A 144,179-nucleotide genomic window follows, 5' to 3' on the forward strand; every position below is an offset into this window, starting at 1 on the left:
ATAAAAGATTGTATTTGCACAAAAAAAATGATTGATATCATATTGATTGAAAAATGTGGGTTTGTAGTACCCCTCACTGTCATTCTTGTTTAGGCATTTTGCCCTTTTTTTTCAAATCTAGGGCCTTATAAAAATTAAATGGCATGCAGTACAGGCTTTTAATGATTTTAGCGTACAGAAAACATGTTTGTCCTTCGATCCTACAAAGTGTGTGAGGGCTAAGAACAATACTTGTCAAGATATTAATGCCCAAATATGGCTTACCAGTTAAGGTGTTTTGAGGCTATAAATCAAAATAATACCAAGGGCTGAAAAATATGAAAACATAGAATTGTGAACAGAAATATTTTTACAGACTTGGTTTTGGGACCCTATTCATGATATGGACAACGGTTTGAACAAAATCTGAGATGGAGCTGCAACAACTTTATCTGATTTGAGACGGAATGACCCATTTGGATATAGAGAAAGGCAACCTGTCTACCATCCATGAAATTCTCATTTTTCCTTTTCTTTTCTTTTCTTTTCTTTTCTTTTCTTTTCTTTTTTCTTTTCTCCCAAAGACAGTCCCTTATAATACAACTGTTCAGCTAATCAACACCCAACAGAGTTGAAACTGAGACTCTGGGATAAAGAAGATTCTGTACTTGTTCTCATCGCTTGTATGAAAGTCTCTCTGATGGAGACTTTCATACAAGTGATGGAAACTGAGGGAAATCTGATGGAAACTGAGGGAAAGCATTATTTTAACAAAGTGATGTTTATGTTTATTTTAATTTTGTCATTAGTTATTTTGCCTGGAGTCTCTGCTGTGTTACTGTGTTTTATTAAAGTGTGGACAGATTACTTGTCAGTTGAAAACATTACAGGACAAATCTTTAAACATTTCCCACCATGAAAGATTATACAGATATCACTCTTAAAGAACATCTCACTCTAATTCTTTCAGTCACTGACATAGACACACTACATTACAGAAGAGAGAAACAATATCTGTTTTAGCAAGAAATGCTTCACTGTAGCCACAGGAGCACAGTGCAAAAAGACCCCCAGCTCTGTATTGTCACCCAAACTGAGCTCGGCCAGTACACGTGCTGATCTAATGAAAAAAGATTTGGATAACCAACAACAACACTAGCAGACATATGGTGTGTATGCAGTGTATCTGTCTGTGAAACAGGGTGACAGCCCCAGCACTAGTCCTGTCCACAGGTGTTAGTGAACATTTCACATGATTCACTTTACATACTCCAGAATATCAACTATCTCCACTGTGTGAATGAATATCATTTTTGCATATGTTTGCAATAAAGACACATATTACTGAATGTTGAAAAATGGTTTATGAAGTCATGAATCAACAAACTTTGACCCAGATGTCTTTGGCTGACTTCCTTTCATTCAAATCAGCCTTTGTCTGTTCCGACACTATGAGTATTCCCAGACTACGAATATTCATTCAAATCAGCCTTTGTCCATTCTGATACTGTGAGTATTCCCAGACTACAAATATTTATTCAAATCAAACTTGCCCATTCCCAGACCATGAGCATTTGCACCTGAGGCTAACCAAAGTGTTAAAAAGAACCAAGATTTGCTCTCCCGATTTACAGCCACATTACAGCATCTGAAGTGGGATCACTCCTTTGTTTGCTGTCAGTCTGTGAAAGCCACAAACCTATAATACACACTCACAGAATGGCTAATGTTTTGAATAAAGAAAAAAAGGAAACTTCTGTTTCAGATTTTGGGTCGTGACTTGATATGTCGAGTGACCAAGTTTGAGAGGAATTTCCCTGTTGAAGTACATGAAATGGTACTGGATCATGACTGAACAGTCTACAGAAGCAAAGGAAATCATACAACTCTGAAAGCCTTAAAAAGTAAGTGGCCTTGATCTAATCAGCTCCCCCTGCAACATACAGACAACACATAGCTACGGGCTCCTGAAGTACAAACCCCTCCATTACACTGAACCCAACAACATCCCACCTGTCTGTGTGTGTGTGTGTGTGTGTTGCATCAGAGCTGTGGGGTATTCAGATGACGTAAATGAGGCATGTGAACTTGCTCCTCATTCAAATGGGCTATTTGCAACAACACAACTTTAGCTTTCCAGCATGGACAATACAATAGACCACACACACGAGACACAGATATGAATGATTCACTTTAATTTATTTTAAAATGCTCTGTCAAATGCGTGTAACTCAACACCAAATAGGAATTCTCTAACCCTCATGTGAAGGGGCACTGACTATAGAGGGGAAAAAATTACACTTTGATTTATTAAAATGATGTTTAGGTTGTTTTGCTTATATTAGCAGCACAAGAAACCCAATAACATGCAATGTCTTTTAGGTGAAAGTTTACAAATCAGTATTCAATTCATTTGCTCTTGTTTGATGACATTAACACTGGAAAACAGAATTTGCCCAATGAAAAAAAAAAAACATGTTCAAAACAATCTCAAACTTTAAAATATAGAAATCCTCAAAACATAAAGCACTTTACAGGAAAAGTTTCGCTCCTTACTTACAGTGCTGATTTCAAAATATCATTCAGGCTTCCAAAAGAATTAAAAAAAAAACTAACAAAACAAAACAAAAAAAAACCAAACAAAACAAAAAAAAAAAAAACATGAGCTGCTACCAAAAGAGCCCCAGCACAAAAATAAAAAAGCCACCAAAAACGCGCTTTCAACCCTCTCCATCCATTTGTTATATTTATAGCACTCAACGATCTTATGTTTCCTCTGCAAAAAAAGAGAGAGAGAGAAAATGTTTTTGTTTGGAATGATTAAACTCTATCACAACATACATTGAGTAAAGTCAGTGAGTAAATCTGTACAATCTGGCAGAATGAAAATTGTTTTAAAACTCAGTCAAACTGTGCCTTCAGGTGACATGGATTTAAGCAAGTAAAATATTTTCATGTACGAGACTTACAAACAGCTGGGAAGGATTTAACTGGCGAAAACGTATGTACAAATTTAAATACTGATTTAAAAAACAAACAAAGAAACAAGAAAATGAATGCCTCGGTTCATTTAAAGAGAGAAACCGAGGTGAATTTGCTTTCATATGTGGCAAAGTGAGATTTCATTAGTCCTTCCTGTCGGTCGCGTGTTCCTTTCCACAAAACTCTCTCTGCAGTGCACTGTGTCAGATTTGCACAAAACTCTCTCTGCAGTGTACTATGTCAGATTTCCACAAAACTCTCTCTGCAGTGTACTATGTCAGATTTCCACAAAACTCTCCCTGCAGTGTACTGTGTCAGATTTGCACATTTCTGAGCTTAGATGTGAGAGTTTGTTTCACTGAGAGATAGTGTTAATGATGCAGAACACATACAGACTCCTGGGAGAACTCTGTATATGAAACTACAGTAGTTTCATTTTCATTAGCAATAGCGATTTTATTTCATTAGTGATTAAATGTCTAATTTCATTTAATCACCAACAGTAATCAAAAAAATATACAGCAGATATAGAAACAGTATTCCCATTTACTGCAGTTAACGACATGTACAGAGAGGTCTGGAGATAAAGTGGACAGCAGGAGTTTGTCAGAGAGGGTGGGGTAGAAGACAGCTGGGGTGAGGTTGGGGGTGGGGGATGTCTATTTCGTAAACATAATGTGCACCAGTGGCACTCCAATCATTTTGGTCATACTTACCTAACAGGGTTTACAAACAAGGCAAATATAGCCCTAACCCAACAATCTGTTAGGGTCCCCTAATACACATCACTTCTCAAAAGCAGGACGAATGTGTCTCAGTCCCCCTCCAAAAAAAACCCATACATTTAAAAAACAAAGAAAATTCAACGGACTAACACCCAACACTGTCACCATGCTTCCAAATGCATTCCTACTCTTAACTTTTGCCCCCCAAAAAAAGGATTTAAAAAAAAAAAAAAACCTGAAGAAAAGAAAAAAAAACAACAACCCTAATACGCACCATGACTCATGAATAAGTTTAATGTCAGGGTGGGGGGGGGTTTAACTAGCAAAGGTTTTCCCTGTGTCTTCCTTGCCTCTGTATGTCCTCTTGCCATGTGTGAAGGGGAGGTATCTATACTTAATCATGTGCTGCAATAAGACAGAGGAGAAAGAAAACCAGTTAGCATAGTTTTTCAAGGACACAAAGTCAATAATATACACTGAAAGAGACAACAGTTCTTCTAACCATTTTTTTAAAGAATTCTTCTAAACTTTTTTTTTTTTAAATACTGTAAATCTACAAAAGTGCCTTTTGAGAGGCATTACCTCTCGAGTTAAAATGGAACTAAGACTGGTACAAAACTCTAGCACTCATTTATTAGCCTGGACAGAAAAGAGCCATCTCACACCACTCTGCAGACCACACCACTACCAGCAAATCAACAGGCCCACAGCTCATTCCCCGCTACACACACCAAAGTGTGAGTCATGTCCAAACCTTGATCTGTCTCTTCATGGTGATGCAGAAGAGCATGATGAAGTACATGACCAGGATGGGCCAGAAGACTGGGACGTTGAAGGCTTCGAAGAATGTGCAAATCATAGCGATGACGATGCCTTTCGTCGCAGAATGCCTGGAAAAAATATACACACAAATCAAGAACAACCACATGACACTCTATGGTTGGTTAACAGAAATCATCTTTAAAAAGTGGTTTGTTTTGCTGGAGGATGGGGTTGGTGTAGTTTAAGAACTCTCACACTTCAAACCTATAAATGCAAGAGCAGCAAATCCACACAAACACACACACAGAATAAATCAATTAATGAGGGGAAGTGGCTGAGAGTGGAAAGACACCGTGATGAATTCCTTTGTGTGTCAATCACAGATTCAAATGTCTATCTGTGTGTATCGGTTCAGTGATTGGTGCCTGTGTGACAGTGTACAGCTGGGTGGGGAAGAGCTGATGTAAGGTATATGTATTCAGGTCTGATGGTCACACGTCCAGTGTGAGGGCACAGCTAATGAGTCATGGGTGGACATTCTTTCATGCTTCAGTGGACATGCCCACATTACGCCAACACACAGCACAGTCGTCATCCTTTCACTGAGTCTGCTTGCTAAATGACCTATACAATCAACACACTGAGCTTCAAATGATTCCACCAAATGGACAGGCAGAATCATCGTTATGTACACAACCACTGCTGAAAAATGAATGGCTTCGGATGTCAGTACTCTTTTGTAGAGTCCAACATTTAGACTGTAATGACTCACAACATACGTGAAATCGATAAGAGAAACTTGGCTCTTATGGAGTTAATACAGTTACAGGTAGTTAGGTGATGTGACAGCAATAGACATTCAGACATTTGAAAAGCAACAGGTCCTAATTTTTCACCTCAAAGGGGAAAGCTTTAGCTTAGCCGTCCCTGAGCTGCTGTGACGGTATGATCACTATGAGAAGTGTTCATTCTGTTTGTTGACATACTTGTACTGTATTTGCTGATAGACTGTTACTGTGTTTACTCTGTTTGTTGACATACTGTTACTGTGTTTACTGTGCTTGTTGACATACTGTTACTGTGTTTACTGTGCTTGTTGACATACTGTTACTGTGTTTACTGTGCTTGTTGACATACTGTTACTGTGTTTACTGTGTTTGTTGACATACTGTTACTGTGTTTACTGTGCTTGTTGACATACTGTTACTGTGCTTGTTGACATACTGTTACTGTGTTTACTGTGCTTGTTGACATACTGTTACTGTGTTTACTGTGCTTGTTGACATACTGTTACTGTGCTTGTTGACATACTGTTACTGTGTTTACTGTGCTTGTTGACATACTGTTACTGTGTTTACTGTGCTTGTTGACATACTGTTACTGTGTTTACTGTGCTTGTTGATAGACTGTTACTGTGTTTACTGTGCTTGTTGATAGACTGTTACTGTGTTTGTTGACATACTGTTACTGTGCTTGTTGACATACTGTTACTGTGTTTACTGTGCTTGTTGACATATTGTTACTGTGTTTACTGTGCTTGTTGATAGACTGTTACTGTGTTTGTTGACATACTGTTACTGTGCTTGTTGACATACTGTTACTGTGTTTACTGTGTTTGTTGACATACTGTTACTGTGTTTACTGTGCTTGTTGACATACTGTTACTGTGTTTACTGTGCTTGTTGACATACTGTTACTGCGTTTACTGTGCTTGTTGATAGACTGTTACTGTGTTTGTTGACATACTGTTACTGGGTTTGTTGACAATTCAAACTCTAAGATAGTTATCAAATATCAAAATGTTAAGAATGAACAGACATTAATGAATACCGGCTGACTGAATTAATGCTGCAAGCAGGCAGCTGTCAGAATAAGCCCATTTGTCAACAAATATGAACGTGCTCTAGAAATATACAAGGAAATAATATTAATGGGCTTCCATTCATGTACTGTGGTTGGTGTTCTCACAGTAAGAGAGGTGTGAATGTACAGAGTGTACAAACATGTGGTATTCAGTCAATCGCAACATGTGTAAAAGTGTCTCACCAAAATTTGAATTCTGGCAACCTCCGGATGAAAGGCCGAAACTCTTCATTCTGTTTGGTGGGTAGAGCTGGGCCTTCATCTACACACGACATGGGGGGGGGGGGGGGGGGAAGAGAACTTTAATTTCCTAGCCAAAAAGGAAGCTCTGACACCCTTTTTCACACTGTGTCTTTTGGTCCAATCATAGAATCATCTCCATATTCAGTTCACCCATTAGCCGTTTAAGACCACTATCAGAAAGTGAGAATTACCCTGCATAGTTATTTTAAAATGACAATCAGACCACGTCAAACCTTTTTTGTATAGGTTAAAAGTTAAAGGCTCTGTATGTATTTAAAAACTGAGATATCCAGCATTAATTTCCTTTCATTAGTTCATGAAACTAATCCAGACCTGCACAGTGCCTGTGAGGTGATGAGAGTGCATGCGATAACTTTAAATTTAGTCAAGACTCTTTGATCAGTGAGGGTGGTCTTGACTGAACTGACCTGGATCGTCGAGAAGTGAAGGGTCCACTTTTGGTGAGAGAAAGGCGATGAACAGGTTCAGATGGTAGATTCCCAGAGCATAGGTGACAATATACCACCCCTGACAACATATTCACACCACACAGAGAACAGACATACTGTCAAACAAAAACCTAGGACTTCACAACATATAACCTTATTTGAAGTACTAAAAAAGTCAGCATACTACAATAAACATACCCACAAATGTTAACAATAACTACCATATGTTAGAAATAAAAGAGATGTCAAATGTTGGGTATTCTGATTCAAACTGTGTGAAACCAGTTTGACTGATGAGTGACAATGACCTAGCATTACCATGAGAAAACACTGCTAATGCCAAAGCCAGGACTGTGTCAGGTACTTCAATCTACCAGACAAACAAAAATTGTCTAGCTTTGCTGTCTTATGAGTCAGTGTCTAAGTAAATATATTAAAAACAGTGCCTGCTGTAGCTGAGGTGAGTGCGGGTACTCTGGAGCATTTGGAGATGCTATTGTGTGACTCATGAACACTGCCCCCAGTGCACTACATGGGTGTGGACCCCTGCACACACTGCTGAGTCCAAAAGAAGCTTTCCTCTCAATTTGGCTTTCTGCATTTCAGTCATCAGGTTAAACAGAGGAAGTATCAGGTATCCATGCAAAAGAGGCCGGTTCTCTACAGACCTTTCTGCATAAATAAAAGTGTTTTAAAAAAAGGTGTGCGCGTGCAGATTTTTAATTACCATATTCCGTATGTGACAGTACAATCATTCAAACATCGCTACACATCAGACACAGCAGCTTATTAGCATTTTTTTATATTTACCCTTTCGGCCAGAATTCAAATATCTGACTCCCTGTTCTCACCATCATACAACCTCTTTGTGGTAATACTGGAATTCAAACTCACAACCCCTGTATACAGGGACCTCCTGGGTGGGTTTTTCTGTGGAATGGAGGAATATTCTATTCTCACGTAAGGAGTTTGAAGTATGAGAGGAAGAGAGACCAAACCGATGACACTTTCCTCACTGACTGAGTCGAGTGGGCTTACAGAACTGCAGTCTGTCAGCTGTTCTCATGCAGTCACTTCAGTACCACGTAGAGAACAACTAAATGACTGACAGAGTGTGAGGGGTACTGACAAAGCTGAGCCAAACCAGTGAAATCTGTCAGGGGAGAGAAGAGGAGGGCTGCCTGTACCTGGAGTATATACACACGAATCATATAGATGGCTGTTAGGAGAAGAGTGACTGTCCATCGCACTGCAGAAAACGGCGTAGACCTGTCTAACCACGACTGATAGATCTGAGAGACAGAAACACACAGTTACACGGCTGCAGCTGGATTGTTCACTTAATACGCATGATAAAACCTAAAAAAAAAAAAACAATCACTGATAACAAGCAACGCTGAGCCACTAAATGAAGTGTACTGCCTATTAAAACAAATGACTGATTTTAGAGAGTATTCTAAAACATTACAGATCCCTGCACTGCTCTCTGACTACCCTTTAGCACACAGAGGGCATGACCTTACCTGTCCAAGACGTGTGAAAAAACTTGAAATTGCTGATGGTTTCCCATGGATGGACTCACCAGCACTGTCTCCTTCTGACATTCTGCCTGTGGACATCAAACAAAAGTCAAAAACAAACGTTCTCTGCTCTGCTCTTTTTCATTATCAGTAGACAGAACGGACATGATTTTGAGTGTACTACTCTGTCTCATTGCGATAAAACAAATGACCAAAAACGCACGGTCCAAATACAGTCTGCGGGTAAAACATGACAAACAGCATGCAAATCTTTCCCAGTTGAAGGTGAGAAATCCAAACTTTTTTTTTGGGGCTACCTACAGTCCTCAAACCTAAAATCACTACGCTACACGTTACATGATCGTCATAATAAGACACGAGAAACGACAGTTTACACATGCCTTTTATTCATTCATGTTTATACATCAATATAAGTAACAAGAAAAACTGGGTGACGAAAAGGGTGACAAAAATAAGTAGCTGCTATGCGTGTTATCCGGTTTCTAAGACAGTCAAGCACAGTGGGCACGCAACATTCTCGTAGCACGTTAGTTTATGCTTTTTTAGGTCGTCATAGCTTACTATACGCTTACTGTGATGCTGGAGGGGCAACAAGCACCGTAAGAAAGTGACAGACTACGTCACATAAGATTTTCATCTGTCTAACAATTACCAAACGCCCTACAATTAAGTGGTTAATCGGTGAGTTCATGTCATAACTGAAGCTTATAACCGTAATGATAAGACCCCTGAGGCCTGTAGACTGAAGCGAGTGGGGATGAGAGGCTAATCTTGATCAGCATTACAGCTTCCAGCCGAGGTTCGAAGTTCAAATCGCCCTTAACTTCGTCTCACCAGGATTGTCTGTTCCTTTCCTTAGCAAACTGATTCAACCTTGTTAGCTAAACGGGAATAGGCTCAACTAATGTTAGCCTGGGACCTCAAGACAATTTCAGCCGAAACTGTAATACAGCCAGCCAGCTGGACAACCTGTAAAATTTCAAAAGTGATGATATAGCAGTCAATGAATTTGATAGATTTCACAGGATGAAAAGGTATCAACCAAGAACGGTTTTATCAAGAGCAAACTTGCGATATCTGAACTGACTGAAATTGTTGTAGGTAACGAGGCATAAGTAACTAAGAGTAATATGGCGATACAGTTGTAGCGCGGTCGGTGTTTAATATAATGTTGTTAATGATCCATATTTAGCGCAACGATAGACGACTGGAATAGCTTACATTCACGAACATTTGTTAGCTTAACTACCAAACAAAATTAACCAGGTAATTAGGTTTGAGAGCAACTACAAACCACGTTTAAATGAGATTTAAAACGATGCCGGATGCTATTACCTTAGCTATGTTTGGTTTTTCTTTCGAGCGAAGCCCCTGACCAGTTAATAGGCTGTCAATCTTGTCCAAATGGGCTAACTTGTTAGGGATAGCTAGGATAACTATACCCTAGCTTGGTTAGCTAATGACGACCACTTCAAGGAAACAGACTCAGCTTGTATTTGGAGTTTATCAGAACCGACTAATGTCCAAACAGGATACAATGAAGCCACTGTACTGTACTAACATTATTCTAAAGGAGAGTCAAAGGCGCAATATATTCAAAGGGAAACATTATAAATGTAGTTCGCATTTTTGAGATCCGTTTTAAAACCGTGGGCTATCACGTACAAGAGAACTACAACAACCAACAATCATGTGGACAGGACAACTCACTTCCGGACGTACTGAGACAACTGTCGTTCACAAGCGAACCTTGTTAGCATACCCGAAAACCCCTTCCCATTTGATACCTCAGGAAAATCAATCTGCTCTTGTATTTATTATTTTCCACATACACAAAACACATTTAACGTGTAATTATAACGAGGAAAGCAATAAAACTAAGTTTCAAACGAAGGACAGTACCTTTCTCTTACCCGGTGATGCCGCTGTGTCACTATCGGCTACCGACCCACCTCTCGTATTGCCCAGCTGTGACCACGTCAGTACTTCCGCAAGTGCTCATTGCATTTTACTAGACTCAGTCAGTGGAGTTCAGAGCGCATCGAGATCGATGTGATACCATTTTGTAGTGTTGGTTATGAAGTCTGCAGCCTTGGGATAAATGGAATCGGTTCATTCAACTGTACCAAATCACAGTGATGACTCGGATAAAATAGCAGACTGTGTATTCATATGTAATTCAGTCTCATTGACTAATGCATCTTTCAGCAGGGGGATCCATGGACCCCGTGGCTGTACTGTCTTTAACGTGCCAACTGATTGATCATAACCACGGCAGGGTTATATCTGAGTCATATATGTAGATAATGCAGAACACACACACACAGGCAACAAAGTTTCACAGATCCTGCTACATAATTATAAACATAAAATAAAAAATTAATGTAAGGCACAAGCATTCAGTTAAGTTAACTTAAGACCAACTTCATCAAAGTTACCTTTGGTAGAGATCACATCTCAGACAACGTCCATCTAGACAATTTTTCCTGATCCTCCTCTCACAGGCTCCAGGGTTTGATAAGCAGCTGATGAAGTGAATCAGAAAAGTTAGAGAAAGGAGAGATCTGTAATGCACAGTCCTATTGGTCTATAACATTATTTAATGATAAGACTCTTGCAGTTTTGTATATCAGGAGACTGAAAATTTTGTCTGTTTGACTTCAAAAAATTGCACTGGCTTCCTGAGGTTGGATTAGAATTGTAAATGAACAGATAAACAGCAATTTTAAACTCCTGTCATAGATTCTATGCTGGACCAAGAGCCAAGCTTGGACTGGGCCACTCCATGGCATTGACTTTTTTCATCTTAAGCCAGTTTGTTTTGGCTTGGCTGTATGTTTCGGGCCACTGAACTTGTGGAAGATAAAGCTTTTCCTAAATTCGAAGACTAAAGCAGACTACATTTATTATGTAAATTAGGTTGATCTGCAGAATGTTGTATTCATGTTCACATTACAGAGAGATTTGCAAACATGAGTGGCCTATGGAGTGCATTAAATCCCTTCACTACAGTTACCTGTTAACCCATTAAACTGACACTGAAAAGCTTAGTGGCTGACAGGGTATACTGGAGTATCACATTTTCCAAGGCTTAAGTAAATGTTGCATCAAACCTATACTATTTAACAAATACTACTGTGAGCTGAATGACAAATGTTATTGTGAGCTGCATAAAAAATGTTTCTGTGAGCTGAATAACAAATTTTACAGTGATCTGAATGACAAATGTTACTGTGAGCTGAATAACAGACAGTGCTGTGGGCTGAATCACAAATACTAATGTGAGCTGAATAAGAAATGTTACTGTGAGCTGAATAAATCCATGTAAGGTAAAGAATATTTCAAGAGTTCTTTCAGTCATGCACACATTTATATTCATGATATACAAGTGCAAAATGAAAACACTGCACATAAAGTAAAACATGGACATATTTTTCCGTTGATATAAATCATAAAAGGAACAATATTACAACAGTTTATGAAAACACTTGACTCTTTAAAACATAATTACAATCTGTTTAGACATAAAAAGATATAATACTGATTATAATCCTGTTGAGTATTATGCTTGTTTATATTAAAGTCACATGCTTTAATATGTGAACCAGCAAGTCTGGCCATCACTACTAATTTTGAAACTTTCCTTTGGGAAAATGAACTGATTTACCATAAACGGTGCCATTATATCTAAAAATCATAAATAGATTTTGAATGTGACATGAATTTGGGATGATGGACATTTTGTAGACAAGTATACCTTGAGTCTACATAAATATCCGCACTTCCCCATTGGTCTTGCTTTAAGGAAAATGAAAAATGATTCCCACTGATTAAGGGGACCCGAGTACAACCCAACAGCTGAACACAGGAAAACCGCTCGTCAGTATTTTTATAATCCTGATTCACAGGAATACACATTACTTTTCTGACTCCACAATGATGCACTTGGTTTAGTCAGTCATCTGGTGTAACTGAAGCTGTGGACACATTCAGTTTCTTCAATCCAGTTCTGCATATCCATGTTACAGTAGAATTCTGCTCTAAACAAGCACTAACACAACTGATTCAACTTGTTTAAGAACAATCAAGCCCTTATTAGAGATATTATTGCAGGGCTGTAGCAAAAAATATGTCAGTTCTGTTAATGAGATTAATATACGTTGAATTAATACAATCAGAGGAAACAAAGGTATACAATCCAAATGGCTCCCTGTGCTGGAACTATGAAACAGTTTCCATGACTTACACTCAGTGGCCAGTTTATTATGTATCCTCCATTGAGATTCCAGTTTGGTTCCAGTCATATGTTAGAGTGGGTAAAATGAGTGACCTAAGTGAATTTTTGCATGGTATGGTTGCTTTTGCATGGCATGCTCCATTTTTGGCATATCAGACATAGCATCTCCAGAACACGACTCACCTGTCTTTCTCACAGAAAACAAGACCTGGTGTGGCCATAGTCTCATCCTGCTGAGGCCATAGGGCCGCCCTGACTGGTGTCAGTGGAACAGGCAGGTTGTGGTCTGGGGAATGACCTCTGGGTACTCACAGGTGCCTTGAAACTGACTGAGCACTGAGTAGCATTGGTACACTACAGTATTTCTGAACATTGGTGCACACTGAGCAGGACTACAGTTTTCCCTTAATCACATGGACACTGCCAGGAGAACATTGAACCATGACACAAAGCACATAGTGTCTCAGGGACATGACAGCAAATTCAGTTTACTGTCATGTCCCTACACTGTAACCCCATAGAGCATCTCTGGAATGAGACAGAGTGACACAGTGGGTCGGTTCACTGCATCTGTGTTATGTCAGTATGGACCACCCTCCCCGTAGGACATTTCTGCATCCTCAAGAGTCTAAGCCTTGAAAAACCGAGGTGGTTCTGGAGGCAAAGGCTAGTCTGACCCGTTGCTACATGGACACACCTACTAAACTGGCCACTGACTGTAAATCTTCACTTCATTTGAATTCTGACACATGTAATGTCATATGTTTGCATTTTCAGCTTAACCACTGACATCCTATTAAAAACTTTTGAGAGGTTAATAGGCCTCTATTATCAGGTGTGAAACTACAGCTGCAGTACAAGGGGTGCCGTAATCACCACAGAAATCAGATACGTGCTGGTAGAAAGCACAAGACAAAACTGTCTGATGTTACATTTATATTTCCCTATAGTTTAAGGATCAAAGAAACCATAAAGTACATGCTGGATACATAGGACAGGTTCTGAATGAAAAAAGATGGCGATTACCATAAATAAAAAAAAAAGAGCATGTGCAATACAGGAGAAATGAGACCTCGTCCTGCGAGGCCAGAACTACTGATCAAAAGAACATCTGTAAACCTGATATTTGGATGAAATTCATTTATAAACTGAAACACATTTTGCATAATCTAATATATCCCTACATACATTTGGTGTACAAGCATAATGTGTCGGGTTGGGAAACAGTTAGAGATACAGTTTTCATGTGTTTTGAAGTAAAACACCATTTTCAAATGTCAAAGAGAAATGAAAATGATTGTGATTTTTCCCCTCCTAAATCAACGCAAAAAGCTATGATTAGACAATCATATGGCTTTTCTTACATATGACAAGGTTTTTCTTTAACCCACTCAAAAGCTAAAGATGCCATGTGGTAGATTTAGTGCTTTAAATATTACTGTCACATAAAGACATTGATTTGGAGCTGCAGGTTTACCAGATGAGGTGTGTGAAAAATGAAATGTACGGGACCGATTCAGGTAGATATGTTCAAAAACAATGCAGTGCCATGACATGTCACGTTTCCAACTGTTCTGCTCATCCTGTCCATGTGTATAATATACATTTGTTGGCCACACGCTGCCGTTATAATAGCTGCGCCTGTAAACACGATGGAATCCATTGGGGGATGAGAGAACAGTACAGCTCAACACATTAAGTTCATCATATACACCAGACCAAAGCCAAAATACAGTAATAACAACAGGTCTTCATCTCAGGAAACGGAATGAGGTCTAAGCACAGACTCAGACAGCTTTCAGAAACGACACATGAGGTTTTAACACTTAACCTGGTCCACCAAAGGACTCAGATTTCATGTAATCTAAACATGAATGCCAAAATTTGAAAAATAAAACCATATTCTGAATTGAGTGCAAAGATAGCAGAGCAGAGCAGAGTGATGAATAATTGTCAAATTTTTTTCATTTTATGAAAGTGCGAAATCTTGAAGGTCTAACTCAAACACTGATGAACCTACATATTCCTCTAGTCTGACAGAATATTCTGGGTGAATGTTTCATCCATGAATCTCATGGCTCTGGTCATAAACACAACTGAATCAAACATGGAAGTGCTTCTAAGATTTCAGAAAAATAATAATAACGTTTGCCTCAGTTTTCTCTGGTCCATTAGTGTCCTTGGTGCAGGATAAGGAAATAATACTAATAATTATTAAAGTAAAAAACAAAGAACCAAACAAACAAAAAAAACAACAACAATGCACATTAATTAAAACAAATGATAAAAAAATTAAAAACACTGATGCTACTGTCCCTGTCCTGGGCAGATCTAGCCTAGTGAACATCACTCTCCGTGAACTCTTCCTTGATGGAGTTCTGCCTGCGCGTCGTTTTGCAGTCTGGCATATCAAAGCCGAAGTCCGCCCAGTCGTCAGCTCCCGCGGGCCCGCCGCGGTTGGGGATGGTGATGGTGTGGCGGACGCGGAAGTGGACCGCCTCCATGACGCGCTGGCGCTGCAATTCTCCGCTGGGACCAATGGCCATGGTGGCCATGTTACTGCTGGAGCGGATGAGCTGCTGGCCATAGTCATGGCCCTGTTTCATGTCCTGCAGACCCCTCCAGATGGCCAGCCTGAACTGCTCAGGAATCTTCAGAGCACCAAGATCCTTCGTCAAGAAACAACACAGTTAACTGACTGCCCCCTCTATTCTCTACTCACAGTTAACTGACTGCCCCCTCCATTCTCTACTCACAGTTAACTGACTGCCCCTCCATTCTCTGCTCACAGTTAACTGACTGCTTCCTCCATTCTCTACTCACAGTTAACTGACTGCTTCCTCCATTCTCTACTCACAGTTAACTGACTGCTTCCTCCATTCTCTACTCACAGTTAACTGACTGCTTCCTCCATTCTCTACTCACAGTTAACTGACTGCTTCCTCCATTCTCTACTCACAGTTAACTGACTGCCCCTCCATTCTCTACTCACAGTTAACTGACTGCTTCCTCCATTCTCTACTCACAGTTAACTGACTGCCCCCTCCATTTTCTACTCACAGTTAACTGACTGCCCCTCCATTCTCTACTCACAGTTAACTGACTGCCCCCTCCATTCTCTACTCACAGTTAACTGACTGCTCCCTCCATTCTCTACTCACAGTTAACTGACTGCCCCCTCCATTCTCTACTCACAGTTAACTGACTGCCCCTCCATTCTCTACTCACAGTTAACTGACTGCCCCCTCCATTTCTCTACTCACAGTTAACTGACTGCCCCCTCCATTCTCTACTCACAGTTAACTGACTGCCCCTCCATTCTCTACTCACAGTTAACTGATTGCCCCCTCCATTCTCTACTCACAGTTAACTGACTGCCTCCTCTATTCTCTACTCACAGTTAACTGACTGATTCTCCATTCTCTACTCGCAGTTAAATCAAATCAACGTTCACTTTAATGTAATGTTTAATGTAAGCTTAGTTCACAAACTAACAACTGCTTCTAATCATAATGAAGCTTGTTTGTAATTGTTTGGTCAGCGTGGAAATGTCAGACCGGAGGATTTGATAACAGCATCTTTGTCATTACTCTAAGCCTGTGTGTAGGAAGTGTCCTCTAGGTGAATGAGACAGAAACTTTACCTCCATAGAGAGGGTCTGGAGGTGGTAGACACTCTGTAGGCCTTGGGAAGTAAAGTAGTCGATGCAGTTTTGGCAGCCCAGGCTGGTTAGGAAACTGTTCAGAGAAAAAAGCAATCACTAACCACTAACCACTAGGACCTACAAAGCACATATTCACGACACCAACACACAGCACATATACACTACACCAATACATAGCACTGTCACTTCAGATGCAGAATCAACTGGATTTAGAGTAACTAAAAACAATAAAAATAAACCAAAACCTGACCAACAGTGCTGCTTTACTAGTCATTTCAGACAGTGTCATTCATATTAGATATAATTACATTAGAAAAAATGCTAAAAAAAATACATATATTTGAGACAATTTGGCAGGGTATTTTAAAATGAAATGAAATGCATGCAGATTGTATTGTATTAATGATTCATAAAGCCTTTTTCATTGAATTAAACATTTTATTATAAATTCATAAGTAGAAATATTTTTGCTACATACAATGTCAGACTTGTGTTTATTTGATCATTATACAAAACATGAGGCACTGCCTAAATCAATTTAAAGCGATTCTGTCTTTTACCATGTAACACATAAGGAAATTAATGTTAGCTTTAGCAAAGAGCAGCAAACGACAACAACGTGAAAACTGCCAGCAGAACAACAGTTAAATGAACACAAAAGAAAAGAGGAAAACATATAAACTCTACGTTCATCAGTTTTTACAGCTTCTCAATTATTGCCTTTAAGAAACACCTACAAAATTTAGAACTTCGAATAAATTATGAAAACATGTATATTATGCACCAGGCAATAGCTAAGATATCTACTCTCATGTGAGAAAATAAACGTTTACGCCGTTAAACTGATAACACAGAGAAAATCTCATCATGTTAAACACATTATATCTGAAGCAGATTCTGGACACAGTGAATGATCATATTACAGTGAATTGCTTGGTAACATAATGTTTTAGACAGTTAGATGTGTGTATGAGTCTACCACTGTAGACTAGAGGATTTCCTTTAAAAGGACTGAACTGCTCTTTAAAATAAGGTCAGAGGTCACTGTATGTCCCTGTGCTTTTTTACTGACTGACTTACCCCACAATACTTCCTCTCACTCTCTTTCTCTCTCCCTCGCTGTACGTGTGTGTGATTGTGTATGTGTGTGTGATTGTCTATATGTATGTTTGTGTGTGTGTGTATGAATGCAACATGTTTTTCTTATGTGCCAAAGGTATACCATAACATTATGAAGACGATCTAAATGACATGGAGAGGGAAATTAACATGGCTATAAGATGTGGTAGATGTCATTTCCAAAAGGTTTTCCCATCCCTGCTCTTGGGAAGGGAACAGTTGAATAAATAGGAGTGGCCACAGGGCTGGCTTACCCAAAGGGAGCACTCATCAGTGTGTACAGACTCAGAAACAGAGAGCGTGGTGCTACTGCAGGGTGAAGTACCTGACCAGGCTGGGGTCGGGGTTGTATGGAGGGGGAGGCGTGCAGTGGGATGCAGACACCATAGACTGGGCTGGATGAGTCCCGTTCAGGTCCCCGTTTGTCTGCATATGGTGACCGCTCAGCATGTTTGGACCTGACATTATAAAAAACATCACTGCATGTATAATTACATAACAATGCAAATGATAACAATGATTCACATATAAAGTTAGTAGGAGAGTTAAATGATTAGTAATTTAGTGAACTGCATGCTTTGCTCTGATTGATAATGGTTAACTCTGCAGTCTGCTCTGGCAGAATTTTCTCAGGCCAAAGTTAATCTCCCACTTGACACACCAGCAGGAAGGACTTTCTGTTAACCACACAATGTGACCAAAGTGAAAACTGTTCAAAGGGAGAAAAACTAACAGTCCTAGTTAACTGTCCTGACTGAAGTTATCCAGCTAATTGAGAAATCCTACTTAACAGAATAACCCCAAAGTTTCACCTCAACCAAAGGACAATCTGACAACCAAATGACAATCTGACAAGCAATATGAATGAAAACTCTTGATTTTATCCAAAAAAAAGCCATTTGACATTTTTGTGAAATGAAATATTTATTTAAGCAGTGTGTCTTTTTTCCCTGTTATATCAGGACAAGTTCATGGGTCACATTACTAAACACTTAATGTGACTGCACTATGAGAAAGCACAGTTATGAGAAGCTTCAGCAGTAAAACATGGGAAACAACTACAGCTATTGCACAAAACCCCACACTGCTACGGTCTATGGACTGGTGTTACAGCTGTTACAAAAACCCCACACTGCTACGGTCTATGGACTGGTGTTACAGCTGTTACAAAAACCCCACACTGCTACGGTCTATGGACTGGTGTTACAGCTGTTACAAAAACCCCACACTGCTACGGTCTATGGGCTGGTGTTACAGCTGTTACAAAAACCCCACACTGCTACAGTCTATGGGCTGGCTTAATGAAGTGCTGCACTTACAACAGTAATAATGTCAGGAATAACCAGCTAGGTGATACAAATAGTGTCTCACATTTTATTCTAATAAAAGCTGTTAGTGTGTCAACTCTGACAGCCCTACCAGTCACACTAAACTATCAAAGCCCTAACATTCCAGATGGGGTCAGACTGTCCCTGACAAACTGAGCTGTCCAGGCCGTGTCATTGCCACAGAGCTAAATGACAGGCTAAAGGTTACAGTGGTGCGGTTGATATAGGAGTCTTACCAGCTGAGGGCCCGGCACTCTGCTGACTCTGGTGAGGCACCAGCTGGTTCACTGACGGCAGCTTACCCACACCACCGTGGATCTTATTCATGTTACTGAGAGGATTACTGTAGGCTGACGGAGAGGTAACCTGACTCCTGCAGACACAGACACAGATACACAGACATGAGGAGTGCTAAGGGATTTCTTCTCCCACACACACACACACTTATTATTATTATCATTATTATATTGCTGTTCCTTTAGTCCTTTAGTACTTCTTGACTTTCATTTGTCTCATTCAGTTTTAGACCTTAAGAATTTGAATAAGAATAGAAAAGCAGACAAGCTTTGTGTGAGAGTGTGTATGTGAGTGTTGGTGTGGGACTCACTGCCTCTGGAGCAGTTGCTGCTGCTGCTGTCTGTAAGACTCCACTATTTGCTGAGGTACCAGTTCCACTAGCTCCAGACTGTCTTTAATCTTCATCAAGATGTCAAAGTTCTCCCTTCCACGCACCTACACAACATAACATCATCCTTCTAAAACATCACACAAATTCCGGCAAGGCAAAAAGTCACATAAAATATGCAGTTCTACAATGCAGTTCTGCAGTTCTATCAATTCCTCATTGTCTCTAGATCATTTTCAGTTAAATGGCACAGACATCTCCTGACTGTACTAAGCATTAATTTGTTCTATGAGTTTATGTTATTTATATTGAGTATTTTTAATGCTTTGTACAAATGAATCATCAATGATCTCTGTTTTCAGCAAAGGAAGCTGGTAGAAAAGGGTCCAGAGAAAGGTAAACATATTCCAGGCTATGAGGTATGATGTAAGACTGATATGTAATATTTCTCCTTAAATAACAGGCTCTGTAGGTGTCTCTTTATGGTGTTGACTTTAGCACATGATCAGATAGCTCTTATGACATACTGGGACATAATACAGCTCGTCCTCCCCATGTCTCCGTTTCTTTATGTTTACGGAAGGGCCTGGGATGTTGGGTGGGGTCTGCTTGAAGTCTGAAAAAAAAAAAAAAATCAAATAGAGGATTAATGTTTTGCCTAAGCAAAAACACGACATGGTGACCAAACCAAAATATTAGACATCTTACCCCCAGCTCAAAGTTGTCTGTAGCCCTGAATTACTGTTAAATCAGAGGTACAAGATTCCTTCTTTTAGCATGGACTGTTTTCAAACAGTGCACTACCACTGCAGTTCTGTACGCTTTGAATGGCATTTAAGGCCAAGGTATTTTAAATGTTAATGTGAAACGTCACTTCAGTTTTAGAATCTCTTCAACCAATCTTACAGAATCTGAGATGAGATCGGCTCACCACAGCCTAAAAAGAGCTAGCATAGACAACAGGTCGAGACACTGAAGGCTAAAAAAGGACCACTCACACATACACACACACCTAAGTGAAGTGGGACTCACTGCGTTTGTTGGCGTTGCTGTTTTTGGCCACACTCTCATTGAGCGCCTGTTGTTCTCTGTGATGATCCTCATCAGCTTTACGGTCTCGACCAGGACACGCGCATATCCGACCTTCAAACGACCTCCGACCCAGAACCTGACCACTACGTCCACACAAAGAAATTCAGTCTCATTATCAAACCTATAACTTAATATCCTATAACAGTACAACCTACCCATAACTGAGTGTTTGTTCACAATTAACTGGTAAATAGCTAAAATAGCTAGTCATACACGATTAACTAATTATTTTATACTAATTAGTATATTATATTATTAGTATATTAATAGTATATTATACTAATTATTAACAGTGACCAAAATTGTTGGTTCCTTGGTGTCTTGAGTTGAGAATTAAGCAGTAGCAGTGGTGGGACTATTAGCATGGCTGTGTTTGATACGCTCTGATCAGGGCTAATCTTTCACAGCTAATGAACCACTGCACAATGTTGTTACATTCTAATCATTTTTTTAAAACCCCTTGAACACACTAAAAAAGGATTTTGACCATTTTAAGTTACCAGATCATGTGCTAAATTGTCAAACCATTAAACTCAAACAGTTAGGAGACTGGGTCACCACTCAAGGCCATAGCCAGAGGGAGGTCAGGTGGGTTTTCCAACCCCCTCCCCCCACACCATGTGAAAGTCCACATCTCTACATCAACCCTTCTGTTCACGATAGGTCGGTAACCCTGAAAGTTTGGCCCCATGCCAGAGATTAGGCTATTAATTAAAAAGAATTTCTAGGCACAGTGGTGCCGGCAGCTGTAATCCTGTACACACCATGCGTACATTTTTTTTTACGATTTTCTTCATTTTTTTAACAGTCTATCTTGAAATAAAATTGTGACAACAGCAGATCATGTCTTTGGATTCTTTTTTATCGAATAATGTGCTTGAGAATGGGAAGCATTTTTTGGCTGCGTCCACCTTGTCCACTCACAATGTTATGATGTTAATACATCTGAAGGCCTACAACAAAGTAATATCACAGGAGAGGGAGTGCTGTTATACTCAATATCGGCATTCATGGAATGCCTCTTATCCAATCAAATTACTCGGTTGCAGCTAGTGAGAACTAACTGTTGTATTAGTAAGGGATAATGTACAGTGAGCCATTATTATAGTGAAATAAACCGTGACAGGGTGATGCAGGACCCTGATGCGAAGCGAGCCGCCTCGCATGAGCTGCTATGACTGGCTCACTGTACGTTATCCTGCTTATTATACATCCACTAATTAAAGAAATCAATACTTTGACCCAAAATATTGAGTGAAAAATGATTTTATTGCTTCCGCTAAAAAGAAAACAGCTCCATAGGAGTGGTCTGCTATTCAGAAATAACATACCATAGAATGCTGTAATTGACCAATCAGATTTGAGTATTCAACAAAGCCGAGTAATAAATGGTATATAATTGGTGTTAAGGTCCCTGGCTATAGGTCATTGTGTGATCAACATTTCTGGCGCTTAATCCTTATGTTGGCAATAATGGATTTAGCGGTATTTAGTTTGTGTTAGTAGTCAAATAATTAGTTTTAAAATGAGCAAAAGAAAACAATTAAACACTTTCCAGGCATTTCAAAATAAAAAACGATGTATTCTCAGCAATGAAGATTCTGCAGTGAGCAGCACCAGCACTGAGTCTGCAAACGTTAGGGCCATGGAAGCTAGCAGCCAGCTACATGATCCTCCTGCTTTGCAAAGTGATGAGGTCAGCTGGGCGGAATCTACCATTGCAGCAGGTAGCCCCATCAGCGACTGCTGTCCAAGCACAGAAGACTCGGATGTTTTCTCACAGCAGCAAATATTCACGGTATGTGGTACCTCAGCCTCTCAAGATGACTTGAGACTCAAGATTGTTGTGTTAAGGCAGATGAACTCAAAGGGACATCTAACACACCTGCTGCAAACCCACAGGAATACTGGAAAAGAAACATTTTCCTGCCATTCGTCGACTTGATCACAGGGGTGAGGGACAGAGCATGCATTGCATTGCCACGTCTTAAAGCCCAGTACGTTCTACCTAACAAATTGCCACTTTTGATGGGCAGTTTATGGCAGGAGATAAAGTAGGAGTATGGTGCATTGATGCCCAATGTTGACACTGCAGATGTGGAGCTTGATCTATGGAGTCAGCACAATATGCACACACCTGCCATTAGTGACATCTGCCAGGTTTTGAGAAACCCAAACATAACTGCTATCGTGAAGATTCTGAGGGAGTCTGTTTGCTTTTCTGACTTTTGCATGTGTCTCTGGGCTGGATTCAATAAGCCTATAGTATATAATAATATAGTATATGATAGCTTATTATTTAGCTGGCCGCTGTTGATTTTCAGGCCTGTTAGCTGGTCTTTGAGATGCATGCGGCAGGGTAATCAGTTTTGTGGTGGTGTTGTATCGGTAACGTGCAAAAAAACCTGAATCAATCTCTCTCTCTTGCTTGGTCACTGGCTCACTGAGTAGTCGTATGTGCATGTGTTGGAACATAGACTAAAGGTAGCCTACAACGGGGTGGGGGGTTCTTGTGCGTACTATGAAACATAATCCTGCCGTCGCCCCTGCCTAGGCATGACCAGCTTGTCACCCTTTCTATCAGTTGGCTTCACCTGTTAATGTAATACATGACAACATTAGGGAACTCTGGTTATTTTAAAACCAACATGCAGTACAATAAACAATTTGAACCTTTAGTAATATTTATAGATGCTGAAGAATCAGATTTTGTGGACCAGCCAGGAAACTCTGAAGCCTCTTATGAATCACAGAGTCAACTTGGTAAGCTCAAAGATGTGAGATCGTGTTATTAGAATTTCAACGACTAAGCAGGCCTACATTTCAATGAACAGTATTCCTCTTTAGTAACCTGTTTGGTTCAGGTCCTGATGATGACGACCCGCTGACCACAGCCCAACCACAGCTGACTCAGTCAAAAGACACAGATTTCACTGAGGCAATACTCTAATGAGGCTGCCCGAGTATTGGTCTGAGAGGCTACAGTGAAGGTGGAAACCCAGGCAACTTCCTTGCTCTCATAACATTACTTGCAAACTATGATGACATTCTGAAACAACACCTGGAGAAACCAGAGTTGAGAAAAAGCCACCTACCTCTCACTGCAGACACAGAATGAGATGACTGATGTAATCAGAAAGAAAATTATACAGGCTGGCCTCATTGAAGAGATCAAAGATGCTAAAATTTACTCAATTCTAGGTGATGAAGTGACCTCAAACAACACTGAGCTCATGCCACTGTGCATACGATTTGTTGACAAAAATCAGAAAATCAGAGAGGAGTGGAATTATGCACATTGGCAAGGATAGCTGGGAAACATATAGCCAATGCCATCAAGAAAATTGTGAGCAACCTCTGCATTGACATATCCAGTTGCAGAGATCAACGCTATGATGGTGCAAGTAACATGAGCAGTGCCACTGTTGAAGTCCATGCTATTATTAAGGAAGATGCACCAAAGGCAGTCTATTTGCACTGCAGTGGACACTGCCTTATCCTTGTAATTTCTCTCTCCCGTTTCCTTCCCATAATCTGAAATAGTCTTGACAAGATGAAATCAACAGTTTTTCACCAATAGCCCTAAAAGAGAATGTTTGTTGACTGAGATTGTGGCCAAAGGAGAGACCCAAGTGGGGAAGAGGAAACGTCTGATTGACATCTGTTGAGTGAGACAGCCTGCAAGGCATGATGCATACAATAATTTTTATGATTGCTTTGTCTTTACTGTGAAAGCCCTGGAGGTCATTGGCTATCATGAGCACACTGAAGAGCACAACACAGTTATAACCGCTGGATGGGAGGGAAAGTGCACAGCAGAGGCCACAGGACTTTTGTCTGGTTTGCAAGACTTTGGATTTGTGATCACCTTCTTGTCTGTACATCACTACCTCTAACATCTGTCAGGTATCACTATCAAACTGCAAAGCTCATCAGTTGATGTCATCCAGGCTTTCAGCATGATTGATGAAGTGAAGAGTTTGTATGCCCATCTGCAGGAGACAGTAGAGACAGATTTTTCATACCATCTACCAATATGCAGTCAGGCTTTCTGGTGAAATTGGTGTTGATCCAAATAGACATCCAAGGGTCACTGGCAGACAGCAGCACAGAGCAAATGCACCTGCAGAAACTATGGAGGAGTCCTTCCAAAGAAACATGGCAATTCCCGTCCTTGATCACATTATTACAGAGCTTGATGCAAGATTTTCCTCACTATCAGTGAAAGCCTGTGCTCTTCATGGGTTAGTTCCCTTTGTGCTGTGCAAGGAAGGAGTTAAGGTAGGCATCTCCACTGCAGTGGATTTCTACAAAGAGGACCTCCCATCACCATAGCTTGTAGATCAGGAGCTCAGTAGCTAGAAGCATAAGTGGAGCTTGATTTCTTATGAAGAAAAACCAACAACATGTCAGGCAATCAAAAAGTGTTATCCTCTTATCTACCCAAACGTGCACAAGCTCCTCAAAATTGCTCGCACTTTGCCCATTCTCTCTTGTCAGTGTTAGAGGAAAGGAGGTACTCTCTGGAGATTGAAAACTTTCTTACGCTGCAGCATGGGAGAGGAGAGATTATTCGCACTTGCACTTAAACATGTGCACTATAATGTTGTAGTGGACCTTGATGAAGCAGTGGACATATTCTGCAGAGCTTAAAATGGACAGTGTTCTGTGTGGATAATTGACAGTTAATTTTATAATAGCAGTATAATAGTCTACGTGTCTGCAAAATGCAAAATATGGATGGAAAATATGGAAAATAGGATTTTGCCGTTATGTGGTTTAAAGTTCAGGTATGTCAGTAGGTGGCTGGACAGCGTGGCTTCACTAAATGTAATGTATGAGCTGTTTATTTTTCTGTCATATCATGTGCAAAGAATTGTGTAGGCTATGGACATAACAAAATACAGGATACTTTGGCAAGATTCTGCTTCTATGATTATAAAGCTCTCTGGTAATCTACTTCTGAAATACATGTTTGAGTATGGTTCCACAAGACTATCTGTGGTTGCGCACACACACTAAAAAAGGTCCACATAATGGAAAAAATACCCACCCCATCCACCAAGCTGGCTACAGCCATGTTTAGGTATCAGTTCACCTCTGTTCAAACACTATGGATAGTCGCACAAACAATCACTGAAGTTGACGTCACCGCCAACGATGATAAGCATCGCATCTTTATTAAGCAGCAATAAGTCCACCCTGGAAGTGTGCAGCACTAAGAACTAGTTAAAAGTGCGCCCTTGGTGCTAGACCAACAACATCATGAGAAGTGTGGACAAGTGTTGATGTGGATGGGGGCGGCCATGTTGGGAAGGTCGAAGGGGAAGAAGTAGTTGTAGTAGAGCTGCGACTGAAAAAGTGTCACGTTTTCACTGTTCCCGTTGGGAAAGAAAATAAAGGCAATAAAATCTGCCATACTGCACTCCTGTCCCTTCAGTCTAATCACCTACTGTGGGGAGACCCGTGTTTTATGTGGACTATTACCTCGAGAGCTGCCGGTGTGTCTGTTTTGAAATTTAGATGACGAGCCAGCCTCTAGTCTCGGTCCATGCGAAGAGGCAAAAGGTAACACAAGTCAAATTGTTTAATTTGTCTGTTTCTGTAATCCAAAAATAAGTAAACACGAGTTTTCTTACAACATGCTGCATTGTGTATGTTCCCAGTCATAAAGAGCAACCAAGCACAAGTGCTGGCCATCGTGGGCAGGGGTGTTCCATGCTCGGACAAAGAAGATCCAGAGGAAAACGTGGTTTCCCCAGGGCTAGGTCAGTTCCAAGGACTTCAAGATGGAGGTCTCCATTACAGGAGCCAAGCCAGACCTCAGAGCCATAGAAGCTGGTCCTGCTGTGGATTCACACCTTGTTGACCCCTGGAGTTCAGCTTGATACGACAGGCGCATACTCTCCACTCAACCTTTACACCTGTTCTCTTCCATGAACACTGTAAAGTAGGCATGGCCAAACTATGGCCCCTGGGCCAACTGCGGCCCATTGCCCATTTTTAAGTGGCCCAGCGTGAATTTTAAAAATAAAATGGAATATGGCCCGTTAGAACATAGAACATAGAACACTGCTTGATCTTAGGAGTCTAACGCTAGGTTTCCAAACAGTGAAACACCTTGTGAATTTTGCACTGGGACATGGTCACGAAAACAGCAAGCAAGTCACCTAGCTCAAAAGTTCGAGTGCTTAAATGAAGGTCTACAGTGGTCTATTTGCCCCAACCAGAGCTGTTAAGAGAGTTTTTTTACTGCTCTGGCACCGACTAAGTTCATGTAACATGTAGACAACAACCTGTGTTCGTGTAGACACAAATGGTTGCCTATACATCTCTTAATCATGTACGTTTTCATGCTACATGTAGCAGTCTCCACCATCTTGGTCAGACTTTTTTTGTTACCCCCGTCACGTGCCAAACACATCACACGCTGAACTGATTGGTTCTCACGTGGTTATCATTTGTATAAAGTTGAAAATACGCCATCTCAATTTCGCATGCCTCTGCAAATTCGCACCGATTTTGCGACATCAGTCTGAATTTCTTTTCTTTTTTTTTTTTTTTATGTATTTTTTTTTAGTCTGAATTTCAAGCCCAACCTCAGTGAGAGTGATGTGAAATTTGCAGCTGTGGGAACGTACAGTTAAAGGTACCACGATGGGTAAGGACAGTTTTGAAGCTGTATCCACTGCGATCGATGACATGAAACTGCCCTGGGACAAGCTGTGTGGAGTTACAATGGATGGTGCTCCAGCAACAACAGGTGAAAACTATAAAACTAATTTGAGCATGAGCACTTGATCACAGAGAATTCCAGGCCTTTCTAAAGTTGATGCTGAATACGGAGACGTAATCTACCACTCAGATGTGCAATGGCTCTGTGCTGCAGCGGTTTTCTTCCCTGAGATGTGAAAGTGACCAGCTTTTGAAAGAGAAAGACCAAACTCTGCATGAACTGAGTGACCCTCTATGGTTGGCAGACCTGGCTTTTTTAGTTGATCTGACGAGCCAACTAAAACAAACTGAACAAGAGCCTGCAAGGCAAAGATCAGCTTGTGCCTAAACTGTATGCACACCTTAAAGCGTTCTATGTGAAGCTCCATCTCCTCGAGACACAACTATGCAACTTCAGTGTGGCGCATTTCCCCACACTGTTGGAACTTAAGGCCCCTTTCTCAAATGCCAACCTTTCTGCAAAAAAGGTGAAATATGTGTCAGTGATCACATCTCTTCTGACAGAATTTAATCAGCGTTTCCAAGACTTTGCAGCCATTGGGAAAGACATCAAGCTCTTCATAACCCTCTTCTTGATTGAGGCAGCAGAAGTCGATGAGAGTATGCAATTGGAGGTTATTGATATCCAGTGCGACAAGTCTCTGAAGAGTCAACGTCATGTTCTCCCTGTACCAGAGTTCTAACAGAGTTTGGAAAAGGCCAGGTTTCCTCTGCTGAGGCGCCACGCAGCAAGAATCATGAGTCTGTTTGGCTCCATATATGTATGTGAGCAAACCTTTTCTCTGATGACTCTGAACAAAAGCCGACAGAGAACCAAGTTGACCGACAGCCGTCTCTGCAACGTTCTTCTCATCTCAACAACAAGACCTGCTCCTGATTTGCCAGCTATTCTTAAGTCCAAGGTGCAACATCACTGCTCCCATTGAGTGAACTGCTGTTCCCATCATCGGTGATTTAAAAATGCATGACAGTTAGTATTTGATGAGTTGACAACTCCAATTACCTAACAAATTTAATCAGTAAAATTTAATAAAACAATATCTAACAAACAGTAGCTTATTTGATATGCTAATAAACCCATTTTCTTTATTTACACAGGCTAGATAACAAGCTTATCCTGTAATACAGTTTACTTACCCCTCCCTTTCTTTTTTAAACATCGCTTAAAAATCGCAAGTTCATAGCCCATCACTTGGGCCATGAACTGTATTCACTGAGAATCAGTGGGTGATTTGTTATTTTTTAGCAGGGGGATGGCCCAGTGGTCACTGACACTATTGTATAGAGTATATAGGGGGATGGCAAGTTAACAAGGGGGATACATTTTGGTCATTTTGCTAACCAGAGGGATGGCATCCCCCTCATCCCGCTACAAATCACCTAGTGCTGAGAGTTGTGGAGGAATGTTAGAGACTGCCTTGTCCCTTTCTGATCTTTTCTCCTGTTCTTTTTTTGCACCCAGCTTTTTATTTTGCACTGCTTTCTGAAAGAGTTTTAAAGAGTTTTATTGTATTAATTAAGGCCAGAGCATTGGAGGTGCAAGTCCTATTGCTTTTGTAAGGATTATTATTATTAGGGCATGAGCACCAGGGGTTCTAGGCTCTATTGTTTCTAAGGCCCGAGCACTGGAAGTGCTACGCCTACGGTGTCCACTGGGGGCCACATGCACTGGAGGTGCAAGGCCCTATTGCTTTCCTAAGGATCTTTTTTTCAAGACATGGCTATTTTTGAGGTGGTTCCCATGGGCGAAAACTCATGAAATTCGGTACACACATCTTTGCTTCTGACAGTTACTCAGGGACAGAGACCTGGCCCCGGGTGTGGCTCAGGGACTCCATAGTGCCCCCATATCACATTGAGTCTTGTGCCCAGCATATAGTTTCACCCACACACATCAAATTTGGTAGGCATGTGGGTCGCCCCAAGATGAACAAATTTGCAGTTACAATGTATTAGCCATGCTCAACAGGAAGAGACTTATTTTGACTTTCTCCTCCTCGACGGTTGACTGGACTCATGTCAGATTTGCTACATATAATGTCAAGATGTTGCAGATTTTAAAGAGATTTTTGATATCTTGCAAGGTGTTGAAATGGCAAAACTTATGAATTTGTGTCTTGCCACGCAAACATGGGGTGTTTCATGAATTCTCCATGCATTGCTTGATACGGCTCTAACTTCAAGGTTATTGGTTATGATGGTTATGATGATATCCACATGCCCAGAGTGACACCCTGGTATAGTGCCACCATCTAGCAACAGTAAGAGTGGCTTTTTCACCCATCCTAGCTATAGTGCTACTACACAGTTCATGGGATTCATTTCAGATTTGGTGCAGATGAAGTCATGGGTGTCCTGATATTGTGAAGAGATTTTTGATATGTTGAACAGTGTAGTAATGGGAAAAGGGTGAATTTGGGTACCTCTGAACAGATTTTTTGGTTGTTTCACTAGTCTGATGAGTGACAGGATGTTTAACCAACCAAATGAATGAGTTGTAGTGTGGGGACTGGTCAAGAGGCGCCTAAGTCATGACGTACCCCTTGAGACACATTCAGACATGTTTGTTTATGTGTTTAGAGCATGTTAGTGGTGTTGCTAATTCACCGATGTCGGGAGGCATTTCACATTCTTAGTAAAAAGCAAACTCTTTCATTTGTGGTGTTGTGTGTGTGTGTAGATCCACACTTGTGGATCTAATCTCAATACAAAACACTGCTGCCTCAAATGAACAGAATATGTATGGATGTTTAATTACCATCAAATTCAGATTGGATGATCATTAAAGCTGATTTATTACAAGGAACGATTAGCACGTTATGCTAGCCCACGGTGTGCTTTAAACATAAGCGACTAATTGAAACAACTGAGGCTGTTACATTAGGTTGCCGTGGTATCTAACAGCAAACTATGCCTATGCTGTTAGCTGGCTCATGTTAAAGCCACGTCTTCAGGCTATTGTGATATGGATTGCTAAATTAGCTTCTATTCCAGTATATGACTATTTTAAGCAATAGTAGCATGACGAATCTGTCACATTATGAAGCCTACATTTTAGCGCTGTGACTTTTTTGGTTTGAAGGGCAAGTCACTGCTGTCCAAGCGATTTTATGAATAACCTCGCGTTATGAGGTGTAACACTTTCTATTTCTATTTTCTCTCAGTCAAAGAATTGTTCTTGATGTTGAACACTCAGTGTAGCAAACAATAACCTATTATTCACAATGATTCTGTCCACATTTCAAATGTGCCCCTAACTTTGCAATCCTAAACACTGCATGTAGTGTGATGCGGCACACAAGACGGGGTGTGGTAGTTCATTACACACTCGTTTATGAAGGTTAAACTGCACAAAATGTTTAGAATTTGAGCATTATGACTTGCATGCCAAAACTGTGTCCTTGTACTTGATACACAAAAACTGATACTTCCAATGTGTAAAACTCTTGGTTTTTTTCCAGCCCAATATGCTAAGTAAAGGCAATGTCTGAAAATGAGATATTATATGCAATTCAGCATCCTTCATGGAAATAATGAAAATTTGTGAGATGCAGATTTACACAGCATATAAAAGGGGTTGTGGTACTATTGTAGCTTACATGACCAGGTGTTGTGTAAAGTTATGTTAGTGTACGCAGTCACTGAGCGTAATGGCATTTACATTTACTGTAATGTCAACAGTTAAACTATTCAGAATAGTTATTTTGTTAGGAAATAAATTGTCGATGGCACAGGGGTTTTCTGGTCTAAAACACTGTTTTCTTACAGTGGTTGAAAACGGCCGCAATGTATATTGTTCGGCCTGTGACTCCTTATATTTTTCTGTATGTGGCCCAAAACCAAAAAAAGTTTAGCCACCCCTGCTGTAAAGACTCTTTGCTAAAATCAAACAATCAGGCAGCAAAAAATCTGGCAAGAGAAAAAAAATATAAAATATAAAATATAATATAAAAAATATCCTGATCTCACTGTTGACTTTTAAAATTCCTGGGCCTCATAATGTATATTGCACTGATACCTCCAACTCAGCCAATGATCAGGTCATATCTCTCTTTTTTCCAGTTTACCTGTGAACTTTACATCTACACATAGTAAAGTAATTATATTAATTACTTATGAAAATCTACTGAGTTTGATGACACCAATGTTCAGATTCGTCTCTTGGGCCACAGTTAGAGCCCAAAACACACTTAACTGCCTAAACACTAAAAGTAAATGCAGCCAAAAGCAACATCTGAAGGGGCTTGACCCAAGATATTTCACAAGTCATATCTGGTAGGTGACTAGATGTAATCACAATGACAGTGAATGTGCTTTGTCATCATCTCCTGTTACTGTCCAGTATTTGTTGACGAGGATGTCCTCCAAACCAAAGTGTTCCTACCTCTGTCCCTCAGCCATTAGGACAGTGAGTGGACAAAAGCTTAAAAGAGCTTTACTTAAGGATCCAGATGAGCTTGCAGAGACGAAGAAGCTGATGAGGACAGAGACTAACAGCTTGACCGTGGCTGGAATCAGTCCTGAGCTGAGCAAGACAGATCATGAGAGGAGCATGACCAAAGAAAGATGTCATGAAAAGAAAGGCAAGATGTGCAAGAGAAAAAGTGGGAAACCTTGTCAGTGCAAAAGGAGCAAACACCGGCTGTAAGAAAGGAGGCAAAGACAGAGTGGGGGTGTCCAGAGAGGTTCAGTGCAGAGCTGATGGAAACACAGAGGTAAGAACATCTCAGCCTAAAAGCCAACTGAAACAGGACATTATGCAGTCAGTCCATGTATTTCACCAGCTTGGCAGAAAGTCTGGTGCAGTCACCTCAGTTCTTCAGCCAATGGCTAAACCAAACAGGCAGCCCAAGTCACTGAAGCAGCAGGTGACTGAGAAACAGAACTCTTCTGGACTGACTGTGACATCTTTGACTGGACAGTGCTCTGGCCAAACCTGCTCCACCCACAACTCTTGCGCATCCTTCTCGGGAACTGCAGGACTTTGTCATCTGTCCAAAGCGGAAGGTTTTGTCAACAGGGTCCCTCATGACACCCACAGCTACACTTGGATAATGGAAGACTTCCACTCCAAATATGTCTGTGACCATTCCACCCAGTCAGAAGGAAATGACTCTCACTTTAATTCAAAGTTTGAGTTGTTTTGGTCAGTTTTAAACCTTCTCAGTGCCAGTGCCTAGTTTGACCCGTAACCATCATGCTGCTGTGTTTTAGTGTGTCAGAGGACCTACGCTCAGAAAACAGAAATTCTGACATGCTTGGAAGTACACAGACCTGACATCAGAAGGATTTTGCCATCTAGTTTTACCATGTGATGGCAAGAACACAGAATTAATGGCAACAAAACTGCTTTTATACTACCCAGGGTTAGTCAATCACAGCATTGTCCCAGCATCCAATCTAAACACACAGCTTTGTGCAGCAAATGGTCCCTGCCACTAATCTCTCTATGGGAAGAACTGAAGTCACACAAACATACTGCTATTCTTTCACACTATTTGTCTGACTAATGATACTTTGGAAACACTGAACACTTGTGACAATCAGTAATGCTAGACCTGTTATCACTAATGGGGACCACGCTCTCATTGTGTTACAGAATTTAATATGCAGGCGCACAGAATTTTTTAATTTTCACACATCTTTTAAAGATAGTTATTGTGATGTTCACTTATGATCATTACATTTGCATTATCCGTACTAGGTTAGCAGAACTGCAATCTAAAACACAGTTGTAGTATGCTAAGCAGACTAGAGTTACACAATATAAAAAATGATACTTTACCATAATGAATTGCAGTATAAATTAATTGTAATTAATTTAATTACTTTTACAGTAAATTTGCAATAATCTTCTACCATAGTAAATTACTGAGTGCTGAGAAGGCTTGCTATATCGCATCTGCAATTAAAGACGAAGTCAAGGAATTAGCATGAGCGTCCGCAAGCACGATATTCCTGAAGACACGTATGCAAATTGTTGGTGAAAAAAAGTGGTTGTTAGCCTCACATACACCTGCTAACATGATGGCGGAGATACAAGGACTTGAATATTTCAAATTGGCGAGAAAAAGATGTAAGAAATCCAGGGGGAAAAAATTATTATTACTATTTTCAAGTCAGGATTCTCCCCGGTTCTCCCAATGAGGAACCCATCATCAACTGCCACTATTTTACCGTTCATTTATTTAAAGTTTTAGAAAATGAATTTACAGATATTTTGACTTTTTTATTTGACACATCCTCTTGCTGTCGCGGACATTTTGGTTCGTACCTTCGCCTGGCGCTTGTTTGGTTACAGGTCGCTGTACGACTTTTCAGGCGTGTTTCATGCATGAGGGCGGCAGAATTGTTACTTGACACTGAATTCTAACGCTTACTGAAAAGTTTATTCGTTTCACCGTTGTGTATTTTATCCATTCAAAAGAGACAGCCTTTGCAGTCTCTCCAGAGTTTAAAACTGGGTTACTTATCCGAAGTGCCAGTTGCTAGGTGTTAGTGGGTAGTCTGTCTTCTCAACTCTGGTGAACTGCAGTGGGTAATAACAGAACAAAACAGTTAACTAGCGTGTGAAGAAGGAACATGTGTACTTTGGGTTGGTAGGCTACTTCCCTGTTCAGAATGAATGGTCCAGAACGAGATGGGTGCGTTGTCTCGTGGAATTAAATTCATTTTCGGCATGTACTGTGACATAATCAATTATGCCTAGAGATATAGAACACAAATGCATTCTACTACATACGAGTTCTCCTGATGGCAACAGGATACGGAGAGAGCATACGATTCACAGTTTTTGCGGTTTATTTTCTAAACAAAATATGAGCTATTTTTACAGTTGTATTAATAATTACCCAGCGTCATCACAACAAGATCAAGGTACAGAATATCTTTGCATTATTATTATTATTATTTTAATTAATTTGGATAATTAATTAATTTAATTAATTTATTTATTAAACTTGTCAGTAGAACCTTCCACTACTTGATATTTTAAAAAAATTAAGCTTGGTAGCCAAGTTGTTGGTCAATACAGAAGAGATAACTTGAAATATTATGTGAAGTGTGGATATGCTCGTGTAAAATGTCCTACTTTTTGGGCAGGGAGTTTTGATCGCATGAAGGCTGCCCATGTGGTCAAAAGTACCATGGCTCAGCCATTAACAGCTGCAGGTATGTTCTTATTATTTCTCTCACTATCAAAGGTTACACTTAAAAAGCTACAGATTCCTACACATTACTGTCCAGCAGTCCATAAAATAGCCAACAGCTCTCATTTGGTAAGTACTGCAAGTCTTCACTTCACTTCAACCCACATGTCACAGGAAACCCACTATGTATAACTACTTGTTATTGTGTTAACAGTTCAAGTGTTGGAGGTATGTGCCATTACACTTTTAGTGTTCCACCACTAGTGTCATCAAACACATGTTTTAATAACATGTTAATTGTGGTATTGTGATCTAACTGTGATGCACAAACTCTTTCATTGGTAAAACAAAAGCAGTAGGACATTTTTAAACTAAGATGTCTTGTTTACCCTATTTAACAGGAATTTATCCAAGCATGAGCACTGGCAACTTCCTTCAATATGCTCCAACTCAGCCCATGATTGTTGAAGGTATATCTGTCAGTATATGTGTTTCTCCTGTACTTTCTGAGTTTCAGATACAGATATACAGTATGTTAACCTGTAAAATCATAATGACAGTGAATGTGCCATCATCTCTTGTTAATGTCCTGTTTTTCTTGATCAGGATGTCCTCTGAACCGAAGTGTTCCTACCTCTGTCCCTCAGATGTCAGGACAAATCAAGTGCCTGCCCATCAAGGCAAAGTGTCTGTGGGACTCCGCCAGCAGCACTGCTGGACCTTTCCCTACTTCACCACAGCCAAACCATCCAGTCTTGGTGGGAGGGGACAGGGTGAAGACAGTGAGTGGACAAAAGCTTAAGAGGGCTTTATTGGAAGATCCAGATGAGCTTGCAGAGACGAAGAAGCTGATGAGGACAGAGACTAACAGCTTGATCACGGCTGGAATCAGTCCTGAGCTGAGCAAGACAGATCATGAGAGGAGCATGACCAAAGAAAGATGTCATGAAAAGAAAGGCAAGATGTGCAAGAGAAAAAGTGGGAACCTTGTCAGTGCAAAAGGAGCAAACTCCGGCTGTAAGAAAGGAGGCAAAGACAGAGTGGGGGTGTCCAGAGAGGTTCAGTGCAGAGCTGATGGAAACACAGAGGTAAGAACATCTCAGCCTAAAAGCCAACTGAAACAGGACATTATGCAGTCAGTCCATGTATTTCACCAGCTTGGCAGAAAGTCTGGTGCAGTCACCTCAGTTCTTCAGCCAATGGCTAAACCAAACAGGCAGCCCAAGTCACTGAAGCAGCAGGTGACTGAGAAACAGAACTCTTCTGGACTGACTGTGACATCTTTGACTGGACAGTGCTCTGGCCAAACCTGCTCCACCCACAACTCTTGCGCATCCTTCTCGGGAACTGCAAGACTTTGTCATCTGTCCAAAGCGGAAGGTTTTGTCAACAGGGTCCCTCATGACACCCACAGCTACACTTGGATAATGGAAGACTTCCACTCCAAATATGTGTCCGTGCCCATTCCTCCCAGTCAGAGAGCAGAAAGGCAGGCCATGAAAAAGAGAGCCCAGCGAGAGAGGGAGGAAGCTGCTAGGGTCACCAAGCTGGGCATGGACTGTTCCATCCTTGTGGACAGACAGAGGGACCCCCTGATGAGGTATTTCAGCCAGCTCAGAGACGACTAAACATCAGGACACCATGAGCCCCCAACCATCAACAGTGGCCAAATATTAACAAACAACACTGACTAATAAAATACAAACAGTAATGATCAAAAATGACTTTTTCCTTCTAATGATACACATCTGTACACCTACTGTCAAAATGTCTTTTTTCACTGGTGAATCAGCCCAACTGGGATTTCTTCCAGTTCTCCCAGTGATCAGTCTGTCACTGGTATGAAATAAAAAAAGATAGTGACTGAAAACTCCAAGTATAGTGGGACCTGAATTGCTGTCTCACGTGTTTTTTGACCCCTTTACCGGGATTTCAAACCACCTCTCAGCATCCCAGTTAAGTTTCCTAAACCCTTTTTAGTGGTATATAGCAATACATGAACAAGACTGATACAACACTCTTCAGTTGGCTTGCATGTCACCTATTAGTTCCAGACTGCCTTTCTGCTGCGGTGTATGGAGTAGTTACTGACTCTCTGGTCTTCAGGTTGTTACTGTTACTGTCACTGTTACTGCCTGTGTGTTGCAGTGTATGGAGTAGTTACTCACTCTCTGGTCTCCAGTGTTATAATGATGAGAATGGGCCTGCGGTTCATTCCGCCCACACAGCTGCTGTTACACATAAAGTTATACAGAATTGTTGTGAATTCAGTTCCCACCTGTGGCACACACATACAGAAGGGAAGAAAGAGAAACAGAGGAGAGGGGGACAGAAGGAGAATGATTTAATTATTCACAGTAATGTTTACAAAATAATAAATAAAAATTAGCATATGGACAGCATTTACTGGAAGAGTGTTACATTCATTGGCCTCTAGATGGCAGGGATATGTAAAGAGAAAACAGGAAAAAGTCCTTTGCATTGTTTTGTTCTAATGATGTGTTAAGACTGTTCTCAGTTTGGTATATGAAATACAAGTAGCTACTGCAGCTGCTGTATTAGCCCACATCAGGCCTTAGTAAATCATTAGAGGGATAACAACGTAACAGACTAAAAAAGCTTATTTTAATGAGGCTGAAACACTACTGGTCCTCTTGCTGAAACTGCAATTATCCAGCTCCTTTGTGATAAGTCAGAACCTGCAGAACTATCATTGTGCTGTCATGAAAAATACATTTAAATGGAAGTATGTAGGTAACATATAACTAGCAACACATAATGGAAATGTCTCATAAAACTCTGTAAAGGTCCATAAAACTGCAGCCAGTCTGTTACATTATGCCCTTAAGAATGTGTGTGTAATGAATGTGTGTGTGTTTGCGACAAACGGGTATGTTAAGAATGTGTGTGTTGGGATGGTGCGTATATTAAGAATGCATGAGTGTTTACAATGTTTGTGTGTTTAAAATGTCTGCATTAAGCTTGTCTGTGTGTTAGTGTGTTAGTGGGTGTGTAACACAGAACATAACACAGAATATATACAAGGGAGATACAACTATTTTCCCTTATGTGTGTATATAGGTGTGTTTGTGTAAGTGTAAGTGGGTTGAGTGTGTGTGTGTGTGTTTTGTGTGTGTGTCAGACCTGTGGGGACTCATATGGCACTAACACACTCTGGCGGCCTGTGACTGGATCATCCACATACTGACACAGGTTATTCCCCTCCACTCTGATCAGGTGACTGGCAGGCGCGGCTTGACCTGCAAACATCAGCCGGCATTAACGTCTCTCCCCTCTCATCAGGCACATCACATTTAACTCACTGTACCTGGATCAGTTACCTGCTTGTTCTGATAGCTTTTAGCAGTTAATGAAAATGGACTATGTCCATCATTATCTGTCATGCTACGTCACAGCTGAAACAAAACGCTCAAAAACCTTAAGAACTGGGGGATATAGAGCAATGGCCACATCTGCTGAGCTCAAGATATACTTAGCATAAAAAATCTTTGCATCTTCAAGCATACTGGAAATGTAAACTGGTATACGCTGAAGTGTACATAAAGGTAATCTAGAAAGTCAATACCCAAAAGATATTCTTTTATTTAAAACACCTGAAATACTAGTATTGCTAAATATTTTTAAGCACATCTTTCACCACTAGGCCCCCACAGCACAGATGAGAGACGTCTCACTCACTGTCATTGAAGTCTCGTCCGAGCTCGTGGTTGGGGCAGCGTTTGACCACCTCGGTGACGTGCTCTGCCTTCTTATAGATGGGCATGGCCCGGATGGCGCTGCCGTGGGGGGGTGCAGAGCTCAGTTTGATCTGAATGGGGCAGGTCTTAGCAATCTGACAGTACAGCTTCTTCAGCAGTGGAGAGTACTGCAGAGGGCAAAGGAACACCACATATGGCATTTCACTCATAGCACTTATGGCAAATTCAGTATTTTAAACTATATTTCAAGAATCATGAAAGTTACAAAATTAGAAAGGAGAAAGCTTGGTATTTGAGTATTCCTCTGTATAGCTATGAATTTACACTGATGTACTCATCACTGACATCTGATTTGAGCTATAACACAGTAGTTTTACTAAGGTCAGGGGTTTTTTTTTGTTGTTGTTTTTTGTGAGCAATCTTTCACAACTTTGAAATGCCAGGGACAAAAGAGTAGATGACATGAAGGAAGGAGTTGCATCAAACAACAAAAAAGCGAAGGGTTTAGCATGTACTCATTCTCTAATGTCTCGTGCTCACTCATTCAAAGATGAGTTCATGATATTTCCATAGGGCAGCTAGGAGGATTCAGATGAAAGTGAAGAAGCAGAAGAGACAGAGGAGAAAGAAAGAAGAAGCAGAGGAGAATCCTCACCTAAATCTCCTAACACACACATAGACACACACACACACACACACAAAAAGAAAAAAAGTGAGCATGTCTAAACACATCTCACTATAAAGAAATCCCAAAAATTCACCTCAGGAAATCAAACTGTAACCTTCCAGGAACAGCTGTGCAATATGAGGACTTGCAGTGATGTGAGATGAATACTCCATGACACGCCAGACAGTCCTCAACTCTATGTCCACAACACTGTGTCCTTAACCCAGTCCTCAACCCTATGTACTCAACCCTACTTCATCAGAACTGTGTTCTGCCTGAGCTGGTGCAGCACAAGATCATGATCATCAGCGACTTCCATATTATCACGTCATTTCAGCACATGTTCAGATACAGCTCTGTTTTTCTTGTGATGTCATATATAACTTGTGGTTCCTGCTAACACAATCATTCTTCTTTTGTCACTATTAGTCTTTTTACTGAGATTATGTAATACATACTTATGAAACAATTTTGTTTCAAAAAGTGGATCAGCACTGACTAATGTAACTGTGCATAGACCCAAATAAAATGAAATGGGAGCCTTCTTTTATGAACACTGGCACCAGGATGAAAGGGCAGGAGGGAGAGTGTAAATCCCACCCTGTTGAGAGAGAGAGAGAGAGAGAGCAAGAGAGAGAGTGGCTGTTTTAATGCAAATGGGATCCAAAGCAGCTAAGCATGTTCATTCATGCACTGTTGTGTTCTCTTGTTTGTGCACCACTCCACACCCTATAACCTAATGCACCAATACATCAGCAAGGTTTTCACAAGACCCAGTTGTCATCTGGAGATGCCTTGAATTTCACACAAGTGATTCTGACCTCAGGAGCCCTAGTCCCATCTAAGTGTTCTGTGGTCTGTGTCTGGTTACCTTAGGTCTCATATTATGTAACATTACATGTATTACAGATGATTTTCTAAGTAAACTGAGTGTGTTTTGTGGGAGGAGACAGAACACTGATGGACATAACTGGATGATATCCTAGTGTAGTAAAGATAGTATGTTATCTTTCCTGCCCATGTCATTCTATCCAGACTGTAATCTGGTCCCAACACTTTCATGCTGAATTATAAACTAATTATGCCTGTAATGTAAGTGGAGAGTCTGAAGGAACTCAGTGGCTCGACTAAGTGCAAGTTGTATCTGTCTGCGTATGTTTTGGCTCTGAGCTGGACAGTTCAGTGGGCTGTGTCTGTGTTGGGTTTTGACCTGAGCATTAGATATAATATTTTTTAGACCGATTTCAATTTCAATATTTGATGATTTAAAAATCTGATAATGATATATCGGCTGATATTCTTTTTTTTTTTCAGAAACACATAACATAAACAAAGATTTTCCCTAACGTTTGTTATGGGTAGTTATTTAAGAGTCCTCACCAAGATAACATGACATAATACAGTTGAAAAATAAACTTGTTTTATTGTCATAAATAGTACTTTGAACAAAAAAGTACAACAAAATATATTAAAGTTTTATAAATAATGCAGTAAACTGATACAGTGACCTGGAGTAAACACTGCTGCTGAATGCATCTAATACTACATGACTGTCACAGCCTGCACCTCCATTTTGGACTCTTGTTTTGTTCTGTCTTTGTGCTCCTGTTCTGTGTCTGTCTCCGTCCCTCACCTGTTCCTGTTTGTCCCATTTATTAACCTCGTTAATTTGGACCAATCCTGTTTTGCCCTGTTTAGTTCTCCCTCTGTATTTAAGCCTTTGTGTTTGCCTTGTCGTTTGTCTATTGTTGTTTGTGTTTGTACACGCTGTTAGGTTGCACCTTTTTGTTATCGGTTTTGTTCCAGTTTGCACCTGTATTTTGATCTTCATTTTGCAAGTAAAGTCCTCCTTTTTGTCACTACAATCTTCTTGTCTTGCGCTTGGGTCCTGCACCACTCCACCGGCGTGACACATGACTGTCTGCAACTTTCCACTTAGGATTGCACACTACACGTTTGAAAGAGAAGCTAGATAACTTTGTTTAGGAACCAAGCCATGTTCGATACTTGTTCAGCTCATGTTTATTTACGTGTCCCCTCTGGTTTCATCATTTCCAATGCACCGACTGTAACTACAGGCATGCGAGTCGCAGACATATTTACAGTTGCTTCATTTACGCAGAATAAGTTAACTGCCACGCTATTTCATAAATAGACCTGCAATCAAGTTTGTCAAGAGCTTCTACACCACTCAACTACCGTAACGTTAAACGTAATTTTGATGTCTGACTTACTGTACCGGCTTTCATGTTACTGCAGCAAAACCAGGCATGGCTGACATGAATGTCATAACATGGTTGAAGAATTCGTCTCCCGTCTCTTTTTTAATTGTCATTTATCGGCCGTCATAAACGCCGATACGATTTATCTGCAATTAGCTCATATCGCCCAGTAATATCGGCACACCAATATATCGGTCGGGCTCTACTGAGCAAGCTGTGTTGGGTTTTGACCTGAGTGTATTATGTTGGGTTTTGGCCTGAGCGTATTGTGTTGGGTTTTGGCCCAACCGTGTTGTGTTGGGTTTTGGCCTGAGTATGTTGTGTTGGGTTTTAGCCTGAGCGTGTTGTGTTGGGTTTTGACCTGAGCGTGTTATGTTGGGTTTTGGCCTGAACGTTCTGTATTGGGTTTAGGCCTGAGCGTGCTCAAGTCTGGGTGGGGTGTGAGTGTAACTCTGGACCTCTCTAATCTGAGGCTCATTCATTTGTACGTCTATGGTTTCAAAACACCGCTGCAGTTTACTGGGCTGTGGTAAAAACAATTAATGAAAAGGGAGAGAGATGAAGACACATAAACACACACATGGTATAGAGTTTCACCTGTGCAGTGGGACTTAGGAAGATGTTCACAGTTCACGCTCTCACAGGAACATACCCACACACACACAGCTACACATACTCACACATGCACACACTCAATCAGACACTCATTATGGGAATCAGACACTGTTCTTTTCACTGACGTCATGTTAGCAGCATAAGGAGGAAACACATGCTCATTACCTCTCTCACACACAGTACATTTCATTACCATCATCTGAGGGGACACATGCTATGGGTTAGACTTTGACCAAAGCAGCACACATCCTCCGAGCCCTGTCATGTGGGTTGGTTAACACTGAGAGACACACACAGGTAAAACTAACTGATACAGACAGACACAAATCACTGTGTGCTGCCGCAGGCAGGGAGGGGAGACGTCTGGACTTGTCCAGCCATGACACACTCTCTCTCTTTCATTTCATTTCACCATTGTTTGAGGGGAAACTAAAACTGTCCATCACTCTCCATGAGAAAAACGCTCTGTTATACAGATACATCATGGGAATAGTTATATTATGTTTCAAAAGCAGAAATCAAATGTTCAATGTCAGCAACCAGTGTCTAAATGCACAGATATATGTAAGACTGGGAAAAACACTTCAGGATCTTTAATTGGAAATCTAACTGCCTATGTATGAGTCTGTGTGTGTGTGTGTGTGTGTGTGTGTGTGTCGTGAATGTTACCTGTTTGTATGCATATGTGTTTTGAGTGTATGTGTATGAGTGTGTGTGTGTGTGTGTGTGTGTGTATATGTCATGAATTTTACCTGTGTGTGTGCATGTGTGTATGACTGTGTGTGTGTGTGTGTGTGTGTGCGTGTGTGTGTGGTGTATGAGTGTATATATGAGTGAGTGAATGTGTGCGTGTGTGTGTGTGTGTATGAGAGTGTGTGTGTGTATATGAGTTTTTGGGCCGGTGCAGGTTTAGGCAGGCTGACTGGCCCAAGTGATAATGATGTGTCTGACTGCCTATCAGACATGTTTCAGCATGCCGCCTGCAAATTCACTTAATTCTCCTCAATATCTTAATACGGCCCAGTGCTCTCTCTCCAACAACAAAATGATACGGGGTCCCGTATGATAGTGAGAAAAACACCCCTTTCTCCTGAGAGACATCAAATTTTCAATTTACATGAAGCGCTAGCTGCAAAAGTGTTGGGGAGACTGAGAGAAATTGATCTCTAAAAAAAGGGAGTGGAAGGAAAGAGTTTGTTCTTCAGAAAGGGTGAATCACAAAGATAGAGAGGGAGAATGTCAATCATCTCTCTCACACACGATTCACAACAGGCTTTTTCTTTTAAACAGTCAATGAGGCTTTAATTAAATGAACTGACTTGACTGAAAAGACAGAGAGAGAGGGGGAGAGAGCAAGTACAAATAGCTGCCAGTGAGACAGATTCTGTATAAACAGGGAGTGTAATATCAAAAGCAGTACAATGTGCCACAAATCTGCAACTTCATTCCTCGACAGCATGGGCTCGCTAGTGTTTCCCCGATACCGCTCAGACCAGACCAAAACTCTGCACTTCTCTCTGCTCTAAGTACACATAAGCCTAGCTTCAGCCAGTGACTCTACCCTCACTACGTGACATGTGAAAGGTGAATCAACAAAAATATCAAAACTAAACTGTTTTGACATACAGCTGATTGAAATGAATTGACATACACTTAACCCCTCTTCTCTGTTATCCTTACCGTAGTCCTAACAGCTTTGAACAAATCCTGCATTATTCACAGTCATTCAGATACAGCCGGCTCACATTTTCACACAGTAAAAACAGAGAAAGGTTAAAGCATATCACACACTCATAAAATATTGTTCAGGTCTATAGAAGTACATGGCTGCTGCTGCACCTCAGTGAATGGCATGACCAAACTGTCAAAACCAATCTGGAGCATAACTGTCCTGGATCTATTGTGTTAAATCTTTACGCCTTTCTCATTTCAGAGATGGAATGATCATTTTGGCTCAAACAGAGAGGACATGTGACAACAAGCCATTTCAGCCTGGCCAAAATACATCAGTCTCTAATAGCAACACGCTGTCACAGTTTCACTCTGCAGCAGAAGAATATCTGTAACACATGCATTCAGGCTAGAAAACTCCCTGCTGACAAGTTTAGGATTTGGAAGGTTTCCCAGAACACTGGGAATGTTACAGTGCATGATGCAGAACACAGTTCAGTTTTCCTAAAGCTTCAGATCAATCCAGGAACACACGTTGCCCTGACACCCTGTGATCACTGACAGACTTAGAGAAGATTTTGGTGTACATTCTCAGCAAGTTCTGGGCACATTATGCATTTTGATTTACTAAATTGACAAAAGAATCCAAAAATTTCTGTCAAGATGGAGTAATAAGAACCAATATTCAGGAGATTTCTCGGATGTAGACTAAATTACTCATGCTCAGTTACATTCAAAGAAACGGTTACATTGTAAAATATTTGGGAAACAGGCATGATTAACTTGTGAAATGAGATGCTTCAGCTGATAAAGCTCTGATGCCCTGTGTTCTACTCTCGTGTCCTGTCTAATTCTCATCAGGATTGGGCTGTATCTGAGCTGTGTTCTCATTGTGATTGGGTTGTATCTGAGCTGTGTTCTCATTGTGATTGGGCTGTATCTCGGCTCTGTTCTCATTGTGATTGGACTGTATCTGAGCTTTGTTCTCATTGTGATTAGGCTGTACCTGAGCTGTGTTCTCATTGTGATTGGGCTGTACCTGAGCTGTGTTCTCATTGTGATTGGACTGTATTTGAGCTGTCTGAATAAGGAGATTACGAAAGTAAACTGTAAGCAGTGATTCCAATTCCCGTGTCAAGTTCAACCACTCTGTTATGGCTAAGCATGTTGTGGGAGTGTGTGTGAGAGACAGAGAGAGAGAGAGACAGAGAGAGAAAGCCAGAGAAAAAGGAATGACTAGATGGAGGAACAGGCAAAGAGAAAGAGAGAGAGAGAGAGAGACGGACTGACAGAAAGAGATACAGAGAAAGAGAGATGAGTAGATGTTGGGGCAGGCAGAGAGAGAGAGAGAGAGAGAGAGAGAGAGAGAGAGAGAGAGAGAAAGAAAGATGAGTAGATTTCGGGGCAGGCAGTGAGAGAGAGAGAGAGAGACAGAGAGAGAGACAAGTAGATGTTGGGGCAGGCACAAAGAGAGAGAAAGACAGAGAGAGAGACAAGTAGATGTTGGGGCAGGCACAAAGAGAGAGAAAGACAGAGACAGAGACAAAGAAAGAGAGATAAGTAGATGCTGGGGCAGGCAGGGAGAGAGACAGAGACAGAGAAAGAGAGATGAGTTGATGTTGGGGCAGGCAGCGAGAGAGAGAGAGAGAGAGAGAGAGAGAGACAGAGACAGAGAGAGAAAGAAAGATGAGTAGATGTTGGGGCAGACACAGAGACAAAGAAAGAGAGATGAGTAGATGTTGGGTCAGGCAGGGATAGAGAGAGAGAGACAGAGAAAGAGAGATGAGTAGATTTCAGGGCAGGTAGAGAGAGAGACAGAGACAGAAACAGAGAAAGAGAGATAAGTAGATGTTGGGGCAGGTAGAGAGACAGAGACAGAAACAGAGAAAGAGAGATGAGTAGATGTTGGGGCAGGCAGAGAGAGGGAGAGAGACAGAGAAAGAGAAAGAGAGATGAGTAGGTGTTGGGGGAGGCAGAGAGAGACAGAAACAGAGAAAGAGAGATGAGTAGATGTTGAGGCAGGCAGAGAGAGACAGAGACAGAGAAAGAGAGATAAGTAGATGTTGGGGCAGGCAGAGAGAGACAGAAACAGAGAAAGAGAGATGAGTAGATGTTGTGGCAGGCAGAGAGACAGAGACAGAGACAGAGAAAGAGAGATGAGTAGATGTTGAGGCAGGCAGAGAGAGACAGAGACAGAGAAAGAGAGATAAGTAGATGTTGGGGAGGCAGAGAGAGGGAGAGAGACAGAGAAAGAGAAAGAGAGATGAGTAGGTGTTGGGGGAGGCAGAGAGAGACAGAAAGAGGAACAAAGAAAGAGAGATGAGTTGATGTTGGGGAAGGCAGGGTGGGTAGGTGGGGGGGTGGGATGGCACAGAAAGTCAGGTTCACATGAGCAAAATGTATTTTTTGGTATGGGGATTCAGAAATGGTCTGATTATGTGTCAGTGAGTGTGTCAGTTCAGTAGAGAACAATAGAGAGGGCAGCACACGTGCACATGGCATGTGTGTGACGCTCTATGTGAGAGCCTTATTATCGGGTGTGTGCTGAGCCCTGGTGTGTTTTGTCAGGGCGGAAGGATGCGCTGGATGTGTAGCATGTTTGGACCTGCAGCCTGACAGAGGGGGTAATAGCTTGAGAGAGAACAGCTTTGAACATGCCTGCATCCCTACACATGCTCCAGCTTGTCTCTCTTAAACTCACCAATAGTCCAAAAAAGGCTGTTTGGGGGTCTTTCTTTGAAACGCTGAGAGACAAACTCATTTTCATCCCTCCCCATGCTTTCTGCTTTAATTTGTATGACATTTTTATTCAAGAAAAGGTTTTCATTTGGAGGGGCTGTCTGCTTTGTAAATGTGCACATTGGAAAGGGATACATAATGTGTCCATGATAGCAGACTATCTCACTGGGTTGTCATAAGAGCCCAGCAGAACTAGTGAGGAACAGTGCTGTGTTTATAAGCTTATGAAGGACTCACTTTATCTCCTCACTCTGTCCACAGTCCATGTGAATGCAGTGGATTTGCCAAAGGTCTATGATCATGAATCTTTAGAGTATTCAGATGATGCAAGGTACGGCTTAAGCTCTCCTGTTTCACTGGAACTTTGATGATGAAGACAAAGAAGGACATGGAGCCGTGAGAGCCACAGTACTAGAGCTGGTCTGATTCCTCATTCAGCAGATCTGGACGTGAGCACAGCAGGACTAAAGTTCAGAGCAGGGTTTGAGAGAAGAATCCAATTCATGCCTCTGTGTTTAATGTAACTTTTTATCATTAAACCGTAAACTATGTAACATTACAGTCAATGGCTGTATGCATGTTACTATACACACACTACTTCACACATGTTACTGCGCACACATTACTGCACATGTATGACTGTACACACATGCTACTGCATACATGGTACTTTACACACATTATTATACACATGCACCTGTACACATGTCACTGCACACTTGTTACTATACACACACCACTACACACACATTACTGCACATATCTTACTATAGATATGGTACTATACATATGTTCTTAAAATATCAGTGAATTATAAGTGAATTAGAAATGTTATAACTAAACCACCTAGATTTTGCATGTAAATCAGACATTTTCAGATTGTCCTCGGAATGTTTCCATCACTAGGTTTGACATCCCACAAAAATTTGACCTGAGTGCAGGAGTGTTCCTTGTTAGCTGGTTATGACTTTTAGCACACACTCTGTTTGTAATGAATCAACACCTTAACCAAAACAGCACTAAGAATGATGCCACACACAAACTGCATGCTGATGGAACAGTAAAGGGTTAAGGTGAAAGCCCTGTTTAGAGTCTGTGAGTAGCACACACACAATCAGGTGAACTCTGTTCAATGTGCCCCTATGCCTTTCCCACAATACCCTCAGGCAGTCCAAAATCATCTTCCTTCATGATTAACCCTTCAGTGTGCATCAGTCACCACTTATCCTGTAATCCTACCAGATCTGTCTCTGACAAACACATCAGTCTTTTTGTAAAGGTCTGCACATGCAGCCTGGGAATTTCCTGAATTAAAAATCCATTTTACATTCCATATAACTGTGCTCAGAATCCAGCTGCATTTCAAATAAATCTTCAGCCATTTGTTACCTTTAGTCCTATGTTACTGTCCTCTGCCTGATTAGCTCTGACTTCAAGTCAAACAGAACTGGACTGCTTCAGCAAAATACACCACCTGTCAGTCGAGGCCCCCTGCCACAAAATAACTGACATTGTCTCTATTCAGGTGTCAATGGTAGCCTCTCTATCTCTCTCTCTATCTCTCTCTGTAACACACACATACCATCTCCCTGAATAAGCCTACAAATGATATTTAAACTTTTTCAGAGTCAAAGTTATGACAATGCATAACACAGACTTTCATGGTTTCAGCTGCCAGAAAATGAAAACTAATGTATCTGAAACTAATTTTGCAGTCCAATATTGTCCTTTTTCAATGAGTAATACATAATGATTCTTTGTTTTCTGAGAGGTCAATGATAGTTCCAAGGAACTTGCAAAGGAATTTCTGAAATGTTAGCTCTAAAGGCATCAGGATAGGTTAGGTTCAGGGCAACAAGGCTAAAAAGACTGATAGTTCACATCATTTTCACTGAATGTGTACCCCATAGATGACCCCCCTGAGCCCATCCCCAAAAGAAAGGCGAATAAATCAGGTTAGATCAAAAGAACTTGTGTTGCTATAAAGTGTAAAAACAAGTTTCAAAATGTCAGAAGAAAAGAAAAGAAAAGAAAAGAAAAGAAAAATTTAAAACGGACAGAATGTAATGTTGCTGCAAAGCGTTAACTGTTAGCTAATGATTTGTTAGCCAACAATATCGCAAACTATATAGTCAGCTTGTTTGGTCGCAACATTGTAGACTACTACACATATGCAGCTGAGTTGAAGTTGAGTTATGGGTGCAATTCCAAAGATAGAAACAGCAGCTTTTGTCAGCTAACTTAACTTTACTGCTGTTTTACAGGTGGTTTAGACAGTATTTGCTTATTGTTTGGGAAAAGAGGTGTATCCCCTTATGAAGAAAGTATACTTAAATATGTTAGTAGTAGTATATACTGTGCTCTTTAGTGCTCAGTTTATGTTTGCATTTGTGTCTAGTAGAAGTGTATGTGTACTGTTCATCATCTAGTCTTTGTGTTGTGTTGATTAATTTGTGTGATAGTTATCTGTGCACTGTGAATGTAACTGTCCTCGCAAAAGATATACTCCAGAAAGTATTTTGGGAGAGTAGTGCATCTATGCTTATTTAAGCACATACTTAATTGTTTTAATAGTGCAACTAAAGTGTTCCAAAACAACATATTAAAATAGCAGTTAGTACAATTAGTACGCACTGAAGTGTGATTTAAATGTGGGCATTAATACTACACTTTTTTCCACTAGGATTGCTTCGTACGTGCTGGTCTATGTAGCCAATTTGCATTGTGCCTAGTATGCATTTTTTAGGGCCGATACTGATATCAATGTCTAATGGCTTAGGATGGCCGATAACCAATATTTGGCTGATATTTTGGGTCGATATTCATTTATCATATTTGGAAGTTGCAATATCAAAACTACATAAAAGGAATCATAATGAATTTGTTTGACGATACCTTCTATGAGAAACAACAGGCAATATACAGATCTAATACTGCTTTACTGAGTGAATAATTATTCTTTTCTAACTTTAAAACAGAAAAGATCTGTTTATATGATGTGGAAAAACCTAAAGTGAAAAAAAAACACTGTTTAAACTAAGAAAATAGATTAAGTGTTCAGACATCATATTAAAGATTGAGTCTATTCATGATGTGATTCGGGATAGTTGTGACCACTCCGGGGCATCCGGCAAGAATGCAACATAGGTGTCCAATTGCCACTCTTAGTTTTCTTTAATGCAGGTGTATGGTTCTACAAACACGAGAGTTCAACACAATTATTACATACCAAATATTAAACGACGCTAAAATGCAAAGTAATACAAAAGCACAACTTCACTTTGCTAGCAATATATATCTTACTTATTTAAACATTAATGATCTGGCTTAACCAGGAGGGATTAAATTGCAACATTCCACAACATACAACATAATTAACAGTACTAGGTACTAATGTTTCAACATAACATCGTTATATCAGCAGCGTAGCATGTTTATCACAAATTGGCACAGTGGCGTGTGCCTGCAAATTAGAAATACAGGGGTTGCCATCTTATGGCTGGTAGCTGGTTATCTGTGGTACTTATTTATGTGGCTGATCCCGCATTTGTAAACATGTAAATGTGTCCAACAATATAGCGATTCAATTGCATTCTGGTACTACTGCGTATTACCAGCAAGAACACTCGTCATGTCTCCTATTAACCAATAAGAATATAGATAAACGAAAACAGGGAGACTCTCTATGCTAAGCCTTTTTAACACATCACATAACACTTCAGTAATCCCAGTTTAGGAGAACCAAGTCGTAATATCAGCAAAACCGATATGAGGAGGCCTTTACCGATATGGACCGTGTCAAAAGGGGACAGTAGTGGCCGATATATCGGTCAACCCCTAGTGCCTATGCAGAAGGGCTTGAACATCTCTTTGATGTACATGTATCTTGTGAAATACTGCCATTTTGTTCTGCCTGTTTCCACTATTATTTAAAAAATATTGTCACTAACTATCTTTGATGGGGAACTAGTTAATTCACCTCAAACTTGGAATAAATGAAGTAATCCTACAGCTAACTGGCACCAGTGCAACTTGTAGTGAAAATTGTAAAATTGTTAAAAACTATTAACAACACATTACTAACCGTATTCATCCGGTAGTCATCCGGAAGCCTTGTCAAATATTTTTGGTGAGCACAAATTGCTACTGTTCACTGACATTTTCATGTGAAGTTAACGCATGCCTTTCCTCCTCTCCAACTGGTTGCAAACGTCAAGCGCTTCTGAATGTCATGCGCCTTGGGTGCCATGCTCATACAAATGAAGTCACTACTGCTTTGTAATCAGTCTGTTGCATTCCTACATTTGAAAACAATACATGCCCTTCAAAGTTAAATTTTTCACTCTCACTCATTTTTACCATTGTAGTAGGAATAGTTCCAATGATTGGTCTGAATGTGTGCTAGTCTTTAGCTTTATGCTGGAGGTCTCCCATGAAATGAATCTTTATTTAACAAAATGTGCTATAATCAGAAATGCATGGTATAATGAATGTTTATGAAGGTAAAGGAAAAACAGTGACCACACACACACACACACCACACACACACAACTTTATGCTATTGAAAATACTAATAACTCTGCCATAATTAATGTAAGACAATATTAACATCACATTGGAAATTATCTGTAGCGCTTGTATGTGAAAAGGTCAGTCATACACTGCCATACTTCATCATACATTGACTTACAGCCAGGCACACTGACTTATACAGATACACACTGACTTACACCCAGACACACCACAGTCAAACTCTGCCTTAAACTATCTGACTTAAACCATCACAAACTGAATTATACTGTCATACACTGACTTAAACCATCACACACTGATTTAAACCATCAGACACTGAATTACACCATCACACCATTACATCTGATTTGCACTGTTACATGTTGACTTACATATCACAGGACAAAAACAAGCAAACAAATATTCTCTACTAGTAACTAATTTAGTAAATTGCTTTTTATTGAACTGCAATGTTTGGGTCAAATTAAAATGTATTTTTATTAGCACATTATTGAAAAAGAAGTCTCTTTGATCTCTTTAGCTAGTCTAATCTTTTCACTAATCCAAATGGAACAGTTATGCTCTGTCAGCAGTAATGGTTCCATTCACCACAGTACAACACTTTAACATTGTTCTTTGCCTTCTGAAGCACTTATCAGCCCTGGGGGGAATAGTTCAGTTAGGCTGGTAGGCACCACCACAGAGTCAAGCCTGAATCCCCTGAAACACTGTGGGTATGCTGGGGATTCATCACTGATTCAGCCACTTAATCTGTGTGTACCAAACACACATTCCATCCACTGTCATAAAACAAGATGTTATTCATTAATATAGCAAGAGTCTGATCTCACGTACCACATCACAGAGCAAATGCTATTGTTAAGTATAAGGTTGTTTCATGCTAGGTTGATTGCTTTTCAAGCTGCATGATCTACACTGCACTGATATTGATGGTCATATATGAGTATTATAGATCATAAATGAGTCAGTAATTTCTGACAAAAGTCCTCCAGGCTGTGGGAGGTAAAAACAACGCCTGACTGCCTATTCATAGATACAGATAGAGTCTGACTGATGTTCATTCATCTGTGACAAACAGTGACAAAAGCTTAACAATATCTCACAGGTGATTCTTCAATAATGGGGAGATGATTCAGGATAAACCCTGTTCGATGAGCTCTCACAATCATGGGAAGACAGAAACAGACCTGAACAGCTGAAAACGTGCCCAGATGACAAGACAACTGTGGAGAATAAGCAGACCTTCACACCAACCCTACCTGAACAGCAACCCTGGCTGAACACATCTGATTCACCCAATCAGTTTCAAAGAACCTGTGACCAGCACAGCCACCTGTTTTAGACAGAGGAATATGTAAACAGTAGAACTGGATCAGATAGAAAAGTTCAGGCAAGTCAGAGGGACAGATCAGCCCAATTTGAATTCAGATTTGTCAAGTTTGTATTTAGAACCTGATCCATGTCAGCATATGTAAACCAATGAACAGTGATAGCTGCATTAATACAGTGGTTCTCCACTCCAGTCCTGGGGCCCCACTGTCCTGCACGTCTTTGTTTTAACTCTTCATTAGCACGGTTAACTGAGCTCATCAAGGGCTTGATGATTCATTGATCAGTGGAATCAGGTGAGTCAGTCCTGAGTTAAAACAAAGATGTGCAGGACAATGGGCCCCCAGGACTGGAGTTGAGAATCACTGCATTAATATTAAAAGGCTCTGCTGTTTATCTCAGGGAAATGTCAGGTTTCTGCATTCAGATAGATTTGAGGGTCACAACTGGTCACCCTCCCACCTCTTCTGTGTGCTGTGGAAGGGGTCTGTGAACTTCTCAAATCAAAGTGGATAATGACAGTGGATGATGGAAACTTTTCACACGAGTCTGAACCATAAGAGCAGAGCGAAACACCAGGCGCCGGAGGTGACAGTAGTTAGTACCTGAAGGATGAGAGGTAGATGTAGCATTAGCCTTAACGCCACCACTATCACCTTACAGCTCTATTCAGTGAATGAAGTAAAGCGCAACGCTTGAACCGGACTTTCAAACAGCTTAAAAGCCCTCGCCTGGGGCCAAGAAAGCATTGGCTACAGGTTCAGAAGATCAGTTTGGTGACAGAGAGGAGTGAGAGCCACTTGAACACATACCATGTGTGTGGGCAAAACAGACAATGCTCTGATTACATGCAAATTAGTCAAGTTCCCTCCAAAATGCTGCTCGTGGATTTCTTTCTTTTTATATAGGTGTTTTTCTTTGAGGTTTTCCACAGCAGTTCCTCAGTTATGGTGCTATGGCCACAGAACTGCATGAATGTGACTTAGATTTGACTGATAATACATCAGATTGGTTAAGGCCATTATAAATATTTCCTCTACGTTGTACAACTTGTCTTCCAATACACTGTTAGATTTCAGCATACTCTGAGAAAATACTTTCTTCATTCAATTCATCACCCATTCAGTAATTGTCTTAAAGTTTAGTGTATGCAGTATACTTTTTAAAATGCTTTATAATTCTGTAGAACATTTTAGCATGATTTTCTGCACTTACAGGAATAAATTGGTCCAAATGTTGAATCACTCATGTGGTAGTCAGGTATTGCCATTGATTTCATGCATGTTCATGAACGTAATGAGCTCCAGCAGAGCTGTATGTGTCTTTTTATGCCCTTATCTGATACTACAGCATTATCCAGCAAAGCTTATGTTATGGAGAATGGATGAAAGACAAGACATGTCGTTTCTGCCAGAGCAGACAAAATACACACTGCATGTCAGAAAACACACACTGCATGCCACAAAACACAAACTGCATGTCACAAAACACACACTGCATGTCACAAAACACACACTGCATGCCTACGGCATGTGACTGTAACTCTGGATGTTTCCTACAATGAGACCAGGAGCATCACAACGTCCAACTTTCTGCTGCACCGCATTACATGAAACAGAGAACTCTGTGTGTGTGTGTGTGTGTGTGTGTGAGAGAGAGAGAAAGAGAGAGAGAGAGAGAGAGAGAGAGAGAGCTCCTCATACGAATGGACCACCTCAGAAGTCCAAACATCTAAAGAAAGAAAAGGAACTGGATGAGGGAGTTTCTGGAGTCTGTCAGTGGTTCACTGAGATAAACAAACCTCTCTCTCAGTAGCGCTTATTACAAATTCCACCACCAAGCACTCAAGAGATCAACAAGTGTTTGACATATGAACATTGATGAGCATTATTGTTATGTCAGTTCCCTCCAAATTCACCTCAGAGGAGAGAGAGAGAGAGAGAGAGAGAGAGAGAGAACATGACTGGGACTAGGACCTTCTCAGATCCATGTGGCTAAGTAAACCCAGCAGTACCACGGCAGGATACTGGCATGGCACTCCTACTGCACTCACCGTCCATGTGGCAGACTTGGCCGTGCTGGACTGCTGGAAGGTGACCTCAAAGTTGTGTGGCCCGGGGTAGTCGGCGTTGGATGGGATGGCTGGGGCCGGCGACATGGCATCAAAGGTGGAGTTGGGCTGTGAGTAGGGCGACGGGGTAGGCACGTTGGAGGCGGTCTCGGAGCTGTAGGGGCTGGTGGAGGCAGCTCGGTTGGCAAGGCTATGCTCCATACTGTTACTCAGCAGGCTGTACTGTGACTGAAGTGAGAGAGGGAGGAGGTAAAGAAAAGACACACACAGGTAATCAAGGTGGAACGAAGCATGGAGGGAGAGGGGGAGGGAGGAAAGTAAGGAAATAAAGTGAGTGGAGGTGTTAGATGCAGAGAAAGAGGGAGGGAGGGAGGGAGGGAGGAAGAGGGAGTGGTAGGGAGTAGCAGGCAAGGAAGACGACTCACACAGCTCTGGTTTCAGTGCAGGAGCAACATGGGGCAGCAGCTGTGGCCTCAGGCATACAGGAGTTGTAAAACACAACCATAATCTGTCCCATGTCTAATTGCCTGCCTTTCCCCTCCCTCACTGCTCCACACACAAACACACATACAGACATCACACATACAGACATCACACAGACACCACACAAATGCATACACAAGCGCGCACACACAGACATAATACAAGTGCATGCGTGTGCGCACACACACGAACACGTGCACACACACACACACACACACTCTGCTCACCCCTCATACATTATGAAGCTGAATTGAGGGCTTAGTTAAAAAGTTATCCTTATTCTTATTCTGCCTCTAACAGAATATCACAGCTCTGTTTTGGCCAGCTGTGATACTCTTCTATTAATAATTAGTCAATCCAAACATACTAACAATTGAATATGTTATAAAGTAGAGAAAACTGATCCTCGAAAAGATACCCTTTTAATTCCAATATTGTATAATTATTTGTTTACATTTTAAACCTTTTATAGTGAGCATTTAAAGATTTCTTTCATTCTAATGTTCATTTTAACGCCAAGACTTTAAGCCAAATTTTGACAAATATTTGCCACATCAAATGAAGGCTTTGTTCCCAACTGTCTCACTCATGTGTGTGTCCATTTACTACTGTAAAATTCCCGATCTTTAAATTTAAGAAATGACAGAATTCACTGAAATCAACTGAAACAGTTATGACCAAAGCAGCAAATGCTATGGATGAGAAAAAGATAAGCAAAGAAAACTTAGGCATGGGAAGAAGTGGAGGAGTTAATAAGTATAATTCTCTGATGAATGGATGGACCGATCAGGATTAACATGCCCATGGTGAAGCTACATGATTGTAAATACTGAGACAATGCTGCTCACCTTCTCGTTCACAGCTTGCATACTGCACATGGCAGTGCTCCGTCACTGCTAAATGTAAACACACCCTTCACACTTAAAAGCAAATCCTCCAGTAGAGCAAAAACAGTTCAGAGAGGTAAGCCAGCCAGGTAACTCCCCCAAGTGTTTCCACTGTGAATGAAATACCAGCCAAAGTTATCTCCTCAACTTCCCACCACAGGTTCTCACACCCACCGCTCCTCTCCAGACACCAGGTTCACAGGGAGAACCGGAGTGACAGAGAGAGGGATGAAGGGCAGAAAACACACGTCTGCCTAATGACTGCATGTCCTCAGAAGGGCCACAACAGGGGCACATGTGTGCTCATGAAGACCGAGGCCTTGTGAGTAATGAGTAAACACCATCAGTCAGACATGCTCCAGAGTAGAAGAGTGAGAAAGGGAGGAGGGAAGAGATGATAGACAGAAACTTCAAAGACCTGCAGGGCTGTTCATAACAAACACAGCCCATGTCAGGAAAGGCATCCTTGTTGCATGCATAATAAAATCTGTCCAGCATGCGAGGTGACAAGTGATGAGCTTTAACTGGACAGTGATACATGAGAGCCTGCAACCAAACCAAAACACCCTCACAAACACACATCCAAACACAGTCTACAGAGATCAGCGCCAGCCAATAGAGATCCAACTTCAGAAAAAAAAATGCAGAGAGTGTTACGCAATGTGTTTGTTTTGTTCATACATTATGCTATAAACATTAGTCTTCCTGACTGCAGTCAACATTCCTGCACCCTTGTAGAGAACATAAAGAAGAGGAAAAGAAGTAATGCTATGGGTTAAAACAGGCTGTTAACAAAATACGCCTGCATCACCAGAGACTGTGCCGAATACAGGTATTGGGCCAGGGTACACTGTACACTTCTAAACTCACTACAGTTTCTTGACAGAATGAGACGTCTTCATATAGATCCTGTTCACACTGTGTGTACTGTGAATATGGCATCACCAGCACACACTTCTGTAATGTACATGATCAAAAATAGGATGTGAAATGGCTCATTCAGACACACACTACACATCTTTACCCCCTAAACACACTTTTCCAAAAGGCTGATAACTGATAACTGTAATGTGGCTATGAGAGATCCCATGGAGAGGAGAATTTTTCGTTAGATTACTCTGCAAACGTGTGCTTTTATTTCCCTGCTGTTTGTTTCAGTTTAGCGAGCAGCAGGTTTTGCTTTGCTTTGGTTCTCATTATTAGAGGTCGTCCTGAGACACCCCGACAAGCTTGACTTAATGACGTAACGTGACTTAATGTTTGACTTAATGTTTCAGAACAAAAATCTTTTTTTTTCGAGACAAGTTAGTTTTCTTGAACGTTCTCTATTACTAAAATGAAGTGATAATCCAAACAGGAACTGGCAATATTTATGTTAAGGATTTTCTTCTGCATTTAAATTTATCAAAAGTAAAATGTTTAACATGGCTCATCAAAACTAAGAGCTAAAAATGATACTTTTTAGTGGTATGATTTTAATCATAATCATCATCGCCATCATCATCATCACCATCATAGAGCAATGCTAACATGAGAAAATCATTTTTAAGATGAGAATGTTTATGCTAATGATTGTTTTCCCTCTAACCTGGATTAGTATCTCATCCCTAAATCTGGATTACTGTCTTTCCTAAATCCCATAAACTGTGATCATGAGAAGCAATTTATGTGGAAAGGTATGAGATTGTAACTCTCTCTTGAGATTTATCAAAAGCCATGTTAAGTTTTATCCTTCAGAGGAAAAACAATGTCAGAAAAAAGGTTATTATAATCAACTGTTTCACTGGAAGCAGACAGTGTTTATTGATAGCAGCTGTGTGTAAAAGAAAATATTATTTCTTAGTCTCAGCATAGTCAGTCAGGTTATGGTTTTTCTCATGTTGAGCATTTTAAAGTGTTCCCTGGCACTGACCTGGGAAACAGGGATGTGTACTCATTGTTTTATATGAAAACTAAAAGGACACTGGACCACCAGGGCCAGATCTGAGGAGGAGAGTTTAAATCTAAATAAAATAATGGACTACATTTTCAGATGAACTACAGAAAAAATGGACAATGTTCACTTCATTACCTTTTAGAATGCTGAGCGTTTTCTTTCATTTTTTTTCTTCCTCTTTTTTTTGGTAGTACTTTATTGATCCCCATGGGGCAATTCATCCTCCCCATTTGACCCATCCTATACACACACACTAGGAGCAGTGAGCACACACCACATGCACACTAACAGCGGTGAGCAGACACACTAGGAGCCGTGGGCAGCCGCAGTACAGCGTAGCACCTGGAGAATATATTTTAATTATATATCTTCATGTTCAGTCACAATATATTTTATTGCTGAGTTTGACTAGGAAATGTATAAAATATATGGAAATATGTAAAATGGTCTAAAGAATGACATCTTTGCCTTTGATAGCTTTGCAGGTTCCAACTCCACTCATGAACATCTTACACTGAGTATTACAGAGAGCACTACTCAGCACCTATCCAGTCAGAGTTTACTCCAGTTCTGCTCAGATATTTTTATAGTTATTTTCCCTTTAAAATAGCCTCTATCAAAATTGTGTAACTCTATTAGAGATTAGAGATTGATATTTTACGACAAAAGAAAACAATAAGTGAACAAACTACATGATCAGTTAGATCACAACACTCATTAAATGACACTGAGAGAAAACTGCAGCAGAATGTTTGGGGGGTGTGAACTGGGGAATAAGTCAAACTCAAAAGTAGCACAGTGGTCAAACACTGAGCAGTGCTGTGATCTCTGACCAAGCCAGACAGAGGTTGACTCTGAGACACCAACCTGCAAATAAAAGCCAGTGAGGTACCGGCCGAGAAACCCTCTGAAAAGGACAAAGCTGCATTCATTCTCATTCACGTTCTCAATACTTATGATCGTGTGAGGGAAAGCTTATCTCAGTATGACCATAATGAATGGCAGAGAGAAGCTGAGAAATTTGTTTTTTTGCCAAACTTGGGCTTTGGGGCTTTCCACACAGGTGGGGAAAAACCAGGCCTGTGCCACCATCACTTAAAATGTTAAACAAATTTAATATCAGGAACACACTTACAGATCCAACCACATTCACATGCAGTCACATGCACGCACACACACACAGACACACACACACTTAAGTGTACTTTGTTAGACTCCACAAGCATGCTTTGTAACAAGTTGGAACAGGGTTGAAGCATGGATGCTGCTTTTTTCTTTTTTTCTTCTTCTTTCTGAGTGTGTGTGTGTGTGTGTGTGTGTGTGTGTGTGTGTGATTCTTGGACAGTGTAAGAGTTTTTTCTCTCTTTGCTCTGTCTCTCCAGATGGATTAAAGAATAAAACAGCCACACCTAAAAAAGCACATGGGCGGGCACCTAACTGACTGGCAGACAGAGCTTTGGGAGCTGAGCTGTAGGCACAGCCTCACCTGAGCACAGCTGATAGTCAGCCCTTTACTGGGAGAACTGACCTCAGACAGCCCAGAGTTACAGTTAAACCACTCAACACATCCCAGTCATGACTTTTTCACATGCACAGACTGAATAGATAAAAAGAGAAATTAATGTTAACAGCTGCTTTAAGCAGTAAAACTGCTTGCATACCAAAAGCATGGGAGGTGGGGAATAAAGATGTGGAGACTGGTGTGTTGAAACAGTGTGAGGTCTTAATTCAGCTGAGCCATGGTGTATATCTCTTTTGTTAGAGGTTTCAGAGAGCGTGCAATTGGCTTGACGTCCCCTCTCTTAACAGAGTGACACACCTCCAGGTGTTAACTCACACAGCTGCATTAAGGGAGTAGCACAATTCTCCATGCATACTGTGGTATTTAACAATACTGCACAGCTCAAAATGAAAAGACGTTGTGTCTGGCACAGCATGTACTATCCTCCACACCGATGATCCTGTTACAGGGCGGAGAGGAGACCTACAGGTGCGGGCGGTTGGCAGTAACTCAAACTGCAGGTAAATATGAATACAAAAACAAGATTTCTCAACTGTACTGTTGTAAAGGAGATTTTTATACCCTGCTATGTCTTCCTTTTTTAGATCAAACTACACTCTCACTCCGCACTCACCATTCATACAGTAATTACACAGTAGTCCTCATAATGCAGGGAAATGACAGGCGTAGGTGTTTACAAGACTGTATTACACAGAAATCAGACAGCTCTTGACTGGAGAAGGGTTTCACTAAAGCTTTGCCTTTGTAACTAAATATCTTGTATGATGTCTCAATGTTTCATATATATATATATATATATATGGGTGAGCAGAGTGTGTGTGTGTGTGTGTGTGTGTGTGTGTGTGTGTGTGTTTTATGTGCTTATTATACAGTGTTGTAAGTCACTGCACTTTGCTGGCCTAAGACTCATGTGATAGGTTTCAAAGTAGCTGTATGCTCAGAGAACACAGAACACCACCAGGTCAAAGGTCAAAATGTACCCACACATGATCTCTCTGCCATTCATCCTAAACTGGTCCATCTGCTCTCGATGACAGCAGACATAACAGGCAAAAGCAGCCAGGTCAAATGAGTCAGGGGAGTAACAGACCACAGACCATCAGCTGCAGTGCATGGTCCTAAAACATGTCACAAACATTTCTCAGCTCACTTAAAGTTTGAGAAACAACTAGAAAATTGATGGGAAAGTGATGAAAAGTTTGCAGCCTGGATAAATCACGACATATATAAAATGAATATTCAAAGCTGCCTAGTCCTTATCACCAAATAATGCAGCAGGTAGAACAATGGGAACACAGCTAATTTTGTTCTTCCTGGCAGTTTTAGTTCTACTCCAGCCCAGTTTCCTGTGACATTCTCCTGTAAATTCCACAGCTGTAATTAAATCTTTAAAAATGCATGCCTCGCTTGTTTTGTTACTCCAAAATGATATCAGTGACTTCATTTTCATTAGGCAGCTGAATGATTGTTTGGATGCATGCACTGGCTGAGTCGACTCCCTAGGAACTTTTACCTTATCTGTCCTGTCATTGCTTCTGTTACTACCATTATAGCACTTGTCTGACTGTCACAGCTCAGTCCCAGACAGGAAGGATGCAACAGCTGCTGCTGGAGAGATGCAGACAACATCTCTGTGTACTGTGACATCACTTCATGCAGGTCCAGAAACGTGTCAGAGGCATGTTAGGGGCGTGTCAGGGCAGACTTCTGTCTGCAAGTGCATAAATGCATTCCTGGCTTTGGGCCTCAGGATGTTAAAACACTGCCCTCTGCTGTCATAAAAAGGAGTTTCAGAGATTGTGTTGCTGGCTAGAAACTGGATGACATGCAACAGGTTTCAGTAGGTGGAGATGTTGAATTGGCTACAGATGATGGCAGATGAAAAACATCAGTGTTCATCAAAGGAAGCAGTGTATTGCATACTTACACTGATCTTAGCTCTCAATGCAAGTGTGACAAAAAAATCACATTTACTCACATTGTTTTCATTTTGGCCCCTATCTGTCAAGACAAACCAGAGATCCATGAACTGCCCTCAGACACAGCAGAGTAAACCTAATTATATAAATGAAATTTATCTTTATAATATTTTTATAACCAGCCATGAGCATCAGGGTTTGCTTCACTTTCTGTTTCAAAATGCTATTTTCACACAGGAAGAATGTGCAGGGTTAACAGAGCAGAGAAAACTCAACATGTTGTACATTTTAAAATACAGAGCAGTCAAATCAAGTCCCAAATGTGAATGAAGTCATCCCAGATACAATGACACACCATCAACAGGCACATTCACTCCAGCATTATCACAGTATCAAAGTTCACTACTGCCTGCAGAGTGTATTAACGTAATCTGTTCTTTCAGAAACCACAGACAACTACCAACAACTGGTGCAGAATAAATACTGTCCTGTGACCAGTGTGCTGCAACATTTTCCTCAAAGCACTTTAGAAGTTTGGAAGGCTTTAGTGAAACATAACCCTAGAATGCACAAATTCAGTGAACTCTTTTTGAGTAAGATGAAGAATTTTGCTCAAAACACAAAAATGGTGATCAGACCAAGAAGCTGACATTTTATAAAATTCATCCATCTTTCTTCATGAACACTGCATTATCAGATCAGATCATATCGAATATTCAGTCCACCTCTAAAACCTCTTAATTCAGCAGCAAAACAACATCTCAAAACAATTTGTGAAAGCAAAACAGAAAAGAAACAACAAAAGTTGTTTGCCGGTGGAACCAGGTAGCACACACCTACCGTTCTGCCTCGCTGAGTCCGCTCACTGATGTACAGCATGACAGCAGTCCTGCCTGGCCGCCAGCCGCGAGGGGACACACACTCCCACGCCGCTGGTCATGTGACCTCACCCACACTCAGGTGTGTCTGAGACGGCTGGGTGACACGGCGGACCTGGATCAGGTTTGTGACTGTGAGGGTGACTAGCGTTCACTCATACAACTTAGCGTCCACTCCCTGGTCCCCACCAGCAGCTACAACTAAACAACAAACGCTGCACCCCCTCCTCTCTGTTTTCATCTCATGATTATTCATTAACCAGCAGAGCAGGCCCAGACTTGCCCACTGCTATACTGGACGACTCCAATTTCAGAGATACATGACAATGGACATAACACAAGTAACACACCTGATTTTTTTTTTCACAGGAGGTGGTAAATAATGATTATCTGATTCGTCCACATTTTAAGTCTTAAAAACAGGAAAAATAGCGCTCTGTCCATCATCACATTATTATCCCACAGATCTTAAGACTACACTGAAAACAGATGAGAAACATCACAGCTCCAACATGACAAGTCTCAAAAAGACACTGCTTCAGCATGCTATTTGTGCTCTGTCTGTCTGTCTGTCTCTCTCTCTCTCCTACATACACACATACATACACACACACATGTAGGTAACATTTATCACACACACACACACACACACACACACACACACACACACACACACCATGAACACCTAGATATAGCAGCACAGTGATTTTTTTTTTCATTAAAGCTGTTGGACCACTCATGGTATCACTATTATATACCTGTCCTGCATTATTTTACTGCTCTTTACCTGCCATGCATGGACATAAGACATCTGACAAAGACTTAAAGCATCATTAAATCATTAGAGCTCTCACTGGGTCTCTCTCTCTCTCTCTCTCTCTCTCTCACTCTTCCTCTCTCTCTCTCTCTCTCCCTCTCTCACTCTTCCTCTCGCTCTCTCTCTCTCTCTCTCTCTCTCTCTCTCTGTCTTTCTACCTTTTACTTATTCTCTCTCAGAGGGCTCCCAGATGGTTGGAAGCACCAGGTGTCATGTTGCTAGCGTGGCTTTCTCTCTAATTAAGGCTCTAGCCTCCCATGCTAATCCCTGGCCATACTGCGGCTGGCTGTCGAGCGGGTGAGGAGGGAAAACGCAGGGGAGGAGAGGGAAATGAGGAGGGAAATTCTCTGGATACGGAGGGAAAAGCAAATAGGTTTAGAAGTATGTCAGAGAGTCATGGCCATCAGTTCAGACTCTCACGTCCGTACCTCAGCTCAACTTGTCATTGACAAGTTAAAACATGGGCTCCTGCCCGGATCAGAAGATCTGAGACATCAGATTCCTCTGCTCAGAGCAGAAGATGACAAGGCCCTGAATAGTCTTTAAAGGTATAATGAGTGAAGATGTTGCTCACTGACTGACGATAAGTGCCTCCATCCCACCCTGCCCCTTCACTGGGGGCTGGACTGGTAGTCCTAATACTTAAATGGATTATAAATTTTGTGAAAGTGCCATGTCAAAAATAAAGACTCGAAAATGGCACAGAAATGGTCAGCATAGACAGAATGACTTCAAACTGGATTTGTCTCTGTGTCAATAGCTTGGGCTGATTTCAGGGTAACTGATTTACACATTTCAGAGGTGATTTACTCGATTAATGAAGAGGCTTACAGGGGCTGAACCCCAAAACACTAAGTGTCTAGGAGGTGAAGAGACACCAAGCAGAATTTGAAAAAAAGAAAAGAAATTTAAATTAAATTCTTAAAACAAATTACTATTTTACTATTACTACAAATTAAAATTTTTAATGGAAACAAGAATTATGTCTGTTGGGTCATAAATTTTGAGCCTACTGCGAAAGACGTTATGTAAATATGAGATTAACAGACATACACATAGGAGCGGTTGCTATGTAATCTATGAAGTAAAATCTTAGTTTGTTGGCTATTGAATTTTCAAAACGGTCACAAAATCCTTAGATAAAGGCAAAACACAAAATGGTCACAAAATCCTTAGATTGGCAAAACGGAAAAAAAAGTTGTAGAGACAGAGTAGTAGAGAGGCAGTAGGAGAAACTCAAAAAATTTGACAAAATATTTTATGTATTTTACTACAAGTGCTACTGCTAAACAAAATGAGAGATGAGAGGTACAGATAACAGAAGAGCAAATTTGATCATATCTGATTCACTGCTGAGTCCTTCAGCCTCAGGCCACTGTAACAGTCAGCTAACATGCTATAGCTAGCCATCTAGAGGATAGCACCACCACAGCCCCATATCACAGGATTATCCTCAGAGTCACAAAGCTACAAAGATGTCATGGATGTTTGGCTACATGTTACCTACATCTTTTGGGTTAATAACAGTTGTAAGTTATTTCTCTAATAGTTTGTGTATGTGTGCTCGTGAGACATAGGCCCCAAAAGCAATATGGTGATCTTACTTTAGGCCTAAGTATTTTGCAGTTAGACTTCTGAATTGGAAGATGATTAAAGTTTGTATGTCTTACCATTACATTGTCGTTCAGATCCCTCATATGATAAACGTCCATGCAGACCTCTGCACGGTTACTGGGTAGACTTGTGGAAACGACCCTCTCACCAGAATGGCTGGTTTGAGGTAGCTCAAAATACGTGCTGTCCGGCTCACTGCAAAAGCAAAAAATGACTTTAGATTCATGACTTTAGATTCAGGACTTTCGATTAATAACCTAGATTTAGATTCATGAGTTTATATGAATGTAGATATTTCAAGTCTACATGAGCTCATCATCACTGGGTGTTGTGAGGCTAAACACAAAAAGGATTGACACTCACAGACTGCTCCAAAGATGCTCAAAGGTCGGAGTCTCGTCAGACGTGGAGGACTGGGACATCTTGGCTGTGGGGTAATCCACCGAGGGGTAGATCACTCTATTAGATACAAACAAAATTAGAGGATAGTGTTGCTGGCAGACAAGTCACACACAAAAACAAAGCTTCTCACACACATTGTGTGTGTTTGTTTGTTACTGTCCCTCAACATTTTTGCCAGGGCAGAACTAACAGTACATTATACAGTATTTAAACTTTGATCCTCGGTCTGGAGTGGAATGTGTTCTCTGGTCCTGTTTTTGACCTGGCAATGCTGAGCTGCCGTCTGACATTTGACTCAACTTGTCAGTACTCCTCAAATCTAGGGCTGGGAAACCACGAGACTCCACACATCTGTTCTGGACCTACACCAGCATTGCCTGATTCGACTATACATATCAATATCTTACATTTGCCCAGCTGAATGAAGTTGGCTAGTTCGAGAACAAATTGTTTTTTTTACAAGGGGTTGAATAGATACTGACAGGGTTTGAATCTTAGATGACTCAAGCACCATGCAGAGTTCCTGACATCACCCCACTTTTCTCTCCAATGCCTGGAAGTATTATCAGTACAGCAGGAAAGGTAATAGGCACTCTGAGTGAACAGGACTTCCTCTCTGCCTTGCGACTGCTCTCCCAGTGGGTTTGGAGCAGACCTCAGGGCAGAGGTGCTGAGAGTGGCATGTCCGGACCTGTCGGGCACTGTCTCTCTGGGGCTCCTCATACCATGTGATGACGACTTGATTCCCTTTCCTTTTCTCACCTCAATCCACAGCAATCAGTGGACCAACAGCCAACATAATGTTCAGTGTCTTACACCAAATTACACTGTATCTGAGATCTGAGTTATTGAAATGAAGAGGTGCAGGAATTACTGCTGAAATGATGGACACATTAAAGAAATATCTATGGATCAGCGGTGCTGTCTATTTTAATCATCAGGGAGTAATTTTATTTCATCTTCTAAAGCCAACTTTGTGTCTCTTGCCACAGGAGCAGAGGTATAGGAAAAGTGTGTGGCACTTTGATGTGATCTTTCTCTCTTTCCGTTCCTCCTCTCCTGCTTTCTGGGTCTTGACTCCTGTTTGTCCTACTTGCCTCTCTGACAAACAGATTATTACAACCAAACACATTTTGCATAATTTCAACTGAGTAGTCCCACAAATGTATTTGAGATAGTCAGAGAATGGGTCAAGAGGGTAAAATGACCTTATAAACAAACACTGTTTGTCAGTTTATGAAGTAAAATGTAAGTTGTATTTTAAACTGTAAACATGAGCTAAAATCTAGGAACTAGGCTAAACGACATAACAGGTCTTTGGCTTTGGATTATAATCAAACAGTTGGGTGCGTGGCATTAATAAAAAAATATTTTGTTCTGAAGAAAGCATGATTATTTGATTCATTGATGGAGCAGGTCACTGGCCGAAGAGAACCACAACAGGCTTGATAAGTTCATCCACTTCAATAACAACACATTACGGCTGGCGGACGATTTATTCTATATCTTTAACCAATTCAGTTTATGGAATCGTTAGGCTCTCCCGGAATTAGGTAATATCAAGCACAACTGCTTTATGTGCGGTTTTTCCTCTTCAGAGACAAATAGATTTTCTTTTAAGTGCACACTGATAGCCCGATTTAACTCGAACCCGGTTTTCCTCTTTAAGAAATAAAGGTTAACTTGCAGATTAATCACTTTGGTCCTACGGTTAGTTCACGTACACGAGATGGTGCATTCACTGCATACTGGAGAGATTACAGAAATGAAACAGTTCCATATCCAGACAAGGACTGGAAGATCCTGAGAGGTCTCGTAAACTGGAGCCAAGTGTGCGCAAACGAAGAAACTACCCTGCAAGTTCAAATTGGCTAAAACATAGTTAAAAGCTAGGGGAAAGCTAAGTTCTGTTCTACAAGAACATAGCATGAGAAAATTTGAAGTATTAATATTCAAATATCTAAAATGGCCTACCCCAAAACAAGTCGCCAGTGTAAGACCGGTCAAATGGTCCCGTGGACGTAATTATACATTTTGGCCAATGCGTAAAAACACTTACTAACCATCTCAGGAAAGATTTCGTTTTGCAAACTCCTCGAATCATTCCTGCATTATCGGTTGATTTCAATAGTCGTACACAGAGTCTGTGAGCGTTACTGTTAAGTGAGGAATATTTACCTCTGCGCAATGCGCGAGTCCTGTGTTTCCCCGGTAACGCCATTCAAATATGAGAAACTGTGGCCAAGATTTGTAGATTCATCGGTAGTAGAGAGGAAGGTATGGTTGTTCCGTTACTGTAAAACGAGCTACTACTAAATAATTAAGATAAAAGGAATCACACATGATCAGTTCCAACCGTGAAAGACTCGGAATAAGCACAAAAAACACCCTACACAAATTATATCATTTAAATATATGAATATCGGTGTCGTTCTGTTTCATTTTCTGCTTGTTCAGTGGTTGGTCTTTTCCAAACTCATGATCCGACCACTGTTGTGCCCGTCAGTGACACTTTTCAAGCAAATTGTTTGTATGATTTCTAATGTGATTTTGTAAAGTGTAAGTTTTTTTTTTAACTCATCCATTATTAATACGACCCTTCATTGTTTTTGAATATTTAGAATTGGAATGATTGAAAGAAGGGCCCTTGTCCTGGACATGAATAGGCGTCCTCCAAAAATGATCATGTTCAAATAAAATATGACATTTAAGTATGAGCATTTTTTCAGTAAAAAAACGGTGCGGGAAAATTCTCTACATTCAGACGTCGCTGCGTCCTTGCGAAATTAGTTGCCGAGTTCTAACTATCCCCCTGATAATTGCCATCTTGAGAGCAGGATTTTCTAGAGAAATTAAGTGGGTTCAACGGGGAATTAAACCGGAGAATTAAATTTTCACGGGACTTACAGAGGTCAACACCCTCCTCTCTGCTGCATCTGAAAATACATGGAGAGATTTTTATGATTATTTCTCAGTCTGTCATATTGAAATAACAAGCCTTAAATATTACAGTGTCATACCAGACAAGCACTGAAGTCCAGCCGAGGCGTGCGTTCTCAATCAAATATAGACTATCCTGTGGAGCACGGATGCACATACATTCCACTCAGAAGACACAAAGATTCGATTGGAGTAAAACTGTCATGACTTGTGTGCACGCTGGTATTACATCCTAGTGAAATAACTGAAATAATTTGTGCAGAGACTTTCTCCGTATTTAAAAGGGTACTAGGCCCGTGCTTAAGTTAGAAACACCAGCACCCTTGACAACGACTGGAGTAGTTACACAATACCCGTCATACCTCCCCATAGGTCATTACCACACTTCCCGCAAGAATAATCATTGCACAGCGAACCTGTCAGAGTGAAAATAGGCTATGGAAATCGAACCTGAGACATGATTATGGTTACAAATATCCGTTTAATTTTTAAAAGGCTTAGGTCAACATTAATGCATATGGCAAGGATATTGTTCGGAACCTCAAAATGCAATCAGCGATTCAAATGTGTGAGCAAATAAAAAACATAGTACAGTCTATATTTGATTTATAATAATAGACACAAATGCTTAATTAAAACTGTTTATAAAAGTCCCAACATGAGCTTATTTAAACAAACAAAAACAACTAAAATCACTAATAATAAGCATGATCATAATGATTTTAATGTTCGTCAGGATGACGTTTTTAATATCAAAGACTAGTGCAGTAATGGATTATGAATTGGTTACTCAGGCACATGAATTGTGGGTTGTTACCTCAGGCGTGCATTTAAGACTTTTCGGTAATTCCTAGACTAAATTGAGCCTAAATTCTACAACATGTCATGCTTCATGCCTCTTATCAAAATAACTCATCAAAAACCAAGTATTTCACCTAAACGAGGTCATCTCGGTATATTTTTTTCCATCGGAAACGAAGAGATTATCAGCTCTTCATTGAAAGCACATTATCATCGTGGACTCTGACCACTGTATCACCTTTGCGGAACATTTATTGATTCTCAAACACATCTACCAGTGCTATGTCACAGAAAAACAAAAACAAATTAGGCTATGTCAGAGTAACGTATTATGTTTAACCTTAGGTCTGTTTTTTTTTCTTTCCTCCCAATACATAAAGCATAAAAATATAAAAACACGACTGGTACCTGAATATATTTATGTGACCCTCTACTGCCGAATAGACTGCACATAGCCTACATATTTTTTTTTTATTGTTTAATTAAATGAGTTTTAGACGTTAAAAGTAGCCTAGCATTCTTTAGAGATGACCAAGGGAGCACCAAGACGGGACACCAGTTTGTGAAATGGCATGAACATGACACCTTTAAAAGTGTGTTTCCTGTAGATCCGTCGCGCATTTTTATATACATATATCCAACCAATCTATTGCACATTTTCATACAAATATATCCAGCTAGTCCATTGCTTGTTCTCAGTCTTTAATCGTGTATGCAGGCAATAACCGTCATTCTGAAATACAGTATCATATTCTCAGAGTATAAATCAGATATGTCCGTAAAACCAATAACCTTCTCAATGTGACCGCCGTCAAAAGTTATTCAGAATTACTTACCAAACAAATTTGCGTTCTAGGCTGAATATATCCAACAGCGAATTTTTGACCGTCCGCATCAGTATCCTTTAATGGTATTAATTTGTGAAAACAAAAAGAAACTGCAAATGTAGCTTGTCAAGCCATCACATAAAACACCAGAAGAATCTCATGGAATTTTATATCTGTTTACGAAAGAGAAAGTCAAAGGAAAACAAAGCTCAGCCAAGCCGTCTAAATCGACTGAATATGCAGGTTAAGGTAAATAGTTTTCCTAGATGATATTGTACTGAGCTAGAGGGTTGGGTTGAGGGAATTAGGGGTGACAGGAGGAGGCGTTAGCCGCCGTTTGGGCGCACATGAGCGGGAAACACAATTGTATCACTGGGGGTCGGAGAGAATAATGAAAACACAGAGTAAACACAGCAGACTTTTAAACAAAGATATTGAATAGTGGGAGCTTTGTGAATCAGTCATCTACACAGTAATTAATTTATGTGAAGTAGGAGCGGGTTGTTAAACTCTTGTGTACATTGAGAAACCACATTAATTGTAACAGTATAATGTCTGTGAAAGTTTCAAATATGACATATTACAGTCGTGAAGAGTTAATATTTCAGTGCATCTTCACAAACAGATGTGGTAATATTTATATATATTAAACCCAACAATCGTAGTCTGTTAAAAAGTCAAAAGAACAACGTTTCCCATAGTCCTTCTCGATTACCCTTACAAAAGTGCACTCGCTGATTGGTTGTAGCATTACGCAAATTCCTGACGTTATGTACGTTGGCTTCATCGAGGTTCAACATAACAACGGATGCAGAAGAGAGTTAGAGTGAAAGACTATCCCATACAGTGTTTATTGGAATATTAGCCTAATGTGACCGTTAAGCACATTTAGTTGACCTATGAAACTGCGGGCTGTCAACTGCATACGTTCTTCACCATAGGTTTGTAATAAATTGTGCTTCAAAAATTTTCTTTTGGTAGTAAATTGCTTTGCTAACTGTTTAGCTAACGTTGGATTTGATACCGCTTTGCTGATAAGTAAGCCAAGCATGTTCACTGTCGTTACACTTGTTTGGAATGGTCGTACAGTTTTATCGAACGTCATAACGGTATCCGTATTAACAAAGCACGAATTACCACATTGAAACGTTTGGTCAGTGTTACTTGCCTGACCTGTCGCTGAAAGCTGAATTATCTAGCTTTCTACTTTACGCCTGACGAAATGTTGTTGTCGCCAGCTCTATTACTAAAGAGGTTAAAAATCAGTGCAGTGTTTTTTTTGGTCAATACTACTGTCCAATTTTAAACTTTCATTCATGTAATCCACCTCTACTTAGTTACCATGTATTTTGAGGTGGTAAATGGCGCCATCGTCCGTCGACGTGTGTTGTTGACTGTGTAGATCATCGGGGACTTCTTAATACCGCAGCTTGTGCTTCACTAACGCTCTTAACCTTCGTACTTTAAACGACATGTTGTCTGTTTCTGCATTTTTCCTCAGCTGCGAGCGACTTGAGTGACTAGACCAAGAAAGCATGAATTTTTCTGAGGTGTTCAAGCAGTCTAACCAATTGTGCAAAGTTTCACCCAATGGAAAGTATTTGGTATAAAATCACCCATTCCCGTTGTCATGCAAAATAACAAATAATCTGTTCCATTAAGTTACAGCGCCAGATATATTATTTTGTCATTTTATGTAACAAACATGCACATAGTAATATTTTGTGTGTGTGGTTGCAGTAGTTTGTTATAGACTCATAATTTACTTATTTTGCCGCAAGCAGTTTATTATAGTGAGTATAATAAATGCGTTTCTCTAATACAGTGTGCCTGGATAAGCTGTTGTCCTGGTTTTGAGTCTCCTTTTAGATGCATGCACTGTCTCCCATCCCCAGGCCACCTGCGTGCAGTACCGCCTGGTAGTGCGTGATGTCAACACACTGCAGATATTGCACCTGTACTCCTGTTTGGACCAGGTGGGCTACATGGAGTGGTCTTCAGACTCACTCTTCATTCTCTGTGCCATGTATAAGCGTGGGCTGGTACAGGTGAGTCTGTGAGTTAGGCTACCTTTCCTTTCAATATAGCCTTTTAACTGATTTTTCTCTTTGGTTTGCACTCTGATTAGGATATGTTTTATGTCATTATATTATGTTTTAGCCATAGTCATGGTTTCTCTAACAGTACTTGATTGCACATTGCATAATTCTGTACATTCAAAGTTTAAAATCTGATCAGATCGGGCATTAGATATGAAAATGTTTTCTGTGGTGAATGACCATAGCTAACAACAGAAACTTAGTATGGGTGAAGTCTCAATGTCAGGTCGTAAGAAAATAACAGGAAATGAAATTAAACTGAACAAGTGAACTGAAGGTGTCCTCCTACCTTTGCAGAGGTAGCCAGCGCCAGTCTTTCATGTTGCACTAAGTGGCTGTGGTGGCTCTCCACTAATTGGTTTAATGCTGAGTCTCACAGCCTTATGTGAGCGTCGGTGTGTTTGTGTCCGTGTCTCTCTCCTCTCGTATCAGGTGTGGTCTCTAGAGCAACCTGACTGGCACTGTAAGATCGACGAGGGGTCGATTGGACTTGTCTCTTCGCGCTGGAGTCCAGACGGGCGTCACATTCTTAATACCACAGAGTTTCACGTAAGTGTGAATTCGGGAGGAGCTGGTCCCCACACTGCGTCAACTGTTACTGCCTGTAACTAAGGGCCTGAAAATAGCAGGAGGCTGGGTTATGACTTTAACTGTTGAAATGGCTGATGACTGTTGGATGTGTGCAGAGACAGATGAGGGTTTGAACATTATGACCATGTCTAGAAATCGTTTTTATAAACTCGAGACTGTCATGTTATACTGTATTATCATTGCAAGGCTAGCAGAAATCTCCTCTGCCGTTTGTTTTTATTTTTTTCCCTGAGGTGAAGATGGTTGTTCATTTTTTCCATTTTTTTTAATGTGAGAGGAAGTTTGGCATGTCATCCACCTGGTTCATGCTCAAATCGCCAGCTCCGTGTGATAATTCATTCAGAAACTGAGGATGAGATGTGGAGGCTCAGCTTTTAATCACTGGGCTAGAGCCCTGTCCCCAGGCCTTTATCCATCTTGCTTTCGTATGTCTCTCTTTCTGTCAGCCTGTCTCTCTTTCTGTCAGCCTGTCTCTCTGCCTGTTTGGATTACACTTGGGCTCAGTGCCACAGCAGGAGTTTGCTGTCGCCTGAACTTGACTCCAAGAATCATTGGCAGGCAGTGAGACACAGGACAACTGTGTCTGGGAATGAATGGAGGGAGTATTGGATAGCATGAGGGGTATGCTGTTTGTCTGGCATTCTTTTTTTCATGTTTTTAATATGTCTCAAACAGTATGGCCGTCAAACTAACAACCTCCCCTCTCTTTTTCCAAGGCATTCAGTTTCCCTGTTTGAACTCAGAGTACTTCTGGTCGTTTCTACATTGGAGACTGGAATGAACCACAGTTGTTTTGTTTCTGGCTGTGCTAATGTAACAAAGTGCCTTTTGGTCCCTTCTTCAAAAGTGTCCATGGCTACAAAGTTTCAAATGGGATATAGAAATAAGTCATTTTAAAATCCATATTAGATCCCAGTTCCTGGGAAGGCTTGGTTTTGTACACACCTTACCTTACCTTTTGCTGACCTTACCTTCAACTCTCCAAGATTTCATTAAGTTTCAGCCCAGGGTGGTGTGTGTATCAGGTCTTAAGTTTCACCTTGCTCATAAAGAGAAAGCTAAATTAACTTGTTTGGGGACAGCTGCCTGGTGGAGTTATTACGGTGAGTGTGTTTTCTTTGCCTGCCCTTGTACCGTATGTCCAGGGAGCACTGGAGAGAAATTGTCACAATGTGTTTGGCCACAGCTGACAGTGGCAGATGAGCTCTCGGATTGACAGTGGTCACTGTGGGTATTGCAGCTCCTTTGGATTTACACTGATCACTGTGGGTATGATAGCTCCTCTACTGTTTGACCACACCAGCAGAGTGCTGGCTGCCTGTGAAGAGTGGGGCAGAGTAGGAAAATGCCATATTGTTCTTATCAGCTACTGCAACACAGCGTTCCCTCTCAACCTCTGGCTCTAAACTCTCAGTACAGTGTTTATATCAAATACATTTTCTGCTTTCCTACTCCTGTGAGAGTATTTTCCTTCCTTAGTATTTATTTATTTATTTATTTTTTTTAAGGGTGGGGCTGGGGCGGAGGTTCACTGTCATTTAGAGATGTGCCATTCGTGGTGTTTGGTTGTTTAGGTTCAGATCTGTTGTATTAGTTTTTCAGATGAAGAGGTCTGTTAATGCCATGTGATCATATGTCATAAGGCTTTGTGTGTTGTGTGTCAGAGGTCACTGACCCCACTCATAGAGCACTGAGTGCCGTGCAGTGCCTTAACCTACTACTGACAGAAAATAAACCTTTTATTTTCAACAATTCCTCACTCAAAGAGTGACCCAGTATTCTTATAAATATAGCTTTTCAGATGGACTTCAGAAATATTACAGGGACTCTGATATCACTCTGACCCTCTTATTATGATTAAATACTTTTAAATAAACTGGACTTTTTTTCGGAAAACATATCACTTTGACTAATTTCCATATCACTTTGAATGTTTAACTGTAACACCTCAAATGTGACGCCCTACTGTAGATCCTGAGAGCCAAGCATTCATGTGCTTCTGTGTTTTCTGCCCAAGGCTAGAGGAGCAGTGTCAAGGAAAGGTTCACCAGTTCCCCATCTTCCACATTTTTATTCAGCACTAAGCCATGTCACCATTACTGTCTTTCTGTGCTTCATAAAATAAACTACAAACTGATGAATTTCAGAGCTTTCATAGGGATGTCCCGATCAAGTTTTTTTGCCCCCACTTCTGATCTGAGTAATTTAATATTGAGTATCTGCAGATATCGAGTCCCAATTCGATACTTTTATTTTCCTAGATAATACAGATGCACAGTGCACACTTCAAGTACATTGAAGTTATTAAAATCAATTCAGTGTGTATACTTAACAACCAAATAGCAATGCATTAAGAAAATATTGCCTGCATCCAAGCTGTTCCTTATTTATTTATTTATTTTTACAAAATAGCAAAGTAAACCTTGTAAAACTCCGGTAGAGTAGTGTCTGAAATGGTAGTGTCAAGAGGGTAAGGCATACTGTGGCTCCAAAAGATCCCAAAAAAAGACGGCGAAAACCTGAGGTGCATTCAAATTAACAAAAAAAGGCAAACATTTTCAAACAGTTTTACGTTTGCTTTGAGTTCACTGCGAACCTTTGCGAACACACACAAATGGTCAGAGGAGGTAGCTCTCGGCAAATAAACACGGACACTGGCATAAGGGAGATGTGTGCCCAGATGGGAGTTATCCCAGAAAATATACACAACTGTTTGATTTTATTTAGTCTTCTTACAATAATTCAAGTGGTTAACTTGTCTGTCTTACATTGATACTTTTTCTTTTCGTATGCTGTCGTTATCAATCCTTAGCGTTAGTTGAGTGACTGTATTGCTCTCCGTGGTTGTTAGTTTAGACTGACTCGCATACAGCTAAAGTGTAAGGTGTTTCAATTTTGAAATTATACCTTGGTTGTTATTAGTAGCCTAATAGCAACCAAGGTATAATTTCCGAATTTGAACGCACCTCTGTATTCTCTACCACAGCGATGGGCTGGTCATTCAAAGTGATAAATTCAGTTACCCTCTCGGTAATCTTTTTGACCTTGTCGCTGTCTTGAGGAAATTTCTTTCTCCTTTTAAAAGTATATCTTCCAGTGTGTATTGCCTCTGAGCAGCCTTTGCCTGAGTTACCTGAGTGAACTCACTGTATTCCGCTGAGTGTTTATTTTTTAGGGTGCCGTATGAAAGTGGTAGTAGCCTATTGAGCACAGGTCTGTTACTACCACCTCACGAAATGCTCACATTGCAAACATTGCAAGTGGCTGTTGGACTGCTTTCGTTTCCCAATTTAAAACATATCCACACTGCAGACATTTTAGCCGCATCCTGCCACAAATTATGCTCTCTGTTTACAACACCGGTGTGACAGCTTACGTGTAACAAAGGATTGGGCTTAGGGTCGTACTCAATAAAGCCAATACCAATCAGTTAAAAATGTCTTGATCGGCCCTATACCGATCTTCGAGATCAGATCAGGGCATCCCTAAGCTTCAGGCTGAACAATTTAATTAGTGATCAATTCTTACCTGGTGCTTGTCCAGTGGAACAGTAAGAGCGGGGACATTTCAGCTCAACCTTCAGCACCGAGACACCACACTGCAGATCTTTGTGCTGGTGTTGGAAAACAAAAGCACAAAATTTCTGTCATATTACAGAGGAGTGCCATCATCAGAGAGATACGTGTTCATGATGGCTTCATGAGTAGATTGTTTAAGTTAGGGCCTATCCTAACTCTGCAGATTATGTAATTTACGCTGATTCTTGGGTGAACCATTCCCAGTCATGACTGCCCTCCTCCTGATGTCGTCGTGGTCCTACTCAAGTTTGCCACGACAGTGAGTGGTCTAGTACAATATTACATGTGTTGATTATAATTCGTGGTTTAGATGAGAGCTACTTACTGATGTTCGGAGAGAAAACAATTAAATACACAGGTGCGACAATGAACATAATGCAGCTATGCAATTATGTTGGCCTGATATTGTTTGGTGACCTGGCCAGCAATGCTTGCCTTCTGCTCTCACTGTCTGGACTCCTGTCCATGCATAGCATTTTGGCTATGCGGCATTAGAAAACTGCGCACGTAAGCGGTTTGTGTGGTGTCGCGGCCCGTGGCATCTGTCACCCTCTGTTGTGGTGTCTGGTCCGATTTATCAGGCAGAGTAGAGGAGTAAAGCTGTGTAACAGGAGCATTCGGGCTATATTGGTTTGAAAATGTTTTCGGATGGGGAACACACAGGCCTAATCCTCTGCTGACAGACAGGTCTATGAAAAGATGCCTGCTCACGTCACTCAGACTCTCACATGCCCAAGGGTTCGCCACCTGAGAACCACATTGATTTTACTATCGTTTCATTCCTTGAAATACAGCCTTTAATCAGCTGTTACCAAGCTTTTACATGTTGCTTACCATGTCAGTGTTTTCACTTTAACATGCTATGTTTGCCTAGTGAGGAAATTCCTGTCTGGAATGACACTTTAACTGATTTGTTCTTTTAGTGCAGGTCAAACACAGCACAATGATTTTATGACTATACTTTTTAAGGTTACCTCTCTTTGAATAAATTACCTGTAATTGTAAGTTTGTAAGTCTGAGTTAATATCTGATTCAGGATCAGTAGGCCTGAGTGGCTCCCAAGTTCTGCACAGGGTCCTGATGGCAGTGCAAGCATGATTTCTTTAGGCATGAGTGATCTTGTGAGTATGTTCAGCTTTTCAAACCCTATTTAACCAATCATCTGCTGTCTGGGTGACAAGGGAGTTCACTATTTATCTGAGCAAAGATTCAGTACGGGAAACAAACTACTACAGCAGTGGACTTCTGCTAAGGAGGGCACTTTACTGCTTCATTGCATACTTACAGCCGTTTTTCATACATTCTAACACATTGTACATTAATGTTGTTTATATATGGATTATAGTACAGATAGCTGATTTGCAAACAATGAGGAGAAAAAAATAAACACCCTAACCGTGAGAGTAACTATTTGTAACAGATATTAACAAAGGAAAGATGCACTTGGACAAATCCACAGTCCATCAGTATAGGTCTGCCAATAGTATGTGTGTAAAACTCCACTGACTGTGGAGGCACTGCACTACCAGTTGGTGTACATACACTGTTCATTTATGCTGTCAGACTGTAGTGAATCTTGAGGTCTGAGAGGGTTGTAGAGTTTACTTGGCCCATGGGCTTGGGAGGAAGTGAACTATGCCAGGAAAAATGCAGCCCACAGCATGGCAGACCTACCTGAATTCTTCAGTTTTAGGACTTATTTGGTGTTCCTGCATCCCTCTGTGAAGTTCTCAGTAGACTGTTCTTGGTTGAATCAGTTGCTCATGCTCTGGATTCATATTTTACAGTATAATTATACCCTTACTTTTCTAATTTGCCCTGCATCCTGTGACTGCAGAGTAAGTGCTTTTGACCACAGTGGATCCCAGCTTATGATGTGTATTCCTCAGACTTGTATCCCAATATATTCTCCCCAAAATATCCCCTTAACACGGTGTTTCTCATGAAACATCAGCTCAGTGGTCTTCATAAGGAGGTTCTTGTCAAGCATTTCCCAACAATTGCTGCTCTCGGAGTCCTTGACATCTCACCCAGAGACGGGATGAAGGACTGACCCTGCCCAAAATTTGCACACTTGACGCCGAGCAGGATAGAATGTTCATTGCTTAATTTACATTGGAGCCACACCTAGCATGGAAGCGTCTGCTTACAAAGTCTATCATTTACTCAAATGTGTCTTTATGTTGACCAGTCTGTACCTCATTCTGCATTTCCACTGGATGAAGGTCCAGAGGAAACAGGCAGATATCTGGGGGTAATGGCATGGTTCCCTAGAGGAGCCATGCTCAGTTCATCTTCAGATGAGGAGAGGACTGATGGCCTAGTGAACGTCTGACATTCTTATAAATAAGTATTTTTAAGAATAACAGAAATACTAATTTCTTATAAATAATTCTTGATATGCTTTAAATAACAGCATATGAGGAGACCATAAAACCAGTCTGACCACTTGGAAACTGATGATCTGTCACAACAGAGCTGTCGAGTTCTGGCTCTGAAATCCAGAAGTCCTGCTGATCTGAGTTTCAACAAATCACTTCATGAAGACAACGGGCTGAAGAGTTCTTGCACTTCTCAGGTCTTCATCAGTTCCTCAGTCACGAAGGCCACAAGATCAGTTAGCATTTTTAAATGACAATATATAATTTTGATTTTCTTACAAACACTCTGACCCTTCTCCTAAGTAGTCTCTCATTTATCACCACTCCTGTGGCTGCGAGATTAGGAAACAGTGTGTGAGGAATGGTCTGTAATATGAGGAGATATGGAAGGGAATTTGAGTGACTGTGAATAGCCAACAGTGGGACATTCCCTGTCATAAGCACTTTGACACTCCACTTTACCTCCCAAGGGCAAACGGTGGCTGGGATTCTCCATTACCCCTCACACACTGGATTAGTAGACACAAGACTTTATCACTTCTGCTAGCACCACATTATTCTCAGGCTATGCAAGCTCTTGGCTGAGGGTCAAGAAGAGCTTAAGTCAGCATTTTGCAGGGCAGTATAGTGTGATTTTGCAGGGTACTATAGTGTGGTTTGAGCCGCTCAGCTGCAGTGTGAACACAGGGGCTTATCTGGCTTACCGACTTGGAGCAGAAATTGAAGGCCATGGGTATCATGTTGTAAACATACAGTGGGCCAAATGTATTCATGTTTGCATTTTTTGCAAAGACCACCTTTATTTTTCTAGCTCTCTGTTCACTGAAATTACTGGCAGTGTAATTCAGAGTGGTGTTTCATTAAATGCCTTCCCTCATCACTATACCTGCTGCACAGTTACGCTCAAAAATCTTTCTGCTGGATCTTAATGACGTCAGCGGTCCGAGTTCCTAGGTCTTTTGCAGGTGGACTGATCTCACAGGTTTTGCACTGGTTTAAAATAAGTGAAGTGCAGAAAATTGGGCTCTTGGCTTGAGCTGGAAAAAATGGATGGAAGGTTTTCAGTGAAATAATAAAAAATTGGTCCTTTCATGGAGTTTTTTGTTCTTATAAGTAGCAGTGCTTTGATACTGAAGGCTGAAGGCTGTGCTTGAACTTTCTCCAACATGTGTGTCTATGGTTACTGTGGTTAGTGTGTGATGGCATAAAATGCCATGGTTAGTATAAAATGCATGTTTCTTACAGCATGATGGCGTTTGGTTCATTCTCTAAGGGCAAGGCCATGCATGTTTATGTTTGGTGGCTTGTTTGGTGAGTTTTGAGGCATTGCACTCACTGTTAACATCTTAATGAGCAATTGGGCAGTGGTCTTTGGTCCTATGTATTAGCCATCTTCTCCATGAGTATGTCGTATTGATCCTCTTGTTCCCGACTAGAGTCTCCTCCTGTCTACTTAATAAGGTTATCACGAAGATTATGCTAACTTCATTAATCATGGTCATTGGATTTGTTTTGAGTTAACGTCGCTTTTCGCAGCACAGTAGATTAGATTTCAGACTGGCCTCTTCTTTGGTTCTCAAGTGGCTTCAGTGAGAACCAAAGATTTCCGTGGCTACTACAGCATCAGTGAATTTTCACTTATAATATTTCGGGCTGTTCTTTTGGCAGTGTGTTATTCTCTTGCTGAAGACTTAAGAGTGCTAAATTTGTCCATGTTTAATATTCGTAGACGGATAATGGTGACTCCCACAGCCTAGACAACAAATATCATTTCACAGTTCATTTAGCACTCTCTGCCCTACTGGAAGATACCAGTATTTTATTCCAATGTACTACTCGGAGACTTCTGTTGGAATTTCTAAGCTGCCTCCAGTGATCTCAAAGGTATTCTCTAAGACGTGTGTAGGCATCATTATCAAAACTGTCAGCCTGCACTCAGATACACTCAGAGGTCTGTATAATGACCTTGTATTCTTGAGAGCCTACAAGGTGCCAGAAATGTTCCATAGAGAGGTTGATTTGTGCTAGTGATCCATGCTCTTCAGATTGTGTGGACAGACCAGTAGTACATTAATGCAAAGGGGACATTTCATCTCTCTTATTGGGCGGAGCTCTAGACACTGCACAGGCCACTCACGTAAAATGAATCCTCTGTCGTGTCCCTTTAGTTGTTCTTCTAATTGTAGTTATTTGCTAAGAAAATTCCTACTTCAAGTTTCAAGTTTATTTAGAGCCCAATATCACTGTTTACAGTCTCAAAGGGCTCTACATGCCCACAACAAACAAAACAGGATGGCACCCCCTGACCTAATCCTCATCATCACCATCCACTTCACCATCTTAATATTCCAACACATTAAAAATAATTGCATTTAATTCATTTAATGCAGGTAAAATGTTTTATAAATGTTTTTAACTTTATGTTGTAACTGTAGATGGATTGAATTTACAATACAGATGAATTTCTCACATCAACACCTGCACCACAACACAGCAGTGGTCCAGTAATGCTATAAGCTAATAATGTTTAAGTGCCCACAGTACTGCAAATAAAACACTACCAGTACTACATAATGAGTAAAACAATACTACAAATAAAACACTACCAGTACTCCATAATGAGTAAAACAATACCGCAAATAAAACACTACCAGTACTCCACAGTGAGTAAAACAATACTACAAATAAAACACTACCAGTTCTACACCAGGGGCTGTTTGTATTCCTTCTGCAGTAAAACATACAGTCTATTTAAAATATTTTTAAATTTTGAGTGGTTTCAACCAGAGCTTGATGAAAGTTTGCAAATTGTGTGACTTAATCAATTTCCAGTGTTTTTTTTTTTTAAATCCAAATTGTATCTATATATTTGGCTTTTACTTTGGTGACTAACCTCAGGCTCTTCATGACTGTCTATAGCAGGACTGACAGTAAATAGGCCTGTAACAATTATTACATAATTGTCTAACCGCGATTTTTTGACGCGATCTTTCTTTGTTGAACCAGGGTTAAAGTATATATAGATAGACAGATAGATAGATTACTTTACTGATCTGCAAGTAGAAATTGCAGTGTTATATTTTTTTTAATGAGATGGGTCAAAGCATGGTCACACTTTTGCCTGCATCCATCAAACACGTCTCCAGTGCCCGCATTCACCCTGTAGCGCGACAGGACAGTAGCTGTCCCATTAGAGGACACCCCGCCCGCATAAGTTCACATGCTGCCTTCAAGTGCTTGTAGTAATCCTACTTCTGTTTGGAGATCGTAATTACAATGTGTCACGCGTTCCGTGGCTGGAAATCTAGCACAAATAAGGAAGCAGCTTTTAAAAAATGGACAACCAGTCAAAAACTTTTTTTGGGCTGATATTTTCTCAAAAAAAAATAAATAAAATGGAACAAAGTAATCTTGGGCGACGGAGACAGAGGCCATTTCTTAATATGGAGTAGGTCAAGTATGGACCCCAGTTTTTGGCAGCTCGAACTTGCCATATCTATTGGTGCCTTGCCTTGCGCCATGTTTGTTAGTGCCATTCCCCCTCTCTATGTCACAACTCGGCAACTAGGGAATCATAGAAAAATTCGAGGCCGTTTCTCAATATTCTATCGTCTCTGTACTTGCGTTCTTGTGGACTTGTGAAACATCATCAGTCACTGCCAAAGTCGTGTTCCAATTCAAAGTTCGCATCTAGCCAAGTACAGAAGAAATACCCAGATGTGTCCTTGATTCATGGGTTTTATCAAGGATGCATCAGGACTTGGGTCGTCAAGTTTCCCAGAATGCATTTCACACAATGTAACGGCAATGGCGGCAGAGGAACTACTACATAAGTATAGTTTTTAAGATTTTTCAAGTGAGAAAATAATTTTCCTGATATTGAATATGGGTCGATAAATATAGCACCTCCTTTAAATGTTCGGATATGTGACATCTGCTAGTGGACCAAGCTAGCTCTAGCTGAGTTGTGATGTCAGCAAGAACGCTACTCTTCCAAATGTAGATTGGGCATACTACATCCTCCCGTCATCACGAGTCTGGACTCCTGAGTTGAACTTGCTAGGTATGAACTCCCAAGAATGGGAGTCCATACTTGATGTACTTCGTATTGAGAAACGGCTCGGGTTTCCCACTACTTTCCGACTTTGACCATTCATGCGCTTGGAACTCATAATTACGATATTTCCATTAGCACATGAAGGCCACAACAGTTGCGAAGTCAACTCGGCTTTTGAATGTTAAAAATCCAGACAGAATTGGACAGATTCGTGAGAAATGGTGTTGTACCTTTGAGAAATGCCCATAACATTAAACTGATACGCGTTTGATATTCTCTGGAGTTTTCATTTAGTGTTGGTAAAAAAGAAAAGAAATCGCCTGACACTGTCCCGTTGGTCCTGTCAAAATGTGGGGAGTCTGCAAGCCCAACCGGGTTCAGCTAAACTTTGATTCGACAATTGGTCATTTGGGGAGTAGAGGGATAGAGGGATTAGATTGTCAGCCTGCTGTCAAGCAAAAAATAACATGTTTTATGAGAATAAACAGCCATGGTTTACTTCATAGGCTGTGTACTTGTGTTATTACATTATCTGGGTCACAAAACAGTGAAATAACCAAAGATATATCCTGGGATTCATTCAAAACTTTAAAATAATAAGTAAATAAAATATTTTTTAAATTTGACCGAAAGAAGCAATTGTTAATCATAATTATTTCTGAGACAATTAATTGTACGGCAACATTTGGAATTGTAACAGCTCTAGCTGTCAATAGCTGTCAATTACCAGACCAGTTAGGGCAGGTCAGGCCTCATGCATACCATAGAGACTGCAGTGCCTGGGTGTTCTGCTGCCACCTACAGACGAGGAGTATTGAGTTTAAAAACCCATACTGTCTGAAATCTGAATTTTAATAATCTGACACTGTAATACAATGTAGCATGAAGGTTAAATCACAACATTTAGCTCAATCAGTGTTTTTCTACACCCCTATGATGTAAATACTTACTTCAGAGAATGTCATATTGTAGCTCTGATGACTTGACCATTTACTGGTAGCTTTAGTGCTGGAGTGAATGTGGTGTGTTAACATTGAAGACTGGCCATATGTCTGTTTGTTTTTTACTCTGTAACAGCTGAGAATCACTGTCTGGTCCCTTTGCAACAAATCAGTGTCGTATATCAAGTATCCTAAAGCCTGTCAGAAAGGTAAGTAATATTGTCTGTGTGTGTGTGTTTGCGTGTGTTGTCCATATTCAGAGATTACCATTAGATGAGTATGAGGGAATGCAGGGACATTTGAGGACAACATTTGCATGCGTGTGTTTGTGTGTGTGTGTGTGTTACCCATATGCATAGCATACAATTAGATTATCAATGGACAATGTAGGGACATTTGAGGACTGTGTGTGTGCTATAGGTCAAAGGAGAGTAGAGGATAGAGTCATACTGACCCTGGCTGTGTGTTTAGGTGTAACCTTAGCCATGGTTCTGACAGCTGTCATGCCCAGTCAGTTCCTCATGGCTCTCGTATCCCATCTGTTTGTTTTCAGTGAAACAGGTCCTGGGCATCCACACTTTCTAACACAATCATGAAATAATGATCAGACTTCAGTTACTGTTGAACAATTTCAAATCTACCTGAGGCTTAGATATCTCAAATAACTATTTTCACTGTGTACACTTGTATGCCAAGCAAAACTTTCTTACCTGCATCTCCTGCACAGATATTTTTCATCCCTTACTTGACAAACTAAAAGAACCCAAATCATTAGTTTCAGCCTTTTTATCTGGTCTGTAAACTTAGATACATGATTAAGGCTGATGTAGATGTTTTATGTTTTGCAGAGAGTTATGTTTTTTTTATGAATCTCTGCTTTTTCAGGGATGGACTTCAGCTCTGATGGACGCTACATGGCCCTGGCGGAGAGACGTGACTGCAAAGACTTCATTAGTGTGTTTGTGTGTGATGACTGGCATCTTCTTAGGGTGGGTATTGTCCAGCGTATCACCCTTACTCACCTGTCCACTCAGGTCTGTGTAACCCTTACTCACCTGTCCACTCAGGTCTGTGTAACCCTTACTCACCTGTCCACTCAGGTCTGTGTAACCCTTACTCAGCTGTCTGCTCAGGTCTGTGTAACCCTTACTCACCTGTCCACTCAGGTCTGTTTAACCCTTACTCACCTGTCTGCTCAGGTCTGTGTAACCCTTACTCACCTGTCCACTCAGGTCTGTGTAACCCTTACTCACCTGTCAACTCAGGTCTGTGTAACCCTTACTCACCTGTCTGCTCAGGTTTGTGTAACCCTTACTCACCTGTCAACTCAGGTCTGTGTAACCCTTACTCACCTGTCCACTCAGGTCTGTGTAACCCTTACTCACCTGTCCACTCAGGTCTGTGTAACCCTTACTCACCTGTCAACTCAGGTCTGTGTAACCCTTACTCACCTGCCCACTCAGGTCTGTGTAACCCTTACTCACCTGTCCACTCAGGTCTGTGTAACCCTTACTCACCTGTCCACTCAGGTCTGTGTAACCCTTACTCACCTGTCCACTCAGGTCTGTGTAACCCTTACTCACCTGTCCACTCAGGTCTGTGTAACCCTTTCTCACCTGTCCACTCAGGTTTGTGTAACCCTTACTCACCTGTCAACTCAGGTCTGTTTAACCCTTACTCACCTGTCTGCTCAGGTCTGTGTAACCCTTACTCACCTGTCCACTCAGGTTTGTGTAACCCTTACTTACCTGTCCACTTGGGTCTGTGTAACCCTTACTAATAGAGCACATAAGTGTCAAGCCCTGTCAGTTAATGCATCAAGGAGTGTAGCCCACTGTCGTGGTAAGGGGAGTGAGTAATTTAACCACATGTCCATTTGCAGTATCTGGAGATGCATGTGCATCTGAGAAAAGTTGATGTGCTAGGTAAATCACAGCCCCAAAATGAGCATATGAGACAAGTCCACGTTCTGATCTACTTGTGTGCTTGACTTCATGTGATATCAGGTCAATCTGTGAGGGGCAGTCCCAGCTACCAGCTGCTAGGGCAAGTGTGAACTGTGAGAGTGGCAGGGGTATTGCTTGACTAAGACATATGTGTGTTATATTCTAATCTGCCTGAAGACATGACTGATTTAGTTGCTGTTGTTTTCTCTGTCTTTATGCTGAGTTTTATGTACCCTGACCTGTCTCCTAAAGGGCATTCCCATGACTGACCACATTCGCACTCACTGTTTATTTGTTACTGTCCTCTGTCAACAGACAATGTAGAAGTTATGGTCTCCATTAAAGACTCTTTGTCAGTTTCTCAGGCCTGGATCCCCTGAGGCATATTCCCTGGCCCGAGAGGAGTGTTCAGTTACTGCGTCTTTCACCAGACACAGAATGCTCATGAAATGTGCTACAACAAATACATAGAAATGCTGAGAAAGGATTTCACTGGGAACGGTGTTAAGTTTGTGTGAGGTCTTAGATGTCCTTACACTCATTCCCGTTTGCATTCCGTTCTGTTGTAGCATTTTGAAACTGAGACACAGGACTTGGCTGGGGTTGAATGGTCTCCAAACTGCTGTGTGCTAGCGGTTTGGGATTCTTGTCTGGAGGTGAGTAGCTGGGAGCTCTCAGTCTTGTCTTGTTGATAGTCAGTGCCTTCCTACAAAGAGGAGGGAGACTACAAAGCTGTGATCAATAAGACATCCACCCGTTCAAATCTGTACAGATCAATAAGACATCTACCCATTCAAAACTGTACAGACCACTAAGACATTCACCTGTTCTGTGTGAGTTAAAGGAATAACTTTCTGTTTGTGTGTGTGGCTGTCTTCAGTATAAAGTGCTGCTGTACTCCCTGGATGGTCGTTTGTTGTCCACATACAGTGCCTATGAGTGGTCACTGGGAGTGAAGTCCATTGCCTGGAGCCCCAGCAGTCAGTTCCTAGCCGTTGGCAGCTATGACGAAAAGGTCTGACTTCTCTTCAAGAACCAACCTCAAACTCACCACCTCAATGTACTATTGATGTTATATAGGGAACCGTGAAACTAACTCACTGTGTCTTACAGAGGAAATAAAGTGACTGATGTGGTCATTTCTCCACCAGGTACGCATTCTAAATCACATCACCTGGAAGAACTTAATCGAGTTTGAGCATCCGTCTGTCATCACCAGCACTAAAGCTGTAGGTATTCCTGGATTTACCAACCACAGCTTCACTATCTCTCACCTCTCACCTGTATATGGCACTGTGGGGAGGTTTAAAGCTTTTCTCATTAAACTAGAGTACAGCACAATCCAGTCACCAGTTATGATATAGAGTATTTGTTCTGATTTTTGAATGCAGATCTCTTGTAAGGGTAAGGTGAATGTCCAATGAAGTGCTGATTTGTCTTATGTATTAGGCAGTGTGTGAGAATGTTGTATCAGGACTGTTTAGGTTGGACACTGACATTTCTGAGGGTTGCTTTTGTATAATATTACTGAATGGGTTATGTTTAAGGTTGTGTATAAAGAGGTGGAGAGACGTCCTGTGGTTGGCACTGAAGATCTCTCTGTTCATCACATGACCATGGGAAGTTCCCTCTTCAACACGCAGAGCAAGTGTAAGTCACGCCAAGCCACGAGGGCAGAGTATAGCACCACAGAAACACAGAGACTGAAACACGGTGTGCAAAGCTAAAAAGAAAGTGTAGTGAAACCCAGTCTCACATACTGCACAGCCCAAACATACTCTTAGCATAGAAACACTGGGATTAGTCAGTTTGTATTGCAGTTGTGTATGTGGTATGTGTGCATGCCAGGGGTTGCACAGAGTACTTGAGCAGTTACATCAATTCTCGACTTTCTACATTATCGTGGAGTACCCGCTAATCGCCTGATGCTAGGTCGCGTGCACTCAGCTTCCAGTTAGAGCCCTTGGTAAATAAGAGGAATGCTCTAGAACAATGAATTCGAGAACCTTTTTTTGTTATTTTTGTCGCTTTCACACAAGTTTCTCGTGTCTTTGTAATGCTCTGGAACAAGTAAACGACTTCTTCAAATCGCCCCCCTTTTTGGTTTGTTTGGTTGAACTCGTCGTGTTCTTCGGCATGATGCTTACAGACGTGCTTGATTAAGTTGGTTGTGCTTTATTTTGTGTTATATTTTCCGCCATTGTGGACAGTCGTGGGAAAAGCGTGAGACAGATCCGGTTACCAGGCAAGTGCCGTCCGGTTAGCCCGAGAGAGCGATTGAAGCCCTGCGAGCGGGACTGAAGCCCTCTAGTGGCAGGTGCAATGGTCAGCGTGCGTGAATGAAACTTGCTTGCGAGAGAGAATGAAAGTTGCTTGCGAGAGAAATCCAATGAACAGCGCGCGCGAATGAAAAGTAGCCGCTATCTAGGTTTAATTCTTGAAAATATCTCCCTGTGTCGTTGCCACGACTCATATTGAAACAAAGTAGAACACAGAGAAATAAATTTCTCCCATATTCACGTGTAGCCGGTTAGTAAGGGCAAGTAGCTGAGTTGTAACTTATGATTTTGATTGCTCATGGAGAGGCAAAGTGGGTCACGTGAATGAACCTGGGAAATGGAATATCCTGTTTGTGTTACCATAAGCATTTACAAACCCAACCAAAGGGGTTGGTAACGTGCAGCTGTACAGCCTTATCAAGGAACAAAAATTAAAAATAGCATGTGGTGTAGTACACAGGACACAGGGTTTCGAATACAGCCAAAAGCTATTATTATCAGCAACCTGCTTGTACCCCAAACATGAGACTACCATTTTGCTGAGCATGTCCTCTCTATCACTATGCTATGGTTTGGTAAATTATTTTGATTTTATATGATTTCATTGCTCTTTTAGCAAGTGTTCAGTAATGAACTACAATACATGAATAAAACACTGAAATAAAAATATTTGTTGTAATTTATTAATTGGGTCATTATCAGCCTATAATTGTCGTCAGCATGGTGATGATCATCATTATTATATTACCTAGCTATTCATATTAATTCACCTGGTAAATCAACAGAGATTAACTGGCTAGTTAGCTAGCAAACTGGTTTGAAGCTGCCTAGATTACTGCTACTTTTCATTCACGCGTGCTATCGAATGGACACCGCGCTGTTCAGTGGGTCTATCTCACTAGCTACTTTCATTCTCTCTCACAAGCATCTTTCATTCACACACACTATCGAATGGATCTCTCTTGCACAAAAAGGGTTCGTTCCCTGTCGCGTTTTTCGCACGCCTTTTGTCCACAATGGTGCCTCATAAGTATCATGTGGTATGTGGACAGGCCCTTTTGATTGGTCAGTTTGTATGTATTGCAGTTGTGTTTATTTATGTGTGTATATACGTGTGCGTATGTACGTGTGTGCGTGTGTGTGTGTGCTAGTATCAGGTGGTATTTGGACAGGCTTGTATGTAAGGAGCCTGTGTCTCGGAGGCTGAGGATGGTGACAGAGTCGTAGAAAGTTCCTTAGTGTAATAATGATGACCAACTCTCTCTGTGGCCTGAGCTACACAAATGCCCTTTTTCATGTTTGGACATGACACTCAGACAGGGACTCAGCCTCTCCTTGCTCCTTAAACCAAGACCCTGTCTGAATGATGTCCTCCACTGTTTTTGGCCAGGTTCATTCAGTTTAACCCAGACACGGCACCAGCTTCACACACAGACACACAGTTATTTTATACTACAGCCTCAAGCACTATTGTCTCTATTGCAAAAAATCATGTCTTGCATGTGTTTCTGGTGAAGAATGCGACTTTGTGTTATATAATATGACTTTTAGGCCTCATCTAAACTCATTTCTCTATAGCTTTCATCAGTTTGTGCAGTGTAACCCTAAGGAACGAGGGAGGGGACACTCACAGAACACATAAGTCACCAGCCCAGTTGGCCCAGCCAATGCTAACTGCTCTCACATCAGTGATAACATCTCTCACATCAGTACCCCAACAGTGAGATGTCCTGTATATCGGAGAATCTGTGAGACATCTGTGGAGAAGCATGGCTCTAAAAAAATGGAACTCTGTAATGTACAGTTACTGCAGCTGTTTTGCTCATTTCATTCCAGATGAGATCGTTCCACCCCCAGTCCAGGTGCCAATAGTGAAGCCAGACCCAGACCGAGCGAATCCCAAAATCGGCATTTCCTCCATGGCTTTCAGCCCAGATAATCGCTACCTCGCAACCAGGAATGGTAAGAGCCTGATGAGGGGCGCTACCCTGCGTCAGGCCTAGAGTGACTTTCCCTGTTCTGAAAATGAAGTAAACTTTAAGAAAGGGTGGAACAGCAGTTCATTTTTTTTTCAAACTGTGTGCCCCTTGCTCTACTTGGTAGCCGTGACAGTCACGGGAAGTACCCAGTGCCTGCCCACTCAGTCTGGTATTATAGTTATTCACTCCCTTATCCTGTGGGTGTTTCCCCATGTGTTCAACACTGACCACAGGTTTTCCACATTCAAAATCACTGCTGAACCTTTGTCTCTCTGTCTGTATCAGGGGACGGGTATGAGACAGGAGCTGGGTTTCATAATGAATCTATAGTGATGGTCTGTGGGGTTGTCAGTTGTGTGCTATTTATTTATTTATTTAATTTTTGACGTTTTGCTAAACCCCAGACAACATGCCCCAGAGTGTGTGGATTTGGGACATGCAGAGACTGAGTTTGTTGGCTGTGCTGGAGCAGACAGCTCCAGTTCGCTGTTTCATGTGGGATCCCTGCAGGCCGAGACTGGCCCTCTGTTCTGCCAATGCCAAGGTCTACCTCTGGTCTCCGGCCGGCTGTGTGTCTGTGAAGGTGCCAGTGGAAGGTATGGACATATCCCAATAAAACACACTGCTTATCTTTCTAAACACATGGATAATGCTATGTAACACAATTTTGGTTCCTGAGTTGGAAGTGTTATTTCCTAATTGCTTATGCCTGAAAAGTAGAGAAAATGGCTATTATTCCCTTCAAACTTTGCTTTTGTCACCTACACAATGATGTCTTGAAATGTACCTGTTTCCAGTGCGAATTTACACATTTTCTTTCACATAAAGTAAAAAAACAACATATAATCAAAATTAACATGCTTTTATACTAAAGTCATATAAAAGTGGCCACAAAAGATTTAGAAGTGAGTAGTTTTTTGAGATTTACAATAATACTGTAAATCACCTTCAAGAATCAGCCCCCAAATATAGTCTCCCATCACGTTCTCGTCATACGCTCCTTGGCTAAAGGCGGGGAAACACCTTGGACAGATCGCCAGTCCATCGCAGGGCAGACACACAGAAACATTCACGCACCCAGAGGCAATTTAGTATCTCCAGTTCACCTGACTTGCATGTCCTTGGGAGGAAACTGGAGCTCCCGGAGGAAACCCAAACTCCACACAGAAAGGACCCTGGCTGGGAATCGAACCCAGACCCTTCTTGCTGTGAGGCGACAGCGCTACCTGCTGCTACCCTCTGTGCTGCCTTTAAGGCCCAGTTTTATGTGCAGTGGTGTTATCAACACCTTCCAGGGGTCCACCAGTGGTTCCCATTTGATATTGTTCTCCCCACGGAGAACTCGGTCCCCTTCTCCACCTCATCCAGGCAGCTGGTAACCTGGTGGCAGGCGAACTGCCTATCTGAACGTCAGCAAAACCAGGGTTGTGGATTGTGGACGTGGTTGTGCACTTCAGAAGGAAGCAGCGGCAGACCTACACCCCACTCATGATTGGCGGGACCCAAGAAGAGAGAATGAGTTGCTTCAAGTATCTTGGAGTACATATCTTTGAGGACCTGGCCTGGACTAATCACATTCAAGCTCAGGTAAAAAAGGCCAGACAATGGTTGCACCACCTAAGACTGCTAAGGAAATTCAGGGTCCTCCCAGTGATTCTGAAAACTTTCTATACCGAGGCCATAGAAAGTACATTGACTCAGTGCATCTCGGTGTGGCATGCAAACTGTTCTGTCCAGGACCGCAAAGCCCTGCAGAGAGCGGTGCACTTAGCTGAGTGCATTTCCAGAACAGCCTTCCCCTCTCTACATGACATCTACACCAGGCGATGCAGTACCAGAGCTGTCAAAATTTTTAAGGACTCCACCCATCCCAGTAACAGTTCAGTTTGCTGAAATCCGGCAAGCGCTTCCGCAGTCTGTGGAACTCTGGAAAGTTCTATATCAGCTTCTTAGCACTGAATCTATCTGGAATGTTCTGGAATATAAGTAGATTTCAAAATATCACTGTCCTGGTCACAAAAGCAAAATTTGAGGGGAATAATAGCCATTTTCTGTATTCTTTAGGCATAAGCAACTGGAAAATAACACTTACTACCCAGGAACAAAAATAAATAAATAAATAAATAAATGCAAATTTGTTACACGGTGTAATTAAACATTTTGGTCTGCAGGATGTAGACAGATATTTGTACCGCAAGAGGTAGTTCACTCTTTTTAAGTTGAATGGAGAGATATAAGTGTATGAAAGTGACAGTTTACCCAGCTTCCTTTTAAAATTAGTTTGTATCCTTCTTCCAGCTGTCCCATTGTCTGTGTGTTTTCTGTTGTTCTCAGAGAGTTTCCAGGTGGTGTCCCTGTTTTGGCATTGCAGTGGAGGCATCCTTATCCTGCTGGGAAAAGACCAGCTATGTCTCTGCTACATGGACACAGAGCAGGACAAATAAACTCCACATGGCACATCCTATGAGGCCCAGACGTTCACATAAGCACTTCCAAAGACCTGAGCACTCCACAAGGAAGGATGGAGAATGTTGCTCCAAAGAATGTAAAAAATCTCACTGTAGGAAATACAGTGCCTTACAAATATATTCACTTCCTTGTAGCCAATACACACTCAGTAACTGACTCTCAGACTGGAATGAAGTCAGTTTGTTTTGTCTAAGCTTTGTTTGTCTTTTGTTTTTTTGTGCACAGCAGCCTCAAAACTGTGAGCGTTTTTACATGAAATTAAACTGAATGATACTTAATCAGAATTGTTTAGTGAAGTTGCATGTGTAACATGACAGTTTGACACGCTGACAGTTTGAATCCCTTTCAGCGTTTTAATGTGGCTTCAGCTATTTCCTCTTTTGTCCACGTCTCATACTGGAAAAGTTCTCGTCTGTAAAAGTGGTGATGAGTGAAAATGGTCTGTCAAAACTGTCATCCGTCATCTGAGACACCTGCCCTTCTCCAGAGTGTCAGGAGTTAAAAAGGACCAAACCCTGTAGGATCTCCCTTACAGGAGCTGGCCTGTCTTCTGTTGAGAGAAATGATAGTCGCTCTGAATACCAGTGCTGGAGATCCTACAGACTTAGATAGTGCTTCAGTCTCCATGGGCCACCTGCCCCACTCTCCTCATCATGACCCACGGATGATGTACCAGAATGACAGACATGTTCATTCTCTGGAAATGAAGAGAGCTTTCCAAAGATTTCAGTGTGAGATCATTGTTTTTTTGGATTTTTTTTGTGCTCCTCTAAAAATGTTCTGTCTTGTGTAGATGTTGTGGTCTGTGTAGATAGATAGTTTTGTGTGGTAGAAATGTTTGAGGTATTTAAATGTGTCACTTTCCACATAAGGACAGCAAGCAGTGCTGCTGTGTAAATATTTTTAGAGATGTTATTTTCAATAAAAGTTTTTTGTTAATGATCAAAAACTCTGCTTGACCACACATTTTAATGTGAATTCCTGTTCACCATGTTTAGGGGTGTCTGTCAAAAAACAAATCACAAAAAAGCCTTTTGTACAAGAATTTAGCAATTTTTAATTGACTTGAGACATGATTATTGTGCTGTGGTAGAAATCCAGTAGAATCTTTGCTTGACATTGGCAACATAAGACCACACACATTTAGATGCAGTTAAGAAAATGTCTCTAAGGAAATTTTCATTTCAGTGCAGTAACAGTAATTACACTTTGTAAATAATTTAACAGAAAGGTGCTTGATCAACTGGAGGCTACAAATTTCATCTGCATTGCTATGGGACAGGACATTTCACACCAGAGGGATTGCATGCAGACCACACATGCAAAATTTTACATGGCAGTTTAAACAAAAGGTCAAAAAACGCATTACAGTCTTAGATGCCTGAATATCTCACAACTTTCCAACCGTGACATCATTTGGACTTTGGTTCCACCTCAACATAATGCATAGTAGTGAAAGCACAAATAGCACAAAAATGAGGGCAAATATATAATAATACACACATTACCAAAAAAACATAAATAAACAAATATTAGGAAATACACAGAACAATCCTGGGACCCGTATTCATGAATCAGAAAAACAATTCTGGTCAGAGCATCAGAGCATTATTTTTTTTAGCAGGATCTTTACAAGCTTACTGTATCTGAGAAAAACTCATGGGGAGATGGGCAAACAAAATAAACTCTAGCAGAGATACATAGTATTATCAATAATGTAGCCTTTTTAAGAAACTACCTCAAAACACTCAAACTTCATGAATGCCAGACATTTGGCAAAATACTTGTCCTGTAGACTGTAATAAGTCCTTACCAAGCTACCAAAGTCCTGGCCCGATTGGCCAAACCAGAAAATCCAGGCATGTCAAAGAAAGATGTTTTTACAGAACCAAGTGTCCCTACAAATGCTGACCAAACCCTCTGAAGAGACAAGGCCATAGACATCTCTCTGCTAAAACACTTCAGAGGGTTAATACGAAGCAAGATTTAGCAGCTGATAAAATAACAGTTCCAGGGCCAGTTCCACACATACTCGCATCTCCTGACTCATCCCTTCAGTGTTTAATGTCTATAATGTTTCAGTCCAACAATGGGACTGAAAAACCTGACTCATTTGTCCATGCAGATCTGCCTGCAGACGCCTGTGTGTTTAATCTGTCTCTGGTGACAGGGATACTTAGTCGTGCTTTAATGGAGGCAGCTGCAGATTTCGGCCTAGGCACATGTCCGGTGCTTCTGTAAGAATGTCCACATCTGAGAAATGTAATTTAACAATCTGAACCTTGACAATTACATTTAAACATCACTAAACTATTTCATTATCAAAAATGTTTGGTTGGCTCTTTTCAGTTCAGACATTTGTACTCGGATATTTTCTACCACTACTTGGGAGCTGCCAGAGTTTCACATCACTACAACACACTCAACATCGGTCACGCTGTGACTGTGTGGCCTGGTCGACCAAACATGCTCATGTTAGGGTAAGTCAATCTGTGTTCCCAAGCAGCATCAGGATTACAGTATCAAACTCAGCAGTGTGCACGTGTACACTGCAACAGCATCAAACCCTGAAAAACACCCAAGAGGCTGTGAAAAGGCTGTTTTTTTTGTTTGTATTTTTTATAGAGGGAGACCGGGAAAGCAGGATGGCATCGTTTAAAAAAAGGGGCATGTAGATTAGCATCAGACTGGCACACCCAGACACATGCTCTGGTGTCACTAAGTTACACTGTGTGGGTTACAGAGGGCACACTCTGAACACTGAGAAAAACAAAATAAAAAACAAGAAACCCACAAGCAACACGCCAAGGGTTTTCACTGAGTTCGCATACTGAATGTGTGAAGCAGCAATGTCAGAGAAAACATTGGAATAATGCACAGAGATGATGTTTTTTTGGGGAGTGGGGGGGCCAGGGGGTTTAGAAGCCAATTTTGCCTCTGGTCATGGAGTAGCCCAGCTTGGCCTCGTTGTTTATGAAGGACATGAGGCCCAGGTAGGTCTCGATGAGGAGTGGGCGCTCCAGGATCAGCACACCGTTGGCGCGTCCAGGGATGGGGAATTCCTTATGGGCTTTCTTCACTGCCTGGACCAACTGGGTTTTAAAATTGTCAAGCTGTTGGCAAAAAGCAGGAACATCACAGAAACACTGAAAGACCTGGTCACTCCCCATACACTTGACAGAGTCTCACATCTCATCACAGCAAGGTAACTGATCTACTAGATTCATCTAATCTGGAAAACCCTTTCAAAATAAGGAAAGGTAAGCAATGACCTCAAAGACAAGCAAATTACAGCCAATTTTCAACATTCCAGGGACAGTGGGAAAGGTGGCTTGTCTGAATGGGCTGGTTTACCTGGCAGAGGGACGCAACCTTCTCATCGGCGTGAGCCATGGGGTGCTCTGTGAAGGTGGCGTAGGGCATGTCTGTGGACCACGGGTTCCAACGGTTTATGAACGAGGGCCTGGGACGTTTATCCCACTGCACACGAATGCCAGTTCCCTCTCTCCTTCTCACACACACACACACACACACACACACACAGGTGAAACAATGCTGTAAAAATGTGTTTTTTTTTTCTACAAGTGAGACAAGAAAACCATTCTTTATTTTGAAATAAAGAATTAAGACCACCTTTAGTTACTTGGATATTTTTATAAAGAATCTTTATAAGAAAAACAACAGTGCCCAAGCTGTTCAAAGCCACAGGTGAACTCTACACTTGGCACCACTGCATTATCATCTGATCTGACTCCCATGTCTGCTTGTATTCTCTCAGCACTGCAAAATACTTATAACAACTATTTATCACTTATTCCAATATAAATCATAAACACTCAAATACACACGGCCCTGCTATTACGCCCCCACTCCGGGTGTTTGTCCAGTCTATTTATGAAACACAGTTATTTATAAACAATATGAAAAGACACCAAGAAGTGACCTGAAAGTTACAGCACATGCTCAGTGTGTGCAAGGATGTTGTATTAAAATAAATAAATAAATAAACAAACAAATAAACAAATAAAATTTTCTCCAACAGTGTGGATATTTGTGTGAGTAGTGAAGAGAATCTTACTTGTTCAGTGATTTGGGTGGAAACTCGAACTCTCCCACCGAGATGGTATCCACTGCGTTTAGGGAGATCCTGATAACCTGCTGACAGAGCAGGTTGATGAAGTCATATTTGCAAACCAGCAAAGACCTGCAGGGGCACAGGAGATGTCAGAGCCATGTTTCTGTTCAAACACCTTAATAAGATTTCAACACTGAATATGACTACCTCTCAGTGATCAGCACCAGCCTCTCCTTCTCATTGTTCCAGTGGTCGATTCTGTAACACAGGAGAGACACTGTCAAGACTGATGATCATCTCTAGTGTTCTAACAGAGCAGTCTGTGTGTCTTTAACATGCACAAGATTTACTGTATAGCTTGTGTAAAGTCTATGGGACGTGATGAGCTAGCACATTATGGAAAGCGCTGAAAACCTCTCTCGGGCACTTTGACTCAATTCATAATTCATAAACACCTATTTTGCCCAAATAATTTTATAGTGTTAAACATGTTATGATGTCTTAAACTGGAAGCTGTCTTTCTGTATGTTCTCACTGTGTACAGCACTGGTTCAGGACTTTCCAAAGCTGTGGACATTGAAGAGAAATCACAGGACTCACTCAGCTAAGAGCCAAACACTGAGGACTTCTCCATCCTCTGAGGGCAAGGCCACAGTGCGGATATCATTCACGGCCTGCTCTATCGTTCCCGGCTGCAACAAAAACAAACATGCTGTGAAGATGAACAGTTTCTCTAAAATGCACATCAGCAGATGAAAAAATAACGAAGTGACGCAGAGGAAAATTTCTATTTTGCAGTTCTCAAAACAAACAAGGCTACGCGTTTCACATCTACATCAACTGACCAGTTCAGTATGGAAGCTGATCAGCAGTGTCAGGGTGAGAGAGGAGCAGGTCCACAGGACAGTGAAAGGAGAAACATTTTTTCTTGGATATGGTCCATTACCTCAAGCTTCATTCAATAACCTCATCCTCTTCTGTTAATGAACATAATGGGCCAATCTATGTGGATATGAACGGAAAACTGTCACGAATTCATCAATTTCTTTGCTTATAATTCACCATGATGTAACTTCCTTTGGAGGAAATATTACTGATGCATGATATTCAGAACAACTTTTACAAGAAAAGGTCATTCATTGACCTACCTCATTCACCACTCGGTGGTCTTTTCTTTAATATCTATAAATCCCACACTCTGGGTTTCATAGCTCGACAACTAGCAGAAGATCTTTCAAACATTGTGTCTTCAAATGTTTATATTAGATGTTAAGCTATTAATTAAAGGCTCAACAAAAGGCTGGGTGATATGGATCAAAAATCATATCTTGGTCTTTTTACGGTGAATGGCGATACACGATATATATATATCTCAGTATTTTCTACGAAGTGGGCCAAATGTTCGGTTGTAAGTCAAAGCCACATCTGAGATGTCACACGCACTTTTATTAAAACAGACTGTGATCAAAATAAAATGCAAAGACAGGGTTTCCTTCCTTGTTTGAAAATATACAGCTGCAAATCATGTAGCCTAAAAGAAAAATTATATGAAATAAATAGCCTATATTAAATCAAAATAGGCCTATCTTTGAGAATGCTCCTTCAGTTTCTTGTTAGTAAGAAGCAAAGCCCGACCGATATAGGATTTTTCAGACCGATACCGATTTCAATATTGGATGATTTAGAAGTCTGATAATGACACATCAGCCAATATTCCTTTTTTTTCAGAAACACATAACATAAACAAAGATTTGCCCTAACATTTGTTATGTGTAGTTATTTAAGAGTCCTCACCAAGATAACATGATATAATACAGTTTAAAAATAAACTTGTTTTATTGTCATAAGTAGTACTTTGAACAAAGGTACAACAAAATATATTGAATTTTTTATAAATAACGCAGTAAACTGATACAGTGAGGTAATGTAAACACTGCTGTTGAATGCATCTAATTCTACATGACTGTGGTCATGTCATGTCGAGGATTTACGAATTTGGGACTTCACACTACACGTTGAAAGAGAAACTGGTAACTTTGTGTGGCTACCAAGCCATGTTAGATACTTCAGCTCAAGTTTATTTACGTGTCTCCTCTGGTTTAATAATTTCCAAGAGTTGCAGATGACATTACCATTGTCTCATTTAGGCAGAATAAGTTAAACGCTGCAGTTTAATCGCTCATTAACGTTAGCGAACTTCCACTGATAGACATGCCATTAGCTAGCTTTGCGGGTAACCTAATTTAGCAATGGACAGCGTTATAAGCTGCTGTAAGCGATGTTCAGAAGAATTTTTGAAGAGACGAGGCAGAAATAACAGTACCGTTGTTTGTTTACTCGCTAGAACTACTACGCTGTCTCCTAATTAAACTTACAGTCAAGCTTGTTGACAGTTTAGTCTAAACCACTCAACTAACGTAACATTAAACGTAATTTTGATGTTTCACTGATTGTACCGGCCTTCACGTTGCTGCAACAAAACCAGGCATGGCCGGCATGTCATACCATGGGTGAAGGATGGCCATCTTCCGTCTGTTTTTGTAATTGTCATTTATCGGCTGTTATAAACGCTGATACAGATTTGTCTGCAATTAGCTCATATCGGCCGATTTATCGGTCGGGCTTTACTAAGAAGCTACTAAAGAAGCTAAACACTAAGCTAAAGAAGTTACTAAGAGTTTCTTGATACTAAGCAACTAAACAGAAATTGAAGATTTAATGGTTTATTCCTTACATATAAGAATATTGCTCTTCTTACTATACTTTTAACATCTGTGAACCAAAAAGCATAAGACTTCAGTTGTAAGTAAATGATTGTAAACATGCTTACATCTTTTCATACCATCAAGCTGTATATCAAGGTTATGCTGCATAAAATGTATTATTTCTTAAATGTACGACAATAATTCTGTTCATATAGACATTTAATATACATCTCGTGTCATCCGTATCATCTGCAATCAATTTATTGAACCAGGGTCTGCGTGCAAGGCATTTTATCTCTGTTAGCGGGCTCGGTTAGCCAAACATAGGTTCATCACCAAACTAGCGTATCTTTCATACTTTCCTCTTTCAACAGTATGTTCTATCTGTTTCAGTTTCGTGGCTCCCCAAACGCCATGGTTTACATTAGTTACCGTCGACACTGTGAAAATGGGTCTGAAGTTCAAGTTCAAGTTCAAGTTTTATTTAAAGCCCAACATTACTGTTTACAGTCTCAAAGGGCTTTACATGCCTACAGGATTACAACAATCAGAGCACGGTGGCACCCCCTGACTTGATCCTCATAGTGGGCAAGACAAAACTTCTAAAAAAACCCAGATGCTAGGGAAAAATAGGAGAAATCTTGAGAAGGACCACAGAGAGAGGAGACCCCTTCTAGGCCAGCCAGGTGTGCAATAGGTGCCAACCCAGTGGGCAAATTACAAACAAGAATGACAAAACAGCAGGGGGGCTTAGCTGTGGTGGACGACACAGGCACAGCAGCCCAGGAAGTCACGGAGCCGCAGCAGCCATCAGGACAACGATGAAGAGAGATGACAAGGAGGGAGGGAGGGGGGGCACACCTAAGAAGAAAGTAGCCACATTCAAACCAGACACTCATGCTTCAACAGATGAGACACAGCTATGCAGAAGACTAGGGAGGGAAGGAGAGCATACGAAAGTCCGGAAGTCCAGACTGTAATACACCTGTAAGTCCACGATCTGTACCCGGAAGCACAATCCATTCTCATGTGCGTACTGACGTAATCGGAAACACAACTTATTCCTGCACGATTTGTACCACGCATGTGTGAACATTTTACAGCGGTGAAGTTGAACACTTGACGGACGGCAGACAGAGTATTGTTTTCATTGAGAGAGTGTTAGCATATACTGATAATGTTATTGAAGTACTGTTTTTTTTTTTCAAAGATTCTCTGAAGGCTTCGCATATTAGCATAGCATAAACAATAGCATAGTTATGAAAAATGACCTAACAAAACATTGTAAATCGGGCAGGGAACGCAGAAATATGATGTAATGTCGTAAAACACCATGGAAATTGGGTAGTGCAGTATATTGCGTGTTGCAGACCGGACTTCCGGATTTCGTAATTCCTGGGAAAATCTGGGAGTGAGGAAAATCGGGCAGTTGCACACCCGTTCCAAATATCATACTACACCGGGTTTGCGTGCAGATGCAGAGGGTGAGCGTGGGTGGAGTTGCATGGAGAGTGTGAGAGAGGAGAGACACAAACACTGGCACAGCTTACTGCAAGAAACAGGCTAAGTAACGCAAACTATATCGATATAAACGGTATTGTCTCAACCTATATCTCATTTGAAAATATATCGACATACCTTAAAAAGTTGATATACCTCCCAGCCCTTGCTCAAAATACGTTTTTCCTTAATATGTTTACCTGTTCATTACTACAAAACATCAGTCAACTGAATCTCAGGCAAAGAAAAAAATGTCACACTTTTCAGTTAAGTAAAGGAGATTAACCAGTTAAGCTCAGTTTCTACTTTACAAGTGCTGATACACCTGAACACTACCACATGACACAGTAAACTAACTTAATGAACACAAACCCTTTTAAACCATTCTCAGCAGTACCAGTAATGCCTGATAAGCAGACTGTTTGTTCTGTATATAAGTGAAGGGACAAAAATGGCATGACTTAGCATTTTGAATCAGTTTTGGCATTATAATTGGCTTTGGACTCTGGCATAGAGGCTTGGATGAACAACTGAACTCATCTGGATTTCACAGAGACTCTGATTAATGACTAATGTACAGCACGCAGTTGAATGAAAAGACTGGACTCTGTGAACAGAGGATCCCTGTGCATTCATGAGTGAGTAAACTGAGGGGAACAGAACAGCTAATCAGCCATCACCAAGTCAAAATCGAGAAGACCAGTTCAGAACCAAGATCAGAGCGAACCAACACCAGTACAGAACCAAGAGTAGTGCAGTATGAGGGTTAATATGTTTAATGATGGTTTTTAATGTCTGCACGGACATAGGACCAACTTTGGGTCTCATCATTAAACCAGAAACTGTGACAGCATCACTGTCCAATGACACTCACATTCCAGAGGGATGGACCCACCCCAGTCTGGACACTTTTCCCCTCATACTTTTTGGAGGGGATCTGCAGAACAGCATCTCCTTCAGGTCTGTGGGCCTTATTTTCCATAACAGAATTTCAGGACATTCTACACGCAGACCAGTGGATGCTGTTTTTCTAGACACAGATTAGGACCACTGCGATGGAGTGGCAACCTGTCCAGGGTGCTTCCCTGCCCTGAACACTGGGATAGGCTCCAACTGCCCTCGTGACCCTAATTAGGATAAGTGGCTTTGAAAATGAGTGAGTGAGATCAGGACCACTCTAAGACTGAAATGAACTTGCAAGGGACAACAATAATTAACAGAGAAGTTAAGTCCATGAGTGCTTTACTTCGGTCTGCCCACCTGCACTAAGCACAAGCTATACTTTCATCTAAAAGAAGTTTCAGACTGATGAATAATTTAAAAAATGTATGAATTTGCTGCATTTTCAAAGAGAATGCATGGGGTCGGCTGGTGTATTTAGTGTGTACACCGTATCGCTGGCTAAGACACCTGTTAGGCCTAATTAGTGGTGTCTGCTCAATACTGAAGTTTTTTGTGCTTTTTGAAATGTAGCTTGTCAATCTGACAAATAAACTGAAGCATTAGCAGGCTAGCTTTCAATGTCTTTTGACCGTCTAATAAAGGGTGACGTTAACAATCTATACTTCCTGCTAATCATGCAAGCATTTGTTTACAAGCAAAGAGTAAACTGAATTGGTACATACGTGTTGTTATTTCATCATGTTTCACTTCTTCACAAAAGTATTAAATGCCAGATACACCAAACTGTGATGGGTGACAACGTGATATTAGTTTATCGTTGTCCAGTTCAGCTTCGAGACTATTTACTAGCTAAGTGGGTTATTAGCTAGAAATTAGTTATTCGAATGAGCCAGGCTGACTGTGCTGGCATACCGCGCGGTCTTATGTAGCTAAAATATATCACAACTTACAGACATGTTCGCTGTGTTCATTTCCGCTACTTACTCTAAAAACGAAATAATCCTTGACTTTCGCTTGCAGTGTAGGGTTGTGTACATGAAAAGGTGTGAGTCTTTGTAACGGAGAGCAGCAGGCTACAGAGGCACTGAATCCGTGGCTTGCTCGGGCCCCTGGCGGTGTGAAGGCAACCTCGACTCCATCCTCTGTCTCCGCGGTCTGCAGAACTGCAGCTCCCGGGCTCTCTGGCTCCACGGCGTCATTCAGCTGAAGCATCGTATGTAACCCTTAGACCTCTGTCTTAGTATAGATAATTATTGCTTAATGTCGATAAAAGACAATAGCGATACATTAAAGATTATGGACTCCTGGTTGGATTGGCTGTGACCTAGCACGAACTATCCCCGCAATGTCGTTATTTGTTTTTCGTTAAGGGAAAAGGAACCCCCCCTCCCCACGTCGCACCACTGCCCTCCTCTCTCCGGACAGATTTTTTACAGGAAGAGATATAGCCCAAAAACCTGACGAAATGGCGCTGTCCAATACGGTAGTACACCTCGACCCATTTACTTGTGTGACCCAGCTCGATTTAATGTAAGGTCCAGTTCGGCTATTGCCCGTTTGATTGAACAGCCAATAAGGCTGCCTCAGCTGAAAGAAGGCACCCAAAACGTTCTCTCTCTATGTAATGTTTGAAGTTACTGCCGTAACCACACGATACTTACAATCTCACTCTTTCTACTAATTTTGTTTTTAATGCATCCCAGAGGAACTAACCAATCTATATTATAGAAGAACAGTGTACGTAGGATCCATCTTACTGATTAAAGTTGTAACAATATAAGCTATTTCTAGAAGAGTTGAAAAAAACCAGAAACCCAAAGTACTGCTGACAAACCTAAATGGGATGTCAGGTTTATGAAAACTGATATCAAGCATATGAAATATGGGGTCATTTCCAACTTAAATAAATGATATTGAAACTAATGAATGTAGCTCGATTTCCAGCTTCTCTCTGTATTTGTCCTTCCCATTTCCCAGCTTCCTTTCCAGCATTTCAAGTACTTATTCCAGCTTCTGTCATTCAGCCTGAATTCTCTTCTTTCTTTCTTTCTTTCTTTTAAATGAATGATACCCTTCATTTCCTTGGTCACAGCGTGTTAGGGTCACAGTCAGGACATCAATATCTGCTCCAGTTCTGTTATCAAAAACACTCATGTCTGTTCATTCCCACCCATCTTGTAGTCACAGACAGGTTTGATAACTGGATTTTGTTTAATGACTGCTTCTCCTCTAGGGGCGGAGCTACATGGTGGCCTGGGGGGTCAAGATGGAGGACAAGCTGATTGTGTAATTTGATTGGTGTAATCGAAATGCTTGCTCTGATATAATTGTTTCAACAAATATTGATCATGTCCAAATAAACTGTGTCTGCACTTCTTCGCTCAGGCTATAGCCTGCAAAATACAATTAATAAAAATTGACCAATAGGAGGGCAAAAAACTCTTTAAGCAATATACAACTTTAAAAATTAGTGTTTTTAAATTGAATATGAAATAAAAGAAACACTAACTGTTAAAACGTTTAACAAATAACTTGTCATTTTCAAAAAAACAATGTGTTCTCTTTAGTGCACTTTGTATGTTGTTAATTGATGAATCAAACAATTCATTTCATTATATTTCATTATTTTTTAAGGCGTTCAATTTACAGCACTTTCTCAGAAGTGCCAAGGTATTGGGTTTGTCAGACCAGTTGAGGTTTGGGTTTGTCAGACCAGTTGTTTCCAGTTGAAAGAAATAGCAAACAACACCTGTGACATCCTACTGATTTCAACTGGGTGGAACTGGTGAAGCAGCCACTGCCCATAGTTCTGTTGGTCTAAATGGGTTTTAAATGGTTTCAACTGGTATTTTCAACTGGGCAAACCATTAGAATCTGAAAACTCTGTTGGAACCAGTTGAAACCAGTACAGATCGTTTGAGACCAGTGCATTCCAATAGAGTAGCTACTGGATTTTCAACTTGAATTTCCACTAGGGATTACAGGCAAAGGAAAAAGCTACCTGGCATAATACACCACATGTACGATCAAAGAAGACAAAATTTCTCTCACACATCTCTTGTCATAAACACAATCTCCCCTTGAAAAATCAAAACAGAAACCAAGGAATATGGTTGTTAAGTTAATGTAAGTTAAGTGTTTTCACTAATTTGACGCCCACTAGGAAAAGGCTTAACGTACTCAAAAACTGCGGTCTAAGATAACCAGATTGCTCTCACACATCTCTTGTTATGAGCTCTCTCCCATCTTAACATTTCTAATTGAAGTGCATAATGATTTCCTATATATTGTAATATAATGCACAAACAAGAAGACAAAGTCAGCTGATCGTTTAGTCATTGCTTGAACCGACTACCACAAATGTCTTATGTGTTCAAGATGAATAAGGTTAATGTGGCATTTTGGCTTGGAATGAACACATTGCAACACATAGGCACTGTGTGAAAAGTGGTGCCTGCTATGTGGGTTAAGGGGACACGACAAATTTAATGATTATTTATCGCTATCTTGGGACATATAGCTGTGCTAAGCATTTTCCTTATTATGGACGTCAATGGATAGGAAAACACTAAAGTGATATAACGACCATACTCCTAAGATTTCGGTTTTGATTTTTTTGACAGAAAGTGTTTCTGACAAGAGATGTCAGAGAGAAATTTGGTGATCATTGATCGCAGTTTTGGAACATTAAACCACATTACACTTTTTCACGTTAAGCGTTTTAGAATGTCCCAATAGGCTACTGTAATCCTCAAAAGATTTTATGTAGTTTTTATCATAATCTGCCATGTGCCACCCCAATAAAATGACTGGACCCAGCTGCCCCCCCCCCCCACCCCCCCCCCCCCCCCCCCCGCCAGTAGAAAAGCTCTGGCTACGCCCCTGTTCTCCTCTCTTCTTGCCTGAAGTTTCTCTTTGCACACACACTATTGAAACCCTGCAGTGCAATCTAATAACTGTGTCAACTGGGTCTCTGTCTGGTGGGTCAGGCTGCACTGCTGGTGGTCACTCTGGGCTCTGATGGTTTGATAAACAGTCACTGTGGACTCCACATGATCACTGAAATAAAACAGGGCTTGAATGACCTTACATTTACTTTTAGTTATTTAGCTAACACTTTTGTACAAAACAACTTGCAAAAGAGCACAGTAAAAAAGTTTAAACCAACATCTGAGTACATAAAAGTTAGTGCTAAGGCCTGAAGATCACACAGCTTTAACAGTGCAGGCTGTCACTCCCATACTGCTGGCCTGTCTGGAAGCTGATTTTATCTCATGATAATTGGTTAGGCTTTCTTACATTTCTGATAAAACATAAATAACTTTCAAAAAAGCAAGGTGGTCCATGCCTGCAACAGGAGAGGAATAAGGGGGATGGGACAGACAGGAGAGGAAAAGGGGGAGTAGACAGACAGGAGAATATGTGCCATAATCTGTCATGCTGCACTGTCAGTTTTAGATGATAATATTGATATTGTGATATTATGCATTAGCCACAACAGTCAGTTTTCATTTACATTAATAATATCATTATATTAATACATTTTTTAATTATAATTTGAATAGCTTTGTAAAACATTCAAAAACACAAACAAGATAATCTCATCTGAAAGAAGTTTAATTTATATATTCAAACTCAAAATTCCTTCCAGGTGATGAAAAAGATTCAATCTATTAATGAAAATAGAAAAGAAAAAAAAGATTTTTTTTTCTTTTAGCTTTGGAGAACAGCAGACACATATGTCACAAATTTTGTTTGTAGAAAAATTCCAAATATGAGGAGGTGAATATGGCAAGATGCCTTAAATAGCTTGTACCAGCCATTTAAGAATGGATCGACTTGTATGAGTAGTAGCTGCATATGGCCCAGTGATTTGATTCCTCTGAGACAAACAGGTCCACCCTCATTAGACAGACTCTCTAGATGCAACTGTCAGTCACCAGATCAAGGCTTTTGTCACTAAAGGAAGTCTGCTACCTGGTTCTGCACATTAGGGGGATGGATGATTCATAACTGCCTTACCTGAGTCCAGGTAAGGCAGTGCCCATGTCAGCTGCTTCAGTGACTCTTCCTCCCAGCTTGACAGAGACATTCCTCCCAGCTTGACAGAGAGGCAGCTGTTGTCATGACCTCGCTGAATGAATCCCACTTGTGAGAAGTTATCTTTTGGACACACACGTTTGGCACTGGAACATCACCTTGACTATAGCATTTTTGGTACATCTGAGGTCTGCCCAGAGTCTTTTTACTTTTGCTTTTTACTTTTATTATGTTGCTTTTTGTGATTACAGTTAAGCAGTCATACAAAGATGAGAATTGGTGAGGATAAAATGAGAATTGGTGAGGGTAAAATAGGAAGCAAGCTTGTTCAGTCTTTGAACTTTATGCTTGACTGCCCTGTGTACTAAAGCTGGGCTGATAAACCTGTAGCATCTTTTTCATGTCTTTGGTTGAGAGTCCTATCCTGAGATCTGTAGATGCTTGTCCTTGCTAGACTTGCTCCACACCAAAGTCGCAGATCCATTGTAACACATCTCCCTTACTCCGTATGTGTATATCTTCTGCAGAGGAAACTCCTGCTATCCTGCCATCATAGACTTTTTTTCATTATTGAAGGACACAGAAACTGGAGCCATGTTATCAGCACATGTGTCACTAACTGGGTAAACAGTTGGATGGTATTTGCAACAAATGCAGAACAGCCAGAAGTGTGAAACAAATGCTTTAGTAACTTAAGAGATGCATTAAAACTGGCAGGATTTCTTCTGATCCTCAGTTGCAACATGTGTGACTACCTTGAAATACATCCATGTAAGGTGTTGTCTTGACTCACCTCTACACTACTCTGGTTTGTCTGCTGGTTTGTAATTAGCCTTTCTCCTTTCAGTTGTTCATGGTGACCTCTCAGTGGCAGCCACACACTTGAGAGCATTCTTAGATTGACATTAATAGAACAAATAGAAGAAGTTGATGAAAAATGATAGTGGAATGGAATGGAATACCAGCCATTTCTGGGGCAAGCTCCTTATTGATAAATGTTCTCATGGTTGTTTACTGAATTCATTATACCCTGTTGTCTATGTGTTTATTAGGAAATTCATTGCTTAGTAGATTCTTTTCATACCTTTGTTGACAACATGGGTTGAGATGCTATTAAACACAGAAGTTACAAGCTTCCTAAGAATGTGATCAGGTTGTCAAGTCAATGGAGTAATGGACATGCTGAGTGACTGTTACTGTCAGGTGTGAACCTTTCCCAACAACTGGACAAACTATGATGCTGATGAGTGTGTAATGTCATCCATAGCGTTGACTGGAGTCTTTTAAAAGGTATCAAGGCGAAATGAACTAGCCTACTTCCTTTCTACCCCATAGAGGATTACATTTGGTTATGGTGAGATTCAGCAAGTTTCAGTCCTCTCTGTTTCTCTCTGAAAGCTGAAAGTAGGATTTTACGTTGTATTTAAAATTAGCCTTCAGGATAAGGATGTTTTTTGATGGAAATATATTTCTACAGTCTGACATGCACAGAAAGAAGTAAGTTGGACACTGCAATAAGAAGAAAAAATAATCATATGGATTCTTAAACAGCAAAACATCACACACTCCAAGAGCTGCCTTACCCAAAGTCCCCTTGCACCTCACTGAGTTTATGTAAGACAGCTTCGCTGAATTTATGTAAGATAACTTCTCCAATAAGGAGTATCAGCAGAACTGAGTCACTGTTGCATGTAATCAGTTATTTACAGCAACAATTAAATACATGTGGATGAAAGGACACTGTCTAATGCTCCAAAGTATTCTCATTTGGTCACCTATGGCTGGTTACTAGTGCCCCAAGTGGCAATCCTTGTGTCTCCTTGGCTTCCATTGAATAGTTATTACAACAAAATCAAAGATTAATAATTTAAAGTGAATAATTCAACATTGACATTTATCTGTGAAATGTAAAATCCTCTGGTCCATGTTTTTGCAGTGGGCATGTTAAAAAAATGAAAGGTGTTCAGTTGGGAATCCTTCAGTGCTCATGCGTTACCATTTTAAGTTTTAGCAACTTCAGGGAATTAGTAAGGCTAGATTATCCCATACATCTTTATCAGTTATACACTTTTAATTTCAGTATGTTGGGTGTGTGATATTATTCTGAGCCTTTTAAGGTCAGGATGTTGGGTATGTGATATTATTCTGATCCTTGGCTGGTGAAACAAGATGACACACCATGGTTCTCAACATGGCACCATACACTAATCCACTGTGGAAAAGAAAAAGAATGTTTCATATAAAAAGCACACAGGTTTTTATTGCATATCAATTTCATGTATAAATTCTTCATAGCATTGGAAAGATTACATTTGGTATACATATCTATTCTACAGAATTAACATCAGAATCATGTCTGCTTCCATGAGATTTCTCTAAAGTATATCTTCAGTAATCACAAGCATCAAAAAAGAACTGCAATTTTCAGAATTTTTCAGTATTATTCTACAATCCTTTCATTTTTTTATTAATTTCTCTCCCACAAGCGTATTGTTTTATTTAATAACCATCTGCCCATTGCATTTTAAGGCAGTAAACAGGACTTGAAGTCAAACCTACAAACCTAACCACATTTACAATAAGTGCATCTACAAATTCATTATTTTTTGTTTCATTTTTTTGTTTTTAATTTAAGATACACATTTCACAAAATGGACACCATTATGACCACTACAACACAAGTCATGCACAATATTTTTTTTTCTTTAATAAACATAACAGAAGCAATATACAACTCAGATCCAAAGAGACAAGCACCATCCATTTCAAACCCATATTTTAAAGGAATTTTCTGACATTTTCTGCAACACCATTTTTTTTGTTTTGTTTTGTTTTTGTTTTTTTATTTTTTGCGAAACAATATACAGTTGAAAAGAAACCATATCATTTTAGTCTGTACTGTAACAGTGGGCAAAAGAATAGTATTTGTGTTAAGATTGTGTCCATTCATCAGTTCTTTATCAAAGCTGGTAATATGATTTTATTCTTCAGTGTGAACTGATCTAATCCACACAGCCTACAGCGCTTCCTTGTTACAGTAGTATATGTCCTCAGTCACTCTTTACGTGGTTAGCCCAAAAATCTCACAACCCCAGGACTTCTGTGTATTCAGTACTGATAATCATGAACTCACATGTATTCTGTATAAATAAAAGAGGAGAGAAATGCTCTCTGCTGCCACTAAAAACGATGCTATCTGTTTATAAGGCTGGAAATAAAAGCATACACTACAGTGCTTCAGTGTAGGTGTTTATTCATTAGTTCTTTGTGAAAGATTACTTTTGAATGCTGGATTTGCTCCGTCTACACAGGTAAACTAGGTATTTCTTGGTAATGTTTTACACCCAGAAGTAAATGCAGTCCTTCCAAATGTCCTTGTTTTTCCTGAAGAAACCCGATCTTAGCAGGCTAAGCTAAGTGCACTGACTCCTAAACAATCCCAAAAACAATGGCAACAACAGGGGTGTGTCTGTCTGTCGTTGGCCACCTTTAGGTAAAGTGCTTTATTTAAACCCACTCATCTTTGCTTTTAGAACCCTATGACATAGAGGTTAAAGTAACAGAGCACTAGAGAGAAGATTAAAATGAGCCCTGTAGCTAACAAAGACAGAATGCCCACTAATTAAGTGCTTTCTTTGATTGCACATATGGATTGAGTGGCTTGGGAGAAAAAAAAAGAAAAGAGAGAGAATTTGCAGCAAGGAAATAGTTAAAAAATAATCGGGAGGAGACTTTTTACACAAGAATTAACTGTATTCTACACATTAATCGAGTGAATTAATTCAGTGGACTGGGACATTGTTCTGGGACTCTTCCTTACTGGAAGAATGAAGCAGTCCCCCTAACACTAAGCCATGCTAAACTTCCTCCCCTTGTCATCGTTTCTCCCTGATTCCCAGCTGACCTCATTAAGGGACTGCCTTCATGAATATTCAACAGTCACTGCTTAATGTTTAATTAACCCCCTAACTCCCCACCCCCCTAGTTAGCTGCTGATGATTTGGGAAGTGATAAAACCATTTGATCATGCAGTCATTCCATAGACTTACACTCAAAGTCAGTGAGGGCACCTCATCCTCTCCAATCCTTGACTGGTTTCTGGGTTCTCTCAGCACAAACTGGGTTCTCTTAGCACAAACTGGGTCCTGTAATTACTTATTTTTGGGACAGAGAGAGCTGTGCCAACAGCACATTTCTTGTGGATTACCGGTTGAATATTTTACATGATCACGCAGGAGACATATCTGCCTGTCTAATTTTGCAGCAAGGAGTAAAAAAAACCCCAAAACTCTGACACCATTATAGTCTCCGAGTTGATCTTTTTCAGTTGATATCTTTTGAGTGACAAGTCACCTGTTGTTTGTGTTAGAAATTTCACAGACTGGGTGCAGTCACATCTCAGCTTTACCAGATACTCCATATTCAGGTTCAAACAGGAGGTCAGACAAACCAAACAGCACAATGGACACACACACAAAAAAAAAAAAAAATCAGAGAAAGATCACTACTAAGACCATGTATCATAAATTAAACAGATGATTTTATGAATTTTTATGTCTTCAATTTTGGCACACTGACAGCCTCAAGAACAGAGATTCTCAATCTCTGTACTTTTCTGATTTATTATCATTATTTCTTCAAGAAAAAAAGTGAAATAGGATATTTCTTCTTTTCTTTTTCATTTGTCATGTTTCTTCCAATAATGAACAAAAATAAATAGAAAACAAAAACTCATTAAATCAAATATACTGGAAATAGGCAATAACAGAAAAAAACAGCTACACAGCAGTGAAAACCACTTGGAAAAAGGAAATGATTGTCAGAGGAAAAAAAAAACAAACAAAAAACTATGGGTTATTTGGCACACGTCACTCTTGCTACGAACGTTCAAATTATTTTGTACATCAAACAATATCGTACAATTTTGGTCCTTCACTAAATAATTATTACATTTCAACACAGAAGTGCCTGAAAGGAAACAATACTGTTTATCGAAGAACAAATAACACACTGACAGAAGAGAAAGTTATGTGAAATTCATCAGGAAGGAGGAAAGAATCTTCCTTTACCTCCAAATGGGAAATCATTAAATCTGGAGTCACCAGCTTATTCCTCAAAACAAACTGTCACTTCAGAGCAAAGACCCAGATCACACGTTTCACAACAGCTACAAAGGGAACAACAACAGTAACATATTGATTGTTGAACATATGTGACAAACAAGCTCTTGCTATTTGTCAGTGATAAACCTTGAACAGAATGCATTTTGAATTGGGTGTCAAGATCTCGTCACTGGAGTAACATCAGGTTTACCCCAAATGAAAGCACAGATAAGTCCTAACTTGGTTCGATGTTTTCACAGTTGTATCCTTAGCGATGTCATTGAACTGAATCAGAAAAGAACATTTATCGTTTTTCAAAGTTCATATCATAGTAACCCTAACTAGTTAGTAACTGGCATAAAGTCCTCAATCTTATGCACTGCATTATTGGCCAGGGGTGTTCTTTCAGTGTATTTGTGCTCTCAGAAATTCATAGCACTTCCATTGTTCTATGAGACTGGTGTGTGTAAAAACATACTGTGGAGAGGGCAGTGCAGTTGTCGATCCTGTAGTTGTGACTGATGGACATGTGGATGGTGGAATGCAGCAAATGAAGTCCTCTGACTGACCACTGTGTAGAGACACTCTCAAAGATGCCACTAATGTGATCAGGAGTATGAACTAATAACTTCTCCTTTACTGAACTCAGTACACACAACCTTCTACTGCTCCATTTACATCGCATCACAGGGTCAAGGCATTCTTCTGTTGTCATGCAGGGCATGGTTTCTGACTTGCATCTGTGCAGGTAACAAGAGTGTGCATGGACATTTTAAATTTGTCAATTTAGAGTGGTGTCACTATCTGTGGGGGGGGGGGGGGGGGGGGGATCTTGTTTTTTCATAGCTTGTGACAGTCCAGGACCTCCAGAAAGAAGTTGAGGAGAGCAAAACCATGGATATGTCGCAGGTTCTTTCTCTTTAACCCCCTTGTGGAATGAACAACTGACTCTACAGCTACTTTTTTCTGTCTCTGGGTCGCTCCCAGTTCAAAAAAACATCCCAGAACCCCCCCAAACCTTTCCTGAGATAGTTCATCTCAGATGGCCTCTCTGGTCCTCCAAATATCTTCCTACCTTCATGTTGGTAATGGTCTCTTGCTCTTTCATCCCCTCCTTAATCTTGCTCTCCCTCTAAACTCTTGTTCTCTTTATCTCTCTGGACTTAGATGTGGTTTAGGGGGTGAAAGGAGCTCGTTTCTGAAGTGCCTCCTCCCATGTTCAGCCAAGCATCCAGGGAATTCTGGGAAGATGAGTGTAGAGGGTTGTTTTCAGACAGAGAGAGCATCATTGCATAAGCCTGGAGGATGAGACACAAAACAGAGACACATTTCAACTCAAAGTAGGTACGGAAAAATGCCTCAAACACAAGACCATACAGACCAATGTCAAATACTCTTTGTTCTCTTTATTCATCAAATATTTAAATGACAACAAAATGTTTACAACTCTAGTGGGACTTCAACTTTTTTCCCCACATTGTTCTGAAACTTTCCATGCTTCGAGAGTTTGAGTAAATGAAGATGATAAGAAAGGAAGTCATGATAGAATGTTGATTCTATGTCTACCTGGTTCCTGACAGTTTCTAGAAGGGAGCAGACATGGGCATGGCAGTCATCCCCCAGTTACAAGAGTAATGGAGTGTTACAACAGGATAGTTACAAGAGCGATGGAGTGTTACAACAGGAAAGTAAGAAGGAAGATGAAGGGCCATACACTGGCCAAGACAAAAATGTATTCTGTCTCCTCATCGCAGACCAACAGACAGATAAGCCAGACAAGAGAGAGAGAGGGACACGGGAGCTCACAATAAAATTTGCTTCAATCCTCAGCTGCTTAGCATCAAAGTGTTTATTCCCTAAATTCAGTCAGAGAAAAATGGTGGGAGGGTGCTTTGTCTGTACATTCTGTTGCTTCAGGTTTAACCTAATTGTCTCTTAAGGTTTAACCTCATTATCCCTTTCCCAATGGGTTCTGCTTGGGGCAAGGGAACGTACCTGAGTCTTTGCGCGCCTGAACAGCGTCTCTTTCAGTGCCTCTGACTCTAGCGAGGTGTTAAAAATGTCTTTAACGTCAAAGGGCTCTTCTGCGGCTTTATGGTGGAGGTCCAGGCCCTTGGCAAACCCAGGGAGGGGCTCCAGACCTAATAGGGCTGAATCCTCCTCAATACACCTGCGCCGGGGGAGGAGGGTGGAAGGAGGGGTTTGACCCCTGGTTAGCCCAACCAAACACTCTGTCCAATCAGAGGAATGAATAATGCCGGGCATGCAACAGGGGGAATGAGACGCAAGATGCGGGGAAATGGCACAGAATGACTGAGGAAGGCTTTCATGAAAAAGAAAGGCGCGCAGACACAAATATATGAACATTCATGGACACATGCACACGCCATGGTAGAAATCTACCAGCCTCCCCTGAACAGTAATAATGCAATGCCAAAAAAGCATGTGAACAGCTCAGGCATTTAACATACACTCCTGCTACCCATGTGCATGTTTAGAAACAGATCAAGAAAAAGTAACAGTCCGTTTTCCAGCCACGTTCAGTTTGTAACATGATACTTAAACTACATAGTAAAGACATCTCTAAGCATAAATAGCTCAAGATGTCTAGGTGATTCTTCCAAGAAGTGTTACAGAGGCCAGAGTCTGCAGGCTGCTGGCTTATGGAGGGAAGTCGATGAAAAACAGATGGAGAAATGGGATGAGGTGAAACAAGCCATGAAAGGCAATATCTTCCAAATAAATCACTCTCTCTCTCTCACATCAGCAGGGCAACTGACTACATGACTTTCACATGAGTTCACTGCATTCTACCGATAGAAATAGAAATAACTAGTCTCACTGTAATTACCAATATTTGGAAGAACACATACACAGGAAACATGTGCAGGAATGACTTACAGTAAACAATATACAATAAGCAGTTAGTAGCGTTAAGTGCTTTCACTGAGGAAGGACTGATGCTGATGTTGAAGCCAATTTTGTCAGTGGTTGGGGTTAATTTTGAACCCAGTGAAATCCAGTTAGCCTTAAATCTAGGTTTAATATTTCAGGTCTCAGATGGTCATAAGACTGACATTTTTATTCCAAAGCATTAGTAGAGTGAGAATGTGGTTTCAAAATATATATATTCTTGGAGTCTAGGAATAAGGCTTCTACTGCCATCTGGTGGGAACTTGTTTTACTGCATTTTGTCAGAGGTTGCATTCACCCACGTTAAGGTGGCAAATTTCCGCATCAGCAATGATATTAAGAATGCTATTGTATTGTATTGTATTCTATTCTATTCTATTTGGTAAAAATGTAAAAACATTGTAGAGACAGAGGAGCACACAGAAACAGGAGGTGATTAGTGATGATGGAGTAGTTGTGGAGGAGTTGGTGGTGTCTTGTCACCTGCGAGTGTGCTCATAACTCAGAGAGAGGGGGCCTGACTCCTCATCATCCTCAAACGGGCCCTGCACCATGGTAGCAGGGGAGGCCGGCTCGTCCTGTGACTTCTCGGTCAGAGAACCTTCCTCATCTTCATCATCTCCTTCCACCTCTTCTTCCTCCTCCTCCAGTGGCTCTCCGCTACTCAGTTTGGTGCTTGACAGAGCATGACTTTCAGGGTGCACCTCCTCCTCTGCCTTGTCTGACCTGTGGACACACAGGAGCATTATGGGAAAGAGCATAAGCATTGTTTGTCATCCTAGCTACCTTTGAATTGTGACATAAACAAAGGCCATAAAATGGATCTCTCTAGACAGGACTGCTGGTCCAGCTAAGTCCATCATATTTCCAATATTACTCCCCTTTCCATACGTCCCTGTGCTGGGATATTCACTCCATACGTCCCTGTGCTGGGATATTCACTCCATATTTCCCTGTGCTGGGATATTCACTCCATACGTCCCTGTGCTGGGATATTCACTCCATACGTCCTTACTGTAATGGAGTGATTGTCTCTCTCTCTGTTTCTCACTAACAATACAGCGATTTGGACACAGTGATTAACAAACATCCCCACAGCCACGGGATGAGAAGGCACAGGCTTGACACATGACACAGGCCTGAACCTACGATTAAAGGAACTGCGTTCTGGGTGGAGTGGTGGTGTTATAAATTGGCCCGTCTGTACCAGGCCAGTCTGAGTCATTCACACAAGCCTCAGCTCAGTAATTGAGGTTTGTTTTGCCAATGACAACCAAAGCAGAAAAAAGACCCTAACCACCCCCCCCCCCCCGCCCCCCCCACCAAAAGCTCTGCAAACAGGCTATCAGCACCATGATTTCTTTACGGAAACATTCCAGAAGGTTTCAACTCTGCCAGCCTCAGAGCTGATGATGTCATTTCCCTGAGAGAATTTGCCCCCCCACCGTAAAAAGTGCTCGTTCACCGCTCTGCTCTCACACCAGACATTCATCAAAGTGGACACATTTATGAGAGCGAAGAGAGAGACTGTGTCAGGACGTGGGGTGGGGGCAGAGGGTAGACTTTAAATAAGATGACAAAGACAAAGAAAATAGAAAAAGGTCCTTGTTTTTTTTTTCTTTCCACTTCTCCATCTAGATTAAATATCCCATAATCAAATTGGCCCTAACCAAGAGAAAGTCCATGTGCAGTGAGACAGCGCCTGGTCCTGACACAGACCTGTGCTTTGTCTCTCAGTCTAAACATGTCAGTGCTCTGTTTGGGTTAATGGCCGGGGGGGGGGGTTCCATCAGTGTAGACTGCAGATAAATGCCTCAATCTGACAATCCCTGGAGGGTGGCTGCAGCGAGGGTGGGGGGGTGCAGAGAGTGAGTCGAAGGGCAAACATGATACAGTATTTAAGCTCCATCAGTCAAACTCATGAAATCCTTTCCTCTTTTGGCTGTCAAGTCTGAAAGAACAGACGATTCCTTATTTCCCCACCTCCACCTTCCCTCAGAGGGAGTTGCACAGCCCTGCCTTACTACAGCAGGAGGAAGAGAGGGAGAGGAGGTTAAGGAGGCGTCTACCACCAGAGGACTCTCCTCACTGCTCACTTGACTTGTTTGTGAACCCCAGAGAGGGGGGGCTGAAAGAGACATACTCAGAGAATGAGTGTTTCAGCATGGGTCAATGCAGGAGACACTGAAAACAGAGCACATATCTGAGTTAGTGATACAGAAATGGTACACTCTGCTCATTCAGGCCAGGGTGAGGTTACTGGTCCCAGACGACAGGGTGATGGTGGACCGCCCTGAAACCAGATCTTTCATGTGTCTGACACAGAAGAGGATCCAGAAGTCACTGCCATGAGGGCCAGTGCTCTCAAATCACTCTAAATCACTCTTTCACACAGACACTTCAGCCAACACACGTTTGTCTGTGTGAACTCTCAGGGCTGCACAGCCTGCCTGCTTTTGGCCTGAGCTGTGCCAATCGCCATATCTTGCATGTTTTGTATTGTTTGTTTATGTGCTAATTAGATGACTGCTTCCACAGTGTGTGTGTGTGTGTGTGTGTGTGTGTGTGTCTGCACTTCCCAGTTGTAACACGTTCTTCCCGATAAGTGATGCACTTCAGCGGCGTAATGGGGGACTTAAACTCGCATGGCACACAGACACGTGTTTGAGTGTCAAATAAAGCTTGTTTATTCCTTACGCACGCTCACTGGTGTTCTACTCATAAAAGAATGGTTATAAACCTTTGTTTGTAAGTGTTGTTTGGTGTCACTGTTAGTGAGAGTTGGGAACTAAAAGTGCACACTAGTCATTACTTGCTGCAGTCTATCACTACTCCCTCAACTCTGACAATACATACAATACAATGCAGTACCAATCTCTGCCACAAGGGTGCAAGCATGAGCCAGAAATAAACGAGACAACTTAGAGCTTACAAGAACTTTGCCTCCAGATGATGGCCAGAGCATTACATACACACTGTGTGTATGTGTCTGTGCGTGTGTGTGAGTGTGTGTATGTGTGTCTGTGTGTGCGCGTGTGTGCGCGCGTGCGTGTGTGTGTATGTGTAAGTACTGAACCTTTTCTCTGTCGAGCTGCAGGCTGTGTTCAGCTCACTGTTGGAGATGAAATTCCTAATTTCGGAGAAGTACGAGTCTTCCTTCTCATCTAAAAGTGCATGGTTTTCTGGCTCTGAGTTTGGGGAGGAGATATTTGTTCCCAGGTTTGACAGCATCCCAGAGTGTTGGCTCACTGTAAGATCAGATGACATTGTAAACACACACACACACACACACACACACATACAGAAACAGAGAGAGACAGAAAGAGAGGTGAATGGTTATCGAGGCCTGCTGTCTCTAAGCTAGCCTGGTCCTCCATTCACACCTTGAATCAAACCGAATCTTTTCTTCTGGACCATATTTTGGAAATAGACAGGGGGTGGTGTTTTGTTTTGATCGTTAGTCCTGTAATATGGATTAACGGTCAGGGCTTGTGTGAGGCGGTGTGTACCTGGGATGTTTTCGTGTTCATGTTTTTTTAAGTGGCGGTCCAGGTTAGTCTGCTGACCAAAGCAGCGATTACACAGGTGGCACTTAAAGGGCTTCTCCTTGTTGTGGATGTTCCGCACATGTCGCTGGAGGTTTGAGGAGATGCTGAACGAACGGTCACAGTACTTACACCTGCATATGAGGACAGAGAGGAACAAGAGCAAGGGAGAGATTGGGGGGGGAGGGGGAGAGAGAGAACAAACTAAAGATCTTGTTTGACAAACTAAAGGAGAAATTAGTTGTTTCTGTCTGAATGCAGTGGCTGGATTCTCACTAATCCTGTTCTCTGTCTGTCTCAATGGCCTTTCAGAAAAGCAAATAAGACACTCTTTTATTCACTGCCTTCTGAGAGTGAGCATAAAAAACACAAATGACTGAGAATGAGCATAAAAAACACAAATGACTGAGCTCCTCTCAGAGAAATGCTGCACATTTTTAACATAGAAATCCATCTCAACAGCTCGTTAACCATCAGAGCATAACTGTCATTTTTCATCTAAAACTGATTAGACTTGACTAGTTTGTCTGAACGCTAAGGTCAGCCTACTGTATGTGGGGAATGAGTTAGCAAGTTCACAACCAGAAACACAGTCAATGACAAATTGAGGTATCTGCTCTGATTTACACAGCTGTGCTGCAGTGATGCTGGCTTTACACACACTAGCAGAAGACAGGCAGTTTGTGTCACAGACATGCCACTTACAGGCTAGTGTGAACAAGCCATGGTATGGCTATATAACAGTGTCTTTCTGTGTGAATATAGTTCTGACTGTCAGTGTCAGACTGGTAAGGTAGTTTACATATAAGGACATAAGGATGGTGTGCATGTTTATAAGCAGCAGTGCTGCACTGATGAACTCTACAGACCAGCATTGACTCTCCACATAAACATTAACTCTTATCCTGTTTTTCCAAGACTTAAGCCTGCATCAACATCATGACCATAACTGTATTTCATTTCATCAGGCTTTTGACCTTTCCACTCAAAGTGAAAGAAAACTCTCTCTTATGTCTCTTGCTGTGCTGGCTGACCAAGTTATGCTGTCAGACACATTTGTAGCTGTGTTTTTTTAAATGAATCTTGAAATGAGGACATATTTGTCCAGTGACAGGTCCAAGGTTCATCTAATTCTGCTCCTGTGTGTGTGTGTGTGTGTGTGTGTGTGTGTGTGTATGTCTGGCCTTGGGACGCTTCCTCTAAGGGCGAGAGCTTTGCCCAAGCCCACGCTACTTTGCTGTGGTCCAGCTGTCCCCGACGGCCACGGTGCGGTCCAGAGGCGGCCGGAGACCATCAGTTTACCATATTGATAAATAAACAGCATGCTGAAGCTGCGGACCGCCTGGGCCAGACCAGACAGAGCCTCTTTGTCAGAGAGCATGGCGTCGGAGACCGGACTACTGGTCCTCCGACTACCCCCCCCCCCTCAATCCACTGCCACCGCAAGGTTCCCTTTCAGAGGAGCTAATTGCTTTGGGAAAAACGTTCGTCATCATGTGCTTGGAATCTCGATGCGAAGCCCTTTTCATGTTCCACATTCACATCTCTCTCTCTGTATGTGTGTGTGTGTGTGTGTCTATGTCTAATTTCCAGACTAGGCATAACATGGTTCATCGAGAATGGTAAAATGCCAAGATGGCATTTTTTCCCTCTCCTCTCCCTCACTGGTCTTTTTCTGCCCCCCCACCCCCCGCCTTTTTTTTTTGTTTATTTTTCTTCGTGTGTCTCCAGGGGGACTTTAAATTACTTCATCATCTTAGCTAGTCTTTTTTACACATTACAGAGGCTGTAGATGGAGCGTTGCAGTCTGAATGAGGTCTTTGAATGGTCAGGCCAGGCCTAGCCGATTGCACCAGGCTGATAGCATCTCCAGGGGGGTAAAGAGACCAACTACAATGGAGCATGAAGGCTGCATACAGGAGACCCAGGCTGATGGGAGACTAACTTGGCCTTGTTTACTAAAGAGCTGGGTGATGATGATGATGATGATGATGATGATGATGATGACGACGATGACGAGGATGACGATGTCTGCTTTTTGTTAGGGTAAATTGTTCCTAAACGAGCTAATCAGAGGAGTGTTTGGATCGCGCCAACCATGCAATGACTGACCAAGTCCCCTGAGGTGATTTTAGTGAGGCGCGGTATCAGTGTGCTTTAGCCGGCCCTGTGCTCTATAACAACTTGTTTACGTCCTCTCTCAAGGTCTCACACAGGCAGCTCAGCTCTGGCCCAGGGGTAAAGACGTTTTTTTGAGAATGATTTAAGAAATGAGGGAAATGCAAAATGGCCGGATCAAAATTGTTACCGTATGCATGTGACAGAAATTACACTAAAAAACAACTCCCTGGTAGGTAACTATTTTATCTTGATGTCTGACCGTGGTTTAGTTATTGTTTTCAACAGGTAATACCCTATCAATGCTGTTAAATGTCTGTTTCCTTTGTATGTTTTCATCTTTGTCCCTGTTAGGTCCCTTTGTCCCTACTTCACTCGCCTGTGCAGTTTACTCAAACTGTACTCCTACACACACACACACACACACACATTTATGCACACACATACACACACACACATTTACGCACATACACGCACATGCACACGCGCGCGCACACACACACACACACACACACACACACACACACACACACACACATTTATTCTGGCCACTTTTACAGGGCTTGCATCTTCACTGTCTCCATTGCAAATAAGCAAGTAACATTTATTTATTTCTGATAAACTGTTTTTCTTCACAATTCATTTAGACATAAAATCACTTGTGGATAAGCATCTTTAAAATATCAGACCAGAACTGTGAAGGCCTGTTCTTTCCACAACTAAGCCTGTTTGATGTCTGTAGCATGGATTAGTCCAGTAGGAAGAGAGTGTAAGATGTGCTGGACACTGTAGCTTTGTAAGAAGTGGAGCTCAGCCCTGCTTGCATTGTGCTATGAGCCCTGAGTGTACAGGTTTTCCAGCAGAGAGGAGGTAGACTGCAGACCTGTCAGAGAACACTGACAATGCACATCCCTGCCCTTTAAGTCAAAGGTCAGTGCCCCTCCATTAGCCTACTGCTCTGTGGAGGGTACAGAGGAGTGGTGAGTCAGATGGGGAATGCTCAGTAAGGCTGCAGATGGCAGGGCAGATGAATGGATGATGATTAAGCTGCAGAGAAAGAGAGATCTCAGGAGGACAATTACACACTGACATTGTCCAGAGCCTCATTCCCCTACCTCCACAACATCTGTTCAGACAAAATTAATCTTCCTCTCTCTCTCTCTCTTTCCTTCTCTTTCTCCCTCCCTCTCCCTCTCTCTGCTTTTGCCTTCCTCGGTCACTGAGACGTTTAACACTAACATTGAGGATTTGAAACCATGGGCAGATTCAGCATGATTCATTCCCTCTGTGTGAGAATAACGCACTGAACTGTGGAGTGACGTAGACTGTGTAAGGTAATGAGACAAGGACACGCAAGCGTGTGTGTGTGTGTGTGTGTATATCTGTGAGTGTGTGTATGTGTGTGTGTGTGCGTGTCTGTTTGTGTGTACGTGTGTGTATGCGTGTGTGCGTGTGCGTGTGTGTTTGTGTGTGTGTGTGTGTGTATGCGTGTGTGTGTGTGTGTGTATGCGTATGTGTGTGTGTGTATGCGTGTGTGTGTGTGTGTATGTGTTTGTGTGTGGGCGTGTGTGTGGGCGTGTGTGTGTGTGTGCGTGTGTGTGTGTGTGTGTGTGTATGAGTCTGCATTAGCTCACCTGTAGGGTTGCTCTCCTGTGTGTGTTCGTAAGTGCCTGGTAAGATTAGCTGACCTGGGAAAGATTTTCCCACAGTACCTGAGAAAGAGGGGATAAATAGGTTTTTTTGGACTTTTTTTTACACAGACTCACTGCCATATCAGAAAAGTGAACTTCAGCTAAAACAATGCACCAAATGGATCACAGATATGACAGACATACAAAAAGACATCACAGATATATCTGAGTAGCATCCAAATCATTGTTAATCATATGCAATAACTATAATTTGGTACTAAACTTATTACTGTTAAGCACCCACACAGTTTTATCACATTTTCATTATTGTGTTTTTACAGTTATGGCATCCCTGTCTGTTCAAGTGGGGATGAGCGAGTTCTCACCTGCAGGTGTATCTCTCCTTGCCTTTGCGTAGAATGGCCTCAGACAGCGAGGGTGGAGGGGAGCGGAAGTTAAAGACGTGGTGGGAGGGATGCTGTAGGGAATTGGGGGCATCCAGTTTCAATGCACCAAAGCTCTCCAACTTTTCAGTCATGTTCTCCATTGCAGACACCTGAAGGGAAAAGGAGGGAAGAACACTTTACCCAGAACACTATGCCCTGGAGTCTGGAAAGACAAATGGAGGAAATTGGGGAAACTTGGAGATCTATCACCAACATAGCTTGAAACCATCAAATTTTGCTTCACCATAGCACCGTTTGACTTCAAAGACAAGTATAAATGCCACCTCAGAAACTCAGAGAATTGTCACTTTCCTGTTTGTCTCACTGGCTTTTCTCCCTGATAGAAGTAGAGCCTGTATGGTCAAGCCACACATCTGAAGTTTAGGATCTGACACTGTGGTTCCATATTTAAGTAACACAATACTATGTGATGGCCAAGAGTTCCATGCTGGGACCACAGTACTGGATGGGGGAGTGAGGGTGCATTATTATGGTGAAGGACGGAAACCCGGAGGAAGCTGTATATCAGAGAGGTCGAGTCTTGATTGTGTTGTTCAGAGTCACTTCCCTGACCTGTAGCACGTTACCAGCCACTCGAGTGGGCCCCTCTGGGATCCCCCTCCAGACAGTTCTCAACAACTTTCAGAGAGAAGTCCCAATGAATGAGCCATTCAAAGCACGACGGTAACGGTACAATATGGTTTAAGATACCCCATGCTGATAGAACTTCCCCCATTATGGGTGGAACAAAGGCGTAGGTTTATGGATCAGGAGCCAAAAACAGCTTACATCCTTCCTGGTTTTGGGGACAACGGATAAACAAAGAGACAGACGTACTGTCTCAATTTATTTGCCTGCATCCGGGCTCTACCTTGGTTCCATCCCCGCACTGGTTCAGTAATGGTGTCTGTGTGCAGGGGAACTCAGAGAGATAAAGCATTTGTCCCACATAATAGTCCTGACAGCATCCACTCCCCCCCCTTATAGTGCCAGGGGGATAATTACTGATTTTAACTGGAAAGGAGAGAAATCTTAATTTCTCTCTAAAACACAGATCAAAAGATTACATCACATTACATTACACGAGAGCCAAGGCCCTGAAAAGAAGCTGAAGCCTCTGCTCTTGAATAAAAGAGAATGATGGAGATTTGCCGTAAAAGAGAATGATGGAGATTTGCCATAAAAGTGCCAAACAGCAGCAGTTAACTGCTGATTCCAACTTTTGTGTCTGACACACATTTTTGAGCTCACTGAGAATGTAAGAACAGGAAGTGTAGAAATGTTGGTATTGGTTTGGTGATCTTGTGATTCTATGCTCCTGTCTGTTCCCTGTGGAGACATATCCACTCACATCAGCTGCTCCTGTGCCAACAACAGAAGCGGAGCTGAGGAGAGGAGAGGAGAGGACAGGACAGGACTGGAAGAAAGGGGAAAGGGGGGGTGAGTAGCACACAAATGATAGAGGACAGATTTACAGGTCAGATAAGAGCATTCCTGACAAGAGAGGCCATTCTACTGCACACAAACACAGGAAGTCCCTGATGGACACGCAGACATTATCTGGGCAGCCAGGGTCAAAAAATGACAGGAAGTTATTAGCTGTAGACTTCAACCTAGAGCTGCACGAGAAACAATGCCATAACTAAGTTTAGCTGCAGCGAGCGGTACCTGGGACGTGGGATTGCTCACTCTGGCTGAAATGGGCATTCTTTAGTAATATTATCATTATTGTAGTCATCATCATTCCAAGGTGGGACAGATTTAAAATTGTGACAGTAAACAATGATGACTGATTTTTTTCCAAAGCCAAAGAGAACAAACAAAGCTTTGTTTTCCACACCGTGGGGAGAGCAGCAGCCCTGCTGAACTCTACTCTGGCTTATAGAACTTGAAGGAATGGCACGTACAAAAAATCAATATAAGGAAAGACTCGACCAATCAGACCGGACCACACACCTAATAAAATCTTAACAGGTGATAAGACCAGATAAGAGGATTTAACCAGATTAGCAGTTCAACACAGCCGTTGACAACAATGCAAATGTGTATTGATAGAGAATGAGGGCCACGCTATGAAGTGATAAATGAACTTGAATATAATCGTAATCATGAATCAATATCTCTTACTCATAATTTAATTCACACTGTCAGGCACTATCACTGTGCTGGGGTACAGTACCTGAGGATGGTAGAGCAGTGGAGAGGGTCTGAGATACTTTTCTTTCAGAGCTCCTACAGGATCAAGCAGCTTCCTTTTCTCCACCCTGCTGGACAACAGCACCAAGGGTTACGTACAAACGAAGGTAGGGTTCTGCACTGAGGTATCCAAAGTCAAGAGCAATAACTATCACAAGATATCTTTCTTCACGTGCAACCTAAACGCAACCTTTTCTTTGTGGGTATGTTACTGACGACCTACTCGGGTTGAAATACCTGTAAATGGGATCCATGAAGAAGGGTGAGGGTTTGGCGTAATGCAGGGCAGGTTGCTGTTGAGGGGTGGGGGCTTGGGGCATGGATGCCGGGTGCTGAGTCAGCTGGGGCTGGCGCAGGTTCTGTGACTGGGCCAGTCCAGGATGGTCGTCTTTCACAGAGACTTTACAGACACCGTAGACATGGTTCTTCCGCTGTTCAGGTGTGCCGCTTCCGTTCTGGTTCGCCCGACTTCGGCTGCCAATGCTGAGGTCCAGTGGTTGCTCTTCACCAGGAAGAAGCTGGGGTGTACTTGAGGGTCGAGCTGGCTTGCCAGCGGGCAGGGGCTGTGATGGTTTCACTTCCTTGGGCTTGGTGGTGAGGTCAAAGGGGGAGTCGGCAGCAGCAGCAGTCATCTTCTGTACGTGTTCGCCAGGTGACTTGGGTTCGGGTTTGTAGAACATATTAGGATTAAGTGCCCGGTCAGTGAATGGGTACAAGGAATGTGGGAAGTTGGGCAGGAACTGGAAGGGGAACATGGAATGATAGGAGAGCGAGCTCATCTTCTTCTCCTGAAGACCCATGAAGCCTGGGCCAAAGTACTTCTCAGCGATGGATGCGATAGCCTTGATGGAATCCGTGGTGGCTCCAGTTGCCGGCAGCGCCTGCTCGTCAGGGGGTGGGAAGAATGAGTGCTGGGAGGACAGAAGGGGTCTTTCACATGCAAGGTTGTTCCCTGCGCTGGAGATGGACACTGAGCTGCTGCTCACCTCATCTTGCTTGGGCTCTTGCACTACCTTCCTCCTGCTTTTTTCCCGCTCGCTCTCAGCATCACTGTCAAGATCGGAGCCTGACACTGTGCCAGTGGTAGTGTCCAGGTCAGTACCACTGGTGGTGTTCACGTCCTCCAGATCACTGCCATCCGACACATCACTCATTTTCACCTTGCCCTTAACATCTGGAGGGGAGGACAGATCCAGTTTGGACTCGCTCTTCTCTTCCGTTTGGCCACTGAGGCCAGGCCCTCCATTGCTGTTGTTCATGGAGGTGATCATGGACAGAGGATGGTTTTCCAGAGGACTGTGAGAGAGCTTCCCATCCTGACTGTTCCCCAATGGGCTCTTCAGCAAGGGACTCGGAGGTAACAATGGGGGCCTGGGGTACAGTGAAGGTGGAAAGATCCCTGGGAAGCTGTGGGAGAGGGAGGGGAAGCCTGGTGGCGCAGGAGAGAAGGGCAACCCTGGATGGTGTGGCCGAGAGGGGAAGTAGTCATTGAAGCCCAGTCCAGCGTGGTTGAGGCCATGGTGTGACTTGGACTTGGCCAGTATAGGGTTGGAGGTCATGGGAATACCTGGAGTGAACATGCCAGCAGGGCCATAATGGTTCTTCCCCTCACAAAATCGACGGTGTTTGTTTAGAGAGGAGGTAGTGCTGAACATCTGACCACAGTCCTTACACTTGATCTGTGTGCGGCAGTCAGCATGCATCCGCTTGTGGCGGCACAGGTTGGAAAACTGAGTATAGGATTTGTGACACACCTCACCTGGGAGAACACACATGCCTGGTTAATTCTATTAACATACTGTTTCCCTTGGGGTCATGGTTTAATACTGATCAAGGTCACTCTGATAAGGACTAATCACACTGATAAAGACATGTATGACTCTGTTATACTTATCTATCAGTTATTCATAATGATCATCAAAGTCAAAACATAACTAATCCACCACACAAACAGTTTCTACACTAATACATTAAGTAGTGCCTAAAACTCATACACAAACACAAATTCAGTTCCTTTCATTTAAAAGGTTAAAAATATTGAAAAGTAAAGATGAGGGAGAGAAAGAACAAACACAACAGAGAGAGGGAGGGAGAGAAGGAGGGGGGGGGAGAGAGAGAGAGAGAGAGAGAGAGAGAGAGAGAGAGAGAGAGAGAGAGAGAGACAGAGAGAGAGAGAGAGAGAGAGAAGTATGATACCATTTCATACCGAAAATATTATGAGACACACACAAAAGGGAAAACAAAAAAGGGAATTGAAGAAAGAAAAGAAGAAAGCAGAGAGAGTGAGGCAGAAATGTGAAACAAATGGGGTGGGGGTAAAGCAGCTCTAGAATTTCATTTAGTGCTCTGACCTATAAAACAATTGCTGTCACAATCTTGGGGCGGAGCTAGACGAGAGGCCCTTGGACATGGGTAATTGTATCTGAGGCTTAGACAAGCCTGCTCAGACTTACAGATGAACGGCTTGACACTGCTGTGAATATGCTTGTGCTGCTTGAGGCCTGAGGATGTGGCGAAGGTCTTGCCACACTCAGGACAGGTGTGGGCTCGGGCACCGACGTGCTGAGAACGGATGTGGCGCTGCAGGTTACTGGGGTCTGTGAACACCTGTAGGAGAAAACACCCACACACACACACAAACACAATGACACACACACACACACACACACACACACACACACACACATCACATTCTAGCCTTATCTTGATTACATTCTTAACATTACAATGATCATATATAACTCAGTTACGGCCACACCGCATATCCCTGTATATTATTGATTAGACAGAGGTTTAAATCAAGAAAGGTTTGAACTGCTGATAATTTGCTGAGTGAAAGTTTCTTTGTGAAATGTGTACAAATGTTTCAAAATTGTAGCCCACACCAAATCATATTTTTTTCCTACAGTTAATATAAGGGTACATTTTTGAGACATTATACACAATTATGACTTTAGTACAATCAAAGTCAAAATCCACACACCTTATCACAGTTTTCACACTCAAAGCGCTTTCCGCTGTCGTGAGACATCTGATGACGGATGAGGTTGGATTTCCAGTTAAAGGCTTTGGGGCACTGGTCACATTTATACTCCCTCTCCTCTGTGTGAACGATCATATGCTGACCCAGACTGAAAACAGAACACACACACACACACAAGCTCAAACACACTCTTCAACCTCTTCATATTATCTCTTACTACTGACATACCAACCATAACGGACCCAGTGGGCAGTGTCGGCTACTTAAAAAAAAAAAGAAACAAAAAAAAAAGTCAGAATATGTTTGTTGCTCTCCACACTTCACATGCTGAGTGAGCCATAAAAAGGCTCTCTGTTTTTTTTCTAATTAACAGTGAAGTGAGACTCTATATGTGGAGAAACTATGGTATGAGTGGAGACCTAACACAGCAATTCCTGATAAGCAAAGGAAGTGTGGATAATTCAAATGCATAGTAAAATTCATATGGAATCACTGTCCACTTTATCAGAAACTCTTAGCTTGGGCCACTTTATGAGGCATACCTACCTTATAGACACACTATGTAGGTGTAAAATAACACCTATTGTCTGCTCCCACTGACAATTTGTTAACCAGTTTCTTGCCACAGGACCACTGATGACCGGACATGATTTGTGTGGCAGACCATTCTCAACACAGCAGTGACACTGACATGGTAGTGTCATAAGAGTGGGTATCACACTGGTACAGGCGTGTCAGGGACAGCAGCATTGCTGCAGCATTGCTGGGGTTTTTACACACATCAGTGTAACTGCTGGATTGGCCCACCAACCAAAAATAACCAGCCAGCAGCAGTCCAGCAGTCTGAAAGTGACCAGTGATGAAGGACTAGAGGATGGGGATTACTAACACTCAGTGTGTATGGTAACAGATGGGCCATTGTCTTTCACTGTACACCTGAAGGGGTTTCTGATAAAGTGGCTGGTAAGAGTCATTCCAGAGGAGTATGACAATGTTCTGAAATATTCCCGTGATCATTAGATTAACCCCTTGCAATTATGTAATGTTGTGTACAGAAACTCTCAGTTAAATTATTTTGCCTTTGAATACAGGTCAGTTCAGTCAGAATAAATCCAGCTTGGTTCAGTGAGATTAAATTGAAATCAAAATACACTTTAATGAGAATCAGCCCAGGCCCGGTGACAGCCCTGTGCCGCTGACAGAGAGGCGTCTGTGGCTCTGTCCTGCCACACACAACACAGGCCCTACAGAAGATTTGAATGCAGTATGGGAAGTTCAGCAGTGTGTGGAGCAGGCCTACTCACCTGTACTCGCTGGGGAAAATCTTCTCACAGTCTTTGCATTCATGCACTGGCTCGTCCCTGTCCTCCTGCTCCTGTTTGAAGTCTGTGCTCAGCGAGCCGAAGATGGAGTTTGCACTGCTGCAGGAGTATTTCTGGTGTCGCCGCAGGTCCAACTTCGAGGAGAAGAGTTCATCACAGTCCTCACAGCGGTACATCTGCTCATCTGGGGACAACAGACACTAGCCAATCACCATCACCGACCACACATGGCATCACAACAACAAGTCATGACTACAGACAACCAGTCATTGTTACAGATAACTACAATCAACATCACCAAAACCAGTCGTTATCACAGAAAACCAGTCACCATCACCAACTGCTAAACCAGCCACCGTCAAAAGCCATCATTAAAAATCGTAATATTTCCACAAACAAAGATCCTTTTAAAACAAAGAAGCAAAACAAACAGAGAGCTGCCCAAACAACCATAAATCCTGCACACACACTGTGTTTGTATATAACTAATAACATTATACTGAACACACTGGACACGCTCTGTGTTTGTATATCACTAATAACATTATACCACTGAACACACTGAATACACTGGACACACTGTGTTTTATATAACATACACTATTATACCACTGAGATATAATAGTGGACACTGAGGTATAATAGGGGACACTCTGTGTTTGTATATCACTAGTAATATTATACCACTGAACACAATGGACACAAAATTTGTTTTATATAACTAACACTATCATGCCCCTGAACACACTGGGCACACTCTATGTTTGTATATGACTAATAATATTATACCACTGAACACATTAGACATACACTGTGTTTTATATAACTAACACTATTATAATAATTAATAACATTATACCACTGAACAAACTAGACAAGACTGGAAACACTACAACAAGTACATATAGATATTTAATTGTTTTTAAACTGTGTCCTGCATATGAAAACCACAAAATGCATTATGCTCTCCAACAAACTTTCAGATACTGTTTGAAGTCCTACAGTTTTCTACAGCTTGTTATCAGTAGAAAAAACAGATTCAGTATTAATGTCAGAATAGCATTACCAAAACTCTGAAGTATCAAAAAAGGAATCAATTCAGTCAGTACATCTGGAATCAAGCCATTTAACCTGACATTAAAATATGAGTGTGAATTTTCCTTTCCTCCTGACAAAGGAGCTGAGGCTTTAGTTTCATGGCAGCAGCCATTCAGCATCACAGCACAGCATCAATCAAATTACAATGTTTTAAACAAAAAGGCTCCAATTCACACACACAAAGTGTTAATAAATAGTATCATGTATCTAAAACAAAGCCCTGTTAATTAGATGAAATCAGCCATGTGCTGTGAGGGAAGTGAGGTACAGCCAAAGGCAAACAATGCCATTCCGTGCCCTCAGGGGTCAGACCTTTGTTTAGCATGAAACTGTTTTACGACCAAGGTCAAATAAATAAAAATGTCATGGTATTTTCAATGGCAGTGTCCGGACACCAGCGCCAAGTTCAACAGTTTTGAGAGTATATTCAAGCTCATACCATACAAGCCCCGAACAATGAACAGCCCTAGAAAGATCCGATTCCACCAACCAACAAAGACCCCACAGACTCCGTAAAAAATAACTTTCCTATGTCTGACACAGAGTGAGCTGCGGGTTCAATACTTGCTTTACTATCTTAGCGAACTAATTTCACACCCTCAACATCAGTTCTGTCTTTAATATCACAACAGTTTTTTATAAATTAATATTTCACTTGTTTTTATTTTGTCTGAGTTGTTGTCTACAACAGTTCAGTACAGTTCAGCTTTAAAATGTAATCAGTGTTTGAAATGCTGCCATCTGATCTGAATTAGAGAGTGTATTTGAGTGAAAATTGAAGTGAAAAGCATCATCAGAGAAGTCTGAGTGCCTGTAAAAAGAGCCCTGTTGAATTGAGAGCGGAGGATGAAAATGATTTTGGAGCACTATCTCCACGTCTCATCTACAGCACTCAGGCTTGGCCTGCAGAGGAATGCTGGAGCAACACGGAACAGGACACTAATAGCTCTTGGAGAGATGTAGGGGAACACAATTATGTGCAGTTTAGCAGCTAATCTGTGAGCATGGGTGAGGTCCCTGGAGACTCCTCACGGACCACTCCAAATTCCAGCACCGATAAGCCATGAGCAGGAGGTGAAGGGATGTGTGGAGTGCTCTCTCTCTCTTTCACACACACACACACACACACACACACACACACACACACACACACAGTCTTGTTCTCTATCTCTTTCTGTCTGTCCATTATATTTTCTCTGTATCTTTTTCTAATTCTATCTTTCTTTATTACACCTTCCCCTTGTCTTTCTCTTTCTTTCTGTTTCTTTTGCTCCCAAGGCAAACTGTCTTGTTCTACTCTAATTTCTATCCTCCTCTTTTACTAACTCTTCTCCTCCAGAGCCCCTCTCTCTGTCTCTTTCTTTCCCTTTGCTCTCTTTGTCCATCTGGCTCTGTCTGACTCCCCCTCTCTAATTTTTTGGCAAAGATCTAACGATCTGTGTATTTGTCAGGGAAGACATTTTGAGTATGTTAGACAATGTCTAGGGGTCCCTGATACCAGGATCCTCTGAACCAATCTGGTGGGCCTGGACAAGTTAACGTATTTTCCCTTCAAGAACATGGAAACGTCAGAAAACAGTCCACCTGACAACCATCATTACAAAAACTCATTCGTTTCCAACAGATATGAATCATTCTGTCTCGGCCTTAAGAGGAATTTACAATTCAGGAAAGGTAGCGAACTTATACACATACAATGGACGACTTGTGCTTAAAGTTGTACCTCTGGCGTCGACGGTCACTTGCAGCGAAGTTCCAGTTCATTTTTATATAGCATCTGGGGTTATTGGTCGTCTTACCGTGACACAAACGGAATGATATCTTTCAAATTCATAAAATTACCCCTTAAATTAATTATCAATTACTAACCATCGTCGCCAACATTACAATCAACTTATTCATTATTTATTATGTATTATTTATTTATTTCCACAGCGCTATCAGTGACACTACCGGAAAACCTGCAATGCGACTGCTTTCAGCATAAAACATTAGGCTAAAATAAAACAGAAAGGCGGACAAACATATACGTCAATTTCCCTTACATTTACAGGCGCTTAGACATGTTTTGCATTGTGCGCCACGCACTTCTGAGTTCTGAGATGCATAAAACATATTACTAACGTATAACGCTGAAACCTCTTTACGCTCCTCTGTACTACAGGCTATTCTATGTTTATTGATATTATGTTTCTTGCAAAAATCATCCATAGCCCACGTAATAGCTGGCTTTCAAAAGGTGTTCAAAAGATAATTAATTTAATCTACTACTGCACTTAAGATAATGGACGTTTGGAAGACAGAAAGATTATCTACGTTAACATGAATCGAATATGGTGGAACATAAGTTTTTCAAATAAAAAGAGGCTAGTCTTTGACATGATTTGTGTCGTTCCGAAACGCTGGCATATTCAGCCCAACTGTTAAAGCGCTTTATTGTAAGTGTTGTGTCATCTATCGAAATATGATTATTTCCACATGAAAATATAAGCAATATATTCTATTCCGTGGCACTGAATTTTTCTATCAGCACTACCCGCTTTAAATCGGAAAACAGGCCAAAGAATCCGTATTCAGCGCGCCAAAGGTCGACAAGGTGTTGTGTTGGAGTTTGTTTAAAAGATTCGTTAATGACGCGCATTAATCTTACCTTCCAGGTTGGGTGCCATGGAGCCCTCGGGAAAGACTCCGTCCTTCATGTAAACCAGTAACTCCTCCCCAACTTCAATATCCCTAATAGCTTTATAATAAATCTGGGGGGAAAAAACACGAGAAGGAACATGCATTTTAATAAAACGAACAAACAAAACAGCACACATAAAATGTACCAACCACTTATGATAATGATGGTGACGATTATTATTATTATTATTATTATTATTATTACTATTATTATTATTATTATAACTATTATTGAACGTACGGTTACGGCTCACTTTCATATAAACAGTATTCTTGTAACCTGTATTATTGTTGATACTACTGTTTATTGCAGAAATTTAGTTGCAATTTTGACAGAAGCTTTACTTCATAGTCACTGTCACCATTAAATGGAGTAAATGGACAAACACGCGCGGGAACAAAAACCCCACCACATATTTAAATATAATAAGACAATATCTCCACATTTTCCTCCATTTCGGATATTGTACTGCTGTTTTTCATAACGAAAATGTTGATGTGCCCTCTTAAAAATAACAAACAGAGATATATTTTCTGCTGTTTTCTAAAATACTAAATGAAACTGCGATGTTTGTAAGAACATCAGTCCGTAAATGTTACAAACCACTATTCGGTTATAATGGATATCCAACCTAACGAAAATGAGGGAAAATGAGAAAAATACGCTGCAAACCGATAAGACCGATAACCTTGTTTCATTAATTCAAAATTCAATTTTCTCCTCAAATTCAATAACTCCCGACAGTTACTCCCTTCAGAAATCATGGGTTCTTTCAAAACAAAATTCAGAAACATCTTTTGTGCTATGAAATTAGCAATTTAAACAAAACGTAATCCATTAAAGTTCATCACGCAAGTGCACTATCTAGTTATTACAGAATCACATTTTGGTATTAACCCTGGTAAGAAAAGAAAGAAAGAGTTACGTTCGGCGAAGCCATGTCATCGAATTGCCGCAGTTTATTAGCTAAGCATGCAAACATTTTACACCATCAGTTCTCCTATGTGCCGCTAATATTGACTGTTTTAGACAGTATGACATATGCCACACACAGCCCACAATTAAAACTTTGAGCTCTTAGAAAATTAGTACCACATAGGCTACTGAGTACCCGGCATTTTGTTTTTTATTCAAAAGAGATTACAACAAAAATGGAAAATTCACATGTAACTTGCTAGACCTCCTGAAAACATTAAACACGAAAAAACATAGTAAATAACGTGTATTTGGATAAATTTGTGCGAAACTAAAGAAGAAGAAATCGATACTATTTTTGTCCTCTTGGGGGCGCTCAGCACTAAGACACAAAAGTTCTCGAGAGAGCGAGAGAGTGAGAGAGAGAGAGCAGAAGCCGAGGAATACAAAACTACATCAACTCCATCCGAGACTTCTACCGGCCTTATATTGTGACAACTTGGAAGTGTGTAAACTAGGACAAACCAGGCCAAGGTTTGCCTCGCTTTTCAACACGGATGATAGAAACAGATTTACAAACACACAAGATACACCTATTATTATTATTATTATTAGGCTATTATTATTATTATTTTAACTATTATTATTATACGTTACAACGAAGCATAATACATATATCGATTTTTTGTCTCTGACCTTTCTGTTTTCCGTGAGTTGATAGAGTTGGGGTAGTTGTTGAGCGCTTGATCTTAGAGCCTCCAGTTGTAATAGCAGTTCTGTCCCGGTGGAGTTCACAACACAACCCATAGTATCATTACATGGGCTCGAGACGTAGCTCGAGGCAGGCAGGGCCCCCTTCGCGTGAGGGGGAAGAGCGAGTGGACAACTGGCGGGCGGCGGGAAGCGCGAGCAGCAGAGCGCTCCACTCTCTAGTCAGTGCGAGCGCGTCTTTGATGAGGTGAGTTCGCTCATTAGTGATTCCCTATCGACCGAGTCAACCGCCGGCCACTCCTCCTCTCTTATCTCAAACCAAAAGGATTGACTAATCTGCTGAATAAACCACTCCCCATATCCTCTCACCCCTCCGACCACAGATAAAGCTTTTATTGATGAAAAATGTATCTTTCACAGTAATAAAGTATTTGTTTGAAAAATACATGGGAGCTGGAAAGTCTCGAAGATCGCCAGGACAAGCTCGCGAGGAGTTTTACAGAGGACTTTTGGCGTAACGCTGCGCCGCTGTGTTTTGAGTTTACGCCTTTGATAGCATACATCGGTACACCTGTTTTAACTTGCTATCTCTCACCAGACGTTTTTCATAGTTATTGGAAGCCTACATACATAATATTTACAAATTAAACGATTATCTTAAACATTTGGATACGTTCAAAATAATTGGTACCAACTGCCCATATTATTCTGAATAGCCTACAAAATGTGGAAAGTGTACACATTTTAGATGCAACAGCGAAAGCACGAGGGCCTGAGATGATCATAAACAGATTTTCTTCCACGTAAATAAGCACGGACAATAAAAGAGTAAAATTAATGATCGAGGCCTTACTAATATGTCGATACGTTTTTTTATCAGTTTTTTTATGTACAGGTAAAAAATCCTGTTGAATGATCACAAATTAACTGAGGAAATATATACAATTTCTAAAAACAATTATTTACCCATAAGATAACATACTTTCAGTTTTATAAAAAAATTTAAGGTACTGTCATAAATTTACAAAACAACACAAACTCAAATTGCAAAAAATATAATTAATACATCATTAATCAAGTAACAAATTCACTGCTCATTTGATAAAGAAATGATGTATTTCTTCTGTTAAAATAAGTGGGCTCCCGTAATAAAGGGGATACATTTTACTAGTGTACTGAACAGTTAATGATGCTAAGTGCACTGAATCCCCGATCTAAAAATCCTACCCTATCTAATCTCCTTTGGACTCAATTAATTAAATATTTCCAAAATTTGTTGGAACAAATGTTTGAACATTGTAATTGTAAATTGTAAATGTTGGCATATGGTTTTCTAATTGACCGGGCAATATGACGGGCCCATATTTATTAAATCAAACAAGCAAACACACAAACAATAAAATCCTGGTACATAATTAACAAACAAAACCCTGCACCCACTATTCAATGGTGTGGATCACATCATTATATACAACACAGAAATAATTTTTTGATATTTTTGCACATTTTCGGTGAACTCGAATGAAAGAATGTTGAATCACACGTGAATACAAACACAGAGACAATAATAAATATTTCATCCTACAGAATACAGAAGTTATGATAGCATAAAAATAATGACAAACAGGAGGAGAGTTTAAGAGGGAAAATAAGTTTATTTGAGTTGTGTTGTTAGGTCAGTGTGTCAGTGTTGATCTGAGCCATATGCAGATGACCTGACTTTCCTCCTGAGCTTATCCAGTCTGATGGGGCTAACCCACTGCTACAGTAAATCTTTTCAGGGAATGACAGCATTTCAACCTCCAACCATCGCCTTCCTCATCACCCTCCTCACGGCTGATGAGTCATCCATCACCCCCGACACAATATGAGCCTCCACTGCCCCCCCCCCCAATATAACACACACACACACACACACACACACACACACACACACACACACACACACACATCCCTATTATCACCAGTGTATATAAGCATGGGTGATAGGACACATTACAGGTCAAACAGGACCAGCCCTTTCCACTTGTGACCCAGGGGAAAAGGACAGTTTGACAGAGGGCTCACAGGCCATTGTGCTCATGTGTCAGAGCTGTTTCATCCACTGGCAACCAGTGACTGTGACACCAGTACTCAGCCATCGCCCTGACCAGCAGAGTCAAGAGCCCCCTCATTCTTACATTCAGACATCTATGGACAAGCTGCCTAAGAATGACTGACAGGCATACTAAATACTGCTTCAGCCTGCATTACATGTTTCTTTTGGTTACATATTTTATAACCAGTGTTTGGGATGTTTTTTAAGAAATAACTAATATCGTAGGACAAAGAATAGACCAGATTGTTGCTAACTGCAGTTTACAGGGTGCCTCAAAAACTGACATGAAAACGTTCGGTTTTATGAGTAAATTACCAATATTTCACAACATTTTCTTTCAACAAAACCTGATGTACAATGCCAACTGAAAATCTACATGTGATCATTAACAGCTTGACTCAAGAGCAAAAATAGCCCAAAAGACATGCAAAAAGCACGCATATAGTCACAGCTGACTGAGTCAAGAATTCCCTCCTCGTTTTCTGAGCACTTATTTAGGCAGCTAAATATGACATATTAGTATTAAATTTACCAATTGCTTTTTGGAAAACTTATTTCATCTATGAGTGTGTGTGTGTGTGTGTGTGTGTGTGTGTGTGAGAGGGAGGGAGGGGAGAGGGAGAGAGAGAGAGAGAGCGCCCAACAATTTGTGTGATTCGTAACCTTGCGAAACAGAAGGATATGTTCCATCTTTCCGCGTACTCCGGTTGTTATGACAAATGCTTTAAGTGCATCTTCAGAAATGAGGGCGAAAAGGTCGAAGGTTAACGACAATGCTGAACATAGGCTCCCACTGAAGTGAGGTGCTGAACACTTCCACAGCCCAGCTCTATTGTCTGTGCACTTTGGGGCTTCGTCTGCACTCAGGGCTACATGCTTTCAAAGGCTGACTGCTTCGCTTACTCCATCTAATAAACCACCAACATAGTCCCTCTAAAAAAAAAACAAAAAAAAACGATAAACTCGCCTGCCTTCGTTACAGTGATGTCTTGAAATTCGTTTTTGACATTTCGTGAAGCGCACGCGATGCGGTTCTGAGAACAGAGATTAAAATCAGAACGCTAATGTTTAGACGCCTAACTGTTTCTGTGGAAGTAATGACACTCTTAACAGGTTCGCTTACAAAAATTGCAGAAAAACACTTTACACTTACTTTCGCTGATAAGCATAAGAGGAACCGATTTTAGACCTAAATCCCTACATTATGCTCAAGAAAATGTGGTGAAAATTGTTCCGTCAAAAGCCTTATACACGCATTTATATCAAAGATTACAACCACTAAGGGTATTCACTAGGGACAGGATAGACAAAATCACAGTAAGAAACAACAACAACAACAACAAAAGGAAAGTCATACACCTACATTCATTGAATGAATAATGTATGTTTTACCACATATTTTTGGACTAGAAACATTAATGATAAATGCGTAAACAAGTAAATAAATGATCCGTTAGAGTTTTAAAAAGGTTAAGGCCACATCAGAATTTGCTGGCAGCGCGCGTATTTCCATAAACTCATGCATTGTGTATGCTCAGATAGAACGGCAAAGTATGAAGGTGGATAAATTATGCATTTCCGCGATGTGTGGCCATTTCTAAATAAATGATAAGCTAGTGGCCGTAGAATCCTGGATTAAAAAAAAAGAGAGAGAGAGAAGGGGGAAAAAAACACAATTTGCTATTTAAAAAAGCGCAAGAAGCAACCATGAATTTAGCCCGCTGATTTTAGCCAGAACTATTCTCCCCCTCTAAGCTCAGCAGTGGCTTGTGCACTGAGGTGAAAGGGACTTAATGATTAGGTTTGGTAGTTGAATGTCAATTGCTGGTTGTCATTTTGTGGGGCCTTTATTCTGTCCCCCCTCCCCTTCCTCTGCCAGGGTTTTGGCTCTTATGTTTCATGTGTCAGAATCAGACAACAGTGACCACACTGGTTGCCGCCATCAGAGGGTAGACAGATGGAGACAAGAGGCAGAGACTCAATGGACTTTGTTTTTCTGAGACTCTCTATAGGAGAGAGAAGGAGAGGGAGAGAGAGAGAGAGAGAGAGAGAGAGAGAGAGCGCTTCTGTCTGAGCAGTGCCAATCAGCAGAGGATGGGGGACCTGTCCAAATGCTCTCACATGCTCCCAGTCCGAAAGGACAAAGTAAACGAATCATTCCACTCAGGGTCACATGTAACATATGCATGAATTTTCATTGGGAATACTCTCACTCATTCATCACAGAGATCCCGAGCATGAGTCTTGGCATTCAACCCATCTTTCAAATACACATTTGAGCAATCATAGAAGAGAAGAATCCAACGACCTTCCACATGTCATTCAATCAAAAAGACACAGTATCTACCAAAGCTCTTGGGCCATTACCAGGGAATATGGAACATTCTAGGTTAATGTAAAGTAGGTACCAAATATTACATAAGGAGTATTCCAGGGAAATTACATAATAAATATAGTTTGCATATATCATTTTCTGAATGTGCATTTGCACGTTCCTGAAAAGGCCTTACATTAGCATGTTGCATTCTGTGAGTTTTAAGCACAGTTTTCTGTGTTGTTTATGAAGTGTTTTGGAAATTATGATAATTTTTCATTCTGTGAGCATTAAGCAGAGTTTTCTATGGTTTTTATGAAGCGTTTAGGAAAGGTCAGGGAAAGTGCTATCTGTAAAAAATAACTCCACATGATCTGAGAGTTCAGGATTTCTCTCCTGCATCACTGTCATACAGCTTTTCCATTCACAGAACCCTCTTATAATCTGAATAGTTAACAACAGACGTATCATTTTAGGGCCTGTCACACAGCGGATGGGCGCGGCTTTATCACTGAGAGTGTGATAAAGTGAAGTAAAATGTTTGGATGTGTTCATCCTTTCAGGTAAAAAGACAAAGAATTAAATTATAATGAGCTAAAACAGCCAGCACGCTGGAGTGTCACTGGATTCAAATCAAACACTAACCTCTGTGATACATTTTATGAGTTTTACAGCCATTTACGGATACTTGTCTTGTCTGTCTAATGTGCCTTATCGGTCACAGAGGCTGACATGTCAACAGCGAGAGAGGGAATTATAAAAGTGAAAGATTGCAAGCCTGAGGAGTGTCCTCTCTCCTCGTCAGTATCTCAGATGATTCACCCCTGATTCACTTCCTGGGACAACACTCCTAAACTCACACAGTAGCATGTGTGAGAAAGAGGATTTCATTAAACGCCACATAAATAGAGTTTATCTTTTCATACAAATCATACAAAAAAGATACTGCACACCTTGCTACAGAATATTACATATGTACGATATAAATGATATTATACGATATTATATGTATATGTACAATATAACTGATATTTTATGATTTTATACATATATATACAATATAAATGATTTCTCCACAAGTCTAAACAGCTGGCTCAGGTTCAGGTATCAGATCGGGTATCAGTATCACACCCAGAGCAGTTACTTTAGCTCTGTTCTCAGATCAGACCATGAACAGTTACTTTAGCTCTGTTCTCAGATCAGACCATGAACATTTACTTTAGCTCTGTTCTCAGATCAGACCATGAACATTTACTTTAGCTCTGTTCTCAGATCAGACCATGAACATTTACTTTAGCTCTGTTCTCAGATTAGACCATGAACAGTCACTTAGTTTACTTTACTGTTTACTTTAGTGAGGTGTGTTGGTGTGCACCTGAGTGTTTCAGTGAATTAGATTAGATGAGAATAGAGAAAGTAGAGTGAGTAGAGGGATCAAATGAGAAAGAAAGAGAGAAAGAAAGAGAGATTTAAGGGGAAGGAGAAGAAAAGGGGGTAGTGCTCTCACCTGATCTCCACTGAGGTGGCAGATGGTTAGGTTCTGCTCTTCGTATGATGGGGCTGTACGCACGTATTTCAGCCAGCTGCTCTCCTGAGTGCCATCCACACAGAACTTCACATTCCCCATGTCATCGATGACCTACACACACACACAGTGTGATCAGAAGATGCTTTGCAGTATGATGTTACACACAACACTAACACGGGGGCACTGCATCACATTGTTGACTTTTTTCTTGCGTTTCTCAGACAGGACCAGTCAAAACTGAGTGACTGTGAAGTGAGAGCAAAGCCTGGGTTAATTTATCAATGTCTTGATCATTATGGTTTCAGTCAAAACACAATACCATTTTGGATATTTAATAGTCAGTCATTTTTGTAAGACAAAAGAAATGTGGAACATAGACCCATAATTCAAAATTTGGATTCACCTCTTCACAGTTGGGTGTGTTTCAAATATCCCACCCAACAACTGACAGTGTTCCTAGTTTCACGAGCACACTTGGGAAAGATGGTACAATAAAACCTTGTAACTTCCTATATTTCCTATAATGCTGAGTTGTGTGAGTGTGAAAAGGGGTGACAGTGCTACACTTATCACAACCCACTGAATCACTGAATGTCAGTGAGTGTCTGTGAGTGTCATTAGACACACAACTACAAGAAAACCCCTGAATCTTGTAGACATCAGTGCCTCCCAGCATGTACTGGGTAACAGAATGTTGTGGTAGATGATTAGGGGACAAGGAGCCAGGGCAAACTACAACCTCTCATACAACCATGTCAAATTTCACTGATCATATAAACTGATCACCCTCCTTAAACTGGGCTCAGACTGGGGGAAGGAACCGAATGTTTGTGGTGTCCTGTTACGCAGTCTAACAGAAACACAGAAAAGACAAGAGGAGACGGACGAAGGGTGGAACGAGAGGAGCAGACGTGTCTGAAAGGAGAATAAAGCATTTTCTTTTCCTTGAAAGATTTATTGCAAATGGAAAAAATGCCTTTCACTCTAATTGATGAATAACCCAACTGCACAAAACATGCTATTGCAGCTGTCTACTTCTGAAAACAAAACTGTGCTTTGGAAGTACGCGTCACACTCTGTTACAGAGACAAAAGCATATGTATGTCTTCTGAAGATGAAATAGCATGGAGACAGCTGGGCAATACTGTGTGTATTAGTGATCAGCATTAGTAGCAGTGGAGGTGGTCATTTTCTTAATCATACTGTATGAAATACAGTAACTGTAATAGAACTAGGAATAGAAGCAGCACTCAAACACAATGACAGTTTTAAGGACAAGAGTGGAATAAACATAATGTTGTTGATATAAAATTTAAAATTTTTCATTACAGGGCATTTATTAGCAAAGAAGTGAAAATTCGGGCATAAATAAATGTGAAAGTTGAAAACTATGAGATGCTGTAGACACCTAAAACTATGCCTTAAAGAGCTGGAGTCCATTTGGAATCCATGTAAAGTGTGTGTGTGTGTGTGTGTGTGTGTGTAGGGCCTGGTAAACGTACTTCTAGCCTACTCATAATTAAAGGTGAAATCTTACAGCTGTGCTCTTTAGAGGGGCCTAATTTCTCCATCCTGCCGACACACACAAACACACAGACACACATACAATTTTGTTCACAGGTCATTCTTCGTTTCCCAGTATGATCTTTGACCTTTTACTCTCTTTCTCATGGGCAAAGCCCATATAGTCAGGCTTGTGGAGACCGCACCAGAAGCAGGACTCTGGCTGAGTAATTTGTTCTATGGCCCAGATTCAAATAAGCCGATGTGGCGCCAGCCATTCAATCAAATAGCTTCAGCTAAAACCGCGATTGCACAAGCTCTCGCCCGCGTGAAAAAGTAACACAGCTTTATTTCTTTGACAGATATTGTTTTGTGATGGCAGAGTGGTGCTGGCATCTTTGCCTGTTTGCTGACATCATTCACACGCTGGCAGAGTTTAAACCCAGGTCTCTAATGCTTTCATTAAGGTTTGACGGATTTTGTTTTTTTATCACACACAGCCTTTTACTGACAGTTCCTGTCCGTTTCTCACTCTCTCTTACTGCCAGAGGGTTTTAGCCTCTACTCCAACAGGATAAAGAGTTGAAAAGGGAGAATAACAAAAAAGAATGATAAAAAATTACATTAAAGTTTATTCAGTTATATCTGTCAAAACGTACTTTACTGTTGTCTCCTAATGGCTTTTAAGTCAGCTTCTATTCTGACTACAACATTCTAATTACACCGTTCCAATTACATTATCTATTTATGCTATTCTAACTTCACTGTTCTAGTTACACTGTTCCAGTTACAATACTCTTATTACACTGTTCTGTTACAGTGTTGTACTGTAGTTACACGCTTCTAATTGCATTGCTCTGGTTACACTGCTCTACTTCCATGATTCTAGTTGCAAAGTTGCAGTTACAATGTTTTAGTTACACTATTTTGATTACACTATTAAGTTTTTAATGTTTTAGTGTTGAAGTTCACATTGTGTTTGGAGACAATGTATGTTTGAAATTCAGAATAAATTCTAATAGTTATGAACCGGTTTCAGGGAGTTAATTAACACTGTTTTTGCCATGCTGTGTAAGACACAAAGTGAATTTTATTAGAATTGTTCTTTGTGCAAAAACAGTGAATGGTGTTTCTTGTGCAGAGCTCAGTGGGCTAACAGCGAGCGACTGTGAGAGTGTGACGTGGGCCGTGTCTTGCGAGGCAGGCAAGGCTGTGAGAGTGTGTAAGGTGTGTGAGGTGAGGGTGTGTGAGAGTGTGTGAGGTGTCTGAGGTGAGGGTATGTGAGAGTCTGGTGTGGGCCATGTCTTGCGAGGCAGGGAGGGCTGTGTGGATGTTTACTGGGGAAGGGTGAGAAGCTCAGTCTATTTTGGAGCTGCTGTGGAACAGAAGGTCTGATGAAGGTGTGGTGTGTGCTATGTCTTTTACTGGCTATGTGCAGCTAAAATTGGTGCTGCCAGATTCTAACGGCTGTTTTCAAACCTTCTGCTATTCCGCATTCAACACGAGGACACGCTTCTCAAAAATGACTTGCCTGTGTAGAGCGGGTGAAAATGCAGGAAAGAAACAATTCCTTGCACAAGAAAGTCACTGGTTTTCAAATAATCACATCTGAAGTGAGAGTCCAGTGATAAAACCCTGCTCCACCAACAGTTGTTAGATGGTGTTATAATCTGACCAGACAAACCTAAGTGGCACACAGCTGGTAAAAATTGTATCTTACAATCAGTCAAAATGCTCTAACCACTATGGCCACTACCACTGTTACTAACATCACTGCTACTCACTCCATTACTGCTTGAAAGTTATTACAACCAGTATTAAAAAGCAGTACTACCATTACAAGTCTAACTCTACTGAAACTGGTATTAATGCCAGTACTACCATTACAACTGCACTGAAACCACTGCTGCTTCTCTCTCTCTGCTACTACTACTGACAACACTCAAGATCCATACTATTACAGCTTCTTCAAAACCTCCTTGCACAGGTTGTGTGTGTGTATCTATGTGTACGTTTGTGTGTGCATGTTCAGAATGAGCTGATGGGAGCTGTGTGTAACACCACATTCTGATTAACCCAACATAAGATCAGCTGCCCTTATATTCCTATCCAACTGAAGTGGCCACACAGTTAGACAATCACTCCAACAAAAGCTCCTACTGCAGGCCCTGTCGTGTTTTATGCTGGCCCTTCTAAATGTGATGTAGACCAGGTCTAGAGGTTTACGTGTGAATCAGTTGCCTGGAAAGCGGTGATCCTACACGGTGAAAAAGCACAGGCATCTCTTGTGCACGCTGTGAGTCAGAGAACACTTGTCAACAGACCCCAGGGGAACAGCCTAAACACAGGTACCGCACATATGTTACCAGGAAACTGCTTCACTGAAGGTGTGTGTGTGTGTGTGTGTTTAAGAGGTGTTCAGTTATGCACACACACACACACACATACACACAAAGGCAGAGAGGTGGCTGAATTCCATCTCTCAGCCTAATGAGAATCAGGCAGTGTGGAGAGTCTGCAGACCTTCCATTTCCAGGTGTAGCTCTGATTTATAGTGGCTACAGTGAAGTACAGCTCAGACAGAAAAAGCAAGGGAAATAAAAAAAAATAGAAAAGGCATCTGCTGTTTATTTATTTGCGTTTGCTCATTCTGACCTGACAGTAACAGTTGTGTATTTGCCAGCTGACTCAGATGAGCTGTGACACACAAACAAAGTCAGTGGGATTCTCTCTGTCTGCCTGTATCACTGCTTAAACACTCTCTGTCTGCCTGCCCTGAGTCTCTCTGTCTGCCTGTATCACTGCTTAAACACTCTCTGTCTGCCTGCCCTGAGTCTCTCTGTCTGCCTGTATCACTGCATAAACACTCTCTGTCTGCCTGTCCTGAGTCTCTCTGTCTGCCTGTATCACTGCTTAAACACTCTCTGTCTGCCTGCCCTGAGTCTCTCTGTCTGCCTGTATCACTGCTTAAACACTCTCTGTCTGCCTGCCCTGAGTCTCTCTGTCTGCCTGCCCTGGGTCTCTCTGTCTGCCTGTATCACTGCTTAAACACTCTCTGTCTGCCTGCCCTGAGTCTCTCTGTCTGCCTGCCCTGGGTCTCTCTGTCTGCCTGTATCACTGCTTAAACACTCTCTGTCTGCCTGCCCTGAGTCTCTCTGTCTGCCTGCCCTGGGTCTCTCTGTCTACCTGCCTTGGGTCTCTCTGTCTGCCTGTCTCACTGCTTAAACACCACTGGGAAAAGCTTTGGAGGCTGAAGAACTCCCCAGTCCACCAGCCCAATTATCCCCATCAGGTGTATGGAGAAGCCCAGTCTAACAGGCTCATAAAAAGAGAATGTGTGTGTGTGAGTGTGTGTGTGTGTGAGTGTGTGTGTGTGTGAGTGTGTATGTGTGAGTGTGTATGAAAGCCAGCCAGGCTGATAGTGGTGCATCTGAATGACGAAAAAA

The 144,179-nt window shown here is 41.2% G+C and overlaps 5 protein-coding genes across 12 annotated transcripts in view; 1 reads left to right on the top strand and 4 right to left on the bottom strand.

Annotated features, from left to right (window-relative positions):
• Positions 1 to 2,640: 2,640 nt before the first annotated feature.
• rer1 (retention in endoplasmic reticulum sorting receptor 1) lies at positions 2,641 to 10,507 on the bottom strand. Of its 4 annotated transcripts, none has more exons than XM_030783988.1 (8): positions 10,447 to 10,507; positions 8,527 to 8,612; positions 8,191 to 8,295; positions 6,983 to 7,082; positions 6,495 to 6,573; positions 4,441 to 4,576; positions 4,037 to 4,091; positions 2,641 to 2,755 (listed from the first exon to the last, which is right to left on the bottom strand). In XM_030783988.1, exons 2-8 carry the CDS (start codon positions 8,605 to 8,607, stop codon positions 2,745 to 2,747), a joined length of 567 nt encoding a protein of 188 aa, XP_030639848.1. In that variant the 5' UTR covers positions 8,608 to 8,612; positions 10,447 to 10,507; the 3' UTR covers positions 2,641 to 2,744. The 4 variants fall into 4 exon arrangements, with proteins under 4 accessions (XP_030639848.1, XP_030639844.1, XP_030639845.1 ...); XM_030783984.1 differs by having other exon boundaries at positions 3,961 to 4,091; XM_030783985.1 differs by having other exon boundaries at positions 3,961 to 4,091; positions 10,458 to 10,496.
• Positions 10,508 to 15,117: 4,610 nt separating this feature from the next.
• Positions 15,118 to 71,504, bottom strand: tp73 (tumor protein p73). Of its 4 annotated transcripts, XM_030783522.1 has the most exons (14): positions 71,473 to 71,504; positions 64,478 to 64,573; positions 64,171 to 64,309; positions 54,041 to 54,286; positions 38,192 to 38,378; positions 37,637 to 37,752; positions 36,661 to 36,770; positions 20,550 to 20,692; positions 20,045 to 20,133; positions 19,500 to 19,624; positions 19,129 to 19,265; positions 17,890 to 18,043; positions 16,425 to 16,518; positions 15,118 to 15,450 (listed from the first exon to the last, which is right to left on the bottom strand). In XM_030783522.1, the coding sequence occupies exons 1-14, from the start codon at positions 71,502 to 71,504 to the stop codon at positions 15,118 to 15,120; spliced, it is 2,001 nt and encodes a 666-aa protein (XP_030639382.1). The 4 variants fall into 4 exon arrangements, with proteins under 4 accessions (XP_030639382.1, XP_030639383.1, XP_030639385.1 ...); XM_030783523.1 differs by lacking the exons at positions 64,478 to 64,573; positions 71,473 to 71,504 and having other exon boundaries at positions 17,890 to 18,022; positions 64,171 to 64,212; XM_030783525.1 differs by lacking the exons at positions 17,890 to 18,043; positions 19,129 to 19,265; positions 64,478 to 64,573; positions 71,473 to 71,504 and having other exon boundaries at positions 64,171 to 64,212.
• Positions 69,998 to 91,527, top strand: wrap73 (WD repeat containing, antisense to TP73). The gene is made up of 13 exons (XM_030783527.1): positions 69,998 to 70,025; positions 70,586 to 70,688; positions 70,980 to 71,132; positions 71,616 to 71,732; positions 82,868 to 82,940; positions 83,617 to 83,720; positions 85,247 to 85,333; positions 85,558 to 85,692; positions 85,829 to 85,906; positions 86,225 to 86,327; positions 88,793 to 88,918; positions 89,340 to 89,531; positions 91,270 to 91,527. Exons 2-13 carry the CDS (start codon positions 70,620 to 70,622, stop codon positions 91,377 to 91,379), a joined length of 1,347 nt encoding a protein of 448 aa, XP_030639387.1. The 5' UTR covers positions 69,998 to 70,025; positions 70,586 to 70,619; the 3' UTR covers positions 91,380 to 91,527.
• A 980-nt stretch (positions 91,528 to 92,507) lies between these two features.
• tprg1l (tumor protein p63 regulated 1-like) lies at positions 92,508 to 101,946 on the bottom strand. The gene is made up of 6 exons (XM_030784024.1): positions 101,572 to 101,946; positions 96,080 to 96,171; positions 95,687 to 95,737; positions 95,483 to 95,608; positions 94,759 to 94,912; positions 92,508 to 94,517 (listed from the first exon to the last, which is right to left on the bottom strand). Exons 1-6 carry the CDS (start codon positions 101,797 to 101,799, stop codon positions 94,323 to 94,325), a joined length of 846 nt encoding a protein of 281 aa, XP_030639884.1. The 5' UTR covers positions 101,800 to 101,946; the 3' UTR covers positions 92,508 to 94,322.
• Positions 101,947 to 111,892: 9,946 nt separating this feature from the next.
• prdm16 (PR domain containing 16) overlaps positions 111,893 to 144,179 on the bottom strand; it is a 139,609-nt gene continuing 107,322 nt past the window's right edge. Inside the window, exons 3-16 of one of the 2 annotated variants that reach the window (XM_030784427.1) lie at positions 139,210 to 139,341; positions 131,632 to 131,734; positions 127,866 to 128,067; positions 126,562 to 126,709; positions 126,032 to 126,185; positions 123,816 to 125,337; positions 123,562 to 123,649; positions 121,323 to 121,492; positions 120,940 to 121,017; positions 117,152 to 117,321; positions 116,719 to 116,890; positions 114,126 to 114,368; positions 112,725 to 112,899; positions 111,893 to 111,970 (exon numbers count right to left, since the gene is read on the bottom strand). In XM_030784427.1, the coding sequence (XP_030640287.1) occupies positions 111,893 to 111,970; positions 112,725 to 112,899; positions 114,126 to 114,368; positions 116,719 to 116,890; positions 117,152 to 117,321; positions 120,940 to 121,017; positions 121,323 to 121,492; positions 123,562 to 123,649; positions 123,816 to 125,337; positions 126,032 to 126,185; positions 126,562 to 126,709; positions 127,866 to 128,067; positions 131,632 to 131,734; positions 139,210 to 139,341 (3,435 nt within the window). Of the gene's footprint in view, positions 112,028 to 112,724; positions 112,900 to 114,125; positions 114,369 to 116,718; positions 116,891 to 117,151; positions 117,322 to 120,939; positions 121,018 to 121,322; positions 121,493 to 123,561; positions 123,650 to 123,815; positions 125,338 to 126,031; positions 126,186 to 126,561; positions 126,710 to 127,865; positions 128,068 to 131,631; positions 131,735 to 139,209; positions 139,342 to 144,179 lie in introns of both variants that reach the window. The other variant, XM_030784426.1, reaches the window with a different exon arrangement.

This window comes from Chanos chanos, chromosome 9 (assembly GCF_902362185.1).
Source record: "Chanos chanos chromosome 9, fChaCha1.1, whole genome shotgun sequence".
In the NCBI taxonomy this organism is placed as follows: Eukaryota; Metazoa; Chordata; class Actinopteri; order Gonorynchiformes; family Chanidae; genus Chanos; species Chanos chanos.

Bases quoted from the DNA above. Each gene is read 5' to 3' on its own strand.
- wrap73 (XM_030783527.1), top strand. From the start codon at position 70,620: ATGAATTTTTCTGAGGTGTTCAAGCAGTCTAACCAATTGTGCAAAGTT. The intron at 85,693-85,828 runs GTCTGACTTCTC...TTTCTCCACCAG, and splicing joins TTGGCAGCTATGACGAAAAG to GTACGCATTCTAAATCACAT. The intron at 89,532-91,269 runs GTATGGACATAT...TGTTGTTCTCAG, and splicing joins TGTGAAGGTGCCAGTGGAAG to AGAGTTTCCAGGTGGTGTCC.
- tp73 (XM_030783522.1), bottom strand. From the start codon at position 71,504: ATGAAAGACTGGCGCTGGCTACCTCTGCAAAG. The intron at 64,310-64,477 runs GTGAGTGTCAAT...TTGCTTTTGCAG, and splicing joins GAGCATCTTTGGAGCAGTCT to TGAGCCGGACAGCACGTATT. The intron at 16,519-17,889 runs GTACTTCACCCT...TTCTCTGAACAG, and splicing joins CCCGACCCCAGCCTGGTCAG to TTTCCTAACCAGCCTGGGCT.
- rer1 (XM_030783984.1), bottom strand. From the start codon at position 8,607: ATGTCAGAAGGAGACAGTGCTGGTGAGTCCATCCATGGGAAACCATCA. The intron at 8,296-8,526 runs GTAAGGTCATGC...TCTGTCTCTCAG, and splicing joins TTTTCACACGTCTTGGACAG to ATCTATCAGTCGTGGTTAGA. The intron at 4,092-4,440 runs GTTTGGACATGA...GTCTTATTGCAG, and splicing joins CCATGAAGAGACAGATCAAG to CACATGATTAAGTATAGATA.
- tprg1l (XM_030784024.1), bottom strand. From the start codon at position 101,799: ATGCTTCAGCTGAATGACGCCGTGGAGCCAGAGAGCCCGGGAGCTGCA. The intron at 95,609-95,686 runs GTAGTCATATTC...GTGCCCCTGCAG, and splicing joins CTGGTGCTGATCACTGAGAG to GTCTTTGCTGGTTTGCAAAT. The intron at 94,518-94,758 runs GTAAACCAGCCC...TTTTGCCAACAG, and splicing joins AGGTTGCGTCCCTCTGCCAG to CTTGACAATTTTAAAACCCA.